The sequence below is a fragment of the Oncorhynchus clarkii genome, chromosome 2, assembly GCF_045791955.1.
Source record: "Oncorhynchus clarkii lewisi isolate Uvic-CL-2024 chromosome 2, UVic_Ocla_1.0, whole genome shotgun sequence".
In the NCBI taxonomy this organism is placed as follows: Eukaryota; Metazoa; Chordata; class Actinopteri; order Salmoniformes; family Salmonidae; genus Oncorhynchus; species Oncorhynchus clarkii.
The window spans coordinates 84,601,978-84,729,206 of NC_092148.1; the positions used below are offsets into that span (position 1 = coordinate 84,601,978).

At 42.6% G+C, this 127,229-nt stretch overlaps 3 protein-coding genes across 3 annotated transcripts; 1 reads left to right on the forward strand and 2 right to left on the reverse strand.

The window, feature by feature from the left end:
• The first annotated feature begins 21,898 nt into the window (after positions 1-21,898).
• Positions 21,899-96,629, forward strand: LOC139382902 (mgat4 family member C). Its single transcript, XM_071127166.1, has 4 exons — positions 21,899-21,962; positions 94,154-94,303; positions 95,184-95,331; positions 95,450-96,629. The coding sequence occupies exons 2-4, from the start codon at positions 94,175-94,177 to the stop codon at positions 96,604-96,606; spliced, it is 1,434 nt and encodes a 477-aa protein (XP_070983267.1). The 5' UTR covers positions 21,899-21,962; positions 94,154-94,174; the 3' UTR covers positions 96,607-96,629.
• A 6,731-nt stretch (positions 96,630-103,360) lies between these two features.
• LOC139378445 (ATP synthase subunit a-like) lies at positions 103,361-104,164 on the reverse strand. The gene has a single exon (XM_071120624.1). It carries the CDS (start codon positions 104,162-104,164, stop codon positions 103,361-103,363), a length of 804 nt encoding a protein of 267 aa, XP_070976725.1.
• Positions 104,165-104,926: 762 nt separating this feature from the next.
• On the reverse strand, positions 104,927-105,652 carry LOC139378452 (ATP synthase subunit a-like). The gene has a single exon (XM_071120636.1). The coding sequence runs from the start codon at positions 105,650-105,652 to the stop codon at positions 104,927-104,929; it is 726 nt and encodes a 241-aa protein (XP_070976737.1).
• Positions 105,653-127,229: the final 21,577 nt, after the last annotated feature.

Consider the following 127,229-nt stretch of genomic DNA (forward strand, 5'->3'; position numbering starts at 1 on the left):
GCTGCAGAGATGATTGTCCTTCTGGATGGTTCTCCCATCTCCACAGAGGAACTCTGGAGCTCTGTCAGGTCACCTCCCTGACCAAGGACCTTCTCCCCCGATTGCTTAGACAGCCAGCTCTAGGAAGAGTCTTGGTGCCACAACTTTGGAAGTATGCTTGGGGTCATTATCCATTTGGAAGACCCATTTGCGACCAAGTCTTAACTTCCTGACTGATCTTGAGCTGTTGCTTCAATATATCCACGTAACTTTCCTGCCTCATCATGCCATCTATTTTGTGAAGTGCACCAGTCCCTCCTTCAGCAAAGCACCCCACAACATGATGCTGCCACCCTGTCAAAGGAATTTAATCATTCCTATATGTGTTCATTGACCAATTCAATTAAAATCACTCTGTCTGTTTCTAAGAATTTGTAAGATCCTTATTTGCATAAAATAGACAGAGACCAGTCTCAAAATTAGCCAATAGCATTTATTCTCGAGAGCGCGCTGCTCATAGAACCCTGTACAACAGCTTATATATCAAATATGACGTCATAGGTTATAAAAGGTATCTCCTCCTCTCGACCAGGAAAAAGCAAGTTCAAAAGTTCATGCCAACTCACTAGCGCACATACATGACCCACAATATATCTGGATTAACTCCTGAAGTCTCACCATCATTTATTACCACTTTAGCAGACAGTTCCAGATACCGAAAACCTGGAGTGGCTCTCACTGTCTGATTTGATCAGCCAACAGAGTTCTAGTTGAGTCGGTTCAAACATAGGTTAATGATCCTCTTTGCTTACTTAAGACACACACACACATTCCTTCCTACACAATGGTTATAATTTCCAATTACCCCTTATCCATGCTACATAACCTCTTTCTTAGGAACTAACATTATTAATCAGATATTGTAAAACAGGGTAGAGTTCAATTAGTTACAGTTCTATTTAAATGTAGATATTGTTTAGTCATTATTTATACAATTCCTAATGCTTCACGGTTGGGATGGTGTTCTTCGGCTTGCAAGCCTCCCCCTTTTTCCTCTAAACACAATTATGGCCAAACAGTTCTATTTTTGTTTCTTCAGTCCAGAGGACATTTCTCCAAAAAGTATGATTTTTGTCCCCATGTGCAGTTGCAAACCGTAGTCTGGCTTTTTTATGGCGGTTTTGAAGCGAACCAAACTTGTGGAGGTCGACAATCTGAGGTCTTGGCTGATTTATTTTTATTTTCCCATGATGTCAAGCAAAGAAGCACTGAGTTTGAAGGTAGGCCTTGAAATACATCCACAAGTACACCTCCAATTGACTCAAATTATGTTAATTAGCCTATCAGAAGCTCCTAAAGCCATGACATCATTTTCTGGAATTTTCTAAGCTGTTTGAAGGCTTAGTGTATGTCAGCTTAGTGTATGTAAACTTCTGACCCAATGGAATTATAATACAGTGCATTATAAGTTAAATAATATGTCTGTAAACAATTGTTGGAAAAATGACTTGTGTCATACACAAAGTAGATGTCCTAACCGACTTGCAAAACTATAGTTTGTTAACAAGAAATTTGTGGAGTAGTTGAAAAACTAATTTTAATGATTCCAACCTAAGTATATGTAAACTTCCGACTTCAACTGTATTCTGAACTAAAATATAAACGCAACATGTAAAGTGTTGGTCCCATGTTTCATGTTTCATGAGCAGAAATAAAAGATTGTAGAACGTTTCCATACACACAAAATGCTTATTTCTCTCAAATGTTTTGCTCAAATTTGTTTATGTCCCTTATAGTCAACATTTCTTCTTTTCCAAGATAATCCATCCACCTGACAGGTGTTGCATAACAATAAGCTGATTAAACAGCATTATCATTACAGAGGCGCACCTTGTGCTGGGTCCACTCTAAAATGTGCAGTTTGTCACACAACACAATGCCACAGATGTCTCAAGATTTTAGGGAGCGTACTATTGGCAAGTTGACTGCATGAATTTCCACTAGAGCTGTTGACAGATAATTTAATGTTCATTTCTCTACCATAAGCCGCCTCCAATGTCGTTTTAGAGAATTTGTTAGTACGTCCAACTGACCTCACAACCGCAGACCATGTGTACGGCTTTGTGTGGGCGAGCGGTTAGATGATGCCAATGTTGTGAACAGAGTGCCCCGTGGTGGCGGTGGGGTTATGGTATGGGTAGGCATAAGCTACGGACAAGAAACACATTGCATTTTATCGATGGCAAATTGAATGCGCAGAGATACCGTGACGAGATCCTGAGGCCCATTGTCGTGCCATTCATCCGTTGCCATCACCTCTTGTTTCATCATGATGCACAGCCCGTGTCGCAAGGATCTGTACCCAATTCCTGGAAGCTGAAAACGTCCCAGTACTTCCATGTCCTGCATACACAACAGCGCCCTGTGCTCTTCACAGATGAAAGCAGGTTCACACTGAGCACACGTGACAGTCTGGAGACGCCGTGGAGAACGTTCTGCTGCCTGCAACATCCTCCAGCATGACCGGTTTGGCGGTGGGTCAGTCATGGTGTGGGGTGGCATTTCTTTGGGGGGCCGCACAGCCCTCCATGTGTTCGCCAGAGGTAGCCTGGCTGCCATTAGGTACCGAGATGAGATCCTCAGACCCCTTGTGAGACCATATGCTGGTGCAGTTGGCCCTGGGTTCCTCCTAATGCAAGACCTCATGTGGCTGGAGTGTGTCAGCAGTTCCTGCAAGAGGAAGGCATTGATGCTATGGACTGGCCCGCCCGTTCCCCAGACCTGAATCCAATTGAGCACATCTGGGACATCATGTCTCGCTCCATCCAAAGTTGCACCACAGACTGTCCAGGAGTTGGCGGATGCTTTAGTCCAGGTCTGGGAGGAGATCCCTCAGGAGACCATCCGCCACCTCATCAGGAGCATGCCCAGACGTTGTAGGGAGGTCATACAGGCACGTGGAGGCCACACACACTACTGAGCCTCATTTTGACTTGTTTTAAGGACATTACATCAAAGTTGGATCAGCCTGTAGTGTGGTTTTCCACTTTAATTTTGAGTGTGACTCCAAATCCAGACCTCCATGTGTTGATAAATTTGATTTCCATTGATCATTTTTGTGTGATTTTGTTGTCAGCACATTCAACTATGTAAAGAAAAAAGTATTTAATAAGAATATTTCATTCGTTCAGATCTAGGATGTGTTATTTTAGTGTTCCCTTTATTTTTTTGAGCAGTGTATTTTTGGGATGGTAAAATGTTTTCAGTGTAAACTTAAATGCCTTAAAGCAAATATAAGGTATGTAGGAAAGATAATGGACCTATAGATTTTATAATAATATAATATTTGAAAACTAACAATCACTATAATAAAGCTAGACAGTCAGGGAGAATAAAAAATGCAAAATTCCGAACCAATGGATTTAGCAGAATAGATTTATTATGTTTGAACAAAAGAACACAGCATTAACCATGTCAAAATGCATAGAATTCCAAGAAATGTGCTTAAAAACTGCAACATTTGATTTCAGCTGCAAGGCAAATAAAAAAATGTAGCTACACTGCCAAGATGGGGGCCTCTAAAATTTGATAAAAAATTCAGCCACGGTCCGACTGCTTCCACGCCCCATGCCACAGCCACCTCCTAGACCCTTTTTGGTCCAGAGAACCCATGGTAACTTTGGTCTGTATCTGACCACATGAAAGAGAAAGAGAGCTAATGTCTTCTACTATCCCACTCGTTCTCTTTCTCCCATTGTCCCACTATAACTCTCTCTCTCAGCACTCTGTCCTACTCTTTTTCTTCTTCTCTCTCCATACACTGGAGGTTTACTAAGGTAAAGTGCACCATTCACACTGCACCTCCGCCTGCCTACTACTATGTGGTCTTCAAGTGGCCTCCCTCGGCAGCATTGAGTCGACATGATGGATGTTGTTTCAAACCAGGTTTCTCGCTACACTGAAAAAACAGACGTGTCAAAACAAGCTGGCTGGCATTGTATGCAGATAACGATAGTCACAGATTATGATACGATTTGTGCTTTTTGTTCATTTGTGGTGCCAACTGCCAGGGAATGTGACGAATGACTTAAAGTGACAATGCCGGCATGAAGCCTAAACTGCAAATGTGCTCGGTAATGACCAGAGTGTGTTTTGGAGATGCCACTAATGAGTGTGGCCATTAGGCACAAATTACGTTATAAAACCTGAGGAGTTAGGGCTGTTAGGGCTGAGTTAGGGATGTTAGGGCTGAGTTAGGGCTGTTAGGGCTGTTAGGGCTGAGTTAGGGCTGTTAGGGCTGAGTTAGGGCTGAGTTAGGGCTGTTAGGGCTGAGTTAGGGCTGAGTTAGTGCTGAGTTAGGGCTGAGTTAGGGCTGTTAGGGCTGTTAGGGCTGAGTTGGGGCTGTTAGGGCTGAGTTAGGGCTGAGTTAGGGCTGAGTTAGGGCTGAATTAGGGCTGTGCTGGCTAGGAGAAATGGCTGCCTGGGAGTTACACCTCTCCATTGATTTATTGGATGACCTCCATGATCAGAAACTGGTTGTCTCTCATATTCATCAGAAACAAACCGTTTCAATACAGGCCTTTAAAGAGAGAGATAAGAGATACTGAAGCTAGCAGCAGCCAATGTTTGTATTTGTTGGGTTCTCCTGTGCAGGGAGCTTACTTCCTTTTGTGATCTCTGTACTGTAATCTAAGCTTTGTCATACATCACATGATAACCTCAGGGTATCTTTTAGCATCTGGAGAGGTGGTGCTAGGTCACTATGTGATGCTCTCTGGCTCCAGGAAGGGAAGGCAGGTCCACGGTGTGTGTGGGTGGGGGTTGGGAGGTAGGAAGGTGGGGCAGTTGGAGGTTGTGTGTGGGTGGTTGAAAACCCAACGTCTCTGCGACTGCTCACTGAATGGAAATCAGGATAGACTCGAAGATGGGGGAGGGATGAGAGTAAAATTTATGAACACGGGCTAAACCGAAATGGATAGTTAAAGGTATGTTCTATTTTTCAGTGGTCCTGAATATTGAAAGGGGGAAAGATATATCTTAACCATCAGACATAGCAGAATAATTGAATCCACTCAAAAGGAAAATGTGAAGTAATTTGGTATTGTTACCATGAATGATCTTGGTCTAGGGATGCACTTACAGTTGTATTTTACAAAGATGATTCCAATTTTCTTAAGTAATCCCAGCAAACCAATGTTCTGTGAATGTTTCTAGTTCATTAAGGTTGCCCAAAAAGTCCTAATAACACAAACACTGTCAAGTTGTACTAATGATTGTACAATGATTGTATAAAACCTTCACTATGTTGCAAGAACATTCCCAGAACACATTTTGTTATTACATTACCTGGAAACCTATGAATATCCTCAGAGGAATGTTCTTTGGTGGTTGTTATAGATGTAGTGCACAACATTTTTGTGAATGAAAAAATACATAAAATATATATATATATATATATATATATATATATGTGTCTTTAGGATGTTATCATCTTAATGTTAGATAAAACCCTAACTAGAACTTCATGTGAATGTTAGCTAATGTCCTGCGAATGTTTCTGGTATTCTGGGGTTATACTCAACTCGTTTTTCCTGTGTTATTACTCTATGGTTGCATACCAGCTAAAACACAATTTTAAAAGGTTGGACAGAGCTTATAAATGTGTTCTTAACTGATTTGCCTGGTTAAATAAAGGTTTAATAACAAAATAAAAAAGTTTTAAAACAAGGCTGAAAGACCAACCGAAGGGAAGATCAAACAACTCTGAAAATGAGGTCATTTCCACACATCCTTTGATCTGTCCATTTGTCATGTAGGAGACGAATGGCGTACAGAGGGATCTATCATAGCGACCAGCTTTAAGCCCCCAAAATTACAAACAAACTAAAGGCGAAGGATCGATAGAGAGTGTCTCACGGAATGATGAACTGGCACTTCGGGGTAGGGGAAAATCAATGTCTCTCACTCTCTTTCTTCTCTCTCTCTTTCTCCCTCTCTCTCTTTCGCACCACCACACACTAGTGTTTTACTGTGTGTTTACTGAGTCTGTGTGGGTTTTCTTACCACAGTGATTTAACATCCAAATGTTTATTTTTCCCTCTTCCAGCATCGACACTTTGACCTGTGAGAGAGAGGAGAGTCCTATAATGGCCCATAGGATAAGCAGTAAAAGTAAGTACATCAGGATGGATTTACTATCTTAGTGACCCACTCCCTGGTCTCCATACTGTGGTTCATTAATAGTGGGTTTTAAAATATATACTGTATGTTGATCAATACTGCATTACAATTAGGGTTGTGATGGTCATGGAATTCTGGATGACGGTTGTTGGTCAGCCAAATGACCGTGGTCAACGTTATAATAATTTGTATAGCTCCTGACTACATGTGCTGCTGCAGAAAGGAGGCATTACCTAGGCAACCAAAGACTCATTTGCTACAACACCTTGCTTGTTTCAGCAAGGAGAAACAAAGTTTCATCATGTTGTAAAGAGTCCATGTAACCGTGGAAATGGACTCAACCGCAATAATGCCCGGCCGTCCCTTCTTCACTCAGCTATTCGTCCAGTTTGCGGTTTCTTTTATTTTCATTACGGTCTTCATCCATAATGGTCAGTTACACGATTATACGGTAATTCTTCCAGCCTTAATTACAATCTTTAAATCTCCGCATTTAACATACAAAATTCAACTAAAAGGGAAACAGGGAATGCTGTGTAATGTACGAAATTGGCTGACTGTGAGACGGGGACGTATACAGTATTATCTTGTAGGATTTCCCTGGCTACTATAACTACATTATGATCTGTCATGTGGTAGAGGAAAGACCTAGTAGCTCTGTGAATATCTATGTTTCCTGTGAGAGATGTGGCTGTATGTAAAGGGGGCGGTACTTTACCATCTTGATAACTGTCAGGAGACACATTATACAAAAAAAGATCTGCTCAAGTGTGTGTGTGTTTTTTTTTTTGTGTGTGTGTGTGCTATTCTATATGTTTGGAATATTGCTGCATACTTGGTGTGTGTTTGCCTGTGCGTGTGTGTGTGTGTGCTCCCTACTCAATGTACTCGTGTGATATTTGTGTGCCGTGTGTGTGTGCACCTATAGTATGTGTGTGCGTGCATGCATGCTTATGTGTGTTTGTTTGCTGAATGTTTGTTTGCCTATGCGTCTATGTGCGTTTGTGAGTGATTGAGTGAGTGTGTATTACTCGTTTGTGTGGTACAGTATTTGTTTCTGTGTGTGTCGGTCATGGGTGTAGCCTGGTTTCTGGCAGCAGTGTGATGTGGGCGAAAGCTCCAGTTCCTTCGCAAGGCAGCGTTGTCAGCACTGGAGAGCTCCTCCTATGAGACCGCTCAAGTTCCCCCATAAGGCAGCGCTGTCAGCACTGGAGAGCTCCTCCTGTCATTCATGCCATCTGAAATTTGGGCTGTGAGATGAAGCAGGAGACAGGTATCCGTCGGAGGGCCTCTTTCTTCTCTGAGCCGGGGGAATCGAGGCGAGGAGGGCTGGTTTGTGGTGTGTGTGTGTCTGCGTGCGGGCGCGTGTGTGTGTGATGCTAGTGAAATATTCATACATGAGTAGGGTTTGACAAGCTCCACTTGACACTTTCATACTCATTTTCATCTCTCACTGTTCATCACAGCACTCCAGTGGAACACTGTACTCTTGACATGTATAGTAGTTGTTGGTTGCCTACAGTTTAACATACAGTATGTTGTCGTGACTGAAGTAAGAGTACCACATACAATTCAGTGTCTAGATACAGTATACAGTATGCAGGATAGTATCTATTCTGATGCCTAGTCACTTTACCCTGCCTTCATGTACATATCTACCTCCAATACCTCGTATTCCTGCACATTGATCTGGTACTTGTACTGCCTGTATATAGCTCCACATTGATCTGGTACTTCCTGTATATAGCTCCGTTCTCATGTATTTTATTCCTCTTGTTTTACTACTTTAATTTGTATTTTATTTATTTTTGTACTCTCTATCATTGGGAAGGGCTCGTACGCAGGCATTTCATGATAAAGTCTAAACCCGCTGTATTCGGCTCTTGTGACCAATACGATTTGATTTAGGTTTTGTATTCAGTATTTATTTTCATTTGTTTTATTTAACCTTTATTTTAATATGGAAGACATATTGAGACCTCGGCCTCTTTTACAAATGCACCCTGCATATAAAACATAAATATACACATTATACCCAAACTATATATATGTATTCAATTCCAAGATGGTGTAGCAATCGGACTTGTGTTTTTGTCTTGTCCCTTCCTGTCCCTTGTAAACATTGTTTTTCCTTTTTTTTTCTCCCGACAACTGGACCACCGACGTGATTCGCCCGATGGGGTTTTTCTCAACTGGCTCCGCCGTTGCTTCGTCCCCTGAAATCCCATCCGCTAGCATGCTAGCTGTCCAGAGCACATCGGACTGTTAGCTTAACTTCTTTGGGATAGGTGGGACAGTAGCATCAAATTGCAGAGCGCAAAATTCAAATTTAAATACTATAAATATTAAACTTTCATGTAATACATCAAAATAAAGCTTAACTAGTTGTTAATCCAGCCACGTGTCAGATTTTTAAAAGGCTTTATGGCGAAAGCAAACCATGCAATTATCTGAGGACAGTACCCAGCACTAACAAATCATTTTCAACCAGGGAGTTGCGACACGAAAGTCAGAAATACTGATATGATTTATGCCTTACCTTTGAAGATCTTCTTGGTTCACTTCAGACCTGACTGCCCTTGACCAGCACGAAAACATCCTGTGGCGCTCTGCATTAGCATCGAATAGCCCCCATGATATGCAACTTTTCAGGGAAGTTAGGAACAAATATACACAGGCAGTTAGGAAAGCTAAGGCTACCTTTTAAAAAAAATATGTATTTTTTTTTTACCCATTTTTCTCCCCAATTTCGTGGTATCCAATTGTTTGTTTTAATAGCTACTTTGTTGTCTCAAAGGTCTCAAAGTCAAAGGTTGAAAGTCATGGGTCCTCCGATGGGACACTGGGACACTGTAAAGTCCATGGAGAATAAGAGCACCTCCTCCCAGCTGCCCACTGCACTGAGGCTAGGAAACACTGTCACCACCGATAAATCCACTATAATTGAGAATTTCAATAAGCATTTTTCTACGGCTGGCCATGCTTTCCACCTGGCTACCCCAACCCCGGTCAACTGCCCGGCACTCCCCACAGCAACTCGCCCAATCGCCCCCCATTTCTCCTTCACCCAAATCCAGATAGCTGATGTTCTTATAGAACTGAAAAACCTGGACCCCTACAAATCAGCCGGGCTAGACATTCTGGACCTTCTCTTTTCAAAATGATCTGCTGAATTTGTTGTAACCCCTATTACTATCCTGTTCAACCTCTCTTTGTATTGTCTGAGATTCCCAAAGATTGGAAAGCTGCCGCGGTCATCCCCCTCTTCAAAAGGGAGACACTCTAGATTCAACTTGCTACAGACCTATATCCATCCTACACTGCCTTTCTAAGGTCTTCGAAACTACTAAGGTCTTTGCATACTACTCGCCAATGTCCAGTCTCTTGACAACAAGGTTGATGAAATCCGAGCAAGGGTAGCATTCCAGAGAGACATCAGAGACTGTAATGTTCTTTGCTTCACGGAAACATGGCTCACTCGGTGCAGCCAGCTGGTTTCTTCACGCATCGCGCCGACAGAAACAACCATCTTTCTGGTAAGAAGAGGGGCGGTGGGGTATGCCTTATGATTAACGAGACGTGGTGTGATCATAACAACATACAGGAACTCAAGTCCTTCTGTTCACCTGACTTAGAATTCATCACAATCAAATATCGACCGCATTATCTACCAAGAGAATTCTCTTTGATTATAATCACAACCGGATATATTCCCCCCCCAAGCAGACACATCGATGGCCCTGAACAAACTTTATTTTATTCTTTGCAAACTGGAAACCACATATCCTGAGGCTGCATTCATTGTAGCTGGGGATTTTAATAAGGCTAATCTGAAAACAAGTCTCCCTAAATTGTATCAGCATATCGATTGCGCAACCAGGGTCATTGCTATTCTAACTTCCGTGATGCATATAAGGCCCTACCCCGCCCTCCTTTCGGAAAAGCTGACCACGACTCCATTTTGTTGCTCCCTGCCTATAAACAGAGACTAAAACAGGAAGCTCCTGCGCTCAAGTGTGTTCAATGCTGGTCCGTCCAATCTGATTCCACGCTTCAAGACTGCTTTGATCACGTGGATTGGAATATGTTCCGCATTGCTTCCAACAACAACATTGACGAATACGCTGATTCGGTAAGCGAGTTCATTAGAAAGTGCATTGACGATGTCGTTCCCATAGCAACGATTAAAACATTCCCAAACCAGAAACCGTGGATTTATGGCAGCATTCGGGTGAAACTGAAAGCGCGAACCACTGCTTTTAACCAGGGCAAGGTGACCGGAAACATGACCGAATACAAACAGTGTAGCTATTCCCTCCGCAAGGCAATCAAACAAGCTAAGCGTCAGTATAGAGACAAAGTAGAGTTACAATTAAACGGCTCAGACACAACAGGTATGTGGCAGGGTCTACAGTCAATCACGGATTACAAAAAGAAAACCAGCCCCGTTACGGACCAGGATGTCTTGCTCCCAGACAGACCAAATAACTTTTTTGCCCGCTTTTAGGACAATACAGTGCCACTGACACAGCGGACTCTCCTTCACTGCAGCCGATGTGAGTAAAACATTTAAACGTGTTAACCCTCGCAAGGCTGCAGGCCCAAACGGCATCCCCAGCCGCGTCTTCAGAGCATGCGCAGACCAACTGGCTGGTGTGTTCACGGACATATTCAATCAATCCTTATCCCAGTCTGCTGTTCTCACATGCTTCAAGAGGGCCACCATTGTCCCTGTTCCCAAGAAAGCTAAGGTAACTGAGCTAAACGACTACCGCCCGTAGCACTCACTTCCGTCATCATGAAGTGTTTTGAGAGACTAGTCAAGGACCATGTCACCTCCACCCTACCTGACACCCTAGACCCACTCCAATTTGCTTACCGCCCAAATAGGTCCACAGACGATGCAATCTCAACCACACTGCACACTGCCCTAACCCATCTGGACAAGAGGAATACCTATGTGAGAATGCTGTTCATCGACTACAGCTCGGCATTCAACACCATAGTACCCTCCAAGCTCGTCATCAAGCTCGAGACCCTGGGTCTCGACCCCGCCCTGTGCAACTGGGTACTAGACTTCCTGACGGGCCGCCCCCAGGTGGTGAGGGTAGGCAACAACATCTCCTCCCCGCTGATCCTCAACACTGGGGCCCCACAAGGGTGCGTTCTGAGCCCTCTCCTGTACTCCCTGTTCACCCACGACTGCGTGGCCACGCACGCCTCCAACTCAATCATCAAGTTTGCGGACGACACAACAGTGGTAGGCTTGATTACCAACAACTACGAGACTGCCTACAGGGAGGAGGTGAGGGCCCTCGGAGTGTGGTGTCAGGAAAATAACCTCACACTCAAAATCAACAAAACAAAGGAGATGATTGTGGACTTCAGGAAACAGCAGAGGGAGCACCCCCCTATCCACATCGATGGGACAGTAGTGGAGAGGGTACTAAGTTTTAAGTTCCTTGGCGTACACATCACGGACAAACTGAATTGTTCCACCCACACAGAAAGCATCGTGAAGAAGGCGCAGCAGCGCCTCTTCAACCTCAGGAGGCTGAAGAAATTTGGCTTGTCACCAAAAGCACTCACAAACTTCTACAGATGCACAATCGAGAGCATCCTGTCGGGCTGTATCACCGCCTGGTACGGCAACTGCTCCGCCCACAACCGTAAGGCTCTCTAGAGGGTAGTGAGGTCTGCACAACGCATCACCGGGGGCATACTACCTGCCCTCCAGGACACCTACACCACCCGATGTCACAGGAAGGCCATAAAGATCATCAAGGACAACAACCACCCAAGCCACTGCCTGTTCACCCCGCTATCATCCAGAAAGTGAGGTCAGTACAGGTGCATCAAAGCAGGGACCGAGAGACTGAAAAACATCTTCTATCTCAAGGCCATCAGACTGTTAAACAGCCACCACTAACATTGAGTGGCTGCTGCCAACACACTGACTCAACTCCAGCCACTTGATGGAAATTGATGTAAAAAATATCACTAGCCACTTTAAACAATGCTACTTAATATAATGTTTACATACCCTACATTGCTCATCTCATATGTATATGTATATACTGTACTCTATATCATATACTGCATCTTTATGTAATACATGTATCACTAGCCACTTTAAACTATGCCACTTTGTTTACATACCCTACATTACTCATCTCATATGTATATACTGTACTCGATACCATCTATTGCATCTTGCCTATGCCGTTCTGTACCATCACTCATTCATATATCTTTATGTACATATTCTTTATCCCTTTACACTTGTGTGTATAAGGTAGTAGTTTTGGAATTGTTAGGTTAGATTACTCGTTGGTTATTACTGCATTGTCGGAACTAGAAGCACAAGCATTTCGCTACACCTGCATTAACATCTGCTAACTATGTGTATGTGTACGATTTTTTTATTTGATTTGAAAGCTTACCTACCATTTCGATTCCCACCGTACCTTCTCCGCTATGCAATCTGGTTTCAGAGCTGGTCATGGGTGCACCTCAGCCATGCTCAAGGTCCTAAACGATATCATAACCGCCATCGATAAGAGACATTACCGTGCAGCCGTATTCATCCACCTGTCCAAGACTTTCGACTCTGTCAATCACCACATTATTTTTGGCAGACTCAACAGCCTTGGTTTCTCAAATGATTGCCTCGCCTGGTTCACCAACTACTTTTCTGATAGAGTTCAGTGTGTCAAATCGGAGGGCCTGTTGTCCGGACCTCTTGCAGTCTCTATGGGGGTGCCACAGGGTTCAATTCTCGGGCCGACTCTCTTCTCTGTATACATCGATGATGTCTCCCTCGCTGCTGGTGATTCTCTGATTCTATGTCTATGCAGACGACACCATTCTGTATTCTTCTGGCCCTTCTTTGGACACTGTGTTAACTAACCTCCAGACGAGCTTCAGTGCCATACAACTCTCCTTCTGTGGCCTCCAACTGCTCTTAAATGCAAGTAAAACTAAATGCATGCTCTTCAACCGGTCGCTGCCCGCACCTGCCAGCATCACTACTCTGGACTGTTCGGACTTAGAATATGTGGACAACTACAAATACCTAGGTGTCTGGCTAGATTTTAAACTCTCCTTCCAGACTCACATTAAGCATCTCCAATCCAAAATCTAGAATCGGCTTCCTATTTCGCAACAAAGCATCCTTCACTCATGCTGCCAAACATACCCTCGTAAAACTGATCATCCTACAGATCCTCGACTTCGGCGATGTCATCTATAAAATATCCTCCAACACTCTACTCAACAAATTGGATGCAGTCTATCACAGTGCCATCCGTTTTGTCACCAAAGCCCCATATATTACCCACCACTGCGACATGTACACTCTCGTTGGCTGACCATCGCTTCATACTCGTCGCATACCCACTGGCTCCAGGTCATCTACAAGTTTCTGCTAGGTAAAGCCCCGCCTTATCTCAACTCACTGGTCACCATAGCAGCACCCACCCATAGCACATGCTCCAGCAGTTATATCTCATTGGCCGCCTTTCCTTCCAGTTCTCTGCTGCCAATGACTGGAACGAACTGCAAAAATCACTGAAGCTGGAGACCCATATCTCCCTCACTAGCATTAAGCACCAGCTGTCAGAGCACTGCACCTGTACATAGCCCATCTGTAAACAGCCCATCCAACTACCTCATCCCCATGCTGTATTTATTTATTCATCTTGGTCCTTTGCACCCCAGTGTCTCTACTTGCACATTCATCTTCTACACATCTTCCATTCCGGTGTCTAATTGGTATATTGTAATTACTTTGCCACCATGGCCTATTTATTGCCTTACCTCCCTTATCTTACCTCATTTGCACTCACTGTCTATATGTTTTTATTTTTTCTACTGTATTATTGACTGTATGTTTGTTAATTCCATGTGTAACTCTGTGTTGTTGTATGTGTCGAACTGCTGTGCTTTATGTTGGCCAGGTCGCAGTTGTAAATGAGAGCTTGTTCTCAACTAGCCTACCTGACTAAATAAATGTGAAATAAAAAAATAAAAAACAAATGTAGAAACACAGTCATGGGAAGCACAACTACAACGTCACAAATCACCCAGAAAAACAGTTACCTTCATCCTCAAACAAGTTCCCAATCAATACTTTAAATCTTCCAGCATTTCGATGCCTTAAAAGTAAAAGCAGATTTACCTAGCTTGGTGGAGACCCTAGAAACCTCTGTGTTATACATAGAGTTCTATACCTTCAGGACCCCAATGCTATAGTTAATGTTATTCCAGATGGTTAATCTGATCCATCAAACAAAGTGACCAGGTTAGGCAGGCAAATTGCACCATTAAATCCAAATTAGATTCCACTCTCCAAATGGGGCGGAAGGTCTCAGAACACTTAATTCATTTCTACCAGATTAGTGGTGGAATATTCTCTAATGTCAATAACAGAAATGCTGCTCTCCTGACAGCAGGCCTCTTTTAATCCAAGCTACTCACAGTGAGACAGCATTGATTGCTGCTGCCATGCTCTGCATAATTCAGCCATGCTGCTCATCCTCATAGAGCAATAAAAATATTAGCCTCAGGGGAAAAAGTAAACAGGAGAGTGAAAGTTGCAAATCATCACTTCATCCTCCTTTATTTTTTTCTCCAGTAGCGTCTCCATAGCTCATCATGAGGACGAGGCCCTATCTCCACATTCTGCAGAAATATCAATATAGATTCATGAGTCTCCCTGAAGCAAGGTCCTCAGCTAATTAAATCTGTAATCACTTTGTAGTGTAAAAACAGCAGAGGGGGGGCTGCATGTTGAAATGAGGGCCAGTAGAGTTTTACTTAACAAAGAAAGATAATTGGGTTCAGGGCCATTCGTTCTCCTCATAAAACACAGAGGTTTCTACTCCCCATCAGGCTACTGATATCAGAATTCCCCCTGAAGAGAGAGAGACAGACAGAGAGAGAGAGAGAGAGACACCGAGAGAGCGAGGGAGAGGCACAGAGAGAGAGAGGGACAGAGAGAGGTTACATGGAGGAGCAAGACACCGCCGTCAAGGGCACGACAGACAAGCACTCGTTTTGTCTTGAGGGTTTAAGTCAGTGATGGAATGGAGAAGGTAATGGGATTCAGGGGAGCTCCAGACAGAGCTGGAATTCTAATGGAGGACAGAGGGAGGAGATACTCTCTGTAGGAGTGCATGAATGCCTTTCATCTCTGGGGTATGGTTCAGTCTATCAAGGTGCTGCATGTTTTAGTGCTGCTTTCGTATGACCCAGGTACTAGCATGCTCACACGTCTCACTTTGCTATTCACCTATACACCACCTTGGACCCAGCCAAACCATATAATTAAAATGAATATATTCTCAGGCAGATCACTTGCTCATGTTATGTGGACTGGCAAGCCTATTGGGTGAACCATTTGGACTTTTTGATTTGTGACACAATGAAAATGTGTACAACGACGTACTCTCTCAGACTCAACCTCTTTTATCATGGTCCTTCGAGATGGATAGGAACAGAACAAACTCTCTCCAGACATCATCAAAACGATGAGATGTTATTTTCCTTTGGGGTCACATGACAAGAAAACATAAACTCTCTCTGGAAGTATTCATCATCAGTGAGCTGAGCCTTCAAGTTGGCCCCTCCTCCTCTTCCGTGTTACTGCACACTCTTCTGTGTTACTCACATGTGTGCCCTTTCCCAGTGCACATCATCTAAAGGACTCAGACTGGGTGAGAGGAGAGGCAGGCCAACCACAGTATGTCGGGGTTATCCATACCCTGGAGGAATGTCCATGGTGACCTGATTTCCTCCTGTTATGTCCCACATTTCCTGGGCCATTCGCTCTTCGATTCTCTAATCCACCTGATCCTGACCGCCACTGCCATTTTGTGGAAAATAAAAATGTAAATCAGAGAAATCTTGAGCTATCATGAGAACAATTTTGTATTTTACTCATAATCCATCTAACCTTAGACGTGAAGTGTTCTCGACTCCCTGTAGAGATGTCTGTTCCCTTCTTTGATTCTGACCAATAATTAAAATCATAGAAGTTATAAGAAACAATAACTCTCAGGTCATCTTAGATCTGGTTTTGAAATTACTCTTTGAATTACATTGATAATGACGTTGCTTGTTGTTTCCAACATCAGTGGAATACATCAGCAGAGGGTTTTGAAGAGCCCGCCACGGTCCTCCTCATTCCTCGGTCTCATGCTGTCACATTTATTACCCAGATCTGAGTTATGCTCTGTTGATTCTTCACATCTTCAGTACTGTCTTTCATTTTAGCATCTGGGCTTAATTGGTGCGATGCTGTAAAGCCACAGCTGCTCTGTCTGTTAGGGCAATAAATTACCCCAATTAGGAGGCAAACAAAGGGGCTTGGCTGTCTGATCAATGCTGCAGCCACTCTGGTACACACCCATAGGTAGAGGTTGAGTCCCAAACGGTACACTATTCCCTACATAGTGCACTACTTTTGACCAGAGCCCTATGGAGTCCTACAGAGCCCTGATCAAAAGCAGTGCACTGTAGGGAATAGGGTGCCGTTCGGGACGCAGGCAGGGAAGGACATGCTGTAACGAGGCTTCATTGACACTGAGTTTGTCTCAAACACCTGTGTCCCATTTTGGCCTGGAATCCAACTGCTTCCTGCATCATCTGCATCAGGAAGCATATACCATGGATGAGATTTAAACAGACATTTTAACGGCATCCACCTCTGATGAAAATATCTTTGACTGCAGGGTGTAGTACGCCAAGCAGTTTAGAATGTGTGTTGGCCATAACATGGTAACAGCACCCCCGCTACTGCTTCACATCTACAGTATGTTTGAGCTCCATAGCAGAAGCATCATATTAAAACAAAGAAAATATAGGACTAAGTACCTAATCTGTGTATTGAGTGTAAATTACAGAGCTGGTTGCATATGGGGTTCAACATATACATTCTATAATACAGTCTATAATCCCACCCCAATGCCAGTAATCACTGGATAATCTCCACAGAAAGGAGGGAAGGATACAGAGGAGGAATAACAATAGAAACACCTGTGCCACTTCACAGTTACTATGTTTTAAACCATCACTTTATTCTTCAGTTGGAAAACATTGCCATTTACCCTCTCCATTGCTACATGATATGACATATTCATGTGAAACTGCAAAATACTTTGGCCCCTGGAAGATATTTATCTCAAGAGGGCTTTACCTCCTCTCAGGTGTTCTAGGTCCACTGTATTGCAAAGCACCATTACTCTGTCAAGCAAGTCTGGCAAGCGAGAGGTAGCCTAGCCTAGCCTAGCCTAGTGTTGGGTCAGTAATCGAAAGGTTGCTGGTTCAATTCCCTGAGGCAACTAGGTGAAAAATATGTCAATGTACCCTTGAGCAAGGCACTTAACTCTAATTGCTCCTGTAAATTGCTCTGGATAAGAGTGTTTGCTAAATTACTAAAATGAGATTAAAAGCCATGAAACAAACAAGGAGATTTTTTTTTCAAGTTTTTTGTCCTGATCTAATCATCTCTCTCTCTTTACATCTGGCCCAGCCACACCATCCTTAATCTCTCCACTAACGGAGGCCCTAAGAACTGAACACTCCATTAAGCCGGACAGAGTTTGACAAGAACAATGAAGTGCGCTTTTTCCTGTGGCCTCGAGTGTCTGTCTGAATAATGAGGGGCATTGTGGACCCTCCGCTTTCTCCTTCTCCTTCCATCCGATTCACTCTTCCTCTTCCTGTTCCCTCCATCTCATTCACTCTTCCTGTTCCCTTCATCTCATTTACTCTTCCTCTTCCTGTTCCCTTCATCTCATTTACTCTTCCTCTTCCTGTTCCCTCCATCACATTCACTCTTCCTCTTCCTGTTCCCTCCATCACATTCACTCTTCCTCTTCCTGTTCCCTCCATCTCATGCACTCTTCCTGTTCCCTTCATCTCATTTACTCTTCCTCTTCCTGTTCCCTCCATCTCATGCACTCTTCCTGTTCCCTCCATCACATTCACTCTTCCTCTTCCTGTTCCCTCCATCTCATGCACTCTTCCTGTTCCCTTCATCTCATTTACTCTTCCTCTTCCTGTTCCCTCCATCACATTCACTCTTCCTCTTCCTGTTCCCTCCATCACATTCACTCTTCCTCTTCCTGTTCCCTCCATCTCATTCACTCTTCCTGTTCCCTTCATCTCATTTACTCTTCCTCTTCCTGTTCCCTCCATCACATTCACTCTTCCGCTTCCTGTTCCCTCCATCTCATTCACTCCTCCCATTGAAGATCCAGTCTGGAGAGAGAAAGGGTCTGGAGAGAGAAAGGGTCTGGAGAGAGAGTCTGGAGAGAGAGTGAGAGAGAGAGAGAGCGAGCGAGCAATAGAGTGTGTGTGGGGGGGTCTCGGGATCTGTGATTGTCTCAGAATAGAATGGTCATGTAAGACCTGTCACTCTAATTTTGGGAAAAGTGAATTGGATAAATTATGTGTGGGTTTTTCAAACCGAGACCCTCATTTTTGTCATTTATATCCTGCGATGAACAATGGTAAAAAATGCTTCAGTTTAATGGTTTTAATACACAGATTAATACACAAATATGACAGAACAGTGTTGAGACACCACAGCACAGAGATGGAGCTACACAGTATAGCGTGTCAGAGAGATATTATTATTGTGATTCATCTTTGAGGCAAGCTAATATTATAAACTCAGTCACACCCACCCACAAACTGGGTTTATTGTATTCATTTATGAAAGGGGAACTCTATGCTGTAATCTAAACAAGTGGATTGATCATTTAATTCAAGTATCTTGCTCTTCGGAGGAGCAATTAAATGGTTATTACCGATCAACAAAATTGTTCTAACCAACAGTCCATGAAATTGAGAATATTTTTTATATTAAAGTAAGAAGACGTTTTATATCTAATTACAAACCGAGTCCGAGCCCTGAATGCTTTGGCTGAAAGCCTTATACCACGGCTATGACAAAACATTTATTTTTACTGTTCTAATTATGTTTGTAACAGGTTTATAATAGCAATAAGGCACATCGGGGGTTTGTGGTATATGGCCAATACACCACGGCTAAGGGCTGTATCCAGGCACTCTGCGTTGCGTCGTGGGTAAGAACAGTCCTTAACCGTAGTATATTGGCCATAAACCACATCCCCTCGTGCCTTATTGCTTAAGTAACTCACTCAGAGGCACAACCAGGAATGGTGTAGAAAATGTTCACACTTTAGAGTCCACTTTTGAAAGGAGAACACCTTTTGAAAACACCCATTCTCTGAATGTTTCCTTCTGTGTTATAGCTTTGGGTGCCCTTATTTCCCCCATTCCCTGTGTTTCAGGCTGCTGTCTGAAAGAAAGGCCTTGTCTTAGAGTTTTGTGGATATGACTAACAGGGTCATCCTGCTTATTATGACAATACTGTTATGATAATGGAAGTGAGGTGCTGTGCTATGGTAATGGTGCTGTGGAAATGGATCGCCTTTATTATACATGGCACTATGGTCTTATGGTAATGGTTAGCAAGGTCATCCTATACGGGTTATGGTGATGCGTGGTTCAGATGTTTGTTCACCCGCCCGCAATTGCTTATAACACATCCACAACCGCGTGACTATATGTGATAAAGTGAACATCTGAGGCCCACACTCGACCCTAACCTGCAAATATTTAATTTTTTATATTTTTTATTTCACCTTTATTTAACCAGGTAGGCCAGTTGAGAACAAGTTCTCATTTACAGCTGCGACCTGGCCAAGATAAAGCAAAGCAGTAAGGCAAAAACAACAGCACAGAGTTACACATGGGATAAACAAACGTACAGTCAATAACACAATAGAAAAATCTATGTACAGAGTGTGCAAATGTAGTAAGATTAGGGAGTTAAGGCAATAAATAGGCCATAGTGGCGAAATAATTACAATTTAGCATTAACACTGGAGTGATAGATGTACAGATGATGATGTGCAAGTAGAGATACTGGGGTGCAAAAGAGAAGGGGAAAAAAACAATATGGGGTTGGAGGTAGTTGTGTGGGCTATTTACGTTCCAGAGTCAAAATTTACAGTCAGTGTCCAGATTTCAGATAGGCTACTATTCCATTTAACCCATCTGAACAGTACAGTTACCTCGACTTTTTCATTTTGAAGTCTCCGTCTTATGACTGTAGAATTTGTATAGCGCCTCACAAATTATCACACATAACACTGCTATCATCATCTTTTACCACTTCACCAAACATTAGACTAATGTTCTGGCCCATCTATTCATTTTGAACTCTCTATTTCACAGCTTTTCTCTTATTGAATTAAACTCCTACATTTTCCTTTTTGCCTCAGTGGATCGACGTAAACTTTTTAATTGTTGTGTATTTGACATGCTACAGCCCTAAAGCTGAGGCTACGTACTAACGGCAGATAAAAATAATGAAAGACAAAACCACAGGGACTGTGGGTTATGAGTCATCCAGCGCATCACTAATGTATGGTGTTATGGTAATTGCTTGCGAGGGCATCCCTTATGGGTGATGGTGATGGTGCTTGGGAGATTAAGAGAGAGTGTTGTCCTCTATATATTACTGTATATAACTGTATATTACCGTATGATGATGGTTTTGTTGTAATGAAAAAGGGGGCGGGGTGTTCTACTGTGTGCTATGATAATGGTGTGAAGGGCATGACCCGTGCAGGCAGCGTGAATATCCAGAGTAACAAAGACAATGTGCTGTGTGCATGTGTGCGTGTGTGTGTTTGTGTGTGTGTGTGTGTGTGTGTGTGTCCTTGGGGGTTTGTGTGTGTATATCTGTGTCTTCTTGTGCATGCAGCAGAGACGGAGCAGCAGAGAAAGAGTGAGAGAGGCTTAGTTAGCTGTCTGTTTGGCGCTCCACCACCCCTGTGATGTATGTTTATGGCCCATCATGGAGAGCCAATTACCCTGCCTCTGTGTGGGAGCACCACACCATCTCATCTCTGCCATCAGTGTCTCTGTGCTCTGCGTAGAGGGACAATCAGCCACAGTTAGACTAGAGAGAGAAAGAGATAGAGAGAGCGAGAGAGAGAGAGAGAGTGAATGACAGTTAGACTAGAGAGAGAGAAAGAGAGAGAGAGAACAACAGTTAGACTAGAGAGAGAGAAAGAGAGAGAGAGAACAACAGTTAGACGAGAGAGAGAGAGAGAGCGAACAACAGTTAGACTAGAGAGAGAAAGTGAGAGAGAGAGAGAGTCAGCCACAGTTAGACTGGACAGAGAGAGAGAGAGTCAGTCACAGTTAGACTGGACAGAGAGAGAGAGAGTCAGCCACAGTTAGACCAGAGACTAGGGAGAGGCAGAGTGGACATCGTAGGCAAAGCCAGCGTTTTTCCTTTACCAGGGAAACTCTTGAGAGGAGAGTCATCTTCAAATGTAAGGCAGTGTACTAGTCACAGTGGGAAACTCAGGGGAGTTGTGACCTTATTGTTTGCTGTACTGTTTGTTGTATGTGTGCGCACGCAGAAAATGAGCTACTCTTTCGCATGCAAGCGCAAGCTGCACATATACTTACACACACGCTACGGTACATGTGCTCCACACGCTCATACACACACACACAGAAACACACACGGTATAATACATTGATGTATACATTGGCACATACACACAGGGTACAGAGATGAACAATGGAATGCCAATGTGCACGGTATAATGAATTCACTTCCTGTGCGTTTGACTGACTCTCTTTCTTTTTGACAGAAACAACTGAGGAGCATCAGTTTGTGGATCCAGTCCATGTCAACCTTCAGAGCAACCAGACATCTTCCCACTAACACATCTGACTTGTGCTGAAAGGTACTGTAATATTGAAGGATATTACTATATTATTAATCAAGATTTGGTAGAAGTAGTTTCAGCCGTGGATAGTTAAATAGTTGGGTCGTTCCACCAATTGAGAACCTTTTGGGTAGTGTAACTTGGTAAGAAATATATATACAGTACCCGTCAAAAGTTTGGACACCTATCTCAGTCAAGGGTTTTTCTTCATTTGTACTATTTTCTACATTGGTTCCAACCACCGTGTCTTTGTGGCCTCCACAATCTCCCGACCTCAACCCAATTGAGATGGTTTGGGATGAGTTGGACCGCAGAGTGAAGGAAAAGCAGCCAATAAGTGCTCAGCATATGTGGGAACCTTCAAGACTGTTGTAAAAGCATTCCAGGTGACTTCCTCGTAAAGCTGGTTGAGAGAATGCCAAGAGTGTGCAAAGCTGTCATCAAGGCAAAGGGTGGCTTTGAAGAATCTAAAACATAAAACATATTTTGATTTGTTTAATACGTCTTCACTATTATTCTACAATGTACACTACCGTTCAAAAGTTTGGGGTCACTTCGAAATGTCCTTGTTTTTGAAAGAAAAACACATTTTCTGTCCATTAAAATAACATAAAATTGATCAGAAATACAGTGTAGACATTGGTAATGTTATAAATGACTATTGTAGCTGGAAACGGTTGATTTTTAATGGAATATCTACATAGGTGTACAGAGGCCCATTATCAGCAACCATCACTCCTGTGTTCCAATGGCACGTTTTGTTAGCTAATCCAAGTTTATCAAAGGCTAATTGATTATTAGAAAACCCTTTTGCAATTATGTTAGCACAGCTGAAAGCTGTTGTGCTAATTAAAGAAGCAATACAATTGGCCTTCTTTAGACTAGTTGAGTATCTAGAGCATCAGCATTTGTGGGTTCGATTACAGGTTCAAAATGGCCAGAAACAAATACCTTTCTTCTGAAACTCGTCAGTCTATTCTTGTTCTGAGAAATGAAGGCTATTCCATGCGAGAAATTGCCAAGAAACTGAAGATCTCATACAACGCTGTGTACTACTCCCTTCACAGAACAGCGGCAACTGGCTCTAACCAGAATAGAAATAGGAGTGGGAGGCCCCGGTGCACAACTGAGCAAGAGGACAAGTACATTAGAGTGTCTAGTTTGAGAAACACAAGTCCTCAAGTGGCAGCTTCATTAAATAGTACCCGCAAAACACCAGTCTCAACTTCAGCAATGAAGAGGCGACTCCGGGATACTGGCCTTCTAGGCAGAGTTGCATAGAAAAAGCCATATCTCAGACTGGCCAATAAAAAGAAAAGATTAAGATGGGCAAAATAACACAGACACTGGACAGAGGAAGATTGGAAAAAAGTGTTATGGACAGACAAATCTAAGTTTGAGAAGTTTGAATCACAAAGAAGAACATACATGAGATGCAGAAAAAATTATAAGATGCTGGAAGCGTGCTTGACGCCATCTGTCAAGCAAGGTGGAGGCAATGTGATGTCTCGGGTGCTTTGGTGGTGGTAATGTGGGAGATTTGTACAGGGTAAAATGGATCTTGAAGAAGGAAGGCTATCATTCCATTTTGCAACGCCGTGCCATACCCTGTGGATGGCGCTTAATTGGAGCCAATTTCCTCCTAGAACAGGACAATGACCTAAAGCACAGCTCCAAACTATGCAAGAACTATTTAGGGAAGAAGCAGTCAGCTGGTATTCTGTCTATAATGCAGAGGCCAGCATAGTCACCGGATCTCAACCCTATTGAGCTGTTGTGGGAGCAGCTTGACCGTATGGTACGTAAGAAGTGCCCATCAAGCCATTCCAATTTGTGGGAGGTGCTTCAGTAAGCATGGGGTGAAATCTCTTCAGATTAACTAGAATGCCAAAGTTCTGCAAGGCTGTAATTGCTGCAAATGGGGGATTCTTTGACGAAAGCAAAGTTTGAAGGACACAATTATTATTTCAATTAAAAATCATTATATATATAACCTTGTCAACGACTTTGACTATATTTCCTATTCATTTTGCAACTAATTTCATGTATGTTTTCATGGAAAACATGGACATTTCTAAGTGACCCCAAACTTTTGAACGGTAGTGTAAAAAATTGTCAAATAGAGAAACACTTTTGACTGGTACTGTATATCCACAGTGCATTTGTAAAGTATTCAGACCCTTTGACTTTTCCACATTTTGTTACGTTACAGCTTTATTCTAAAATGTATTAAATCGTTTTTTACCCTTCTTCCCCATCAGTCTACACACAATACCCCATAATAACAAAGGGAAAATAGTTCATTTTTTTTATTTTTGCAAATTTATTACAAATAAAAAAACAGAAATATCACATTTACATAAGCATTCAGATCCTTTACTCAGTACTTTGTTGAAGCACCTTTGGCAGCGATTACAGCCTCGAGTCTTCTTGGGTAAGACACACACCTGTTTTTGGGAAGTTTCTCCCATTCTTCTCTGCAGATCCTCTCAAGCTCTGTCAGGTTGGACAGGGAGCATCGCTGCACAGCTACTGTATTTTCACGTCTCTCCAGTGATGTTCGATCAGGTTCAAGTCCAGGCTCTGGCTGGGCCACTCAAGGACATTCAGATACTTGTCCCGAAACCACTCCTGCATTGTCTTGGTTGTGTGCTTAGGATCGTTGTCCTGTTGGAATGTGAAACTTCACCCCAGTCTGAGATCCTGAGCGCTCTGGAGAAGGTTTTCATCAAGGACCTCTCTGTACTTTGCTCCATTCGTATTTTCCTCAATCCTGACTAGTCTCCCAGTCCCTGCCGCTAAAAAACTTCCCCATAGCATGATGCTAACACCACCGTGCTTCACCGTAGGGATGGTGCCAGGTTTCCTCCAGACGTGACGTTTGGCATTCAGCCCAAAGAATTCAACCTTGGTTTCATCAGACCAGAGAATCTTGTTTCTCATGGTCTGAGTCCTTTAGGTGCCTTTCAAGTGGGCTGTCATGTGCATATTACTGAGGAGTGGCTTCCGTCTGGCCAATCTACCATAAAAGCCTGATTGGTGGAGTGCTGCAGAGATGGTTGTCCTTCTGGAAGGTTCTCCCATATCCACAGAGGAACTTTGGAGCTCTGTCAGAGTGACCATTGGGTTCTTGGTTACCTCCCTGACCAAGGCCCTTCTCCCCCGATTTCACAGTTTGGCCAGAATCTTGGTGGTTCCAAACTTCTTCCATTTAAGAAGGATGGATGCCACTGTGTTTTTGGGGACGTTCAATGCTGCAGCAAAGGGTCTATATACTTATGTAAAGAAGGTATTTCATTTTATTATTTGTGGTAAATTTCCAAACATTTCTAAAAACCTGTTTTTGCTTTGCCATTATGTTGTATTGTGTGTAGATTGATGAGATCCCCCCTAAATTTGATTAATTTAGAATAAGGCTGTAACATAACAAAATGTGGAAAAAGTCAAGGGGTCTGAATACTTTCCGATTGCACTGTATATTTCCCCTAATTTTAACATTCTGTCATAAAGACGACATGTTCAACTTCATAAATAGCATATTTTTTTGTCTGAAGAGGTTAAATAAAAAGACTATAGTAAGTGTTTACTAAGTGCCAAATAAAGTAACAGGATTGACATTTTCATCTTAAATCGGCCATAAATTCCCTTGTGACTGAGGAAATGGAAGTTTGGAAGGGTCCACAGAGGGACATGTCAAAATATTGAATTTGGGCAAGTCTTTATTCATATACATTTTTTGGGATGTATTCAATTTACCATTTGGTTTATATTAAAGGACACTTCATTTAATATAACAGGCTTTTAAAATGCAATATTGATGCACAATTTCTAGTTAAAATGTCGAAGGGATGCAAAAGGCGCTCTTTTTGTGCAGCGACCCATTTGTTTGTTCTTCTCCTTGAATTTCCCTTATACTGTACTTCTCCATACATCAGATAAGCTACTGTAGCCTACAACTCAGTGTAGCAGAGCGAATGATGCCTCTCGCTGTGATCTGACATTATAAAAGGTGAACACAATGAGAAAGTGCTGTCTCACTGTCGCCCGCATACACTTAAAAAAAACATCTCCTAATTAGCGTTTACAAATGGGGTTTTCCTTTCCCTTCTGTGGTACAGACACAGAATATCGCATTATCTCTGTCTCTATCTGTGGAGGCTGGTGGGAGGAGCTATAGGAGGACGGGCTCATTGTGGTGGCTGGAATGGAATAAATGGAACAGTACCAAACATATGGAAACCACTTTTGACTCTGTTCCGTTCATTCCATTCCAACCATTACAATGAGCCCGTCCTCATATTCTCCCCCCCCCCCCCCCCCCCCCCCCCCACACCCCCCACCAGCCTCCACTGGAATCTGGGAGGAGGTGAGGCGGATGACAAAGGAGAATTTCAACCTCCTTTTTGTATTTTATTTTCTATAGAGATAAACAGTGTCAGAGAGTGAGATATATGAGAGGGTGGAGGTTTTAGAAGAGGTGAAATGGGGGATCGAACCCTGGTCTCCGGGGTAGTATATGTGGTCCTGACCACCGATATGTGTTTTGGAGGTGGCAGCAAAGACTGAGGACACTGACTCTCGGGACTTTTGTCTGGCATTAAGCCAAAGCAATTGTCAAAAACACGCTTGTTCGCAATTTTGACCTGTTAAAGCTGGCACTCTTGTATTTTCAAACCCTAGCGCTAGGATTGGTAATTTACCTGTCTTATATGAGCTGGCTTTCCCAGAGGTAGGAAGGGTGGCAATATCTGAGGTGTGTCCTTAAAAACACGCACCAAAGTGCCAATTTCAGTTTGGCTGGTGGGGAAAGCTGGTCTTGTGGTTGTGGTTGATTATGGCATGATTTTCACAACAGGGGTGCAGCCTCTCCAACCGTATTTAAAAACATAAAAAACAAATGTTTTTTCCCCATTTAAAAAACAAGCAGAGCCTCCCCTCCTCTCACTGTACTGCAGGCTATTTTCTTTGTCCTGCTCAATGCATTCACCAAGTAGTCGAGACTATCAATAAAGGGTTTGGCTCATGAGACTGCTTTAAAATAAATCTTAATCACCAAAGCTTTATTAAAATATTAAGTTTGGGAGCAGCAAAAGAGTGAGTGGACAAACCCCCTTTTATCTATGTAGGCTATTGTATATTATTTTTGCTAAGTCCTGTTAATATTGTGGATGTGGTTAAAAAAAACCTTGCATTAGCCAAGTAGCCTGTCCATCAAAGGTTTCTAAATGGTCTAGGCTTTTGCCATCATGCTTTTGCATTATTTAGAATTTACATAGGTCTACCTGCAGTGCATACTCCATTCGGCCTGTTGTCCGATTACAAACATATTCAAATGTTTGATTCCTATAACGCCACATCAATGGTAGGCCTAGGCTATATATTTATTGAGAACGTGCCTCACACATACAATACATACGTAAAGGCCTATACTCATTTGATCCAGTTACAACAATGTTGACTTTCAACACTCCAAACATATTGAGCAAACACTGGATGATTTTTTTACTGCTGCTATTACTGTAGCCTATGCCGTTTAATCAATAAACTGTAGTATCAATCTACAATGGACTAGGACGAGAATATTATGTGCCTCCAGCTTAATTGGAGTTGATGACAATGCAAAGACTGTCAATAACCTACAGAACTTGAGACAAACACATGCAGTATGAAGCCATGAAAGCCTTGATTGGCCAATGAGTGGCCAAGCCCTCATCACACCTACAACCAGCTATTTGCTCTCATAATTCCTTCTGTGAAAATCAGGATAATAAATTCTGACATACCCCCAGACCTATAGCGCTACAGCCAGCGCTTAGATTTACCATAGCATTAGGTTTGTTGAAGTCGAGCCCTCGGAGTGAAAAGGCTTTATTTTCTGCCTATTGTATCTACACACTGTTGACAGGATCAAACAAGGACAAAGCTGTGTTTGTGTTGGCTGGCTGAAGAAGTACACTTGCCCAGAGGGTTTATCAAGAGGGAAAATATTGACAGCAAAGCAAAGCCACTGTTGCACTTTGCTGCTGTTATTGCTTTTTACACTTCTGTGCTACAGACAGTAGAGTCACTATGTAGAACAATTGTCAACCGACAGCCAGAGTATATATGTTGTCACTGACAGTGGCACAGCCTAGACGGTTCTCAGGGCCATGTGGAGCTTCTTACCAGTGTATGTGCGCAAACAGTAATGAAGCTTTAGTGTTGTCATAGATTGTAAGTTGTAAGTTGATTGTATAACTTTCAAGTTAACAGGTGGTTCACACAACAGTTTGAATAGCTTCTGGTTTTTGCTGGTGTCTCAATCTTCCCATTCTCCAGTAAAAAGCCATTGTTAGTTGATTTTCGGACTGGTGGGAGGCGTCATTTACTGACAGAAGCAAATGTGATACATACTTTTCCAATCAACAGATGTAGTGAGTGAGACACTTGAATGAATGAGACATTTGACATTCTTTAAGTAACTTGAAACAGTTTAAAGTGAGAATGAAGGGAACCAGATCCATGTCTGCTCGAATGGAGCAACACTGATGTGGGCGATGTGCATTAAAGATTTATGCAAGCAGCTGTTCTTCCTACAGGACAGATAGCAAGAACCAATGCCTGTGTGCTCACATTCCAGATCAGGGAGAAGGAGGAAGTAGCCTTGAGAAAAACATCACAGCCGATTGGAGTGGAGCTAGAGCACCTATCCCAGCTGCCAAAGCTGTGCATAGCGTCAAAAAGAGCTCACACTAAGCAGCCCTTTCACAATAACTTTTCATTCAGATTTAACTCAGCTCAACACCACCAACAGTTTACGTGACGGAGGTAATGGTTGCTTGAGCAGTTGTTAAATCATCTTGAGCATCTGGAATGTGGTGATCACTGGTCGATAAAGTCATTTGTCTTTGGTGATTGCATGCATTTTTTTATGTTTACACCATTGTTAAAATACATGACAAGTCAAATGTTTAAACAGAGACAAAAGATGATTTTCAGATTCAAAATACAGATTTGCGGAAGACTAGAACACTCTTCCTCCCTCTTTCTCTCTCTTCCTCTCGCTCACTATATCACTCGCGCTCTCTCCATCTCCCATTCCGCCACTCATGCATCCTGATCCCCTTTTTGCGGGTGTTCGGGGAGATTGACGTATCGCTGTAAAAGGGAGCTTGATTAAATGTCCAGAGCAATGCAGCATTGAAATGGATTGGACATGCAGTGCGAACCACTGAACAGCGATAGCTAGCTACTACTCTATTTTCTCTCCAGCCGTATAAAGATGTAGATGATCTTTAAGGAGAGTAACATAATAGCATTCTCTCTCTACCACTGTGAGGGCCATGTCCCTATCTACGTCCCAAATGGCACCCTATTCCCTATGTAGTACACTATACTGTAAAGGTAATAGGGCACCATTTGGAACACAGACAGGGACATGGCCCTCACAGTGGTAGAGAGAGAAACATCACGCTATCAGAAACATCACGCTTGCCATCTGAATGGTAATGTGACAATCTGATTGCCAATTTAACACAGCGCACAACAAAGCACTACCCCCTCGCTAAATCAAAATGGATGCCCACAAAATAACCACAAACACGAACAATATGGTCAATCATAAACCAAATGCCATTTTGCATTTCATTTCATACCAATCCAACTGAGTAATTCCAATCACAATGGTGTGAGATCATGAAATGGATAATAGCTCCTTCCAAAGCAAACCTGAGGGGTCTGGAAAGATAAGAAAAGACACACTGTCGATGTCCAAAATAGCACCCTATTCCTTATGTAGTGCACTACTTTTGACTAGAGTCCGAATGGCCCTGGTCAAAAGTAGTGCTCTGTAAAGGGAATAGGGTGCCATTTGGAACAGAGACAGTGTTTTTCTATCATCAACATAACAAAGTCACACCTTGCTCCATACAGCCCCCCTCCTGCCTGCCATGCTGAATAACGCCCGCCTCTGCCAAAACCACCACCGCTGAGGCACTGAGCTGAGTTATTCCTGCTGGAAATCACAGTAATAAGCAGGTGATCACCTTTAGAAATAACAGTTGGTTGTTTTTTTGTAATGTAGGAGCCACATCACACGCCATCACTCCTCGTTCATCAGCAGCTGTTAGCCAAGATACCATGGAATAGGGATCTCTTTCTGCTTCAATGGTGGACTAGATTTCATCAGTTCTCAACTGTACAGTATGTGGTTAGCCAACCTACAGTGGTTATGGCTCTCAATGCTCTATGGTGGACTAGATTTCATCAGTATGATACAGTTCATTCAAGTGTATTAGTGTTACAGTCATTACCACCTCTTTTTTTTAAATTAATTAACAGGATATTTTAAGTGGTGATCCGTAATCCAGGGATGATAGTCACTCACGTATTTGATCTTGCAATTACGTCCAGGCTGTATCACAACCTGCCGTGATTGGGAGTCCCATAGGGTAGTGCACAATTGGCACAGCGTCAACCGGGTTTGGCCGGTGTAGACTGTCAATGTAAATATGGCTTGGAATAGTAGCTGTTAAGGAGCCTTTTGGACCTAGACTTGGCGCTCCGGTACCGCTTGCCGTATGTAGCAGAGAGAACAGTCTATGACTTTGGTGACTGGATTCTTTGACCATTTCTTGGGCCTTCCCACGCACTACCCTCTGTAGCGCCTTGCGGTCGGATGCCGAGCAGTTGCCATACCAGGCAGTGATGCATCCTGTCAGGATGCTCTCGATGGTGCAGCTGTATAACTTTTTGAGGATCTGGGGACCCATGCCAAATCTTTTCAGTCTCCTTTTCAGTCTCCACAAACCTCTTCACGACTGTCTTGGTGTGTTTGGACCATGATAGTTTGTTGGTGATGTGAACACCAAAGAACTTGAAACTCTCGACCCGCTCAGCATGTTCGGCCCTCCTTGTCCTGTAGTCCATGATCATCTCATTTGTCTTGCTCACGTTGCTCACGTCTGACCTCCCTATAGGCTGTCTCATTGTTATCAGTGATCAGGGCTACCACCGTTGTGTCGTCAGCAAACTAAATGATGGTGTTGGAGTCGTGCTTGGCCATGCAGTCGTGAGTGAACAGGGAGTAAAGGAGGGGACTAAGCACGCATGCCAGCCGATTCATGATTTCGGCTGGCTGAGAAACGCTGCTTGTCTGTCTCGTCCCGACTTCCGACACGTTAATTACTATGGGACAGCTGGAGATCGAATTTGAATATTGAAACAATGTTTCAAATGTCGGAGAGACAGAAAGCAAGGTTTATACAAGTCTCCGCTGTTGAAGAAAAATAAATGTGAGATAATGTCTAGATGCTTTTTATAGTGGAGATCAAGTTTATTAATTGCTTGGCTGGGCTGATGAGACAGTGGATTTGGCAGTCAGATAGAACAGAGTAAATAGGCATTTTAAAGTCATAGATTTAGCCGGTGGTAATTTGTGGAATAACCACCGACTGGAATGCGCTTTTAACCAATCAGCATTCAGGATTAGTCCCACCCATTGTATAATTTGATACTGACACAACTTACTTTCGAAGTGTCACTGTTAATCTGTACTGGAGAGTGTTTCTGTGGTTAGTAGTGATTAGCTACTGGAGAGGATTTGCTCTACTTCTTCTATAAAAGTGGCTTTTTATTTTTCCAAATCTCAATTACATTGTTTGTGAAGCCTTTCACCTTCCAATTAATTCTAACAGTGCCAGTGGGATCTGTCTGACTTCAATTACCAGAGCAGCACAATACAATAAGTTATCCTGTTTGGCACTCTTAACTCTTCAGCTCTAATCATGGAAAACACAAACCTCTTCTAGCTCTACAATAGTGCCAGCTTCTCCCACAGTATCTTCCATAGTGACCTCTTAGCTGTTTCAGGTTCAGAGTGCAGGACAAAGGTCAAAGTGAGAGAGTAAACTTACTGTGTCTTTCACGGGTGCTTAAGCTGGATGCTTGCAGTCCAACCACTTGGTATGATATAAGTTTCAGATTGTGTATTTAACTCCCACTCCATGGATCCAGTATTCCAGAATGAAATACTAGCACAAGGATCGACCTGGTTTCTCACCATCTTGGTTTTCTGTACGTTTGAAATGTCTCAGCAGGCATCAGTCAAAGTTTATCCAATGCTGTTGAGAGGAGAAAAACTAAAATGCCCTCCCATGAGATATAATTTCTCTCCTAGCCTTGGGGCTTAGCACACTGACCCTCTGTTAGGGAAGAGGGAGGAAGAGAAGAGAATGACACAGAGAGAAGGAGAGAGAGGTGGGAGGCAGGAGGGTTGAGATTAATGTAGATCACCTGTCATCACCTGGCGGCTGATCAAAAGAGTCCATTGGCAGGCGGAGCACAGAATCCACTGGAGCCTCTTCTTTATGCCAAGCACCAGCTTCTCTGAGGTAGACAACACAAGAGTCTGGCTCCAGGCATGGAGTAGAGAGGTGTGAGAAGGGAGGGAGGGAGTGTGTGATTGGAGGTGGAGAAGTGCAGGCACATAAGCACACACATGTACATGCACACATACACACACGCATACACAAATGCATGCACGCACCCACGCACGAACACACACACAAACCTTCTCGCTCTGTCTCAAGGCATGAATCAGACACTTCAAAATGTCACCAGCATCCCTGAGAAAATGGAATGAGAAAGTGTGATGATGATAAGACGCTTATGCTGTGGGAGGTGTGGGAATATGAGACCATTGAAGGGAGAGACCAATCTGAGAAACCATTTTCACAGAGTAGGAGATGGACAGAAATGAGAAAGAGGTAGAGCTGCCGACCTTGAGTATCTTGTCTCTACCTCTCTGTAGTATCTGTCTATAAAGTGGAGACCGGTTCAAAGAAAAATATTTTTGTTAAAAGCTTTAGGAAAATACATTTTACCAGGAAAAAAGTTGTCAGTCGATATGTTATGGTTTAACATAATTATGTGTCTAACCTTGCATGTAAGTGTCATAATGTAGTGGCGTGATAATACAACATGACAACAAAAACAACAACATTGTAATATAATGAAAATGCTGTATAGCACATCTCTTTTCAAGGAGTTACTTGGGTGTGCACTTCTTCTAAATCAATGTCAAGCCTATTTCAGAAATACTGATTCAGCAAGTTGCGGAGATATACAGTGGATCTGGCAGTGGTAACCTTTCCAGATTATGGTGACATTAAAAGCTGCATGCGCCGAGCATGGGGACCCGACTACCCAGGCCCTCATCTAATGCAAACGTCCTCTCTCACCTCTATCTGCAAAAGTAATTATTGCAAACTGCTGTGACTTCTTGGGCTGTGTGAGTGAGGGGACAGCGCCTTGCATAGGTCCTAGAAAAACACTCATCTCTCCACGTACGGAGGAGACAATTATCTTTTCCAGTGTAGAGGTGCTGGGCTGGTGAGGGAGGAGACCAAGAGCGCCCCTCAACATTACCCCCCTCCTCAAAGTGCACTTCTAGCTGAAGTATGGGTTTATACTGACAGCCTTGAGGGCCTCAAAAGTGACACCGCTGAAAGTGAAAGTTGGGAAAGTGACACCACTGAAAGTATGCCTAAGGCTACCATTGCATTTGTCTGGTTGGGTTATCACACTTGACAGTGGGAGCTTCATCAATGTCATGTCAAACACTATTTCCCAGTATTTTCTATGAGATTATATCATATGTTTGTTGGAATATCAGTGAGACTCAAGATAATCAGACATTTGATGATAATTGAAAATGTGCATATTATTTTGTGGCGTCGCTGCTTAAGCTGCTGTTCCAGTCACACAAAACTGGATGCCACATTAATCCTCATGAATACGATGGCGGCATGTGCATTTTTTTTTATTTCTCCTGCAGTCAAAGTGGTATTACATTATAAAGGGAGGTATCTATCATCATAGTAGGGGATGTTTGTGCTCATGTCAGGAGGAATGAGCCTGGCTGGAGCATCAGGGAGCTATACTGACCCTTCTGTTCAGAGTCAGTGGGCAGCAGTGGGCCAGAGCGGTGTATCCTAACCTATAGCCTCTGGCAGTTGGCTGCTGTCTTTACCTCCATGGAGCAGGCCAATTGGGCCGAGAGCCCGATAGGAGTGGACATTTCTGGGGCTCGGAGTGTCCTCTGCCCCCATGCTGAGACACAGAGGGCCCAGAGGGGCCAGATAGACAGATTATCCACCCCACTCCAGAGACATGGGGTCAATGTGTGTGTGTGAGAGAGAGAGAGAGAGAGAGAGAGAGAGAGAGAGAGAGAGAGAGACACTGCTGTGCTTAGCATGGTTGGGGTCAGTGCCATTTCCGTTCAGTAAATTCAGGAAGTAACCTGGAATTCCAATTGACCTCAATGCAGTTAAATGAGAAGATATTCAAAGGGCTCCAACTCCCTTCTTAGGTACAGTAAGTTTACCTCCCAAGGAATAAATAAAACTCTTGTAACATAACAGCATTGTGAGTAATCACAAGGGAGGGTGTTTTCTAATCAAGATGTTTGTAGCAAACAAAAAAACTTGAATCATTCACATAGAGAGAAAACATTTGCAATTAGCTACTGCAGAGAGAAGAGAGAGAAAAAAATCACATTCATTATGGTGAAATATGGCCACCATGAGGAGATGAAGCCTCTTGAGCTGTAATGAAGTAGGCCCCCTGATCATGAATTCCCCAATTATGGGTCTCGTATAACATCGAAATTATGTGCATTTTAACCACTGGTTTATAATACAAACATTCTCACATCTTCCCGGTGGTTTCAAGGAGCCGTCTCTACTTGTACATGCAAGGGTTAATTACAATAATTAAGGCTTTGGTGTTCCTCATACAATCGTATGCTTGGCAGTGGAATATGTATGCTGAAACAAAACGTTTCAATAGATTGCAAGGCCTTTTCCTTGTCTCATATTGCATACAACATTTCAGAGTTATGTGAGCTCCATTTTCTTCTTTATTAATATCTTTTTTTAAAGATGCCCACTTTTTTTGGGGGGGGGGATAAAACAGGAGTGCTGCACTCTCCAGGTCTTGTGAGCTTGTAGGCTCTTGAACTCAAACCGAGCCAAGCCAAGCCGTACTGTACCATGCTTGCCCAGTAAGCATACTTTCACACTATTTATTCCAGCATGGTTCGGTTCACTGAAAGTGGGAAAAGCTGGCCCAATATCGAATTTGCTATTGCCCATTTATAAGTGGGCCAGGAGGGCAGAGACTCCTGATGAATCCCCAAAAACAAGTACCATCCTTTTGTGTCACCGCACTCATCAACAAAATGTCATTCAATCTTGAATTTAAAAGATCAATCACATTTTCCTGCATTGGAATTACAATCCCACATTCACCCACTGGTAACAAACAATTTTCTGTCAGCACTGCAGTTTTCTATAAAAACAGGTTAGTTCATTTTTAAACTATGTATTCCCTGTGTTTTGTTGATCTCTGGAATTTGTTCCTGAAATGTTCATATTTCCATTTATACTCTCTATGAAACACTTATAAACATGACAGCTATTTTAAAGTAAGAAATATTGTTGTCTTGAGATCAACAGAATATGTGTGTCTGCATTATGTATGATGTATGTGAGCGAGAGAAAGAGACAGTGAGGTTGTCTGGCTGAGCTTTTATCCTCCTTAAATGTACCAAAATGAGTCTTGGGGAAAAGGAAGATGTGTGGCTTTTGAAGAATTAATAAGCCTGTCTCATTTAGATGTGTCTAGTGTCGCTGGCAGCCTCTGGAAGCCCCAGTTTAAAATTTTCTTGACAGTGCCTTTGATGATCACTGATAACGTAGCGAGACTCCCAGGGAGCGAAGCATCCGACAATGCAGAGAGTCAGTGGAGACCAGCTCTACTGATCCTGACTGCTCTTTATTGTCTGGCCTCTCTCCAGCATCGCAAAGCCCATCAATGCCTTGGCTTAGCACTCTCATAAACAGTCGTTATCACATAAATTACACATTCCCTTGTCACAACATCACTGGGATCGAGTACATATATGGCACCTTTCTCTTTTCTGCTTACATGGACAATCAGTTAGGCCATTTGATGAAGGTCAGTGGCTTTTCTGAGCATGCAGGCATTGTACCAGAAACTCAACAGAGTCATTTCATTCAGATTTTGGCTCAGTTACCCAAAATGCCCAGTAAAACATTTTTCACAGTGCTCAAAGTACAAAGGCTCTGAGCTGAACATAGATCTTTATTGAAGATATAGGTGAAAAATAGCACTCTCAATCCCATTATTGTTTTAAACATTTTATTTTCTTCAAGTTAGTTTCAAATGTCCCCACATTGTACTGCATCCATTTAAATACACTGCCACACATATTTGGGTTAAAACCTGCCCTTGTCTGTCGAAAATTAGAGTAATAGATTTACTGAAGCAATGAGGTTCCCTCCCAGTAATATAATACTACAATTCAGGTCGTATCTATTCTGGCTCCTAATTCAATGAACGGGACCCTACCTGGAACCCACTTGTCATACCAATATGAAGCGTCGACAGGGAGCACTGTAGAGAGCTAGCCTGTGACCCTGTTTTAATATGTTGCCTCAGGGCCTTCACTGGCTGCAATAACATCACTACACTCACTCACTGACATTGGAACCTTGACGGTACAGTAGATACTGAGGCTGAAAGATACCGAGGGAGAAAAGTTTGCAGAACAACGAGGGAATGCAATGAGGCTTCCACATAACCAAGTTATTCCACACTGTTTGTACTTGCTCCTATTGCTCAGAATTTGCCAACCCTCAAAGCTACTGTCATTAAAACCATGTTTTACATTCAGAGGAGTAAAAGTAAATGTCCTATCAATCATAACAGATGATGATGATGCTCTATTGTTGCAATGTCTTCATGATCTAAATCTGGACCACCTATTGTCGTCTCGTTCACCATGCAGAGCAAAGAAGCTGTGTGTAGGCTACTCAAACAAATCTTATTTGTCACATGCGCCAAATACCTTACTGTGAAATGCTTACTTACAAGCCTTTAACCAACAATGCAGTTTTAAGAAAATAGAGTTAAGAAAATATTTACTTAATAAACTAAAATACTTGTCCGGTACTGCAAAAGCTTTTTTACCGGTTTGTTGTTTGTGGAACTGAGTCAGACTTCATTAAGGACACAGCTAGGCTTTTAGAGTTGCTTTTAATTATGTTGTGGGCGCAGTTTTTGAGGCTTAGGGATTTGAACCGGCATGAGTGAGAAGACCAGGGTACTGTCAATGGTGTCGTAGCAGATAGACAGGATACTACTGACACCAGATGAGTTTAGTTTTCTGGGGAAGTATAGGTGTTGTTGGCTTTTTATTGTTGAATACTGTGTTTTCAAGAAGCCTTCAGCGTGTCCTTTTTCTATGGATTATGGACTTCAGATGGGTTGATAGGGTTGAGTTGTTTGGATTCACTCCTCTGGGTTCTTAAGTTTTCACTATGTTTAGTTCCAGGAACAAGCCTGTTCACTCACAAGTCCCCTGTCTGGATTCTTGCTGAAGGTAGCCTACCTATTAGCAAGTTTAAACAACATGGCTGAAGGACTGGATGAAAGGGGCTTGCAAATAAGCTTGAATGAAACACAGCCATGCGCAGCAGGTTATCGACTGAAAGAACAAAATTAGAATTGATTTGCTGAGAAAAAGAGGTTGGCTGCCTTCCTTGGTACTGTAGCCAGTGACTGCTGCAGTGAATTTGTAATCCAGCGGTCTTGGATGAAGTCTCTCATTACTCTGTCAGACAGACAGGCCTGCAGAGGAGCAAATTGGGAACGAGACAGACATCAGGCTGTGTTAAGATTCAGCCACTCCTCAATGCTTCCAAGAGACGGTTGGGTTGACGGGAGAAGGATTCTAGTACAAAGCATAGTCTTGGCGTCAACCAGGGAATTGAAGGGATATGACTAGGGTTGCAACTTTCAATAAATTCGGAGGTTCCCGGAATCAGGAGGGAATAAACAGGAAATCTCCAACCAGGATTTCAGGACAACAAGGGAATTTATTTAAAGTTCCTGTAATTTTGCAGTCCTAGATATGACCATTACCGGTAAAGAAATCAGAGTCCAACCAAACTAACCGTGGCATCAAAATTTATTTCAAGAACTTTTTGGTATCACGACGGGCCCAATAATGCCTAGCGTTACCACTGAAACACCTCTTCACCACACCATAATGTCACAGCATGGAGTTTGTCCTCATACTCTTTCAGTCAAAGCTGAAAATTAGGTTAATTAAAATAAAATTCATTTATTAGAGCTATTCAATTAAATAATGGGTTGGATTGAAATAAATAATAGTTCCCTACAGTGCTAACAGGACAGCCTGAGTCCTCCAGGGCATTTATTCCTCAAACATAGAAGTATTTCACACCATTTTAAAGATACACTTCTTGTTAATCCCACCACAGTGTCCGACTTCAAATAGGCTTTACATGTACAATACATGTATGTTTTGTTCTAAAAAGTTCATATTTATATAAAAAAAAATCTCAGTATACATTGGAGCATTATGTTCAGTAGTTCCAACAACATCTGGTGATTTTACAGAGAGCCACATCAATTTACAGAAATACTCATCATAAATGTTGATGAAAATACAAATGCTATACATGGAACTTTAGATAAACTTCTCCTTAATGAAACCGCTATCAGATTTCAAAAAAGCTTTACCGAAAAAGCTAACCATGCAATAATCGGAGTACAGCGCTCAGAGACCAAAACAAGCCAAACAGATATCCGCCATGTTGTGTAGTCAACAGAAGTCAGAAATAGCGTTATAAATATTCACTTACATTTGATGATCTTCATCAGAATGCACTCCCAGGAATCCCAGTTCCACAATAAATGCTTGATTTGTTCGATAAAGTTAATAATTTATGCCCAAATACCTCCTTTTGTTAGCGCATTTGGTAAACAAATCCAAACTCACGACGCGCGTGCAAGTCCAGCGGAAAGTACGGACGAAAAGTCCAAAAAGTTATATTACAGGTCATAGAAACATGTCAAATTAAGTTTGGAAGTATGAATCTTTAGGATGTTTTTAACATAAATCTTCAATAATGTTCCAACCGGAGAATTCCTTTGTCTGTAGAAATGCAATGTAACAGAGCTCGCTCTCACGTGAACGAGCGTCACCAGCTTGTGGCTCTCTGCCAGACCTCTGACTCATTCCCCTCTCATTCACCCTCACTTCACAGTGGAAGCATCAAACAAGGTTCTAAAGACTGTTGACATCTAGTGGAAGCCTTAGGAAGTGCAATATGACCAATATCCCATTGTGTATTCGATAGGGCACGAGTTGAAAAACTACAAACCTCAGATTTCCCACTTCCTGGTTGGATTTTTTCTCAGGTTTTTGCCTGCCATATGAGTTCTGTTATACTCACAGACATCATTCAAACAGTTTTAGACACTTCAGAGTGTGTTCTATCCAATATTACTAATAATATGCATATCTTATCTTCTGGGACTGAGTAGCAGGCAGTTTACTCTGGGCACCTCTGGGCACCTTATTCATTCAAGCTACTCAATACTGCCCCCAGCCATAAGAAGTTAAGAACAAATTCTTATTTACAATGATGGCAAAAGGCCTCCTGCGGGGACGGGGGATTAAAAATATAGGAAAAAACACATCACGACAAGAGAGACACCACAACACTACATAAAGAGAGACCTAAGACAACAACATATCATGGCAGCAACACATGACAACACAGCATGGTAGTGACACCACAAGACAACAACATGGTAGCAATACAACATGGCAGCAGCACAACATGTTAGCAGCACAAAACATGGTACAAACATTATTGGGCACAGGCAACAGCACACAGGCTAAAAGGTAGAGACAACAATACATCACGTGAAGCAGCCACAACTGTCAGTAAGAATGTCCACGATTGAGACTTTGAATGAAGAGATGGAGATAAAACTGTCCAGTTTGAGTGTTTTTTGCAGCTCGTTCCAGTCGCTAGCTGCAGTGAACTGAAAAGAAGATGACCCAGGTATGCATCTGCATTGGGGACGTAAAAACCTCTTAGGGATCGCGGACCGCTAGCGGTCCACCTGCGACAACATCTGGTGAAATTGCAGAGCGCCAAATTCAAAATAAGAAAATCTAAATATTAAATATTCATGAACATACAAGTGTCTTACATAACTTAATCCAACCTCTTTGTCAGATTTCAAAAAGGCTTTCCGGCGAAAGCATACCATGTGATTATCTGAGGATAGCGCCCCACATCAAAATACTTTTTCAACCAGCAACGGCTTCACAAAAATCACAAATAGCGATATAATATATCACTTACATTTGAAGATCTTCCTCTGTGTGCAATCCCAAGGGTCCCAGCTACACAATGAATGTTTGTTTTGTTCGATAAAGTCCTTTTTTATATCCAAAAAAGTCGGTTTAGTTGGCGCCATTGATTTCAGTAATCCACTCCTTCAACATGCATACAAAGGAATCCAAAAAGCTACCGGTAAACTTCGTCTAAACAAGTCAAACAATGTTTCTAATCAATCCTCAGGTACACTAATATGTAAATAAACAAGAATATTACAGACGGAAAGAACGGTGTTCAATAGAAAACGAAAATAACGAAGAGCGCGCCATCATTCACACGCGCCAAAAGTCTACCTGTCCTGATGAAACCACCTTGGATAAACTACAACTGCTTGTTCGTTTTTCAAGAAACAAGCCTGAAACCCTTTCTAAAGACTGTTGACATCTAGTGGAAGCCATAGGAACTGCAATCTGGTTCCTATTTTTTGTATATCCCATAGGCTAGCAATGAAAAGCCTGTGATATAAAACAAAACAAAAATTCCCAGATGGATTTTCCTCAGGTTTTCGCATGCCATATCAGTTCTGTTATACTCACAGGCATTATTTTAAACCTTTTAAAAACTTCAGAGTGATTTCTATCCAATTCTACCAATTCTATGCATATCCTAGCTTCTGGGCCTGAGTAACAGGCAGTTGACATTGGGCACATCAGTCATCTGGAAATTCAGGATACTGCCCCTAGCCGAATATGTCTGGCAGAATGGGTGTTGTATTTGGAGGATGAGGGCTGCAGTAGGTATCTCAGATCTCAGATGTCTTGCTACGGGTATACAGAGATGACCAGTTGATAGAGGCACATTTGATGGCAGAATGGTAAAGAACATCTAGCGCACGAGAGCACCTTTACCTGCCGATCTAGAAATGACATCTCCGTAATCTGGCATGGGTAGGATGGTCATCTGAATCAGTGTTAGTTTGGCAGCTGGGGTGAAAGAGGAGTGATTTACAATAGAGGAAACCAAGTCTAGATTGAACTTTAGCCTGCAGCTTTGATATGTGCTGAGAGAAACACAGTGTACCGTCTAGCCATACTCCCAAGTACTTGTATGAGGTGAATACCTCAAGCTCTAAACCCTCAGAGGTAGTAATCACACCTGTAGCCATACTCCAAAGTACTTGTATAAGGTGAACACCTCAAGCTCTAAACCCTCAGGTAGTAATCACAACGGTAGGGACATTCTTCTTACCAAACCACATGACCTTTGTTTTGGAGGTGTTCAGAAGAAGGTAAAGGGCAGAGAAAGCTTGTTGGACACTAAGAAAGCTTTGTTGTAGAGCTTTTAACACAAAATCTGGGTAGGGTCCAGCTGAATATAAAACTGTATAATCTGCATATAAATGGATGAGAGAGCTTCCTACTGCCTGAGATATGTTGTTGATGTAAATTTAGAAGAGCGTGTGGCCTACGATTGAGCCTTGGGTTACTCCCTTGGTGACAGGCAGTGGCTGAGACCGCAGATGGTCTGACTTTATACACTACACTCCTTGAGAGAGGCTGTTCGCAAACCAGGCCAAAGACCCCTCAGAGACACCAATACTCCTTAGGCGGCCCACAAAAATGGAATGGTCAACGATATCAAAAGCTTCTGCTAAGTCAATAAAAATAGCAGAACAACATTGTTTAGAATCAAGGGCGACATAATTTAGGACCTTTAAGGTTGCAGTGACACATCCATAACCTGAGAGGAAACCAGATTGTATACCAGAGAGAAATACTATAGACATCAAGAAAGCCAGTCAGTTGATTATTATTTTTCCAAAACTTTTGATAAACAGTGCAAAATAGAAATTGTCCTATAACCCTTTAAATTAGGTTACAGCCTTATTTTTGAATGGATTAAATTGTTTCCTCCCCCCTCATCAATCTACACCATGAACATATTTTTTTCATTTTGCTAATTTATAAAAAATGTATAACTGAAATATTAAATTTACATAAGTATTCCAACCCTTTACTCAGTACTTTGTTGAAGCACCTTTGGCCGCCATTACATCCTCGAGTCTTCTTCAGTATGACGCTACAAGCTTGGCACACCTGTATTTGGGGAGTTTCTCCCATTGTTCTCTACAGATCTTCTCAAGCTCTGTCAGGTTGAATGGGGAGCGTTGCTGCATAGCTAATTTCAGGTCTCTCGAGAGCTGTTCGATCAGGTTTAAGTTTGGGCTCTGGCTAGACCACTCGAGGACCCACTCAAGGACATTCAGAGAATTGTCCCAAAGCTACTCTTGCGTTTTCTTGGCTGTGTGCTTAGGGTCATTGTCCTGTTGGAAGGTGAACCTTTGCCCCAGTCTGAGGTCCTAAGCACTTTGGAGCAGGTTTTCATCAAGGATCTCTCTGTACTCTGCTCTGTTCATCTTCGCCTCGATCCTGACAAGTCTCCCTGTCCCTGTCCCTGAAAAACATCCCCACAGCATGATTCTGCCACCACCATGCTTCACCGTAGCGACGCTTGGCATTCATGCAAAATCAGACCAGAGAATCTTGTTTCCCATGGTCTGAGAGTCTTTGGGTGCCTTTTGGCAAACTTCAAGCAGGCTGTCATGTGCCTTTTACTGAGGAGTGGATACCATCTGGCCACTCTACCATAAAGGCCTGATTGGTGGATAGCTGCAGAGATGGTTGTTCTTCTGGAAGGTTCTCCCATCTCCACAGAGGAACTAGAGCTCTAACAAAGTGACTATCGGGTACTTGGTCACCTCCCTGACCAAGGCCCTTATCCCCCGATTGCTCAGTTCAGCCGGGCGGCCAGCTCTAGGAAGAGTCTTGGTGGTTCCAAACCTCTTCCATTTAAGAATGATGGAGGCCACTGTGGTCTTAGGGACTTTCAATGCTGCAGAAATGTTTTGGTACCCTTCCCCAGATCTGTGCTTCAACACAATCCTGTCTCGGAGCTCTAAAGACAATTCCAAGATTGCTTCGATCACGTGGACTGGGATATTTTCCGGGTAGCCTCAGACAACAACATTGACGTATATGCTGACTCGGTGAGCGAGTTTATTAGCAAGTGCATCGGTGATGTTGGTACCCACGGCGACTATTAAAACCTTCCCTAACCAGAAACCGTGGATTGATGGCAGCATTTGCGCAAAACTTAATGCGCGAACCACCATTTTTAATCATGGTAAGGCGACTGGAAACATGACCAAATACAAACAGTGTAGCTATTCCCTCCACAAGGCAATCAAACAAGCAAAGCGTCATTATAGAGACAAAGTGGAGTCGCAATTCAACGGCTCAAACACGAGACGTATGTGGCATGGTCAATCACAGATTACAAAAAGAAAACCAGCCCCGTCGCGGACATTTTGCTCCCAGACAAATTAAACAACTAACACGGCCCGCTACCAAAGCCTGTGGGCCCTCCTTCACCGTGGCCAACGTGAGTAAAACATTTAAACGTGTTAACCCTCGCAAGGCTGCCGGCCCAGATTGCATCCCTAGCTTCCTTAGAGCATGCGTAGATCAGCTGGCTGGTGTGTTTACGGACATATTCAATCAATCCCTATCCCAGTCTGCTGTGCCCACATGCTTCAAGATGGCCACCATTGTTCCTATTCCCAAGAAAGCTAAGGTAACTGAAATAAATGACCCGTAGCACTCAATTCTGTCATCATGAAGTACTTTGAGAGACTAATCAAGGATCACATCACGTTCACCCTACCTAATACCCTAGACCGACCCCAATTTGTTTACCGCCCCAATAGGTCCACAGACGACGCAATCTCCATCACACTGCACACTGCCCTATCCCTTCTGGACAAGAGGAATACCTACGTAAGAATGCTGTTCATTGTGTACAGCTCAGAATTGAACACCATAGTACTCTCCAAACTTGTCATTTAGCTTGAGACCCTGCGTCTCAACCCCGCCCTTTGCAACTGGGTCGTCGACTTTCTGACGGGCCTCCCCTAGGTGCTGAGGGTAGGAAACAACATCTCCACCCTGCTGATCCTCAACACTGGGGCGCCAGAAGGGTGCGTTCTCAGCCCTCTCCTGTAGTCCCTGTTCACTCATGACTGCATGGCCATGCACACCTCCAACTCAATCATCAAGTTTGCAGATGACACTACAGTGGTAGGCTTGATTACCAACAACGACAAGACGGCCTACAGGGGGAGTTGAGGGCCTTCGGAGTGTGGTGTCAGGAAAATCACCTCTCAACTCAAGTTGAGAGGTGATTTTTGACAAAAGTTGACAAAACAAATGAGATGATTGTGGACTCAGGAAACAGCAGAGGGAGCATCCCCCCATCCACATCGACGGGACAGTAGTGGAGAAGGTGGAAAGTTTTGAGTTCCTCTGCATATACATCACGGACAAACTGAAATGGTCCACCCACACAGACAGCAACTGCTCCGCCCACAACCGCAAGGCTCTCTAGAGGGTAGTGCGGTCAACACAACACATTACTGGGGGCATACTACCTGCCCTCCAGGACACCTACAGCACCCGATGTCACAGGAAGGCCAAAACGATTGGAAAGGGAAAAGATTTGGCATTGATCCCCAGATCCTCAAAAAGTTCTACAGCTGCATCACCGAGATTGGTGACTGGTTGTATGACCGCCTGGTATGGTAACTGCTCGGCATCTGACCGTAAGGTGCTACAGAGGGTAGTGCTTACGGCCCAGTACATCACTGGGGCCAAGCTTCCTGACATCCAGGACCTATATACTAGGCAGTGTCAGAGGAAGGCCTAAAAGATTGTCAAAGACTCCAGTCACCCAAGTCATAGACTGTTTTCTCTGCTACCGCACGGCAAGCAGTACCGGAGCGCCAATTCTAGGACCAAAAGGCTCCTTAACAGCTTCTACCCCCAAGCCATAAGACTGCTGAACAATTAATCAAATGGCTACCCTGACTATTTACATTGTTTTTATACTGCTGTTTCTCGCTGTTTATTATTTATGTATACTCTGTCACGCCCTCATCAGTTTCACCAGTCCCTCCACCCCCTCCAGGTGTCGCTTATTTTCCCCAGTGTATTTATCTCCGTGCTTCCTGTCTCTCTGTGCCAGTTCGTCTTGTATGTTTCCAAGTCAACCAGCATTTTTCCCGTTCTCCTGCTTTTTGCTCTTCTCCTTTGTCTAGTTCTCCCTGTTTTGACCCTTGGCTGTTTCTGCACTCTGTACCTCCTGGACTCTGTACCCGCCTGCCTGACTGTTCTGCTGCCTTGACCACGAGCCTGTCTGCCACTCTGTACCTCCTGGACTCTGTACCCGCCTGCCTGACCATTCTGCTGCCTTGACCACGAGCCTGTCTGCCACTCTGTACCTCCTGGACTCTGATCTGGTTTTGACTTTTTGCCTGTCCACGACCATTCTCTTGCCTACTCCTTTTGGATTAATAAACATTGTAAGACAGAGGGTCCAACCCTCTGCCTCCTGTGTCTGCATCTGGGTCTCGCCTTGTGTCATGATACAGTCACTTTACAAATGACCTCGACTAACCTGTACCCCCGCACATTTACACGGTACTCCCTATATATAGCCTCGTTATTGTTATGTAATTACTTCTTTTTTTTGGTGTAATTTTAGAAAATATTTTCTTAACTCTAGATCTTGAACTGCATTGTTGGTTAAGGGCTTGTAAATCCACATTTCACAGTAAGGTCTACACTTGTTGTATTCAGCCCATTTGACAAATTTCATTTAATTTCATTTAATTTCATTTGACCTGTACACAATTCCTGGAATCTGATAATGTCCCAGTTCTTCCATGGCCTGCATACTCACCAGTGTCATGTTGCGCATGTTTGGGAATTGCGCATGTTTGGGAATACTCTGGATTGACTTGTACGACAGCGTGCTATTGCTCCCGCCAATTTCCTGCAACTTTGCACAGCCATTGAAGAGCAGTCTGACAACATTCCCACAGCCCACAATCAACAGCCTGAACAACTGTATGCGAAGGCGCTGCATGAGGCAAATGAGACACCAGACACAGAATGGTTTTCTGATCCACGCCCCTACCTTATTTTTAAGGTATCTCAAATCAAATAAAAGTTTATTGGTCACATACACGTGTTTAGCAGCAGTCTCTCTGTCCCAACTTTGATGCACCTGTACTGACCTCGCCTTCTGGATGATAGTGGGGTGAACAGGCAGTGGCTCAGGTGGTTGTTGTCCCTGATGATCTTTATGGCCTTCCTGAGACATTGGGTGCTGTAGGTGTCCTGGGGGGCAGGTAGTTTGCCCCCAGTGATGCGTTGGGTAGACCGCACCACCCTCTGGGGAGTCCTGTGGTTGCGGGCAGTGCAGTAGCCGTATCAGGCGGTGATATCTGTGACCAACAGATGCATATCTGTATTCCCAGTCATGTGAAATCCAAGGATTAGGGCTGAATGAATTCATTTCAATTGACTGATTTCCTTATATTCACTGTATCTCTGTAAAATCTTTAAAATTGTTGCATGTTGCATTTATATTTTTGTTCAGTATATATATATTTCCAACGGGTCCGCACCATTGCCAGACTAAACCCCTCGATGGTAGCTCCGTAGTGTGAGAGAGGCTGCAGTGTGACAGTGAAACCTAAACTGAAGTGACACTTAGTAGCTTGGCTGACGGTGAGGGAAAATGAGCTTTCCTTCCCGGGGAAAGGGGAACCTTTGAATAGGCAGATTGACAGGTTGACAAGTCTGAGGAGATGGAAAGCACTTGTAGTTCGTTATGGGGTCAGGAGCGGAGGGTGGCAGCTCTGCAGGGCGAGTCGCGCTGGCGGTTTGTCATTGGGTTGTTGTGGCTCCCTGTCAAGTGTTTTGTGGTGGCACCTTCCTGTGATCACAGCCAAAGCAGCGGGGTCCTGACGTTTGGGCTAATTAAAAAAATAATAATCATGTTCTCCTCTGGGGGTTATTGTGTCTCGACAACATGTTTAGCCTCAAATGGTGACGTCGAAACAAGCTTGGTGTTAATCACTTGACAGACTGGTTGTACCACTTCTTGGTATTTCCGCAAGTACCACTGTTACTTTCAAAGAAGTTTGTTTTTAGCCCCCTTTACCTAAGGCATTCATTCCAATTAAAATAATTGGAAGTGTGAATTGGAGGTGTTACAGATGGAGGATCTTAATTTGAGCCAGTTTGCTACAGCAGGAAAATAATCCTGCAGCAACAGGAAATGTGAATTATTATGTGGATTATAATTCATGGATATTTTTGTAAGGGTTGATATATTATTTGTGAGGGAAAATCAATGCACTGCATGTTTAAAATGTTTTGCAACAGGGTGATCAAATCAAGATCCTATATCTGTAGGAATGGAGGTAGTTAGTTAGGCGTACAGGTTGACAGAAGTGATTTGAAACTTCTGTGTGATTTGAGTCTCTTCACTACTTTCTTTCAAAACGGTCCAAAAGTAAACAACTTCCTAATAATGGTTCTGTCTCCTCTATTTTTGTCTCCTTTGAAATGAACCTGTCATTGTTATCTAAAACATTAGAATAGATTAGGCCTGCCTGTGCTTGAGCTGGATATATTATCGCCTTCCTGCAACAATATAAGGTCAATCAGCTGATGTAATTGGAGCACATTTGCCCTCGGAGCCTGGACACTGTCACCACATAAACAAGATAATTGTGCTTTAGTTGACCTGAAAGGCAGCAGCGGCTATTTCAATGGCCCAGCATGGCGTTGAAATCCGATAAACCTTTAAACAAGATGTGTGTGCTTTGTGTTTAATCTGATCTCTTGCTGGCTCACCTGCCTTCTCTTAGAAACGACACGATAACAGGCAGGATGTTGTCGTCATTATTTATAAAGTCCCCCATTAGGCTCTGCTCTTGACAGGTGGATGTGCCTTTAAAATATTCCTCTGGCTGGCAGTGGTGCAGTGGAATCAAAAACATATTTCATATCGCTCAGTAAACGCTCACAATTCACACTCCAAAAGAAATGTGTCTGTCTTCTTTTTCCCATATTTGGCTTGCAAGGTGGTTGGTTTATATTCTCGTTATCTGCCGAGGGAGCATCAACTCCCCCATGCTGTAGATATTGCCGACTTGTGTACATCTACAAACTCAAAGAGCAAACACATGAGCAGGAGGCAATCAAAGAGAGATGTGTATAATTAGAAGTTTGAGTTCTCCCATGCTTTACGTAACATATGTTAGCTTATCATGTTCTCGTGAGAAGCCATCAGTGAATTACAGAGTGACTTACAGTACAGTCAGTGCAAACATTTTTGTGCTGGTCCCCCGTGGGAATCAAACATATATCTTGTAATGAATAATGTGGAAATTGAGCAAGTTGAGGTGACTAAACAGCGTGGAGTAACCCTGGATTGTAAACTTTTATGGTCAAAACATATCAATACAACAGTAGCTAAGTTGGGGAGAAGTCTGTCCAAAGTAAAACGCTGCTCTGTCTTGCGACGTAACGCTGCTCTTGTCTTCCGGGATCGTAATCATAGCCTCAAATGAATTAGCATAACGCAGCGGACATAAATACCCCTAGAAACTTTTCCTATTCATGAAAATCGCAAATGAAATGAAATAAATATATTCAAACACAAGCTTAGCCTTTTGTTAACAACATTGTCATCTCAGATTTTCAAAATATGCATTACAGCCAACGCTAGACAAGCATTTGTGTAAGTTTATCATGGCATAATGCTATGCTAGGTTCTGCTGGCAGCAGGCAACATTTTCACCAAAATAAGAAAAGCAACCAAATTAAATAATTTACCTTTGAAGAACTTTGGATGCTTTCACTCAGGAGACTCCCAGTTAGATAGCAAATGTTCCTTTTTTCCCAAAATATTATTTTTGTAGGCGAAATAGCTCCCGTTTGTTCATCATGCTTGGCTGAGAAATCGACCGGAAAATGCTACCTATACAACGCCGAACCTTTTTCAAAATTAACTCCATAATATCGACAGAAACACGGCAAACGTTGTTTAGGATCCATCCTCAAGGTGTTTTTAACATATATATTCGATAATATATCCGTCGAGGCAATTGGTTTCTCATAAGAAGCGATTGGAAAAATGGCTACCTCAGTATTTTACGCATCATTTTCTGCGGGAGACACCATGTGACCACTTGCTATATATGGTCCCTTACGGCTATTCTTCAATGGAAATGCGTAAAAAGACGTCACAATGCTGTAGACACCTTGGGGAATACGTGCAAAACAGTCCTGTAGCTTAGCATCTGACCACTTTTTTATTGATCTAGTCACTGGTGCTTCCTGCTTTAATTTTAGCTTGTAAGCAGGAATCAGGAGGATGGAATTATGGTCAGATTTGCCAAATGGAGGGTGAGGGAGAGCTTTGTATGCATCTCTGTGTGTGGAGTATAGGTGGTCCAGAGTTATTTTCCCTCTGGTTGCACATTTAACATGCTTATAGAAATTTGGTAAAGCTGATTTAAGTTTCCCTGCATTAAAGTCCCCGGCTACTAGGAACGTCGCCTCTGGGTGAGCGTTTTCTTGTTTGCTTATGGCGGAATACAGCTCATTCAATGCTATCTTAGTGCTAGCCTCTGACTGTGGTGGTATGTAAACAGCTACAAAGAATATGGATGATAACTCTCTCGGTAGGTAGTGTGGTCTACAGCTTATCATGAGAAACTCTACCTCAGGCGAGCAATAGCTCAAGGTTTCCTTAGATATCGTGCACCAGCTGTTGTTTACAAAAATACATAGACCGCCTCCCCTTGTCTTACTAGATGCCGCTGTTCTATCCTGCCGGTACAGCGTATAACCAGCCAGCTGTATGTCGATATTGTCGTGGTTCAGCCACGACTCCGTAAAGCATGAGATGTTACAGTTTTTAATGTCCCGTTGGTAGTTTAATCTTCCCAGTAACTCATCTATTTTATTGTCCAAAGATTGCATGTTTGCTAGAAGAATTTAGGGAAGTGGGGGTTTATTTGATCGTCTCCAACTTCTCAGATGGCTGCCCGCTCTGCGGCCTCTCTTTCTCCGCCTCCTCTTCACGCAGATCACTGGGGTTGGGGCCTGTTCCCAAGGGAACCGTATATCCCCCACCTCGGGCTCGTCAGAGTCCTGAAAGAAGAAAAAGGATTCTGCTAGTCCGTGGTGAGTAATCGCAGTGCTGATGTCTAGAAGTTATTTTCGGTCATAAGAGACGATAGCGGCCACATTATGTACAAAAAGAGAAAAAAAGAATCTACAAACAACACAGATAAACAAACAAAACAACACAATCGGTTGGGTGCACGTAAAACATCTGCCTTCTGCTCCGGCGCTCTGTCTTCTGCACCGAGCTGTTTGTTTAAGCTACTAGCATTCAACTCAGACACCCATGCATACCCTTCAAGACACCACGAGAGGTCTCTTCACAATCCCAAAGTCCAGAACAGATTATGGTAGGCGCACAGTACTACATCGAGCCATGACTAGATGGAACTCTATTCCACATCAGGTAACTGATGCAAGCAATAGAATCAGATTTTTTAAAAACTGATAAAAATACACTTTATGGAACAACGGGGACTGTGAAGAGACACACACAAAGGTATAGACACACGGATATGCACACAAGCGCTAGCACATGCACTCTACATTGTAATATTGTTGTGTGGTGGTATTATACATTTTGTATTGTAGATATGTAGTGGTGTAATAATGTTATATGATGTACTGTTTTACTTTTGTTTTGTATGTAATGTAAGAGCCTTAATGTGTTTTGACCCCAGGAAGAGTAGCTGCAGCTAAGATCCCTAATAAATACAGAAAATACCTTCTCTGCCAATTGAGCCACACGGCAGCTTTATTTCTCTCTGTCTTAATTTAGCATGTATAGAAAGTTAATGAAGGTCTGGCCAGCGTTCTGCCAATACAGGTTAGCTTATCATGGTCTCGTAGAGAACCAATCAGAGAATTGGAACATAAATGTTCCTCTCCTTTGACTTATCCCAATTTAGTACTTGTCTTAAACCAACTGTTTGCACCTTTTTATGGCCGTTTGGAAACTAAATGGCCATTTTCATTTGTTTGAAATTGAAGGAGCCATTACAGAAAGCAGGGTCCACGACTGAGGCGTTTAACAGCACAATTAAATTCCAACAGCTCGCTATCTATTGAGCAATTAACCTTTGGTAAACCAATTATTATTTAACACTTGATGACAAAAGTGAGGTCCTGGAGGAGCCATGACCTGGTTTAATAGATGGTTCTCATGCAGCAGTAAAGGAGGGAAATGTGAAGCAGTTTCAGTCAGCTGGTCTATTAGCTCAGCCTCACTGAAACTGAAACTTTGCAGACTCATCACTGGCTAGTATTGATTAATTGGAGCTGAACCACCGATCACACCGCCTAGGATGAAGAAAGAAGGGGGGTGATAGTAAAGTATACATGGATCTGATGATGGAAGATTAGCAAAGACAAGTGGTGGTGTCCAGGGCATTGCTGAGAGCTGAGAACTAGGTAATAAAGGGGAGAGAGGAAAATGGCCACAGGTCCTCGGTTGGTGCTGGTGCTAGACGATGGATGGTGCTTTCGGGAAAACCTTGAGACCCCAGACGCCTTTGATGTCTGTGAAACAGATGCTTTATTGTCTGGTGTGCCATTCTGTTGCTTATCACTGCTCCTCTAGGTTGCCACGGCAACCAACGTAAAAACTCTGAGAACCCTCTCTTTTCGTGGTCGTACTTCTTGATGCTTGCTCCGTCATCTGGACTATTGAAATTATCTCTGGCCTCACATAGATTTAAGCTGCTGCATGGCATTGTGTCATAAATGTTTAATGCATTTAACATCACCATAACACACTTTATCATATGCAACGGCATTGTAAATGCCAGTGTTGACTTGGAGTGACGCTGGAGTGCTATTTGTCATTGGAGATGTGACTCAAACCAGCTGGGCAACACCTCCATTCTATTTCCCCCACAGTACAAGGAAGACTTCAATCATAAATTTACCTCTGGCTAGTCTCAGGCAATATCATTACCTTTAGCCTGACAGCCCCCAAGCAACGGGAGCAACGAGCGGGAATGCAATAAGAGAATAGATTTGATCCCATAGAGCACGGAGCGTAGACAGTTCCCTGTGTTTTATTTCTTCCTCTAGTCTCTGTGATGAAATAGAGAAGAATGGCCGTGTTGAAGGGCTGGACCTACCTGCCGTAACGAACGGATCAAAACAAATAGATCTCTATACACCTAGAATTGCTCAAGGCAGGTCTGGAAATCAGATTCTGGTTTCATAATCAAGAGCCAACCCAAACCCTTGCTAACTTTGACTTATTCTTACCAACAGAGAACCCCATCAAATGCAGCATTCTGGTTCTCTGTATAGTCTGTATGGTGTAAAAGTATTGTGTTTGGGTCCCAAAAAGGCATGCAGAGAACAAGAATGAGCATGGGAAGAAAAGTGATTGTTTGTGTGAACAGCCAAAGAGAAGTGGTAACCAATCTGCTGTGTTTCTCCTTGTGTTGTTCCAGAGACTCTGATTGTTTGTGAGAACAGCCAAAGTTAAGCAGTGACTGGTTTTGACCCCTTGATTCGTTCCCAGATCGATAATGATAATGCAGGGTGATCAATAGTGTACCCCTACGGACCACCTGCCGTTGTCTGCAGCAGCCTGTTTGAAATGCATTGTGTGTAGGACGTCCCCTGAAATATTGATATGAGTGCTCATTTCCTGTGTAGCACACTAGCGTCGCTAACACTTTGGTGACGAGAAATTAGATGTTAATGAAAAAGTCAGTGGGGCTTGTCAACTGTCGTCACGACCAAATGAGGCAGAAAGAAGGAAAACGAATAAAGCACACATTTCTCATCACAGGAATCTGAAGTCTAATCAGATTGTCTCATAAGATTCTTGTATTTTATATAGAGTTAGCACAGAGAAGTAATAAAACACTTTTGTCTGTCAACATCAACAGAAAATTGAATCAAAATATTAATGTGGAAACTGCCAAAGCTCCACATTTTTCAGTCAACACAAATAATATGAAATCTAATCCTGGTGATTATACATGCTTTTATTACTTCATTTCATTATCTGTCTCCTTTTTCCTCAATACACAATTTTCATCACTCCTTAGTGTTCAGTGTTTCTGAATAATTTACCCTGCTTATGAAAAGGTATTAGATGTGTTCAGGACCCGATACAGACAGTGAGAGGTAACGTTCACAAAAAAAATGTAGGACACAGTGTGTACGATACAGCAAATCCTGGGACTTTGCAGAACAAATGCACCTCTTCCCCATTAAAAAGTGCCCCTCCACTCCTTTCATCTCTGTCGTCTTAATCTATTGTTAATTCCCAGGGTGCTACCACTGCCCCCTGATAACACAATTCAGCTGTTCTCTCTCCCAATTATCTGGTGGAAAAAACCTTGTCTTTCCCCGCTGAGTCCGCAAACCCCAGCATGCTTTTCTCTGCTCCTGACCCCGGCCCTAGCCACCAGGCCTCCAAAACGAACCGCGCCGTACTCTGCCGTCACATTTCTGGCGACTGTATTAGCATAAGCTCATTTGTACCTTATTAATTATGCATTGATGTCAACGTTTGTGTTGCCTGTAATGGTGGCAAGGTCAAGGCGGCGGTTTAAAGATGTCAGAGACAATGGGAAGAATAATTTCATAGGAATACCTAGGAGAAGCTAGGTGATATTCTAATTATCCCCACACATACACTACTTTTTCTCATACTTCTCTCTGTCTCTTTCTTTCTCTTCTCTGACTCTCTCGTTCTCTCTCATGAACACACCACGGACATTCTGTTATTTTTCTCTCTCTGTATTCGCTCCAAGCTCCATGCAGTCTCAGAGCTCCAAGCTCCATGCAATCTCAGAGCTCCAAGCTCCATGCAATCTGAGAGCTCCAAGCTCCATGCAGTCTCAGAGCTCCAAGCTCCATGCAGTCTCAGAGCTCCAAGCTCCATGCAATCTGAGAGCTCCAAGCTCCATGCAGTCTCAGAGCTCCAAGCTCCATGCAGTCTCAGAGCTCCAAGCTCCATGCAGTCTCAGAGCTCCAAGCTCCATGCAGTCTCAGAGCATTGGGAATTCTCTCAGCCCCGGACCTCCAGACCATCATTATTGACCACCATCTGCCCGACCTGAGCTTTTCATTGGCCTTCTCCTCTCCCCCCCACCCCACTCAGTCCCACAGAGGCCCCCTCTCACTCGCCCCGCTTCCAGATCTTGGCTCGCAGGCCTCCAACTACTGCCATCTTGGCACTCCACTGAGTGTCACATTTGGCCACTCCAGGCCACTCTTGACACGCCATCATCCCTCCTTGGGAGTTTTTGCTACATGGACAAGCTGCATGTAAGCTACCCTACCAGAAACACTGGTTACTGGCCCGTTCAAAGGAGCTTTGTGAACTCCGGACATTTTTTTTTTTGCTGGTAATTGACAGACAGTGGATGTTTCCCGTCTGTACCTGAAAAGGGAAGATGTTGGATGTAGCGGACCATTAGCTATTGTGAAGGAATTTACCAGAGGCTGGACTTTGAACACAACCCTTCAATCAAGCTCTCTGCTAAAGAGAAATCACCTGAGGCAAAATATTCCATATTCACTGCATCTTTAGTGTCATTCTATTACAGCGCACTTTCTTCATTTCAGAAGGCTGAATGACTATGTGAATTGTGAAGAGGCAGACATAGAGAATTATCCATTACTTTTATTAATGCTGTCTAAATGTCTTTCCGGGGATGCGGTGAAAGTCTGAAATTGACCTCCAACAATCTTACTTACTCTACAGATGCCAAAGTCAGTCACAGGTGGTGGTGTCTGTCTGGTGGCTCTCCAGACCTCACTATTAGGCTACAGCAGGCCCCAAGCTTCAGTCATCGAGTGTATGTTGATGGCAGCTCTCAGTGGTCGGCTCGCTATCAGGCCTGTCTTCCACTTTTTGTTCTCTAAGACTTTTTCTTCCCAGGGAGCTTTCAGACAGGGCCGGGTGAGAGTGGTTGGGATAGGGAGGCCCCTCTTCTTGACAGATAAACAGGATTTTGTGTCTGGCAAGCCGAAGATTGTCAGCTCCAATCTCTGAGAGAATTACAACTGGCAGTCAATGACGGGCTGTGTGGCTCAGAGGCAGGAAATCAGGCTCTGTTTGGGGATGAGTGTTGGGGCCGAGCCCTGACTCTCCATCACGATAGCACTCGACTGATTCCTCGGGGCGGACAGGCACTGATGAAAGTTCCACGCCTTTGGCTGTTGACTGTCAAACAGCCCATTCTTTGATCTGTAAATAAATGACCAAGCCGTTGAAAGACTAAATGGCTAAATGAAGCCATCTAAAATCCTAGATTCACCCACTTCTGAGGGGGCTTTATAGGAGGGGGGATGAGTGTAATGGATACTATGCATCTGGTTGAGTGGTCTCATTGACATGCCCTACTATTTCACATTTTCAACAATCAACATCAGCCTTATTTTTGACTTGTCTGTGCACCATGAGATTGTCTTAGCCCGCTAACGCCTAGGAATTTTCTAGGGGAGCTAACACAAGTCTTCACTGAACCACCTATATTACACTCAACTATCTTTAGCAGAACATGTAACATCCATGTCATTTCTCACTAGGCTACAGAGAGTGCACTAGCTCAGTTTCATGTCTATAAATAGCCTAAGTGAGGGCACTCCAACCCTGTTCCTGGAGAGCTACCATCCGATAAGTTTTCCTTTCAACCTCAGTTGTAACTAATCTTATTCAGTTTATCATCCAGCTAATTATTAGAATCAGGTGTACTAGTTGAGGGTTGGAGCAAAAACCTAAAAACGGTAGCTCTCCAGGAACAAGATTGAAGAACCCTGGCCTTGGCAGTACATGGAAAAGGTGAGCTTCAGTTACATTGATGGAAAGTAGACATTTATCTGTGTAACACATTCAGATATGCCTGTCCGTGGGAACACAAGTTCAGTTCCTGACCTTTATCTTCATCCAATTTTGAATCGTGGCTCACAGGTCATATTGTTGTCTTTGTTGAAGGTCAACACTAAGTGTCTCAAAGCAAAGCCTGTCATTTTTCCAAAGCATAGGCTGAAGCTGGATAAAAGCTGTCTCTCGCTCATATAATGCTAGCTTTAAACCTGGGTTGGTTTTCTATCTGTCTTACATGCTGACTACACCGGGCACGCACATACGCATGCGTCCACGTGTGCCATCGCGTGCGTTTTGATTTTGTACATCCACACCAGACGCGATCAGGACACACAGGTTGAAATATCAAAAACGAACTCTGAACCAACTACATTCATTTGGGGACAGGTCGAAACACAATTATTCATGGACATTTAGCTAGCTTGCTTGCTGTTGCTAGCTAGCTAATTTGTCCTGGAATATAAACATTGGGCTATTATTTTGCCTGGACTATAGTGTGGACCTCAGTTCGGCTTTCAATCAACGACATGGGTATATGCTTCTAAACACCAATGAGGAGATGGGAGAGGCGGGACTTGCAGCACGTCAACATTCAAAAATAGAAGCAAGCCTGGCTACTCAGACGCTCGTTGTTGCGCTCAAGCAGTTTGGAGGAAATTATTGAATAACGTGTATGTGTAATGACCGACGCCATACAGGAGAAGCAGGTACGGGGAGTCAGACATTTATTCAGGAACAAACATAGAACAAGACATCAACACACAGGTAACACGGCCACATGACAAACAATGCAGCAGTGGAGAACTGAGCAGGGAACTGACAAATATAGACGATCCGGCTGAGGCATGAACGCCTGTCTATCGGCGTAGAAGCCCGATGATCCGGCAAAGCGTGACGTGAAATGGGAACCTGCAGAGACAACCCGAAGCAAGGAAACCTCTCGAGCCAGCTTGGACATGGAAGCCCGACGAGCTGGTTTAGGCACCCCCGGTTCCATCGGCGGCGGAATCCAAGCCTGACGTCACCAACAAAACAAGAAAACTGAGGCCCGACGTGGAATGGGCGCCTACCGGGCCAACCGGGGCAAGGAAACCTCTCGAGCCAACTTGGACATGGAAGCCCGACGAGCTGGTTTAGGCACCCCCGGTTCCATCGGCGGCGGAATCCAAGCCTGACGTCACCAACAAAACAAGAAAACTGAGGCCCGACGTGGAATGGGCGCCTACCGGGCCAACCGGGGCAAGGAAACCTTTCGAGACAGCTTGGGCTTGGAAGCCTGACGAGCTGGCTAGGCACCCCTGGTTCAGGACCAACGTCACCACCAACTGGAACGCCAGTACTCCCCAATGCTTTGTGTGATGGCTGCTGCATTCTGTAAGGACCGACTCTGGTACGGATAGTCAGACATTTATTCGGGAACAGACATGGAGCTAGACATGAACAGCGTCAGCACATGGGTAACACGGACACATGACAAACAATTCAGCAGCGGGGAACAGAGCTGGGGAACTGACAAATATATGGGAGGTAATAAACAGGTGATTGAGTGAGTCCAGGTGAGTCCAATATCGCTGAAACGCGTTACGAGGGAAGTCAGGTGTGCGTAAATGATTGTGGCAGGAGTGTGTAATGCATAGCAGCGGGAGCAGGTGTGACAGTATGTGTACATTTATTTAGCAATGCGTGCGTACGTAACACCAGCGTTGTGGTCAGCATGTTGGAGGGACAGGTTGATTATTGATGCTTTTTAAAACCTCAAAATGTCACGTCCTGACCTTAGTTCCTTTTTTTTGTCTCTGTTTTAGTTTGGTCAGGGCATGAGTTGGGGTGGGCATTCTAGGTTTTGTGTTCTATGTTTTCTATTTCTATGTGTTTGGCCTGGTATGGTTCCCAATCAGAGGCAGCTGGCAATCGTTGTCTCTTTTCTGTTTAGTGTGTTTGTTGCACCTTACAGAACTGTTTCGTTTTTGTTGTGTTTTCTCCATTGTTATTTTTGTGTTCGGTTTAATAAATATAGCATGAACAATTACCACGCTGCGCATTGGTCCGATCCATCCTATTCCTCATCAGAAGAGGAAGACAAACGTTACAGAACTACCCACCGCAAAAGGACCATGCAGCGTGGAGTGGACTCCTGGACTTGGGAGGAGATATTGGACGGCAAGGGACCCTGGGCACAGGCTGGGGAATATCGCCGCCCCAAGGAAGAACTGGAGGCAGCGAAAGCTGAGTGGCGGCGATATGAAGTAAGGCAGCGCAACAGGCACGAGAGGCGATGAGGTACACGGGGAGATTGGCGGAGTCAGTCGATAGACCGGAAGAAGCGCAGTACTGGTCAGGCACTGTGTTATGCGGTTAAGCGCACTGTGTTGCCAGTACGCGCTCATAGCCCGGTGCACTATAGGCCAGCAAGTGCCATGTGAGAGTGGGCATCCAGCCAGGGCATATTGTGCCGGCCCATCGTGTTTGGTCTCCGGTACGCCGTTTCGGCCCAGGGTATCCTGCACCGGCTCTGCATGCTGTGTCTCCGGGCGCTGGGAGGGTGCAGTGCGTCCTATGCCTGCGCTCCGCCCGTGCCGGACGAATGTGGGTATTGAGCCTAAGGGAGAGGTGCGAGTGGTATGCACCAGATCTTCAGTGCTCCCCCACAGCCCGGTTCAACCGGTGCCTCCTGTAGGTCTCCCCAGCCTGGTGGGTCCTGTGGCAGCCCCACGCACCAGGCTGTCTCTCCGTCTCCTCCCTCCAGGTTCTCCCGTCTGTCCGGAGCTGCCAGAGCTGCCCGTCTGTCAGGAGCTGCCGGAGCCGCCCGTCTGTTTCGTTTTTGTCGTGTTTTCTCCATTGTTATTTTTGTGTTCGGTTTAAGAAATATAACATGAACACTTACCACACTGCGCATTGGTCGGATCCATCCTATTCCTCATCAGAAGAGGAAAACAATTGTTACACAAAAAGCCTTTCGGCAGCCACCACCTTACTTGAAAATATAAAGAGTGGTACTCAGTGATGTTTTTAACCCTTATTTTACCAAGTAAGTTAACTGAGAACACAATCTCATTTACCGCAACAACCTGGAGAGATACAGGGGAGAGGATTTGTGTTGGATTTGCCCCAAACATAATGCTTTGTATTCAGGACATCAAGTTCATTTCTTTGCCACATTTTTTGCAGTTTTACTTTAGTGCCTTATTGCAAACAGAATGCATGTTTTGTAATATTTTGTATCTATACAGGCTTTCTTCTTTTCACTCTGTCAATTAAGGTAGTATTGTGGAGTAACTACAATCTTGTTGATCCATCCTCAGTTTGCTCCTATCACAGTCATTGAATTCTCTAACTGTTTTAAAGTCACCATTGGCCTCATGGTAAAATCCCTGAGCGGTTTCCTTCCTCTCCGGCAACTGAGTTAGGAAGTACACCTGTATCTTTGTAGTGACTGGTTGTACTGTTACACCATCAAACGTGTAATTAATAACTTCACCATGCTCAAAGGGATATTCAATGTCTGATTTTTTTTTTTTGACCTGTCTACCAATCGGTGCCCTTCTTTGTGAGGAATTGGAAATCCTCCCTGGTCTTTATGGTTGAGTCTGTGTTTGAAATTCAGTGCTTGTGAATTTGTGTGGGGTAAATAGATGGGGTAGTCATTCAAAACACTATTATTGCACACATAGTCCCTGCAACTAATTATTTAAAACTTGTTAAGCAAAAAAAAATGTTAGGCTTGCTATCACAAAGGGGCTGAATACTTATTGACCCCACACATTTCAGCTTTACGTTTTTAATTAATTAATTAGTAAAAATGTCTAAAAACAAAATTCCACTTTGACATTATGGGTATTGTGTGTGGACCAGTGACACAAAATCTCAATTTAATCGATTTTAAATTCAGACTGTAACACAACAAAATGTTTGGTTTTTTTAAGTCAAGTTTCTGACAGCACTGTATTTAACCCCTTTTTTTGTTGGCACAAAATTACATCCGTACTTCCATTCATTTTTAAACCGGTATTGGTTACCTTTAAACCGGTATTGGTTACCTTGGTTACCTTCAGATGTGGGGGACGTAGAGCAAAACTGAGAACACCACCACGTTTGTGAGAGTCTCCCCTACATAGTGGGGTCATATTAGTGTGTAGCCCAAGCGGTTCTGACGATACAGACAGAAGTTGACACATCTGCGGTACCGACTTCAGACCAATCCCTTTGAGCTCGTGGGGGACGTAGTACAAAATGAAGAACACCATCATGTTCGTGAGAGTCTCATCTTCCCTTCGTTTTTTTAGGCCTATCCATTCGGATGCTACAGACGTTGTTGAGAGAAGACCGATTATCGGGATGCTTTGAATCAAATGGCTCCCTATTCCCTATATAGTGAACTCATTTTTACCAGAGAGGCAAAAGTAGTGCACTCCATAGGGAATAGGGAGCCATTTGGGAAGCAACCCCAAGATAGAGCAGCTCAGACGTGACGAGCTGCATTAACTGCAGTCTGGTCTTTGGGTGGTAGGATTGGGATTGTCTGTGATCGTTCGTTAGCCTGCAGCAGCCAAGAGCCCACAGACACTAATTAAATGCTTTCGTTTGGGGCTGACAGCCTATAATTTCACCACGGAAGGCATCACCACTGGTATTTCTATGTCAAGGATTGGATAAATATAATTCTATTCCCAGACTGTGAGACTATCTTCAATCCATCAAAGAGGCTTTGTGGAAAAGCACATTGGGGAAAAAAGTGAATCAATGTCCATTTCTCTCGGTCTGCCTAAAGCCCAAAGCCCAGATGTAAATCTAATTAAAAGTCTTATATGCAAAAGAAGAGAGAATGAATTACAACAGATGTCAAGGAGAACATAGCTGAATAATTCAATGACCTAACTGTGGACGGGCATTTACCTGATTTGTACAATTAATGGCATAGAGGTCAAGCCAAAAGAAAGGTTAGTGGGGCTAGTTAATAGCAAAGGGCACATACATCTTCAATGTCTGGTAGAAAGAGAAGAAAATAGATAGAGAGTTAGAGAGAGAGAGAGAGTGGAAAATGCTATGTGATTAATTTGAGGAATGAAAGCTGATAACAGAATAATCTTTGGTCTTTGTTGAACTAACCTGTGTTGCCTTTGAGACTTCAGGGAAGGATATTTAAACAAAGTTTTGATGAGGAGAAAAAACAGGTGTATTAAAACATAATGAAGAGTAACAACCCATGTATCTGATATTCTGCCCGTTGCAGTGGAAACACCTACACTATCTACAGTTCCTCTGGCTGCACTATATGAAAAGCCTTTCTAACTCTATATAGAAACTTTGCCACAGTGTATGTCTATTTCACTCTAAGTACAGACATAGTTAACATCACTTTTTGCATGCTGCCATTTTACAGTCCATTTCTATCCAGTCCATGCTGTAAGTCATATTAAGCATTTAATTTAACCAATTTACGAAGCATCAAAACGCCACCTCATGCAATCTTTGGATTCAACACAGTGTAAGTCAAAAGCCACATCAAACAGCAGACAGAGAAAAGTAAAGTTGTGATATGTGAGCGTCGCCTCCTCTCCCATAAGGTGACTTCCATTCTCTTCTTGAAGAACCTCCCATTTGTGTTATTGTCTTCTATTGTAAGAGACGTATGGAGTAAAATGGAGGGAGTTAACTAACGCCAGTCCCCAACAGAGACTGTGACTGATACAAGGGATCCGCTCGTTCTCACAACCAGACCTGGGTTCACATACTATCTGAAATCTTTCAACTACAGTACCTTTTGCTTTGAACTTTGCTCTATTCTACCAGATGGGTGGGGCTTAAGGCTTTTCTCATGGCTCCATTGTGCCAGGTAAGCTCAAACAAACACAGATAAGTATTTGAAACTATTTCAAATAGTATTTGAACCCAGATCTGCTTACTTGTCCTCACAACAAAAACACCCTCTCTTCTCATTTTCTCTTCCAACCCACGATTCCCTTTCTGTCCCTAAGGCGTCCAACTTCTAAATGCCAACTGCAGTATGGAGTTATCGCAATTACTTCCCCAGTGAGAAATGTCAGATGGATCATGATTTTGTGGTTTATGATTTCATGGTTGTGACCCAACAGACGGAGAGAAAATATACTAGTGTCCTAGTTTGATAAGTGGGGCATAGTTGTCGAAAATACATGTCAGTAATAAAAAAAAACATTTATAGGATTTATTTTTTTACTGTAAACTGTAACTGAAATGTAAGCCTGACCCATTGGGCTAAAACTGTTTGAAACAACATGTAATTTCAACCCAAAAGATCAATGTGATGAAATTGAAACAACGTGGAAAACTGATTGGATTTGCAAAAAGTAATTAACCTAAATCCAATGACATAATGAAATGTTTTGTTGATTTCACGTTTATATCACATTAGTTGACATCTCAACCAAATGTATATCAAAACTAGACGTCGAACTGACGTCTGTGTCTAGTGGGGAGTGTGTGAAAGAGTTTCTATACAGTGACGTCCTTGACATCAAGTTATTCAGTCAGAGTACTGCAGAGCCGCCGATAGTGTATACAGTCTACACCTCTGATGTAAATCCCATCATTGGGGGTTGAAGCGTCCCATGAATGATAACAACAACCGTCCGCTGTATTAGTTTCCTGTCTTTCATTCAGGATGAGTTTCACAGTTCAAGTCACACACAAGAGGAGAGAAAGAGCAGGCCAGGCTCAGTGCCCATCATCACTCATTCTAAACACCAGGCAATAATCCTCCATGCATTTCCAATCTGAGACAGAATGAAACAAGGTGACAAAATGGATGCTACCACAGTCCCAGCCCAGCAGCACTGAGCTAGGAGGGAAATGTAAGAGGACACTCAATGACCCGTAACCACTTTCAGCCTCACTGCTGACGTATCAAAAGAAATCCAGATTGAGGGTTGAGGTGTCTTCGGTTGATGGACACCCATGGCTAAGCAAATCAGAGAGAACACACCGTGGAAAACAACAATGTAATCACTTTGGCAGGCCATGGAAACTCAAGTAGTCTCTGTGTCAAGGGATCAAGGCAGTGAGTGGATTGATAGAACAGAGTGGTGACACATGATGGAATTGTGTAGGAAGCTTATAGCCTGTTACACAGAGATTTACCAGTTATGAATTGAAGCACAGAGAAGGGACTTATAATGGATCTTTTTTTTGCCTCCCTTTGAAGGATTATTAACTGGACTGTAATGCCTTGGTTCTCATAAAACCCAAATATAAATATATCACAAAGATGGCAGAAAACCAAGTATAAACCACCATTTTAATGAATAGCAGTGATCACATTGAAATGATGTACATTAATCAAACATACCCTTGTAAAACTGACCATCCTACCAATCCTCGACTTTGGCGATGTCATTTACAAAATAGCCTCCAATACCCTACTCAACAAATTGGATGCAGTCTATCACAGTGCCATCCGTTTTGTCACCAAAGCCCCATATACTACCCACCATTGCGACCTGTACGCTCTCGTTGGCTGGCCCTCGCTTCATACTCGTCGCCAAACCCACTGGCTCCATGTCATCTACAAGACCCTGCTAGGTAAAGTCCCCCCTTATCTCTGCTCGCTGGTCACCATAGCATCACCCACCTGTAGCACGCGCTCCAGCAGGTATATCTCTCTGGTCACCCCCAAAACCAATTCTTTCTTTGGCCGCCTCTCCTTCCAGTTCTCTACTGCCAATGACTGGAACGAACTACAAAAATCTATGAAACTGGAAACACTTATCTCCCTCACTAGCTTTAAGCACCAGCTGTCAGAGCAGCTCACAGATTACTGCACCTGTACATAGCCCACCTATAATTTAGCCCAAACAACTACCTCTTTCCCTACTGTATTTATTTTATTTATTTATTTATTTTGCTCCTTTGCACCCCATTATTTTTATTTCTACTTTGCACATTCTTCCATTGCAAATCTACCATTCCAGTGTTTTACTTGCTATATTGCTATCTTCGCCACCATGGCCTTTTTTTTTTGCCTTTACCTCCCTTATCTCACCTCATTTGCTCACATCATATATAGACTTGTTTATACTGTATTATTGACTGTATGTTTGTTTTACTCCATGTGTAACTCTGTGTCGTTGTATGTGTCGAACTGCTTTGCATTATCTTGGCAATTGTAAATGAGAACTTGTTCTCAACTTGCCTACCTGTTTAAATAAAGGTGAAATTAAAAAATGTAAAAATAAACCCATAGAATATGAAATTCTCTAGCCTCAAATGTTACTGTTCTCAGTATTCTATGCGTCTTGAATTGATTTTATAATGGCTTTTTTTGTATTACTTATCATACTTCTTACCAGGGTGGAGGGTTAGCCTATGCTGAGTCGCCAGAAAACCTCCTTCCATCAGCAAGGGCATTGAAGATGAAACGTGGCAGAAACTTGATGATCTGACTTGTTGGAAAGGTGGCATCCTATGACGGTGCCATGTTGAAAGTGAATTTTTGTCTATGGAGATTGCAAGGCTGCGTGCTCGATTTTATACACCTGTCAGCAACGGGTGTGGCTGAAATAGCCAAATCCACTAATTTGAAGGGGTGTCCACATGCTTTTGTGTATATAGTGTATTTCAGTCAGGTAGCTAGCTAGCTAGCTCAAGTGCTCTGTCTACTGTTAGCTAGCTAGGAAGAGCAGTTGACTGATATTAAGCTAGCTATAATCTTAACAACAGATAGGCTACTATAAATTCTCATAACAAAATACCTAGCAGTCGGGGATCCATGTGTCCCCTGCAATTTAAATGGGGTCCCCTGAGATAATCTGTAATCTGTAACAGATTAATAACTTGTTTTTCTTGATATGCTTATAGAATACAACATTTTAGATTCAACTAAGGGCATTTTACACCTAGTCAAATAAATAATAAATAAATAAAATAAATAAATACAAATATAAAGACAATTTAATTAATATTATTCTCACATACAGTGGGGCAAAAAAAGTATTTAGTCAGCCAGCAATTGTGCAAGTTCTCCCACTTAAAAAGATGAGAGAGGCCTGTCATTTTCATCATAGGTACACTTCAACTATGACAGACAAAATGAGAAAAAAAATCCAGAAAATCACATTGTAGGATTTTTAATGAATTTATTTGCAAATTATGGTGGAAAATAAGTATTTGGTCACCTACAAACAAGCAAGATTACTGGCTCTCACAGACCTGTTACTTCTTCTTTAAGAGGCTCCTCTGTCCTCCACTTGTTACCTATATTAATGGCACCTGTTTGAACTTGTTATCAGTATAAAAGACACCTGTCCACAACCTCAAACAGTCACAGTTGCAATGTGGCTATCGGAAGTTAATAGTTGTATCCCTTTGGAGAAAATCACTTACTGCTTGAGGAATAAGTTAAAGACATTTTACAGAATTTGGCAACCTTTTATTGACTATATGGAGAATCTCTCCCCACATCTCATTGATTGAATCTATATATAATCCTCACATAATGTTTCACACGTAATGTATAATATGTAGCCTACGGTGATCCAATGTCTCATTATTATTTTTTTCTTATTGTATGTTTGTATATATAATTATAATTAAAAAAAAATAATTGTTACGCTCGTCTGTTACAGTCACTTTGTAATATCGTTGTCTAATATCTTTTCACTTTTGTTTTGAATGTTCTTCATTGGAAAATAAAATATAAAAATGTTTTTAAAAAAACAGTCACACTCCAAACTCCACTATGGCCAAGACCAAAGAGCTGTCAAAGGACACCAGAAACAAAATTGTAGACCTGCACCAGTCTGGGAAGACTGAATCTGCAATAGGTAAGCAGCTTGGTTTGAAGAAATCAACTGTGGGAGCAATTATTAGGAAATGGAAGACATACAAGACCACTGATAATCTCCCTCGATCTGGGGCTCCACGCAAGATCTCACCCTGTGGGGTCAAAATGATCACAAGAACGGTGAGCAAAAATCCCAGAACCACACGGGGGGACCTAGTGAATGACCTGCAGAGAGCTGGGACCAAAGTAACAACGCCTATCATCAGTAACACACTATGCCGCCAGGGACTCAAATCCTGCAGTGGCAGAGGTGTCCCCCTGCTTAAGCCAGTACATGTCCAGGCCCGTCTGAAGTTTGCTAGAGAGCATTTGGATGATCCAGAAGAAGATTGGGAGAATGTCATATGGTCAGATGTAACCACAATATAACTTTTTGGTAAAAACTCAACTCGTCGTGTTTGGAGGACAAAGAATGCTGAGTTACATCCAAAGAACACCATACCTACTGTGAAGCATGGGGGTGGAAACATCATGCTTTGGGGCTGTTTTTCTGCAAAGGGACCAGGACGACTGATCCGTGTAAAGGAAAGAATGAATGGGGCCATGTATCGTGAGATTTTGAGTGAAAACCTCCTTCCATCAGCAAGGGCATTGAAGATGAAACGTGGCTGGGTCTTTCAGCATGACAATTATCCCAAACACACCGCCCGGGCAACGAAGGAGTGGCTTCGTAAGAAGCATTTCAAGGTCCTTGAGTGGCCTAGCCAGTCTCCAGATCTCACCCTCTTAGAAAATCTTTGGAGGGAGTTGAACGTCTGTGTTGCCCAGCAACAGCCCCAAAACATCACTGCTCTAGAGGAGATCTGCATGGGTCAAAATACCAGCAACAGTGTTTGAAAACCTTGTGAAGACTTACAGAAAACGTTTGACCTCTGTCATTGCCAACAATGGGTATATAACAAAGTATTGAGATAAACTTTTGTTATTGACCAAATACTTATTTTCCACCATAATTTGCAAATAAATTCATTAAAAATCCCACAATGTGATTTTCTTCTCATTTTGTCTGTCATAGTTGAAGTGTACCTATGATGAAAATAACAGGCCTCTCTCATCTTTTTAAGTGGGAGAACTTGCACAATTGGTGGCTGACTAAATACTTTTTTGTCACATTGTATATAAAATCTATTTTTAAAACTGTTTTATAGAGAGTAGAAAGACAGACAGTCGTGAGGCAGACTGGAGTGAGTCTGAGGCAGGCAGCAATGCAGGAGGAGACAGAGAGAGAGAGAGAGAGAGGAAGCAAGCAGACAGAGGCTATCCAAGCATTTGGACAGTAAGAGCACTGGAATTTACCACCCAAAATCACTCCCTTTTCCTGGGATAAATAACTGCGAGAAACTGGTAAATTAGAATAAATTATTTATATGAACAGCATGGTGTGAAATGGAACTGTTAAATTGTATGTGATGTCTAAATCTGTCTTCTCTACGGCCTCTGCATGATGAATCAACGCTCAGGGTGGGGACAGACAGCCCATCTCAGTACAGAGCATAGTGTTCCTATCATCTCATCATGGTAACGTTTTTTCTTGTGACAGAACGGCCTACACTTGCTTCAGCATAGCCTATCGCATAGGAAAAAATCTGTTGCTCACTCAAGATCTTTTAAAACTACCTAGAGCTTCTCAATTTTGAATCATTCTGTGACCGTTTGTGTCTGGGTTATTGCTCCTAAAGGCCCCTTAGGAGAAATATTGAGATGAAGTTAGAGACTTCTATGAGACATATATAGGACATATGAAGTTTAATTGAGATGATCGTTTTAGCAGTTTTCGAGATGTATGATTTTAGGGCTCCCGAGTGGCGCATTGGTCTAAGACACTGCATCTCAGTACAAGAGGAGTCTCTGCTGTACCTGGTTTGAATCCAGGCTGCATCACATCCCGCTGTGATTGGGAGTCCCATAGGGTGGTGCACAATTGGCCAAGCGTCATCCGGGTTTAGCCGGGGTAGGCCGTCATTGTAAATAAGAATTTGTTCTTAACTGATTTGCCTAGTTAAATAAAGGTTCAATTTAAGTAAGTAAAACATGTAAAAAATAATCAGCAGAAGAGGTCTTTCTCATCATTGTATACCATTGAGCTCATTCTTGTCTCTGTTATTTTAAAGGAGCAATAATGAAAAGTTCCTGAGACAAGTTTGATACATTTATTAGACTAGCAAGCAATCTTGCCTAGATGCCTGTCTGAGGTGATCATTTCAGAAATATCTAAGAACTATGATCCAAAAAGGAGACCTCTACATTGTATGTGCAACGTCTCCTCCATGTCTCATTTATTTATCTTAAAATTACTACAGAAGCTATACATGAGCTTGATTAATGAGATATGAGACACAATTGAGAATTTAATTTCTTCTGCAGTATTAATTATTATGATTACCTGTTAAAAACAAGAATGAAAACTGATACAATTCAACAAATGTATTCAACAGTGCTTATTATATTAACAAAGCATCTCACTTTATATTCCCAGCACAGATTGGGTTCCATTAACTGTAAGAATGTAAATAAAATGAATATACAGCATATGCTCTTGTACCTGATTTGATACATTAGGTAAACTCAAAAGAAAATTGTAGACATGAAAATAGGCAGGTGTCACCCACCAGATGTCGTGGACAAAACGGCGAACCTATATGTGACACCAGTAAGCCCATAACAGTTGTTAAATTAACCTTATTACAAATATGAACATTGAACATTGTACACAAGCAAAAATATGTTAGTACATTCACTTCTCTGTATGTCCTGCTCTGGTCCTACACTTGTTGATGAATGCCTTCTTCAGTTTGGCTTCATCGATTCCGGTCCAACGAAGGCTGGAATAAAGTATATAAAACGTTTTATGAATATTTTGACAAAAAGCACATAAATAACACATGACAATTATACTCAAGGACTCACAGTATGCAAAACACAAGTGTCTTAAAACAAAAAGTTCTTAAAAGGACATTGGGGATTTATTTTTTGGTATTTAAGATACAGTTTTCAGAAACTTGATTTGACTTGATTGCAGTGATGAATTAACAAATAACATACGTAAATAGTTTTAATCAAAATTCAATCAATATTTGCTGCAGGCAGTTTTAAGTAACAAAGTAACCTAGCTTTGAGAAAATACTTACTTAGAATTCCACTGACCTTCTTCCGGTCGAGGACTCACTTCCCTTTGGGGATCTTGCCATGTCGTCCAAAGGCAACTGAATTGACACATTCTTCCACTGAGAAAAAATTGTCAAAAAGCTCATGAAACAGACGCAAGCAATCTTGCCTAGATGCCTGATGGATGGCAGCAAGGCAGAACGATGAGAGGAACATGCCACTGTCAGGAAACAGCTCTTGCTCGCCGGACGGCGCCGATGGCCTCTCCTGTAGCTCACAGTGTTTTTCCAACGATGTCAATGAGACTGTGCAGCTCTCGGGATCTAGACTGGGTCTGAGAGGAGACGATAGCACATACAGTACATTCATTATGTGTTCAAGGCCCAATCACTCTTCCAATGGAAAATAAAAAAAACAACTGAAATGGGATTGGACAAGTTTTCAACATGATTTACAATTCAACTTCACAAAATATATTTTGATAGGTGACATGATATTAAATCCTTACCTATTCTCGGTGCGTGCCTTACCTAGTCTGGTGCGTGCTGTCCCACTGGGAGTGGTGCGTTCCATCCAATGGGAGCTGGTGCTTGCTGTCCCACGGGGGCTAGGGGATGATGTCTCCCTGCTGGAGGATGATGTCTCACTGCTGGTGGATGATGTCCCACTGCTGGTGGATGATGTCTCACTGCTGGTGGATGATGTCTCCCTGCTGGTGGATGATGTCTCACTGCTGGTGGATGATGTCTCACTGCTGGTGGATGATGTCTCCCTGCTGGTGGATGATGTCTCACTGCTGGTGGATGATGTCCCACTGCTGGTGGATGATGTCCCACTGCTGGTGGATGATGTCCCACTGCTGGTGGATGATGTCTCACTGCTGGTGGATGATGTCCCACTGCTGGTGGATGATGTCTCACTGCTGGTGGATGATGTCCCACTGCTGGTGGATGATGTCTCACTGCTGGTGGATGATGTCTCACTGCTGGTGGATGATGTCCCACTGCTGGTGGATGATGTCCCACTGCTGGTGGATGATGTCTCACTGCTGGTGGATGATGTCCCACTGCTGGTGGATGATGTCCCACTGCTGGTGGATGATGTCTCACTGCTGGTGGATGATGTCTCACTACTGGTGGATGATGTCCCACTGCTGGTGGATGATGTCCCACTGCTGGTGGATGATGTCTCACTGCTGGTGGATGATGTCTCACTGCTGGTGGATGATGTCCCACTGCTGGTGGATGATGTCTCACTGCTGGTGGATGATGTCCCACTGCTGGTGGATGATGTCCCACTGCTGGTGGATGATGTCTCACTGCTGGTGGATGATGTCCCACTGCTGGTGAATGATGTCTCACTGCTGGTGGATGATGTCCCACTGCTGGTGGATGATGTCTCACTGCTGGTGGATGATGTCTCACTGCTGGTGGATGATGTCCCACTGCTGGTGGATGATGTCCCACTGCTGGTGGATGATGTCTCACTGCTGGTGGATGATGTCCCACTGCTGGTGGATGATGTCCCACTGCTGGTGGATGATGTCTCACTGCTGGTGGATGATGTCTCACTGCTGGTGGATGATGTCCCACTGCTGGTGGATGATGTCCCACTGCTGGTGGATGATGTCTCACTGCTGGTGGATGATGTCTCACTGCTGGTGGATGATGTCCCACTGCTGGTGGATGATGTCTCACTGCTGGTGGATGATGTCTCACTGCTGGTGGATGATGTCCCACCAGGGTGGATGATGTCTCACTGCTGGTGGATGATGTCTCACTGCTGGTGGATGATGTCCCACTGCTGGTGGATGATGTCTCACTGCTGGTGGATGATGTCCCACCAGGGTGGATGATGTCTCACTGCTGGTGGATGATGTCTCACTGCTGGTGGATGATGTCTCACTGCTGGTGGATGATGTCCCACCAGGGTGGATGATGTCTCACTGCTGGTGGATGATGTCTCACTGCTGGTGGATGATGTCTCACTGCTGGTGGATGATGTCCCACTGCTGGTGGATGATGTCCCACTGCTGGTGGATGATGTCCCACCAGGGTGGGTGTGTGCTGTCTCACCAGGGTGGGTGTGTGCTGTCTCACCAGGGTGGGTGTGTGCTGTCTCATGGGGGCTGGGGCATGCTGTCCAACTGGGGTTGGTGCGTGCTGTTCCATTGGGGCTGGTTGTTGCTGTCTCACCGGGGTGGGTGCGTTGCCACCATAGAGAGATGGACTGGCTGTGTTTTCTCTGCAGAGAGGGGGTATTGATCTGACATCTTTGCCGTGTTCATACAGTGGGCTCCTCTCAATTTTTACAGTGTCACTTGAATACGGTGAGCTTAAATGTTCAGTTGTGGGTGTCTGACATACTGTTGGTTGAGGTGGGCAGCCCTTCTCTAGCTTGTCCATATCTAATGTTTTTCTTTCAAACGTTTTTTTTCAATCTGTTCTGGCTACCCAATGTTTTCAACAGTGGCCCTATAAAATCTGCCGTCTGACCCCTTGACTAGAATGGCTACTCCTGACCTAAGATCTTGCAGATGTCGGATAGGAACGTCCTCTTCACCTAGAATATCAGATGTTTGGAAGGTTTTTGCCGTGTATCCATCCTCAAACCTCACAAAAGCAAAATGTCCTGAGAGGGAAATTGAGAAGAGGGAGAGAAAATGTTAAAGGCGGGCTGCCATATGTTGCTCAAAAAATCACTTGTTGAGACACTTGAAAAGCAACATATATTTGCACATCATCATATTCTCCTGCATGGTGCTTATCCTACAGGTAGCAAACATTGAAAAGATTTCAGATTAGTGCAGTATTTATCAGAATGCTCATTTGGGTCTAATTCTGGAGATATATCCTGCACCTTTTTTTGTGGGAAATAGCCCTGAAAATGATATATTACATATCTTATTATTTCACCTCAGGGTCTGATAATTTAATTGTTCACAGTGTATTCAGTGTATTATGATTCTTACCTTCTTTACTTAGCAAATTCAAACTATCTGCGGCGAGGGTCCGCATGGATCACTCATCATCAGCATCAGCAAAGCAATGACCTCAATCCAAGCTCCAACCGTCATTCCCGCGACTGGCGTCCAATCACATTTCAAGTAAGGTCGTCCAATGAATTATATGTTCTTTGAAATAAATGCGAAACAGTATATGCCCGTGTTGATTAGCTAGTTGCCAGGGAGCAAATAGACTTTATATGGTTTTGCCAGACAGCTCTTCCTACAAACTCAAGGGGGAAAGTTGCGTCAGTTTTTGCAAGAGTAAGTAAAATAGCTTTATCTGTTTGTATTAGTAATGCAAGTTTATAGCTAAACAGTTTTACAACTGAATGCCTTCCGGATTTAACCCAACCCCTCTGAATCAGAGAGGTGCGGGGGACTGCCTTAATCAACATCCATGTCTTCGGCACCCAGGGAACAGTGGGTTAACTGCCTTGCTCAGGGGCAGAACGACATATTTTTATCTTGTCAGCTCGGGGATTCAATCCAGCAAACGTTCGGTTACTGGCCCAACGCTCTAACCACTAGGCCATCTCCATATAATATACTTCAGTTATGACCCCCATGCATATTCCAATCCAGTATAACGTTAGCCTAGCTGCTAGCCTTATTATTTTGTTTTTGACATGCATGTGTTTATGTTCAACAACACCCCTAGTATTTCAGCATATGTGTGTAAGGGAAAGGGGGATACCTAGTCAGTTGTCAAACTGAATGTATTCCACTGAAATGTGTCTTCCGCATTTAACCCCACCCCTACTCTTTATAAGGGACAACATTTCTAACAATTTTATTTGGTAATGCATATTAGTATTGCATCTTGAATCCTTATAAGATGTGTTATTAATATTGGAGACTCAAAATGACAAGACCAGAGCCTGGAAGCCGATGGAGAAGAAAGATGAATAAAGACAACGCTGGGCCACTTAAACGACCAAGAAGGACTGCACATTAGGTGAGTGTGGCGTGGCATTGTTCTGCCATATTTTAACATGGCAGACACAATTTTAATAAAACATTTTATTTTACTCCCTGCAGCCTGCCCACATGAACGGAACTCAACCGCCCCATCAGGACAGAACACACGCGCTCCATCAGGACAGAACACACGCGCTCCATCAGGACAGAACACACGCGCTCCATCAGGACAGAACACACGCGCTCCATCAGGACAGCACGACTAATGAACAAAATGTAAGTAAGTTAGACATTCTTATTCCAATTCCTATGTTTTATAGTAGCACCCTCTTGTACTAGAAACATATTTGCATAAACATCTAATTTGCTTTTATCACATATGTGTGTGTTATCTTGCCACGTTTTTGAGACCCATGTGTACACTCACAGTGATGGTGCAACACAATGTTTGACCATTAATAAATGTTGTCTTAACATACTATTAAACTGTTGTTTTATTATTTTCTGTTACCAGCACAAAGAGAATGTTTCAACGACAGACTTTACCATTCAAAATGAAGAGCCAACTTCCAACTTCAGATCAGCCAGCATATACAACTGTACGTGACAATACTGATCAGTATGATCCATCTGAATCTTTTGAGGAAGTGTTGCCTGATTTCATGGATTGACCCTGTGATGATAGCTTTATCTTCAGTGAGGGATTTGAAAAGGTGTCCAGTGGGGACGGTGCACAGTCAACATCCAACAACACAACAAAACAGACACACCATTATATGACAATGTATCCATAACCGTTGGAGATGGCCTTTCCGTAATTATGGCTTACGCAAACTGTCATAAAGTAACTGGTAAGGCCCTTGGTGATTCGCTTAAACGAACAACATTGCTTTGTCCAGATAGTCTCAACACAGACTGCTTGAGCAGTGTACAGAAGTTCAGAGACTTTTTTCCCCACTCTGCATCTTCCCCTATTGTGATACGTACTGTAAGTATTGCCGGAAATGTTTTGCGTCAGTAGAGTGAACAATGTCTGACCTGTGGGACCAGCATGACAGAACAAGAATCAGCATCATCCTTCATGGAGGTTCAAATAAGATCATTGTTTCTCAAGCCTGGTTTTCAGGAAAAGCTTAACTAGAGATTTTGTAAGAAGAAAAAATATCCTAACAACAGAAGATATATATGATGCAGAAGTTTACAGACAGCATGCAGATGGGGGTGATCCTAGAAACATCTCACTTACATGGAACACCAATGGGGTACCTATTTTTAAATCATCTCCATTTTCAGTGTGGCATTTTTATTGTATCAATAATGAATTGAGCTTTATTGAACGCACAAAAAGTGGAAATTCGATTTTAGCCGGGCTTTGATATGGGGACTCAAAACCATCTATGGTTACCTTGCTTAGACCACTGAGTAATAGACTGAGTAAACATCCAGTGGATGGAATTCATGTGCAACCTGCAGAGGGCTCTGAAACTGTTTTTTTTTTGTGCAAAGTGCTCACTATTGCTGGCACATGTGACTTTCCTGCCAAGGCAATAGTACTAAATACAGTGCAGTTCAATGGAAACTTTGGATGTTTGAAATGTGAGCAGTCTGGAAAGACTGTGAAGACAGGGCAAAGGGGACATGTTCATGCATTTCCATTCCAAGAAATGGATCCAAAAGGGCCACCTCGCACATATCACGCTTGCTGATGATGCTAAAATGGCCTATGAGACAAAAAACACTGTGAAAGGTATGAAGGGTCCCTGTTGGCTTAGCCAATTTAAAAGGTATGACCTAATCTGTAGCACTGGCATAGACTACATGCACTCTGCTCTGTTAGGAGTGATGCTCCTTCTGATGCTTCTGTGATTTTCCACCGAGTTTTCTCATCAGCCCTTCAGCATGTCAAAAGAAACAAAAGAAATAGACAAGCGATTTCACGATATCTTACCACCATCCTTGACACAATATCCTCGATCAGTAGCATCTCACAGGATGTTTTTTAAGCCATCAGAATATCGGGCTCTTTTAATCTTGTTTGGACCTGTTTGTTTCCGTGGTGTTCTTGGAACGCTTCACTACAAACACTTCCTCCTTCTAAGTGAAGCTATTTTCATTCTTCTGATGGATTCCATATCAATGCAACAGATCAATCATGCAGAGAATCTGCTGCGGAACTTTTGCTCTCAAATTAGGAATCTCTATGGTGAGTGTTACCAAACTGCAAATATTCACATTCTTCTGCACCTAGCAGGCAGCGTCAGAGCCCTTGGCCCATTATGGACTCATTCATGTTTCCATTTTGAAGACAAAATGGCTATTTGTTAAGGCTCATACATACATGGTACTCAAAATATACCAATGCAAATAGTCCTTGCGGTCAAACTAGTTCAGTTTATCCCTGCTATTTCGCTGATGCCATAGCTGACTTTTACGCACGGATGACCAATGACCATAGTTCTTCTGATGAAAACAGTGATAAGTCGAGAACAAACATAATTGGAGCATCAAGTGAACTTCAACTAGAGGCCAAGGTACCCCTCTGCAATATAAAAACATGCTGGTCGCCACATTCATTCACTGCATTCAGTGAAAGCATTTCACAGGGCACAAGTTAAGAGAACTCATCTCACATCAAGGCATTATGGGAAAGGAAAAAGAAGTAACCATTTTTTTTTCTTCTAATGTAGCACAAATAAAGTATGGACAGATTGATTTCTTCTTTACCTCTGAGGAATCAGGTGACAAATGCGCACTGATTAGTGAATTTGAAAAGGCAGGTTTTTCTTTGTTGCAAGATACTGTAACACATGGTACCTGCTTTCATGTTGTGACCCTATTGGAAACCCCTGTCAACACAGTTGTAATTTCCCTTGAGCATGTTTTGGGCATAGTTGTTATCCTTGACTTGACATCTATGCCCGGTATTGTGTTTGCAGCTCATTTCCCAAACACACTTGAGAAGGACAAGGTATACTCAACAAATGACTTGTGTTGGAACAGTATGAATGTATATTGAATGATGAATTAATGGAAATAAATCATATCTTTTGATATCATATCTTTTGATACAAAAATATCACTTTTGTGATTATTTTACACTTCAGCACCACTTTGAGATCATGTAGAGATATCTCTGAGATAACATTTGCATGAATTGATCAGACCTGTAATAATTGGTCTCATATATAGTTCATGGTAAGCCAGCAGCATACCGCCCTGCTTACCACTGCTGGCTTGCTTCTGAAGCTAAGCGGGGTTGGTCCTGGTCAGTTCCTGGATGGGAAACCAAATGCTGCTGGAAGTGGTGTTGGAGGGCCAGTAGGAGGCATTCTTTCCTCTGGTCTAAAACAATACCCCAGGGCACTGCCCTGTGTAGGGTGCCATCTTTTGGATGGGACGTTAAACGGTTGTCCTGACTCTCTGAGGTCATTAAAGATCCCATGGCACTTATTCTAAGAGTAGGGGTGTTAACCCTGGTCTCCTGGCTAAATTCCCAATCTGGCCCTCAAACCATCACAGTCACCTAATAATCCCCAGTTTACAATTGGCTCATTCATCCCCCTCCTCTCCCCTGTAACTATTCCCCAGGTCGTTGCTGCAAATGAGAATGTGTTCTCAGTCAACTTACCTGGTAAAATAATGGATCAAATTTTTTTAAATATAAAAAAAATATTACAATGTGTAAATACCACCAAGACATGTTTGAGATAGAGCATCTAATTGATTGTGCTCTTTTTTGTCTGGGAGATGGACAGATGTTATAAAGGAGATATCATCTTGGATTTTGTTTTCCTATGGTATGCTACAATAATATAAAGACCCGAATACGTGTCTAATTTACCCATCTCTGTCTGGCTTTCAGGGGTCACCTTGCTTTTTAATTGTAAAGATTATGATTATTTTAATAGCAGCTGAAGAGTTTTAAAACAGCCTATCACTCGAATATCGTTGCTTTAAATCAGTGCATGTGCAAGCACTCACTCCATCAACTCCATTGATATATCGCATCCAAAATATATAATCCTGTTCTAGATTGATATATAGCCCTATATATAGATGTCCTAGCCTACCTCTTTCAGGTAATAAATTCAATGCAGTATTAGCCTTATATTTAGCTTATTAATGATGGGTTATGCAAAATAAGCTTCTAACTTATAACACGCAAGCACCTGTCCTCCGCTGGACTCTCCATAACATGTCCTCCCATGCAGGGAAAGCTAGACTAGAATAGCTTGCTGGACATCATTTTTATACCAATAGTCTATTCGAAGAGGGATGCAAGCTATTGTTTGCTGAATGTTAAATGCAGCAGCCCAATGGAACTCACGGGTATTTTGAAAAAAGTGCGAACGTGCGATGGCAGTTATAGGCTAAAGCAGTTATTTATTCAGACCCATAACCATTACATCATTGTGAAGAGAAGTGAAAGCCTTCTGCATCTAATTCTAGTCCAACATTATTCAACGATGTCATTAGAATGATGAAGATAAGGACAACAAAACGTATTTCATTTAACTGTTGAAAGCGAGGTAGGAATGAAGCAAGAATAAAGAGAGAAAGGGGAGGTAGGCTAATAACATTAAGGGAATATTATGAAATGTATATATGCGTCAGCCTACCTATTATATTTCAAAATTAATATCCAATTCGCTAGCCTATACTTGTAACTTTGTAGAGTCGCATGTGCTGCACCTGAATCGCATGTTCTATTCTGCTTTTCTATTCTGCATGTTCTATTTCAGTCCATATAGTACAGTATAATTGAACATTTGAACATCTTGGCCATGTTCTGTTATAATCTCCACCCGGCACAGCCAGAAGAGGACTGGCCACCCCACATAGCCTGGTTCCTCTCTAGGTTTCTTCCTAGGTTTTGGCCTTTCTAGGGAGTTTTTCCTAGCCACCGTGCTTCTACACATGCATTGCTTGCTGTTTGGGGTTTTAGGCTGGGTTTCTGTACAGCACTTTGAGATATCAGCTGATGTACGAAGGGCTATATAAATACATTTGATTTGATTTGATTTGTATAATACAATACAGTACAGTAATAGAGTTCACACAAAAAAAATATTAGCCTACTGCAGCTGGTTTCATTTATTTACCCAAGAGAGCATATAGCTAGCTACATCTATAGGCTTTTATGTTTTTCTGTCGTGCGTAATGTGCTGTACCCGATATCATATATGTATTGGATAACGGCACAATCATTTAGGTTTTTTTGGCTCTGGGCTCATTAAATGTGGTTAATGTAGAGCTCATAAAATGTATTAAATATATGACTCATCAGGCTCAGGTAGCACCAGGTTTGAAATGTCATGCTAATCAAAGCTCTAATCAAATGCAGACATATTAATATGCTTTATAATGTTTTTGAAAGACACTTCCGGTTTTGGTGGGAAATACCGGGTTACCCGGGAGAAAAGTGATTTCTTCTCGGGATGGAACATTTATAGAATACCGGAAAATATTAAACCTAAGTAAAGCAACACCTAAACTTAAAAATATATAATCAGTGTAATCAAACAATACAATAATTCAAAATGTTTTATATGTTTTGGTTTATATCCGTGGTTGTTCGTTTTATCTCAATCACCCACTGGAGTTTACAGTATACCCACCTTCTTTTACCACTACATCACTGCTTCTTACAGACAATTTTGATCTTGCAATCTACATTTTAGCATACTCATTCACCTTAATCTCAATCTTAAACCGCCCAGGAGAAAACTTGATCTCCTCTCAATCCACTAGTCTCTTCTGAAATACCAAACTATCTAGAGGTCCAGGAAGATATCGAACAAGTGATCAGTCATACCTCGTCCCTCTCTCATTTCATTAGCATGGTTTCCACTAACGACACTATCTTCGAGCTAGTCAGTGGTTGCTAGTGCCGGAGATGTTTAAAGCCAAGAGACTGAACATGCAATTACTTCCTGCAAATACTGTACCTCATGAGGAGATGGCACAATACTGGAAACCATGCTAGTGAGAGTAACTTGCATCCAAAGATCATGGGGTTGTGTGGCCCTTTCTGTTTGGCTGGAGTTGGATGCACTGCTTCAGCCCCCACTGCAGAGGTATACAGTGACTCCATGTGCTGAAGACTGAACACACAGTGTAGGGCATAAATATTTGAAGAGGCCGGTACAAAGCTTGGAGAACTTTAAACTCAAATCACTGGTCCCCATGCATCTTTAATGGGGTCTGCCCCTTTTGTCCAGCAGCAGGAAGGGGATAACTGCAGGGGCCCAGCGTCCGAGAACTAGCAGCCTTCTTCCTTGATGAATAAGTAAACACATTCAATCGGGCAGAGATGCAGTCGGCAAACAACCAGTCGATAACAAGCAGATTTGTTTTCTTCTGAAAGTAATGCTGTTCACAAGCTACCGATTACTTCTAAAAATGTGATCCATCTCTCAACAATTTCCACTGAAGCCTGACATGTTCAGTAGTTCTGAGTTTAACCACATTCTTTACTTTCTCTGCCTGTAAGGAACTAACCTTTTGGGAAATGTACTGCACCATAAAAGCACGCCCATAGGACACATACCATAATATACACATTCAGTCCATTATGTTTTTGGTAGTACTACAGTCAACCCACATGAAAAAACTATAATTTAGTATTCGACAGTATACTACAAAATGTTATAGTAAGTAAGACACAAGATCGAGGGAAAATACAGTGTGTAGTAGAGTATTCTACTACAGTATACTACAGTTAGTAGAGAATTCTGTAGTAAGTACTGTAGTATTCTATAGTAAACTGTAGTATACTGTAATAGAATACTATACTACACACTATTTTCCCTCGATCATGTGTAGTACTTACTATATAATTTTGTAGTATACTATAGTAAATACTACAATATTATCTGCAAAATAACGATGTAGTAAATATTAATATAATGTCCGCAAAAATACTACAGTCTGCAAAAACACAGATGTTTTTTTATATAGTATATACTATACTACTGTATTTAATTTGCATACACCCTGCCCATTCCCCTCCCCCATATCCCAATTGTTGCCACCCATAAGTGAGAAACATACATTCCAAGTATAGTCGATTTATATTGTGTATCTGTTCAGACCCCAGTCCTACCTACCTACCTACCATTCTACCTACCTACCATTCTACCATTCTACCTACCATTATATTTACCATTCTACCTACTATTCTACCTACCTACCTACCATTCTACCTACTTACCATTCTACCATTCTACCTACCATTATATTTACCATTCTACCTACTATTCTACCTACCTACCTACCATTCTACCTACCTACAGGTTATGTGAAATTTGTGGTTTTAGTATTTCTCCAGTGTTCCTCTGCTTCTATGTCAAAGATAATAAAACAATAACACTATAGAAAATACTACAGTATATTACAGTCTGCAAAAACACAGTAAATACTACATTATAAACTAGGTGTACAAAACATTAGCAACACCTTCCTAATATTGAATTGCACCCCTTTTACCCTCAGAACAGCCTCAATTCGTCGGGGCATGAAATTTACAAGGTGTCGAAAGCATTCCACAGGGATGCTGGCTCATGTTGACTCCAATGCTTCCCACAGTTGAGTTAAATTGGCTGGATGTTCTTTGGATGGTGGACCATTCTTCATACATCAGAAACTGTTGAACATTGGAGTTCTTGACACACTCAAACCGGTGCACCTGGCACCTACAACCGTACCCTGTTCAAAGGCACTTAAATCTTTTGTTTCTAAATGGCACATATGCACAGTCCATGTCTCAATTGTCTCAAGGCTTAAAAATCTTTCTTTAACCGGTCTCCTCTCCTTCATCATCTACACTGATTGAAGTAGATTCAACAGATTCAGAAGTACAGTGTTGCAGATGTGATTGCAGGGTACAGTGAAAATCTTAAGCTTCGAGCTCCAACATCCAGGACCAAGTGAAATAAAATAATGAAAATGGTAATATAAAACAACAATAGAAATAGCACTGTATAATAATAACAACTGCAACAGTGATGAATGAGTAAAAATATGTTGGGGGGGGGGGGGGGGGCCAGCAGGGGAGAGGGGGGAGCAGATAGCTGACTAGTGGTGGCTATTCAGCAGCCTGATGGTCTAAGGGTAGAAACTATTGGCCAGTCTTTCAGTTTTTGCCATGATGTTCCTGTACTGCCCGTGTCTGAGTGATTGTAGCATGGAGAACAGGGTATGGCTTGGGTGGACCCTGATGATCTTCAATCAAATTTTCAATCAAATGTATTTATGAAGCCCTTTTTACATCAGCCGATGTCACAAAGTTCTATACAGAAACCCAGCCTAAAACCCCAAACAGCAAGCAATGCAGATGTAGAAGCACAGTGGCTAGGAAAAACTCCCTAGAAAGGCAGGAACCTAGGAAGAAACCTAGAGAGGAACCAGGCTCTGAGGAGTGTCCAGTCCTCTTCTGGCTGTGCAGGGTGGGGATTATTACAGTACATGGCCAAGATGTTCAAATGTTCATAGATGACCAGCAGGTTCAAATAAAAGTAATCACAGTGGTTGTAGAGGATGCAACAGGTCAGCACCTCAGAGTATGCGACTGCATCTAGGTTATTATGTCCTGTTAAATTGAGTTCCTGAGTTAGGTGGTTAACCGATTTTTGTACTCTGGTGTCCTTGGGTAGGTGGAGGGAGTCTGGAAGGGCATCTAGGAATCTTTGGGTTGTCTGAGAATTTATAGCACGGCTTTTGATGATCCTTTGTTGGGGTCTAAGCAGATTATTTGTTGCCATTGCAAATGTAATAAGATGGTGGTCCGATAGTTATCTTCTTTGCCTTCCAGCGAAACCTGGTGTTATAGGTGTCCTGTAGGGTAGGCAGTGTGCACCCAATGTTGCGTTTGGCTGCACGTATCCCCCTCTAAAGAGTCTTGCGGTCCGTGGTGGTGGATTTGCCTTGAATCACCTGGATTCACTTGGTCAGTCCATGTCATGGAAGGAGCAGGTTTTCAGAATGTTTTGTACAGTTAGTGTATACTACATTTTTTTATTACATTATTTATACCAGGGGCGCAACTTTTTTTTAACGAGTCGAATAAACACTCCAAACAGCCTTCCCGACCTCTCGGAGGCATGTTCCTAAAGCACATTGTTGCCTCGTTTTGTATCACATCCCAATGGTAAAAAGTCCCCCCCGTCCGCAGTGAAAATTGTGGCCCTGATTTATACTGATTCATACTATAGTTTTAGTTCTTTATACTAAAGTTACAGATTTTTTTATTTCACCTGGCTGCCAATTCCTGATCTTCTGAGAACATCATTGGAGGAGTCGCCTGAAGCGTGAGAGGAATGGGAGCTGGAGGAATACAGCAGTGCTGAGGCAGAGGGATTGTAATGAGGACGACTAGCTACTATTCTGAACTTTGTGTGGAGATCTTTCTGGTGCCCAGAGCTGCTGAGGCATCACCCAAGTGGCTGCCTCACAGACTGGAAGAGAAGAAGTCCAATGACCAAAAGAGTCAGGCTGGTTCCCAGACTTGCCCTCTACAAGATCATCAACAGACTCATCACCATCTACCATCCTCTGACCAGCTCTCTCCGCTCAAGCCATGAACTCACCCTCTCCACCTTCGGAGGATGAAGCTTTCAAAGACTTGGCCTCTATCGGTTGACCTATCATGATATATTTTTTGTTTGTTGTTTGCTCTTGAAGTGCTTTGAGATTCTATGAAAAGCGCTATAGAAATGTAATACACTATAGTTAACTGTAAATACTACAGTATAATACAGTAAATACTTTAGTCCTCAAAAACACTACAGTGAATTCTATAGTATTTATACCATACTATACTATGGTATTTTTCATGTGGGAAACCTGGGTTCAAATACTTGTTGTTTTCTTTTAAATACTTTCACTATTTGATTTAGCTTGTCTGGAGTAGCTTCTATAAGTAGAGACATTTCCCTGTAGGTGAGGGTTATTTCTTCTCCCTCAGATAAAACATTGATTGCTATTTTTTAATAAACCCAAATCTGTTATGTTGCCTGCATGTCATCAAACAAATGAACAATAGTGTTTACCAAATGGCTTTGTTGTACAACACACCCGCTTATTAAAATGGCATCTCATTAGCCGCATTGAGCAGCCGTTTTACATAAGATTAATTGGCTTTTTTGAAAGCACTTTTTCTTCATTATCATTCTGTCTTGCAAATGGATTCATTGCGCAACAATGATGCATATTCATATTCATTTTAGAGGAAGCTTGGAAATTGTTAGGAAATGAGCCAAAGGTGGACCTCGGCTGGTGTACTGGCAGTACCAGGCACACGCTGAATTCTAAACACATGAGCTTCTGCCCCTGAGGCAAATGAGACCAGTTAGTTACTGTATCTGAATGGAATACATTTTGAGACGTTTTAAAATGGGGCATATGCCTTTTTTGTGGATTTCATCATTTGTGTTCTCTCCTAGTTCATTTCATTTTATTTTTTGTGTGTTATAATTCAACTTTATTGTATCTAAAAAATGCATGGGCAAGACATTATTGCACCAAGACAAGAGTGCAGCAAGACGAGAGTGCAGCAAGACAAGAGGGCAGCAAGACGAGAGGGCAGCAAGACGAGAGTGCAGCAAGACGAGAGGGCAGCAAGACGAGAGGGCAGAAGGACGAGAGGGCAGAAAGACGAGAGGGCAGCAAGACGAGAGGGCAGCAAGATGAGAGGGCAGCAAGACGAGAGGGCAGCAAGACGCGAAGGCAGCAAGACGAGAGGGCAGCAAGACGAGAGGGCAGCAAGACGAGAGTGCATGTAGGCTACACTCTTTTTGGAGTATGTGATGCATGTGTGTACTGTTGGTATGTTTCTGTATAGGACTCAACAGTAGGACTTTGAAGTCATATAAGAATATTTCCAGTTACCTCATCCTCTTTCTGGACATCAATAATAAAAGCAGGAATGCTTTCACTAGCCTCTGATTTGATATTTCACCAAGTTCAGGGATAGTTTACAGTACGTTCCTGTGAGGGCTACTAGCAACTAGCAAAGTTTTGAAAAAACAAAGTTTTGAAAAAACAAGATAGGATTGGTTATTTTTAAGACCTATACTCCAGTATGTAAGAATGTGTATATTGCTACATCAGAGAGATACCAGGTTTGTGTTCCAAATGGCACCCTATTCCTTACATAGTGTACTACTTCTGACCATGTGCCCTATGGGACCTGGTCAAAAGTGGTGCACTTTATAGGGAATAAGGTGCCATTTCAGACACAGGTTGAACCAGGTTGAGAGCCTGCCTTAAGGTTGAACAAAACAAAACGTTTTCTTTATGCATTAAAATACGAGTTGTATAGTGTTTTACCTGAGCCTTGCAGAAATACTTCAATGTTAAAGGGCTTGCTTTGTTAGAAGCAGAGACTGACAGCAATATACATGTATGTACCGAGATACAAACACAGCATAGTTGAGTATAATGCATATAGCATTTGGAGGTAAAGAAAACGGCCGTCTTAACTAGAGTATGTGGTCGTCTGTTCATGCACAATGATATTACACGTCATTAATTACATACTCACTGTATACAGTACATCACTTGAATGTAAATGTCAGCGATTGGGTGCAGAGTGAAAGCGGACTCAGGCGCAGGACACAGGTATAGAGTAATCCAACTGAGTTTACTCAAAGAATAAAGCAAAATTCCAAATAGGAACATACAACACAACTCAAACACAAACACAACCACTAACGACATGAACAATCACAGACAGAACAGAAATGTATGTCAGATGGTTAAATAGGGAATTCATGAGGGAATGTTAAACAGGTGTGTGTGTAATCAGACAAAACAAAACGAAACAGATAAATGGATCGGTAGTGACTAGCAGGCCGGTGACGTCGTCCGCCGAACACCACCAAACAGGGAGAAGGGCCGACCTCGGCGGAAGTCGTGACAGTAAAACCTCACCCTTGGCTCGTTCGTATATGTCGTTGTATTTTGGAATTTTTTGTCTCTTGTGACTGGGTCATATTTTTATGTGCAACGACATGACATATAATTTACCTATTCTGATTATTGGTGACATTTGGAGTCATCAAACATGACTATAGTCAATTTTCTATGGGGTGACAAGGGGAATCAGACTTGGAAAATTAGCCAAAGTCACCAGAGTAGAAAAGCAGTTAGTCTTTGCTCTGAGCATAAATGTCAGTGAACAGTAAACCAGTCGTTAATTAAAGTGTAATTGCGTTACAGGCCGTTTAGTGCCTCATTTAATTCTGTCTGATTATGAGACTAAACATCCATTACTGATTGGAAAAAAATATTTCATCAAACATCTCATTATATGAACATATTATATACTCAGTTTTGGTGGTATAGGCCTATCACTTACAGTTTAGTAATTCATGTTATCAGATATTAGGCTAAATATTTAGCATACTTTTTAGAAGTAAGTCAAGTGCCGCATAATGGCCACTAATGTTTGGTGGATGACTCAGAAGTGTTAGAACCACACTATAGTTGAGTAAGTAAGACTGGAGACATTAGGTCTGAAAATAACCAATTAATGAACGCAGCACATCCCATAGGACACAGGGAGCCAGACAGACAAAAACATCCTCATTAGCTTGTTGTTATTGTTATAAACTTGTCATTTACAAAATAAAGCAGTACTGAAAACAACGAAAGCAGAGAAACTAAAACCCCAAAAACATAATTTTGGAAACTACAAAACAGGATTTTGGGGAGAAAAAAATCTAACATATTTTATAGTGCCCGCTTAGAGTGGTTTATTAAGTAGAACCTGCCTATTTGAAAGCTAAAAATTAGTAGCTTGCAACATGTAAAAAATGTTTTAAAGAATCTCATGCTAGAAAAAATCCCTGATAAAAACAAGGTCTCGAATAAGGTCTCGACTACAGCACGGTTGGTTGCCTGGTCAGGATTATTGGAGATAAATGACTTTTAGTGATTGGTCCAGCGCACACATTCCTCATCAAATATGAATGCTGAAGGGAAGACTGGGGAGATTGGGTGGATGCTGGATGCAGGGTTATAGGATACTCTTCATCAGTCATGAGAGAAGATGTACAGTAGAATACAGTGTCCTGCTGAGACAGCTGCTGACAGAGGATACTGCTGTTTAGGATGCTTTAGTCAACATGGAATAACGGACATGTATTGTTCACTAAGGTAGGCTACTGCATCTCACTTAGCTGTGTAAAGCAGTTTTATATCATGGTTTTTGAGGTCTCAATAGTTTGATTGTTGGGCATTACTTTCAGTGAGGTGTTTTAGGGGTTTGCTAGTAACGTACAAAAAGGAAAATGTAGAAAATGACGTAGAATTCAAATCAAATCAAATCAAATGTTATTTGTCACATACACATGGTTAGCAGATGTTAATGCGAATGTAGCGAAATGCTTGTGCTTCTAGTTCCGACAATGCAGTAATAACCAACAAGTAATCTAGCTAACAATTCCAAAACTACTACCTTATAGACACAAGTGTAAGGGGATAAAGAATATGTACATAAAGATATATGAATGAGTGATGGTACAGAGCGGCATAGGCAAGATACAGTAGATGGTATTGAGTGCAGTATATACATATGAGATGAGTATGTAAACAAAGTGGCATAGTTAAAGTGGCTAGTGATACATGTATTACATAAGGATGCAGTAGATGATATAGAGTACAGTATATACATATACATATGAGATGAGTAATGTAGGGAACATTATATTAGGTAGCATTGTTTAAAGTGGCTAGTGATATATTTTACATCATTTCCCATCAATTCCCATTATTAAAGTGGCTGGAGTTGAGTCAGTGTGTTGGCAGCAGCCACTCAGTGTTAGTGGTGGCTGTTTAACAGTCTGATGGCCTTGAGATAGAAGCTGTTTTTCAGTCTCTCGGTCCCAGCTTTGATGCACCTGTACTGACCTCGCCTTCTGGATGATAGCGGGGTGAACAGGCAGTGGCTCGGGTGGTTGCTGTCCTTGATGATCTTTATGGCCTTCCTGTGACATCGGGTGGTGTAGGTGTCCTGGAGGGCAGGTAGTTTGCCCCCCGGTGATGCGTTGTGCAGACCTCACTACCCTCTGGAGAGCCTTACGGTTGTGGGCGGAGCAGTTGCCGTACCAGGCGGTGATACAGCCCGACAGGATGCTCTCGATTGTGCATCTGTAGAAGTTTGTGAGTGCTTTTGGTGATAAGCCGAATTTCTTCAGCCTCCTGAGGTTGAAGAGGCGCTGCTGCGCCTTCTTCACGATGCTGTCTGTGTGGGTGGACCAATTCAGTTTGTCTGTGATGTGTACGCCGAGGAACTTAAAACTTACTACCCTCTCCACTACTGTTCCATCGATGTGGATAGGGGAGTGTTCCCTCTGCTGTTTCCTGAAGTCCACAATCATCTCCTTATTGTTTTTATGTACAGTATAATGGAATGGTGAAGTTATTCAGTATCTGCTCCTCACTTGTACAGTACTGGGGATTTGTTACATCACTTTCCTCCTTGTTCTAAACCCCAATGATATGAACACTATTCATCTCTGTGGTTACTTTCCTAATCCCAGAGGCTCATTTCCTAAGAGCACTACTTCTTCTGTTCTGTTTTCTGTTGTCAGATTGGTGGGAAACTGGGCCATCTTATTGTATCTTTCTGTGGTCCTCATTTCAAAACCACAGAGAGACAGAGCCCTTTGAAAAGCCTGCCAATGCCCTGCACTAAATGTGTGGGGAGGAGATAGTGCATTCTCATGTTATCTGCCACGGGCCCCTTGCCCCTTCAGCCATTTTCTCATTTCACAGATTTGACCAGGAGGTGACCTTGGCTTTTTAAGAGCTTTTAAGGCAGAGCCAAGTCCCCCTGTCTACCTTCCGACTCCCTTCTCCAAAACTGACAGACAGAGAGAATTCTCTCCTCTCCTCTTTTTTTTCTCTCCTGTCCTCAATGGCTTTTTTTCTCTCGCCCAGAGCAGCCTCTGTCCAGTCCTTTTATAGATAGAGTGGACGAGCTGCTGACAGTTGTCTGAGGAGAAGAGAGGAGAAGAGAGAAGATATACACGTGAGGCCTCTGGTTCTGGATTAATGCTGCAGCATATGTTGATGACATGTGACGTCATACACAAAGGGCAAGGAGGGATAGTCAGTATGCAGCAGCAGGACTACTCAACACGCAGGTCAGCCATGGGCTGAATGTGGCCTGTCCGTGGTGATAAATTAACAGAATATTTTGACACTTGATAAGAACTTCAGAATATGTTACATAACCATGTGGTACTGTAATGCTGTGGCATCATGTGTCTCACAGTCTGTGTCTAGCAGTAACACATTTTAATGACACCAAAGATAGTGTTCTAACTGAAACCGTGTGTGTGTGTGTGCCTGTGCGTGTGCATGTGTGTGTGCGTGTGTGTGTGTGCCTGTGCATGTGTGTGTGTGTGTGTGTGTGTGTGTGTGTGTGTGTGTGTGTGTGTGTGTGTGTGTGCGTGTGTGCGTGTGTGTGTGTGTGTGTGTGTGTGTGTGTGTGTGTGTGTGTGTGTGTGTGTGTGTGTGTGTGTGTGTGTGTGCATTCATATGTGCGTTTATGTGTCTAGTACAACATGTCCGGTGTGCTTTCGAGTGGAAATGAGCCAGCCGTATCGCGGCCCTCCATCTCCAGCCCTCCCCAGCGGGCCTCTGGCGGAGTGCTAATCTGGGTCAAAGAGCAAACTGCTGAGAAGGGCCTGGGAGAGGTTCGCTTACACATGAATCATTTCTCACGCCTCCCGTCCTCATTACGCTCGCCACTGATGGAACCACAAAGCCTTTCATGTTTCCTTCTGACCTTAAAGGTAAATACAAAGATAACACTGTGGAAGCAGTCCGGCACCCAATTCACTGTAGCATTCATTGCCTTTACCCCCATCACAGAGGCACTTTGAGGGTGTTGCTCCTCGGTCTGATCAGACCCTGTCATTACAGTGGAACTCATATCCTCTTTCAACTGGCCGCTGTGATGTTACAAATGTATGTCAACAGATCACTGTACTCTCTCTTATCATAGTTATTTCTTCAATTGATATCAATACAGTCATAATGACAAAGGCAATCTCCCTTTCAAATCCAACATCACAGTGATATAGCCAGTTAATGATCAGTTGTGCAGTTGTCCAGGTGTGGCATGCCTCCATTTGGTGGCCTTGAAAATATATTCTACAACCTTTAGCTTTGTCACTGGCCATCTGGAAATCCAACGGAAAAATACGGACCATTCCAATCTTAAAGAACCCTTTTACGATTGCATTTCAATCATGGCTAATACCGAGCTATTAGGAGCGCTGGTACTGCAGCCAGGGAACTACCATTTGTTCCAATTGTTTTGAAGCCTGATTGCGCTGAAGCTAGCATCAATGGGCGACATATGTTCAATATTGTTCAATATTTTTTTTTCCAGAAGCTACCCCACCTGTGTCACCTGCTTTGGTCCTTGCATAAAAAGCTTGGATGGTAATAAATGGCAATGAGTTTTAGGACTGTATGTGGATCCAAACTGCGGCTGGACTTAGAACAAAGCTTAGCTTCCTAGAAGTCAGCAAAAATAGGTAATGGTGTTGAGTTGGAAGAATCCATAACACTATGGACTTCTGCCAGACAGAGGGAGGCTTAGAGAGTATTCAAATGTAGGTCTATGCAGTCACTACCAAAAGTCCTTCTGGATAAGAGCGTCTGCTAAACGACTAAAATGTTAATAGATATGCAGGCAGGAAGGCATTGGTATGAGGATGTGTTTCTGATTTCCTGTTTGCGAGGTGCACCACCAAGCCCTTATGGGAGAACAGCTGGAGTTGCAGTTGTCAACGGGCTGGCTCTGGTTCCCATGGGGCAGTGGTGGCAGCGAGGGCCAGCTTGGACAGCATGTCTGGGGGGAAACACACACACACACACAGTGTGTCCTGGGGGGAATCTCACACACAACCTCCCGTTAGAGTCTGTGCGATCAGGCTGCTGACAGCGGTGACAGGCCTGGAGCAGGAGGGGAGTGTGTGTACATCTGTTTGGACCTTGGCATCGATGAGCCTCTGGAGTTCCACACAGCCAGCCAGCTTGTCGGTACCGGTTACTGGTAGAACACAGCGTCTGGACCCGATGAAGATGATCAGATCTGATAAGGTGTTGGCAGCTAAGTGAGCACACAGTCACGATGCCGACAGACTGAGCAGCAAACAAGAGGGGCGCAGAATCAATGCGGGTGTGTCATGTAGTTTCAGTAGAAGTTAGAATAGGAGTTAGTGGAATACAAGATGGAAGAGGAGTTGTATCTTCTCAGGTTGGGGAACATGATTGACAATGTTCCAGCCTTGATAGTTGTAGCCTTGTTCGGGTGTATGGTAATATCTATGGATTGCATGATGAAATTGCTTTCAACTTTTTAATTTATTGCTCCAAAGAGTGATAGTGCACCAATAGTAATCCCTTTCGGTGTGCTGCCTATGTTGATAATTCAGCATCTTTCGAAAAAGAGGTCGATATCTGACAAAGTCTTTGTAGATGATAGATTCTCTTTGTGTGACAAATTCCATAAGAATGTGGTAATTGGTCAACTGTTTGGTCAATTTGAATTCTTTGCTAAAAATAAAAAAAATCATAATGAAGGGATTTATTATTCCGCTCTTTGCTACAATTTTGTTATCAACACCAGCCTCCGGTATTTCCCTCTTTGTGGGAGAAAGAAAATCCATTGAAAGTGGCTGAAGGCCTGACACAAAGCAACTGCTGAACCCCTGCAAATCTGCAGGCTTAATTGATTATTTGTGCAGAGCTGTATATCTGTGAGGTGCAGGATACCCAGGGGAAATAATGTCAAACAGATAACAACATCAAATGTGGGAGAATAGCTTTCTGCTGCCCATTTTATTCATCTTTTCCCCTTTTCTCATTCACAATGTGTTTTCCATCCGAGTTTTCCCATTACACGAGGCTCGCCTAGTTTAAAAAATGTTTAAGTGTCACTAAATTGCGGAGTTTAAAGTGACTTAGACTCGAAAGAAAAGTGTTTGTTAAGGGTTTATTTGGATGTCTGAATATCACATTGCGACTCCAAGGTTGTTCCCACCTCATACTCCCAGAGGAGAACTCTTTACTACAAAATCTTTACTTCATTATTCCGTCTTCCTCAGTGCCCTGCTGCCAGTAGCCTGCTAAAGGAATGAATTCATTATGTAGATAATACTGTACACAAACACATTGAAATGCTTGGTTTTCTTGATGATTTTCTTGCCAGAGCTTGTCAAATGCAGGTTTCAGAGATATTTCACTTTTGCTTTGACAGTGTAACCATTCTCTGGGGTGGTATCTTGAATATATAATATTCAATATAATATCATTTTATTTCAGTGGGGTAAGCTACAGAGGAGTCGAGCCTTGAGAGGCATTAGTGGAAATGGTGGAATTTGACTTGAGTTTCGTACTTACAGTGCTCAACTCAACTCCCTTTAACTACTTGTTACTTTCCTCACTCTTCAGATCAATTTCCCTTACAGACTGTAAGTGACAGGTAGCAAGTCTTTCATAGATAGCTATCAAACCATTTCCAACGGATGTGAGAGACTACTACAGCGTGTTGTGTGTACTGTTATCATATCATAAGTAGTATTCTATCAATGAGTGGCAGTGGTGCGGTTTCTTTGGTTCAGTTCAAAGTACAATGGCTCTTTATCACTATCCTGCTGCAATATTACATCAAGGAGGTCGGATGGCTGAGGGAGTGATTGACTGCCATTATGACAGCCCATTAAAATACACTTACCCCTTTCTCTGCAAACCACAGACTAAGCTCCTCTGGACTCATGATAGTCAACACATGCACGCATGCACTCGCTCGTACACACACATTCATATTTTAGAGACAGTCCTGTACACTTATAGACACACCCTCAAAAACTTGATTTGATTTTGGTACAGGATATGCATATTGCATATCAAAAGCCATTCCTTTTGGGGAAAGCAGTGCAGATTTCGGGCACATCCTTGCCACAGCAGCTCTTTGAGTGTGCAATAAGAGTGTAGAGAGTGAAGTAGGTACCTGCAGCTGTGCCTTTGGCAGGTTTAGGCCACAGCTTCCTCTATCAAGCCCGAGCCCAGATAGACTGAATTATTGAAACAAGATATGCATCCCAAATGTCACCCTATTCCCTTTTAAGAGCACTACTTTTTGACCATGGCCCTACTTTTGACTAGTACTCGAATAGGGTGCCATTCAGGATGCAGGCAAGCAGCCAGTACAAAGTGCTAATCCAACCTGCATTATCAGGACACCAAATCCAGCACTCATGTGTGAGAGACAGAATACCACCCACCCAGCATGAAGCAGAAAATTCTCAAATTGCCCAGTTGTGTAATTGTAGTATTTCGTCTGCAGTGGCCCAACTAACATTTATTTTGTTTATTTCAAGATGCTTTTCTTTCTTCCAACCTCTCCCCTGTTGTAATTTCCTTATTTTCCAGTAATGTAGTTTTAAAAAAGTGACTGAAAAAGGTTGCCAGTGACACATTTTGCTGTGGCTGTTGGCTTTTGACAGGAAGAGGGGACAGAGGTGACTCAGGAACTATTTTGTCAGGTGGTGGTGTTGTGTTCACTGTGCTGCTGCTGTGGAGTGAAGTCACCACTGCAGCTTTTTGTCTGATGTTAGTCAACCACACTACAGAGGTACCTTTGGAAGGACATACAGATTTAGGATCTTAACGTGATCACTCTTTTTGTTGCTGAGAATGTCCCTGCACCACAGAAAATGCAGATGACCTTTGTGATTTACATAGATTCACTGAAAACCAGTTATATTAACTGTATGTCATTTTCCTCAAGACTACTTTTAGCTAGCTAATAGCCTAACATTATGGACTAAACGTTCAAATCCTCTTGCTGCAGGATTATTTAGCTGTGATAATATAGGTCAAATGAAGATCCTACATCTGTAATTATCCGGCCTGTTCTCACTCTAGCCCACATCAGCTAAAACCTGCCACTTTGTGGTCTCTTCAACAACCAGGGTCGGCCAGCCCTGCAGTAAATTGCACTGACTGAGTTTGGAAATGTAATGGCTGTGTGGCAGTGTAGGCTACTATTTGAGAGAGAGAGAGAGAGATTTGGATGTCACAAGCTGTCAGTGTAGATGAAGAGAGCTACTTGTGTGGCTCAAGATTATATTATTACTATTATTAGAACTCTTGGCCACTAATTGATGCATTTACTGTAGGCAGGTGTTTCTTTAGGCTACCATCATAATGATTAGAACCAAGGTTCCATCAATACCTATTCTTTTATCAATGATTTGTTCAATATCTTTTATACCTTTTTATACTGAATACCTTGTCTACTACAGGACGTGGAGATATACAGATGTAGAAATTAAAGGAGAGTTGTCTGTTAAAGTGTTTTCAACTCTATAAGCCATAATTATGCAAAATTGCAAAAGCATCAAGAGTGTCTAATTACACACAACCAATACCAGTCATGATTGAATAAATAGCCTTCAAAGAGACAGGATGTTAGCGTCAGTTTTAGACCCCAAACAGAAATGTATTGACCAGCCCTATTCCCAGGTGATCCAGGCTCCCGGTGCTCGTGATGGATGTGTGTGTGGTCATTGAACCAAGCTTACAGCTAGTTTGTATTCCATTAGGCATCCCTGGGGCTTTGTAGCAGTGTCACAAAAGAGCTTGCTGACGCCTAATTGCGTTCTAGAAAAAAAATATGTATTTATATGTCACTCTTCGTATTCTTTGATTCATTTCTGGTGGTACTAGTTGTATTCCACAAGAATATTTATATGTCAGTTGTTTGCCAGTGCCATGTTATTTTGAAAATAGTTTTTTCCCACTATGCACTATGTCCAGGAAGAGTTGTACTAACGTGATTTCAGTACAACAAGTGATGCTTGAAAGAACAGGAAATTATTTATAACCACTTCATCTGATGGCAGTCTGTAGGCCAACCCAGTCTCATGAACTATACAGTGGGGCAAAAAACGTTTTAGTCAGCCACCAATTGTGCAAGTTCTCCCACTTAAAAAGATGAGAGAGGCCTGTACTTTTCATCATAGGTACACTTCAACTATGACAGACAAAATGAGGGAAAAAAATCCAGAAAATCACATTGTAGGATTTTTAATGAATTTATTTGCAAATTATGGTGGAAAATAAGTATAACTTGCACAATTGGTGGCTGACTAAATACTTTTTTGCCCCACTGTATGTTCCAATTCAATGTTTTTCTACTGGCTTGCTAATGTGCCATTTCCCCTGTGTTTCCCTGCAGATCCCAGTGAGTGTCTCCATCATGAGGCTGGTGTGGAAGTCCCTGGACAAGATGAGGTGTTTCCGTAAACGCTCCACCATTCCCTTTCTGGGGGTCCTGATCACCTGCCTCCTCTTCCTCAACCTGTACATGGAGGATGGATACGTCCTGGTGAGTCTTCTTCTATATTTTTCACTTGAGTCATAAAGGGCAAGTTCACACAATTTTTTTACCGGTCAGATGTTTAAAGTTTAAAGGCAGGCTCAGTCTACCTGCAGGCTCCGAACCCAAATAAAGTTTTTTTTTTAAAGTAATAGCCACAATATAATAACTACTATTTAGAGGGTGCCTCTCTATTCCATTGTTTTGGGATTGAGGCCTGCAGATTCCCGGCTGATGTAGGATCCTCACAGCAGATGGCATAGAATATGGATTCCAAACTAGATCCGTTTTTGGGCTATTAAAACATCTGACAGAACTCTCTCCTCTCCTTAATCAAACAACATCATTTTCACCCACAAGTTCACTTTAGTATTTAACCATGTTGTCCCTTTTATAATTACTTGTTTTCAAAAGGAAACATATTTAAATTTTCATGATGTGGACCCAAAGCCGATGATTTATTTTTTATTCATGATGCCATCAAATCTTGGTAATCATAACACATTATCTGTATTTGTTATTTAAATTATTGAGGAGTTGTGCATATCTTCAATGATATTGTGCTCTCACAAAGTCCATTTCCATGGCAATAAAAAATGCCTCAATGGTTTTAGAAATCTTTGAAATCAGTATGACGCGTCCACATTTCTTATCGGTTGGCTAACCCTTATTTTTCTTTTATACAGGATATTCTTGAGGAGTTTAAAACCAAAATGTGTTATTTCTACCTCTGTATTATTTACAGACGAATGTGAGACATGTCAAGGAAATTAGTTGACTTTGCTGTGTGTGTTTGTCTGCAGCTTAGATGAGATGAGACACTGGTTTGTCTGGCATTCACTATATGAAGTCGTCTCATCTGATCTGTTGTCTTTGTTGTGTGTTGCAGGAGGAGGATAAAAGACCGCTGAGAGAGACATCAATGCATCCTTCAAACACTGAGAGATATGTTCACACCTTCAGAGACCTCACTAATTTCTCTGGAACCATAAACGTCACATATCGTTACCTCGCTGGGAACCCACTGCCCCGAAAGAGTAATTGTATCTTTGACTGTCATTACATGTTGTTTTATCTTGGTCACCCTCATCTTTGTTATTCCACAAATTTTATTTTCAATGTACGCTTTAATAAAATATACTTTTCTGTTTACAGAATATCTTACAATTGGATTGTCATCCGTGAAAAGAAAAAGAGGAAATTACCTCATGGAGACGATCAAATCTATTTTTGACCAGTCCAGTTATGAGGAGCTGAAAGAGATTGTGGTGGTGGTCCACCTGGCAGACTTTGACCTGGCCTGGTGTGAAAACCTGGTGCAGGACATCTCCAGGAAGTTTGCCCACCACATCATCGCTGGGCATCTCCTGGTGATCCATGCCCCTGAGGAGTACTATCCTTCACTGGATGGGCTAAAAAGGAACTACAATGACCCAGAGGACAGGGTACGATTCCGCTCCAAGCAGAACGTGGACTATGCCTTTCTCCTCAACTTCTGCACCAACCTCTCTGATTTCTACATGATGCTGGAGGATGATGTGCGCTGCTCACGGAACTTTCTGACATCCCTGAAGAAGGTGGTCACCTCCAGGGAAGGCTCCTACTGGGTGATGCTGGAGTTCTCCAAGCTTGGCTACATAGGGAAGCTCTACCACTCAAGAGACCTGCCACGCCTGGCCCACTTCTTGCTCATGTTCTACCAGGAGATGCCCTGTGACTGGCTCCTCATTCACTTCCGGGACCTGCTTGCCCAGAAAGACGTGATCCGCTTCAAGCCCTCCTTGTTCCAGCACATGGGCTACTACTCCTCATATAAAGGGGCAGAGAACAAGTTGAAGGATGATGACTTTGAAGAAGACTCCATTGATATCCCTGACAACCCTCCTGCTAGCCTGTACACAAACATTCATGTATTTGAAAACTATGACGCCACCAAGGCTTATAGCAGTGTGGACGAATACTTTTGGGGGAAACCCCCTTCAACCGGAGACTTCTTTGTTATAGTCTTTAACAAATCAACTAAAATAAGCAAGATAAAAATCGTGACAGGAACGGACGATCGTCAGAACGATATCCTGCACCATGGAGCTCTGGAAGTAGGAGAGAAGCTGGTGGGGACAAAGAGAGGAAGGCAGTGTTCTTCCTACATCACGTTAGGGGAGTTTAAATATGGCAACATTGAGGTTCAAGACGTGGACCACAAGATTGCCTTTGACATTGAGTGTGTTCGTATTGTGGTGACTGCCAGTCAGAAAGAATGGCTGATTATTAGGAGTATAAGCTTGTGGACTACACAACCTCCCAGTCAATGAGGACAATACAAAAACAGTTGGTTTAGACAACAGTTGGTTTAGTAATTCATTTGACAGTGTATTTATTTATGTACTTATTTATGTATTTATTTTCACATTATTGCATTTATTTTATCATTTATTTTATCATTTATTTATTCATTTTATAGTATACTGTATGTGTTCATTCATATTTTGATCTAGAATTTTTTATATTTGAAGGTACCTTTATCGAATTATACAGTTATGGAAATCATCACAATCCATGTTTTTAAGGATTGTCTGTGTTTATGGGTGTTACCCGTTTTTATGGGTGTGAGTATATAGGAATGGTCTGTTGGTTATTTCACTCATGATGTTATTTATTTTTCTGTATATTTTTCTCAGTTTCTTTCCACATCGAAAGCAGCCTCTGGGTCCTCTGGCCTTGAACAGTGTTGCTTAATAAATAACACCCCTGCAGACAGTTTTTGCCCCAGGAACATAGCATTGCACCAAATGTTCTTGCTATCAGTAAGTACTGTAGCTCCATTCACCTCTTTCCGAAGTTATCCTGTCCATGTTACCCTATAAGCATTATGATGGTAAATATTTCCACAAATATCCATTGTGTCAGGGCTTTACTTTTGTCAGTGCTGCTTCAATCCCTCCTATCTAGGCTAGTGTGGTGTTGAAGTGTTGGAGCGAGCTGTGCTATTTCCCTGGTGCTGTATGTTCCATCAGAACCCCTGACGGGAGAACAATGTTTGTTTTCACCCATCTTCTCTAACAGCTCAGATCGGATTGTGAAAAATAGGGTGGACCTGATCTTTCCCTTTTTTCCACCACAGCACAATTTTACCTCAGTAAATTGGTCTGTGTATGGCACTCTCTCTCTGCTTTACACCAGCAAACAACAACCCCCCCTGGAGCTAGGCTCTCCAGTACATTTTCTCTCTTTCCCCTATGTTGTGCTCCCCTAGCCGCTAATGTATCTTCTCTTAGAATGTTTCTGTAATATAGAAACAAATACATTTTACTCTGTGTGGTACCCATGGGCGATGGTAACTTAAAGCCACCGTCTGTAAAATGTTCAGTAATATGCAATTAATAAAATATACCCTGTAATTTTGAAAAAATACGTATAAAGTCAATTCTCAAAATGAGATAAGGACTACTGTCATAACAATTCAGAAACGCTTTTGAAGAATCACCTTGTCCTCTCCCTTTTCATACAATGTTGTTCTGTTAGCAAGTGTAGCTTTGTGACAAATATCTTTCCATAATCAAGAGAATCATCAATTTCAACAAATCTTTGCAATGCAATAAAATGATAAATGTTTGCATACATGACACCAATATTCTGTTGAAATACTAAAGGTGGAGGTGGAGGCATGGTTCAAAACCTACAGCAGTTTTAATTTTCACACAAAATGCCTTGTTATGGTATACCTGTTGTTTCAGTCAATCACATCCATTTTTAAAGCCCATTTTACATCAGCAGTTGCTTATACAGAAACCCAGCTTAAAACCCCAAAGAGCAAGCAATGCAGATGTAGAAGCACAGTGGCTGGGGAAAACCCCCTACAAAGGAACCTAGTGAGAAACATAGAGAGGAACAAGGCTCTGAGGGGTGGCCTGTCCTCTTCTGGCTGTGCCAGGAGGGGATTATAAGGGTGCATGGCCTTTTCCATGTTGTTCTCCCATTTGGTCTTGTTCAGACACAGATCAAGAGTTTCTCTTTATCCATGGCTCTGATCTATTCATTATAAGCGTCTGTGTTCCAAATCACCTTGAATAACAACCTTTTCCTTCTTATCAAACATTTGATGACATGAGGCCCCAACTTCTTATGACTTCATTTTGTGCATGTTAAAAAGTCAGTAAATAAGGTAATTATTCACTGTTTATAGCTCCTCCTTTCTATACAATTGCTATGGTCATAATTAAACTGTAGTGCTCTGTACAAACAAACCTTTTAGTAGATGCTCTTATCCAGGGCAATTTATAGGAGCAATTAGGCTTAAGTGCCTTGCTCAAGGGCTCTGGGATTCAAACCAGCAATCTTCCGGTTACTGGCCCAATGCTCTTAACAACTAGGTTACCTGCTGCCCCGTCATCTTTTGTACAGGTCATCAAAATATATATTACTTCTTCTTATGCCCATTCTACAAAATGATATAGTTTCACTTCAAATCCTCTGCCGTTTAGAACATAAGGTCTTACTGCAAACATTATGAAAAGGCCCAGTATGGTCCTTTCATTCAAATTTTGTGGACTTTATTGAAAAGTGTAAGAACATTATTACAGAATGCAATGAAATATATGTGCTGATGTACACAGCAGTGCCAACGAATCAGGTCAGTGTACTACCTGTAATGATACAGCTTAAGCCATGGACACGTCACAGTAGGATCCCTTGTTTTCCTGGAATCCCTGGGAGTATTCCTGGGATAGAGATTGTGATTCCAATATTCCTTTATTTGATCCTGGGAGGTTGTTGTACATGGATATTACTTGAGGGGAAATTGCTGTCATAGCTGAAGAAAAGACTGAAGTCAAAACTAGCATTTACATCTTGGCGGGGAAACATAGAAATATTAATAAATTTTGTTCGGCTCAGAGTCAGCAAACTGATGCGTACAGCTGTTCCGCCTTTGGCGACCTGACTTCAAACAGCAATATCTCCTAATACTTTTTAGTGAGCTCAACGTATACATTATGTGGTAGCAAATGCACCACATTAGATAATTCCAGGGTGTTTTTTTATAATCATTTCCAACAGATCAGTAGCCATGCTACCCAGGAGCCTTCTGTCACTGTTCCCATAACTCACGAATAACAAGAGAAAGCAGTGTATAAATGGAAATTCTGGGTTGTTGGGAAGTTTTGCTGTCTTCCAATTGTGAGTGTACAAAGGTGCATGCATCTGAACAACACCAAGTGTTAAGTGAGTAATTGAATCCTTTTATATTCCAGGATCTATAACTTGTTGTCCAGCATCTGCAGTGGAACTTGACTGAAAGTGTACTTGGTTTGTGACTAGATGCTTACCAATACTACCTTACTTACTTACAACAGGTTAAATCTCACTTGTGCTATATTGTTCAGTGGAGAGAATGTGTAGAGATGTCGTTTTCGTGTTGTATTTTCCGACATTGTTCGTCAAACAGTACTGTATGTATATTGTTGTAAAATGACATATATTTTTTTACATGTATCATTTCAAATGTTTTATTGCATATATTGTATTTAAAATCAATTTAGATTAAACAAAATGAATGCCAATAACCTTGGGGGAAGTACATTGACTTTGCAAAAGTCTACCACTACTTTCATTGATATTAAAAGGGGAAAAAATGCTGTGTGAGAAATTGCACAGCACAAAATTCTGAATGACATCATTGTCTGCATCAGTACATTCAGTGGGGCATGAATATGGTATTCAATGGTTAAAGGAGAGAGAAAGACCTATTGAGAACAAGGTAGCCTTGAGTCAATACAGTATGTGTTATTATAATGTCTTTGCCTGAACATGTTACAGTATGTTTTGATATAGAAATGTTTACCAATAAATGTAGATCCTGCAATTTGGCTACCCTCGTCACAGTGCAAATAAAAATAACTGGTGTTACATTTGCTGTTCCTTGAAACTTCCAGCAAACGCAGGAAGGCAACGTGTTTGACTCAGATCTTGCAGTAGCCAAGAGCAAAATCCATACATTATTCATTTCAACATTCATGTGCTTTCTGCCTTTTTACTGCATACTTAATGTCTGTGTAGTGCTAGGGACATACTGCCTTTTTACTGCATACTTAATGTCTGTGTAGTGCTAGGGACTTACTGCCTTTTTACTGCATACTTAATGTCTGTGTAGTGCTAGGGACTTACTGCCTTTTTACTGCATACTTAATGTCTGTGTAGTGCTAGGGACTTACTGCCTTTTTACTGCATACTTAATGTCTGTGTAGTGCTAGGGTCTTACCGCAGCCTTTTTACTGCATACTTAATGTCTGTGTAGTGCTAGGGTCTTACTGCCTTTTGGGGTGGAACTGTTTATAAAAGTGCTTCATCACGATGCTCTTTGTTTGGCTTACAGTGGACAGGACGTGCATTACTTTACCATATTTAAGACAGCTGTCATAGACAACAGACATCAAGGTTCTGAAAGTGGGCTGAGCACTGTGGACCCAAAGCACTGTCAGTTACGGCCAATATTTGAAATATAGAAATGTGTATATATGTGAATATATACTGAACAAAAACATAAACCCAACATGCAACAATTTCAAAATGTTTACTGAGTTATCGCTCATATAAGGAAATCAATCAATTGAAAAAGAAAAAAACAATTAGGCCCGTATCTATGGATTTCACGACTGGGAATACAGATATGCATCTGGTCACAGATACCTTAAAAAAATTGGTCAGGGCGTGGATCAGAAAACCAGTCAGTATTTGGTGTGACCAACATTTGCCTAATGCATTACGACACATCTACTTCACATTAGTCAGGCTGTTGATTGTGGCCTGTGGAATGTTTTCCCACTCCTCTTCGATGGCTGTGCGAATTTGCTGGATACTGGAACACGCTGTCTTACTCATCGATCCATAGCATCCCAAACATGCTCAATGGGTGACATGTCTGAGTATGCAAGCCTTGAAAGAACTGGGACATTTTCAGCTTCCAGGAATTGTGTACAGATCCTTGCGACATGGGGCGGCACGGCAATGAGCCTCAGGATCTCGTCACGGTATCACTGTGCATTCAAATTAGCATCGATAAAATTAAATTTAGTTTGTTATCCGTAGTTTATACCTGCCCATAACCCCACCACCATCACAGGGCACTCTTTTCACAATGTTGATATCAGCAAACCACTCACCCACACAACGCAAACCACCCAAATTCTCTATAATGATGGTGGAGGTGGCTTATGGTAGAGATATCAACATTCAATTATCTATCTGGCAACAGCTCTGGTGGATATTCCTGCATGCCAAAACTTGAGACATCTGTGGCATTGTGTTGTGTGACAAAACTGCACATTTTAGAGTGGCCTTTTATTGTCCCCAGCACAAGGTGCACCTGTGTAATGATCATGCTGTTTAATCAGCTTATGCCAAACCTGTCAGGTGGATGGATTATCTTGGCAAACATTTTTGAGAAATAAGCTTTTTGTGCATATGGAACATTTCTGGGATCTTTCATTTCAGTTTATGAAACATGGGACCAATACTTTACATGTTGCGTTTATCTCTACTTATACTTAGATTTGAGTTCCTGTATAGTGAGATTTTAGACTCCTCACACTGGGCTGGTTGTTGGTTGGTTGGTAATATACTTTTACAGGTCTTTAACTTTCCCTTCCAGACACAGATACTAGATTCAGACCTTCGTTCCACCCTGCCCATCTCTTCAAAGTGATCTGGAACCATACGGGAGGTGAGTCTACACAGCAGCCAGCATATCTCGGCAACCATTTCTAATGCACACTTTAGAGAGCTGCCAGAGTGGCGTGTCCAAAGCAATAACCCATAATAGGTAGTGCACCAGACGCAGTTGCAGTCGACACCACCCAAATCCATTCCTGGTTGCCATGGTACCGCCAGCAGTGTGTAACTAGAAACGCAACACTGCACCATCAGGTAATATGAATTGTTTGGATTTCCTCGTTTGACTTTTGATCAGTTACGCTCCTGGCTCCCGCAGCCTGACTGAACTCACCTCTGTGATCATCACAGTGGATGCTAATTCGCTTCACATAGGCCTACAGTGCTGTACAGTATGTGGTGGAGATGCCCGTGTATGAATCCAATCCAAAAAGCATTCGATTCACTTCCAAGATGCAGCACGTTTCGACATTAAAACATTTATTGTTTTGAATCCAGGTGGATGTAGTATATTTTGAGAATATTGTGTACTGATGCATCATCACATGTACAGTATTTATCTGTGTGCCAGTAACACAGTTTATTATTATTTTTATTTTACTTAACTAGGCAAGTCTGTTAAGAACAAATTCTTATTTACAAAGACGGCCTAGCAAAAGGCAAAAGGCCTCCTGCGGGGACGGGGGCTGGGATTAAAAATATAGGACAAAACACACATCACGACAAAAGAGACACCACAACACTACAAAGAGAGACCTAAGACAACCACATAGCATGGCAGTAACACATGACAACACAGCATGGTAGCAACACTAAAGGTGAAGGTCAATCAGAAGGGGCTTGTTATGAGCGTGCGTGCAAACATGTGGAGGAGACAAAAAAAAGGAAAGTGGAGAGACTCGAACAGATGAATGGGTAAATAAGGGCCTTTAAAAGCCTCGGGGAGGAGAACAGACGGGTGGGTGATGAATGGCTTGCAATAAGCTGGCGGGAGACTGTGATTGTGTGTTCTGGTGGTGGGAGGATCCCAAGCCGGGTGTTCGGAGCGTTCCGTCGACCACATGCTTTGAGGAGGTGATGACCGGAGCCTGGCGACTAGCCGCGGCTGCAACCAGAAAGACACAGGATTGGACCAGGCATGTAACATAGACCAGAGCAGTCTCTATTATAGTGTATCTGACAAATCACTAATCAGGGATCTAAAAGGGGATGGATGAGATGGAAAGGTATTGTAAAGCAGTGTTCAGGCAACACCCATATCTGGATGGTCATTTTGGTAAGTCAAAACAGTATTCTTCCCTTGCCAGATAGCAATTTAGTAGGTTTTAGTAGGGAAACAGGCCATGGTCTTGATAGTTGAGTTGAAATAAAGTAACAACACCATACATCTGTTGGATAGGTTCATGACATCCCCATCAGAATCTTACTCATCACCATCAGAATTTTACTCATCACCACCATCAGAATCTTACTCATCACAATCAGAATCTTACTCATCACCATCAGAATCTTACTCATCACCATCAGAATTTTACTCATCACCATCAGAATCTTACTCATCACCATCAGAATCTTACTCATCATCACCATCAGAATCTTACTCATCACCATCAGAATCTTACTCATCACCATCAGAATCTTGCTCATTACCATCAGAATCTTACTCATCATCATCACAATCTTACTCATCACCATCAGAATCTTACTCACCACCATCAGAATCTTACTCATCATCACCATCTGAATCTTACTCATCATCACCATCTGAATCTTACTCATCATCACCATCTGAATCTTACTCATCATCACCATCAGAATCTTACTCATCAGAATTTTACTCATCACCATCAGAATCTTACTCATCACCATCAGAATCTTACTCATCACCACCATAAGAATCTTACTCATCATCACCATCAGAATCTTACTCCTCACCATCAGAATCTTACTCATCACCATCAGAATCTTACTCATCACCACCATCAGAATCTTACTCATCACCATCAGAATCTTACTCATCACCATCAGATTCTTACTCATCACCATCAGAATCTTATTCATCACCATCAGAATCTTACTCATCAGCATCAGAATCTTACTCATCATCAACCAAATCTTACTCATCATCACCATAAGAATCTTACTCATCATCACCATAAGAATCTTACTCATCATCACCATCTGAATCTTACTCATCATCACCATCTAAATCTTACTCATCATCACCATCTGAATCTTACTCATCATCACCATCAGAATCTTACTCATCACCATCAGAATCTTACTCATCATACCAGAATCTTACTCATCACCATCAGAATCTTACTCATCATCACCATCAGAATCTTACTCATTACTATCAGAATCATACTCATCACCATCATAATTTTACCCATCACCTTTAGAATCTTACTCTTTACCATCAGAATCTTACTCATTACCATCAGAATCTTACTCATCACTGTCAGAATCTTACTCATCATCACCATAAGAATCTTACTCATCATCACCATCTGAATCTTACTCATCATCACCATCTGAATCTTACTCATCATCACCATCTGAAACTTACTCATCATCACCATCAGAATCTTACTCATCACCATCAGAATCTTACTCATCAGAATCTTACTCATCATATCAGAATCTTACTCATCACCATCATAATCTTACTCATCATCACCATCAGAATCTTACTCATTACCATCAGAATCATACTCATCACCATCAGAATTTTACCCATCACCATTAGAATCTTACTCATTACCATCCGAATCTTACTCATCACCACCATCAGAATCTTATTCATCACCATTAGAATCTTACTCATCAGCATCAGAATCTTACTCATCATCAACCAAATCTTATTCATCATCACCATAAGAATCTTACTCATCATCACCATAAGAATCTTACTCATCATCACTATCTGAATCTTACTCATCATCACCATCTGAATCTTACTCATCATATCGGAATCTTACTCATCACCATCAGAATCTTACTCATCATCACCATCAGAATCTTACTCATTACCATCAGAATCATACTCATCACCATCAGAATTTTACCCATCACCATTAGAATCTTACTCATTACCATCAGAATCTTACTCATCACCATCAGAATCTTAGTCATCACCATCAGAATTTTACTCATCACCATCAAAATCTTACTCATCATCACCTTCAGAATCTTAGTCATCACCATCAGAATCTTACTCATCTTCATCCAAATCTTACTCATCATCCCCCTAAGAATCTTACTCATCATCGCCATCAGAATCTTACTCATCATCACCATAAGAATCTTACTCATCATCACCATCAGAATCTTACTCCTCACCATCAGAATCTTACTCATCACCATCAGAATCTTACTCATTACCATCAGAATCTTACTCATCACCATCAGAATCTTACTCATCACCATCAGATTCTTACTCATCACCATCAGAATCTTACTCATCACCATCATAAGCTTACTCATCATCAACCAAATCTTACTCATCATCACCATAAGAATCTTACTCATCATCACCATAAGAATCTTACTCATCATCACCATTTGAATCTTACTCATCATCACCATAAGAATCTTACTCATCACCATCAGAATCTTACTCATCACCATCAGAATCTTACTCATCACCACCATCAGAATCTTACTCATCACCATCAGAATCTTACTCATCACCATCAGATTCTTACTCTTTCCATCAGAATCTTACTCATTACCATCAGAATCTTACTCATCACCATCAGAATCTTACTCATCACCATCAGAATCTTACTCATCACCATCAGATTCTTACTCATCACCATAAGAATCTTACTCATCATCACCATAAGAATCTTACTCATCATCACCATTTGAATCTTACTCATCATCACCATAAGAATCTTACTCATCACCATCAGAATCTTACTCATCACCATCAGAATCTTACTCATCACCACCATCAGAATCTTACTCATCACCATCAGAATCTTACTCATCACCATCAGATTCTTACTCTTTCCATCAGAATCTTATTCATCACCATTAGAATCTTACTCATCAGCATCAGAATTTTACTCATCATCAACCAAATCTTACTCATCATCACCATAAGAATCTTACTCATCATAACCATAAGAATCTTACTCATCATCACCATCTGAATCTTACTCATCATCACCATCTGAATCTTACTCATCATATCAGAATCTTACTCATCACCATCAGAATCTTACTCATCATCACCATCAGAATCTTACTCATTACCATCAGAATCATACTCATCACCATCAGAATTTTACCCATCACCATTAGAATCTTACTCATTACCATCAGAATCTTACTCATCACCATCAGAATCTTAGTCATCACCATCAGAATTTTACTCATCACCATCAGAATCTTACTCATCATCACCTTCAGAATCTTAGTCATCACCATCAGAATCTTCCTCATCTTCATCCAAATCTTACTCATCATCCCCCTAAGAATCTTACTCATCATCGCCATCAGAATCTTACTCATCGTCACCATCAGAATCTTACTCATCACCATCAGAATCTTACTCATCATCACCATAAGAATCTTACTCATCGTCACCATCAGAATCTTACTCCTCACCATCAGAATCTTACTCATCACCATCAGAATCTTACTCATTACCATCAGAATCTTACTCATCACCATCAGAATCTTACTCATCATATCAGAATCTTACTCATCGCCATCAGAATCTTACTCATCATCACCATCAGAATCTTACTCATTACCATCAGAATCATACTCATCACCATCAGAATTTTACCCATCACCATTAGAATCTTACTCATTACCATCAGAATCTTACTCATCACCATCAGAATCTTAGTCATCACCATCAGAATTTTACTCATCACCATCAGAATCTTACTCATCTTCACCTTCAGAATCTTAGTCATCACCATCAGAATCTTACTCATCTTCATCCAAATCTTACTCATCATCCCCCTAAGAATCTTACTCATCATCGCCATCAGAATCTTTCTCATCTTCACCATCAGAATCTTACTCATCACCATCAGAATCTTACTCATCATCACCATAAGAATCTTACTCATCATCACCATAAGAATCTTACTCATCATCACCATCTGAATCTTACTCATCATCACCATAAGAATCTTACTCATCAACATCAGAATCTTACTCATCACCATCAGAATCTTACTCATTACCATCAGAATCATACTCATCACCATCAGAATTTTACCCATCACCATCAGAATTTTACTGATCACCATCAGAATCTTACTCATCACCATCAGAATTTTACTCATCACCATTAGAATCTTACTCATTACCATCAGAATCTTACTCATCACCATCAGAATCTTACTCATCTTCATCCAAATCTTACTCATCATCACCATAAGAATCTTACTCATCATCGCCATCAGAATCTTAGTCATCACCATCAGAATCTTACTCATCACCATCAGAATCTTACTCATTACCATCAGAATCTTACTCATCACCATCAGAATCTTACTCATCACCATCAGAATCTTACTCATCATCACGATCAGAATCTTACTCATCATCACCATCAGAATCTTACTCATCATCACCATCAGAATCTTACTCATCACCATCAGAATCTTTCATTTACATCCAAAACTATCAAATGAAGATTCATAACAGCTTTAGCTTCTCTCTCACTCTCTCTCTCTTCTCTGTCTCTTCTCTCTCATGGCAATTCCTGGGTCTTCAGGAAGAGTGCAGTTAAAAGAGCAGGGCTTGGGGCTTTCTTGGAGCCGGTTGGTACCTCAGAGGGTGTCCCTACAGCAAGAGCGCTTAATCGCTCCCAATTGCTATGCCTCACAAAGGTGCAAAACTCCCCATCTGTTTCTCACTGTTACCGACACACAAATCTTGCCGCAAGGAGAAGGCTTGGTTTGTGTTCCAATTCCAGACGGTGGGCTATTCCTTATTGTGCACTACTTTTGACCAGAGACCAATAGGTGCACTATATAGGGAATAGGGTGCCATGTTCCCACACGGAGGAAACCACCAATCTATTGCCTATGGACCAAATTGAAACAAATATCATACTGTAGGCAACAAAGGATATTTTCTTGGAACACTCTAAATCTTGCTTATTTATCTTGGAAATAAATACTCTGATCCATCTTTTATACATAGAGTATCTCTCTCTCCCTATTTCTCTCTCCCTCTCTCCCTCTTTTTCTCTCCCTCTCCCTCTTTCTCTCTCCCTCTTTCTTTCTCTCTCCCTCTTTCTCTCTCTCTCTCTCCCTCTCTCCCTCTTTCTCTCTCCCTCTCTCCCTCTTTCTCTTTCTCTCACCCTCTTTCCCTCTTTCTCTCTACCTCTCTCCCTCTTTCTCTCTCCCTCTCTCTCTCCCTCTCTCCCTTTTTCTCATGCCCTCTCTCCCTCTTTCTCTCTCCCTGTCTCTCCCTCCCTCTTCCTCTCTCCCTCTCTCTCCCTCTCTCTCTCAATTCAAGGTATCCCTTCCTGGCGGTAGTAGATCAGAGTCTCCTGATTAGCTAAAGAGAAAGAAAAAAAACAGTGAATTCCCTGACAGAACAATGGTTCCTGGACTTTGATGAGACAGAATGAGCTCAACCAGTAGACGTAATGGCTCTGCCCAGCCTCCGCTATCCCTCCCTCCACTCATTATACACACACACACACACACACACACACACACACACACACACACACACACACACACACACACACACACACACACACACACACACACACACACACACACACACACACACACACACACACACACACACACACACACACACAGGATTCCACACACATTAGCACACACACTAAACCCTCACCCACTGCTCATATCTAGCTCTTCACTCTCTTCACAGATTGACTGCAGTGCCATCCCTTATAAATGAATAGGCCTTAATTAAAGATTAATGTTGGGGTTCCCCGCACGCTGCGTGGAGATAGCTCCTCTCCCAGGGTGCATCTCTGAACCCGCAAAGCTGATCGCCGGTTCACTGCAGCGTGCAATCAGAACAAAGACCAAATTATCAGGTCAGGACGCTCCCCGCTGAAGGACACGCAGTAACGCCACAGCGGCCACCGCTGTGGAGAGGGGAGGGGGAAGGGGGGTAGAGTTGTTTTAATTATCATCTGCAAAGAGACACAAATAGCAAATTGAAGTTCTGCTGCACCGGCTGCCTCAAACACACACACACACACACATACTCCCTCCCTTCTCGACAATTACCACCTCCTGTCTTCATGAGGCACAAGGGAAGGTGTAGTGGATGTGTGTGTGTGTGTATATGTGTGTGAGAGAGAGAGATATTATTGTGTAAATGGTGTCTCACTGACTCAGTCTTGCCGATGCACATGACACTACAAAACAATGTTTGATGTGCCGCATCAACTGATCTGCTCTAGCTTTTTAAAGACCTGACTGTGTGCCAGATCTCTTTCACGAAACATCCCATTTGTTTCTCACTCAAAATTGTAGGTGATTTTTGGGGGTTCCGTTAAGGTTGTGGTTAGGATGGGGCGGCAGGGTAGCCTAGTGGTTAGAGCTGTTGGACTAATAACTGAAAGGTTGCAAGTTCAAATCCCTGAGCTGACAAGGTACAACTCGTTCTGTCGTTCTGCCCCTGAACAGGCAGTTAACCCACTGTTCCTAGGCCGTCATTGAAAATAAGAATTTGTTCTTAACTGACTTGCCTAGTTAAATAAAGGTAAAAAAATAAAAAAGTATGTGGATATTAAGCTAGGGTTAGGGTTGAACTGGGGTGTGGACATGAAACTAGGGTTTAACTATTATGCAGACATGAATCTAGGGTTAGGTTTGAACCAGGAAGTGGACATGAAGCTAGGGTTAGGGTTGAATCGGTGTGTGGACATGAAGCTAGGGTTAGGTTTCTGTTTATGCTGGTATCAAACCTTGGCTTGCATGGGCCTGTAGCAAATTTTTACCCTGTTTCTATATTGTACATCAGACTGGTCTGGAGAGGGTGAGAGAACATGAAAGGCTGAGAGCTCCGAGTGGTTACACATCACAGTTCAACAACAGGACGAAGGCCATTTTTGATGAAGTGCTTGGGGAAAGTTCAATTTGAAAAAAATGTTATATAATAAAAAATGCAAACTGGATCAATAAATTAATAGATAAATAACTAAATAAGTCAGGACATAATTGGAAATCACACCAAGGGATGAAGGGATTAAGTTCTACAAAGATACGTGTTATGTTAAAGTGCTTGATATAATACAATTAAATATAAAAAAGACAAAACCAGATTGAGCAAATAAATACATAGCTTTTTCTTGAACTTCCTCCTCGTGTCGGTGGCCCCTCCTGCTCTCTAAATTAGGCCCTCACTAACTAAATTAGGCCCTCACCACTGTCAATGCTTTATCCTACTCTTTACCATTCATACGAAGTGGAGCCAAGGTCTCAAGTTTTGCTATCCACCTGGATTCAGCTGCTCTCCTCTGGAATATGATCCAGGAGGCTTTCATCTCCAGACCGGTGATGCGGAGGGATGTTGTAGGGTGGTTTTGAAAGTGTTTTACCAGGTTACGGTTGTGGTTAGGGTTAGGATAAGAAAAAGCAGTATTATTTTTATTTTACCTTTATTTAACCAGGCAAGTCAGTTAAGAACAAATTCTTATTTTCAATGACGGCCTGGGAACAGTGGGTTAACTGCCTGTTCAGGGGCAGAACGACAGATTTGTACCTTGTCAGCTCAGGGGTTTGAACTCGCAACCTTCCGGTTACTAGTCCAACGCTCTAACCACTAGGCTACCCTGCCGCCCCATCTCATTATGACATAGAGATATGCTTTATCCAAAGAACAAAATGTAAATCAAGGTTTCATTTCTGCTGGGTAGTGGTGGTTCTCCTTATTCTGCAAACGGGCCATTATTTTTTAAATTATATTATAATTAGAAAAACTTTCTTAATTGACAGGCAGCACTAGTCTTACTGGATGACAATAAACATCTCTGACAATGCCCGTTCCCTTGTCCCTTCTGTGGTGAGTTCTGTAATGGCTTCCATACGAAGGTCTAATTACTGCCTCGGCAGGCCCCGCAACAAGGTCGCGCTTGTTATGCCATCATCCAATTCACACAATCAGATTTTGCACAAAGGGAACTAATCTCATTCCTTCACAAGCCATTCTCTTGATCTGACTGCCTTGTGCCTGTTCTACAGACAGACAGGATGTGCTGTGTCTCCCGTCCAGATGAGATGAGAGAATTACTTTCATTTAGCGAGAGAGACAGAGAGAGACTCACTGACTGAAAAGGCTCCAGCAGGCGGCTCGCATCGACAAGTCTTTAACTGTCAATCTGCATCCAGACTCTAAATTGGAGTGGAATTGAATAGGCGTACTTCGGGGCTGGATTTAGTCCAAAACAAACAACTAGAATTGAACATCACTGCTGTATGCATCAGATGTTTATGAAGGCTTAAGGGCTGGATTAAATCCATATCGACGAAGTATCGCTCAAGAGCCGCATTATAGCTTGATTGAAATTTAAAGGCAACGTTACCGCGTTCGCGGTTACTGCATTCACGGTAAGAGCTGCATATGTCGGCTCAATCGGAAATTACCTTGACATTTTTACGAGGATCTTCCGCTATATGGAATTAAACCAGTCCTTAATACTGCTCTATTAATTTACATAGTGTAGCATATCATCTGGTGTGTGGTAGAGTGGTAGGGGTGTTGATGGTAGGGATTAACTCTACAGGGTCAGTAAACCCGCGGAGACTGAGACAACACAAGTGTTGATAGTGTAAATCAGTGTTTCTTTAACCTGGTGGGGGCCCGAAGGTGTTTTGCTCTAGCGCTACACAGCTGAAACACTGCTGTAAATCCTTCAAAACCAGTGTAGTGGAAGGGAACACTACCTCTGAAATAGTAGTAATAATACCTTGAGAATTAAAAACAAGTCTATAGATAATGACGATGGCTGCCTAGGAGCTCCCCGGTGTTGCAGCGGTCTAAGGCACTGCATCTCAGTGCTAAAGCCACCACTTTTATATTGTTATTTATTTCACCTTTTTTTAACCAGGTAGGCTGGTTGAGAACAAGTTCTCATTTACAACTGCGACCTGGCCAAGATAAAGTACAGCAGTTCGACACATACAACAACACAGAGGTACACATGGAATAAACAAACATACAGTCAATAATACAGTAGAAAAAGTATATATACAGTGTGTGCAAATGAGGTAAGATAAAGGAGGTAAGGCAATAAATAGGCCATGGTGGCGAAGTAATTACAATATACCAATTAAACACTGGAGTGATTGATGTGCAGAAGATGAATGTGCAAGTAGAGATACTGGGGTGCAAAGGAGCAAGATAAATAACTAAATACAGTAAGGAGATGAGGCAGTTGGATAGGCTATTTACAGATGGGCTATGTACAGGTGCAGTGTTCTGTGAGCGGCTCTGACAGCTGGTGCTTAAAGCTAGTGAGGGACATATGAGTCTCCAGCTTCAGTGATTTTTGCAGTTCGTTCCAGTCATTGGCAGAAGAGAACTGTAAGGAAAGGCGACCAAATGAGGAATTGGCTTTGGGGGTGACCAGTGAGATATACCTGCTGGAGCGTGAGCTACGGGTGGGTGCTGCTGTGGTGACCAGTGAGCTGAGATAAGGCGGGACTTTACCTAGCATAGACTTGTAGATGACCTGGAGCCAGTGGGTTTGCGACGTGTATGAAGCGAGGGCCAGCCAACGAGATAGTACAGGTCACAGTGGTGGGTAGTATATGGGGCTTTGGTGACAAAATGGATGGCACTGTGATAGACTGCATGCAATTTGTTGAGTAGGGTGTTGGAGGCTATTTTGTAAATGACATCGCTGAAGTCGAGGATCGGTAGGATGGTCAGTTTTACGAGGGTATGTTTGGCAGTATGAGTGAAGGATGCTTTGTTGCGAAATAGGAAGCCGATTCTAGATTTAATTTTGGATTGGAGATGCTTAATGTGAGTCTGGAAGGAGAGTTTACAGTCTAACCAGACACCTAGGTATTTGTAGTTGTCCACATATTCTAAGTCAGAACCGTCCAGAGTAGTGATGCTGACGGGTGCAAGCAGGTGCGGGCAGCGATCGGTTGAAGAGCATGCATTTAGTTTTACTTGCATTTAAGAGCAGTTGGAGGCCACAGAAGGAGAGTTGTATGGCATTGAAGCTCATCTGGAGGTCAGTTAACACAGTGTCCAAAGAAGGGCCATAAGTATACAGAATGGTGTCGTCTGCTTAGAGGTGGATCAGAGAATCACCAGCAGCAGAGAGTCGGCCCGAGAATTGAACTCTGTGGCACCCCCATAGAGACTGGCACACTACAGACCCTTGTTCAATTCCAGGCTGTATCACAACCGGCTGTAAATGGGAGTCCCATAGGGCGGTGCATAATTGGCCCAGCGTCGTCTGGGTTTGGCTGGGGTAGGCCGTCATTATAAATAAGAATTTGTTCTTAACTGACTTGCCTAGTTAAATTAAAAAATAAACCTAGGATTCATTTCTTTTCTAAAATCCATTCTATTGTTATGTTACTAACTTTTTACAATAAACTCTCAGCCTAAGTTTTTCTCCCTCTCGTTCTCTGTCTCAACAACCAACCCACTAGGCACAGACGTCAATTCAACGTCTATTCCATGTAATCTTATTGAAATAATGTGGAAACAACGTTGATTCAACCAGTGTGTGCCCTGTGGGAAGGTTCAAAGTTACATTGTATAATACTGCCATCTGTTGGCATGTATGCATCCATACATACTGGACACATTTTGATTAAGGGACATTTACGTGTATGTAATGTACGTATTTAATGCCCTAAAATATGGACATCAATGTACATACATTAACATTAAAGATACTTGTTGATCTGGATATTTCAAACTTTGTTCCTGTGATTTGATAGTCACTACTTTCTGTTGATCTGGATATTTCAAACTTTGTTCCTGTGATTTGATAGTCACTACGGCTGTGCTTTTCTAATAAGAGAAGGAAAATGAGAGATCCAGTCACAGTGCGTTATGTTTGGACGGGTAATATGGAGCCGAACAGGATGGGAGAAACTGACAGTATTTCTCTTTTGAATTGTTTTAATTGAACATGAATGCAAAATGTTTTTGTTTAGTTTGCTACATCTGATTGAAGTTCTATAGATAGTGCTCCATCAAATGGCTTTGTTTGAGAGGTGATATAATTTTTCTTACTTTCTTCCCTAAAAACTTTTTTTATGACTACAAAACTGTATATTTTGCCTGAGATGACACTTGCTATTTCCAACATACATTATTGTCAAAATAAATAATTACACTGTGTGTGTTTCTTTAAATCCTCAGTGCCCTCTGTTGTCTGGCTGGTGTACATACCTGTATGCAGCTCCACAGCAGTCTCACTCGCTGGCAACTGAATACACAAACACACACATTCTACACACACACATTGTGGTAGTGTGGATATTATATCGTACTTCTGTAATAAGAGAGGAATAATGTAATAATGTCTTGTAGGTTTTATTGTGTTATTTATGATGTAGACTGTTGTTGTGTTTTTGTTGTGATGTTCTTGTTTTAATCCTATTTTGAACCCAGGATCATAATAAATACAAAATACTACAGTTACAAGTTCTGGAATGCTTCTCTCCAGCCTGGCATAGCAGAGAACACAATCACCAGATACTCACTCAAACAAAAGGAGAATCTAATAAATGAGACAAAGTTATTTCAAGATTATACTGAGATGAAAAAAATACAAAACAGTTGTTCCTATTCCGGTGTGTCACTGCTATGAAAATGTGGAGATGGATTACAAGATCTCAAGAGCCAATTAAACTGGCCTTAGTGTTGATGCATGGCTTGTAGGTAGGTGAGAGTGGGGTATGTTGGGCCATTTTTTACATTCAGCATCATTATGTCAAGCGAAATATTTCAAACAGATATCTACTGTGCCTTCAGAAACTACTCACACCCCTTGACTTTTACCACATTTTGTTGTGTTACAGCCTGAATTTAAAAAGGATTCAACTGAGGTTTTGTGTCACTGGCAATATCCAATACCCCATAATGTCAAAGGGGAATTACGTTTTTTGAAATTATTACAAATGAATTACAAATGAAATGTCTTGAGGTTATGAGTATTCAACCCCTTTGTTATGGCAAGCCTAAATAAGTTCAGGAGCAAAAATGTGCTTAACAAGTCACATAATAAGTTGCATGGACTCAGTCTGTCATGTACTGTCATGTTGTGTCTTGTCTCTGTCCTTTCCCTTCACCCTGTCTCCCTCTGCTGGTCGTTGTTAGGTTACCTTTTCTCCCCCGCTTTCCCCCAGCTGTTCCTTGTCTCCTCTAACTACCCATTCACCCCGTTTCCCACCTGTTCCCTTTTTCCCTCTGATTAGGTCCCTATATCTCTCTCTGTTTCTGTTCCTGTCCTTGTCGGATTCTTGTTTGTTGTGTTTCATGCCTGAGCCAGACTATCGTCATGTTTGCTGTAACCTTGTCCTGTCCTGTCGGAATCTGCCGGTCTATCTGAGCCTACCTATGTTTGGTTATTAAAGAAGCTCTGTTTAAGTTAGTTCGCTTTTGGGTCCTCATTCACTCACCATAACAGAAGAATCCGACCAAGAATGGACCCAGCGACTTCGGATCCTCTCCACTCAGCCGTCGGGATCCAGGGAGCGATGCTAGGCAGACACGAGCAGGAAGTGTCTGCTGCTCGACATGCCGTTGAGACCCTGGCCACCCAAGTCTCCAACCTCACAGAACAGGTTCACCATCTCCGCCTCGATCCACCGGCCACTTCCAGGGCTTTCGAATCTCCGGAGCCCAGAATCAATAACCCGCCGTGTTACTCTGGGGAGCCCACTGAATGCCGCTCGTTCCTCACCCAGTGTGATATTGTGTTTTCTCTCCAGCCCAACACTTACTCCAGGAGCACTGCTCGTGTCGCCTACGTCATATCTCTCCTTATTGGACGGGCTCGTGAGTGGGGCACGGCAATCTGGGAGGCAAGGGCTGAGTGTACTAACCAGTATCAAGACTTTAAGGAGGAGATGATACGGGTTTTTGATCGATCTGTTTTTGGGGAGGAGGCTTCCAGGGCCCTGTCTTCCCTATGTCAAGGCAATCGATCCATAACAGACTACTCTATTGAGTTTCGCACTCTTGCTGTCTCCAGTGGCTGGAACGAGCCGGCCTTGCTCGCTCGTCTTCTGGAGGGTTTCCGCGCAGAGGTAAAGGATGAGATTCTCTCCCGGGAGGTTCCTTCCAGCGTGGATTCCTTGATTGAACTCGCTATTCGCATTGAGCGACGGGTTGATCTTCGTCACCGAGCTCGTGGAAAGGAGCTCGCGCTCTCCGTCGCCTCCCTCTCCGCATCACTACCATCTTCCTCTGCCGGCTCGGGTGCTGAGCCCATGCAGCTGGGAGGTATCCGCATCTCGACTAAGGAGAGGGAACGGAGAATCACCAACCGCCTCTGTCTCTATTGCGGTTCCGCTGGTCATTTTGTCACTTCATGTCCAGTAAAAGGCCAGAGCTCGTCAGTAAGCGGAGGGCTACTGGTGAGCGCTACTACTCCTGTCTCTCCTTCAAGATCCTGCACTACCTTGTCGGTCCATCTACGCTGGACCGGTTCGTCAGCTTCCTGCAGTGCCTTAATAGACTCTGGGGCGGAGGGCTGTTTTATGGACGAGACCTGGGCTCGGGAACATGACATTCCTCTCAGACAGTTAAAGGAGCCCACGGCCTTGTTCGCCCTGGATGGTAGTCCTCTCCCCAGGATTCAGCGTGAGACGCTACCTTTAACCCTCACTGTTTCTGGTAATCATAGTGAAACCATTTCTTTTTTAATTTTTCGTTCACCTTTTACACCTGTTGTTTTGGGCCATCCCTGGCTAGTTTGTCATAATCCTTCCATTAATTGGTCTAGTAATTCTATCCTCTCCTGGAACGTCTCTTGTCATGTGAAATGTTTAATGTCTGCTATCCCTCCTGTTTCCTCTGTCTCTTCTTCACAGGAGGAGCCTGGTGATTTGACAGGGGTGCCGGAGGAATATCACGATCTGCGCACGGTGTTCAGTCGGTCCAGGGCCACCTCTCTTCCTCCACACCGGTCGTATGATTGTAGTATTGATCTCCTTCCGGGAACCACCCCCCCCCGGGGTAGACTATACTCTCTGTCGGCTCCCGAACGTAAGGCTCTCGAAGATTATTTGTCTGTAGCTCTTGACGCCGGTACCATAGTCCCCTCCTCCTCTCCCGCCGGAGCGGGGTCTTTTTTTGTCAAGAAGAAGGACGGGTCTCTGCGCCCCTGCATAGATTATCGAGGGCTGAATGACATAACAGTGAAGAATCGTTATCCGCTTCCTCTTATGTCTTCAGCCTTCGAGATCCTGCAGGGAGCCAGGTTTTTCACTAAGTTGGACCTTCGTAACGCTTACCATCTCGTGCGCATCAGGGAGGGGGACGAGTGGAAGACGGCGTTTAACACTCCGTTAGGGCACTTTGAATACCGGGTTCTTCCTTTCGGCCTCGCTAACGCTCCAGCTGTCTTTCAGGCATTAGTCAATGATGTCCTGAGAGACATGCTGAACATCTTTGTTTTCGTTTACCTTGACGATATCCTGATTTTTTCACCGTCACTCCAGATTCATGTTCAGCACGTTCGACGTGTCCTCCAGCGCCTTTTAGAGAATTGTCTTTTTGTGAAGGCTGAGAAGTGCACTTTTCATGCCTCCTCCGTCACATTTCTCGGTTCTGTTATTTCCGCTGAAGGCATTAAGATGGATCCCGCTAAGGTCCAAGCTGTCATTGATTGGCCCGCCCCTAAGTCACGCGTCGAGCTGCAGCGCTTTCTCGGCTTCGCGAACTTCTATCGTCGTTTCATCCGTAATTTCGGTCAGGTGGCAGCTCCTCTCACAGCCCTTACTTCTGTCAAGACGTGCTTTAAGTGGTCCGTTTCCGCCCAGGGAGCTTTTGATCTCCTCAAGAATCGTTTTACATCCGCTCCTATCCTTGTTACACCTGACGTCTCTAGACAGTTCGTTGTCGAGGTTGACGCGTCAGAGGTGGGCGTGGGAGCCATCCTTTCTCAGCGCTCCCTCTCTGACGACAAGGTCCACCCATGCGCGTATTTTTCTCATCGCCTGTCGCCGTCGGAACGTAACTATGATGTGGGTAACCGCGAACTGCTCGCCATCCGGTTAGCCCTAGGCGAATGGCGACAGTGGTTGGAGGGGGCGACCGTTCCTTTTGTCGTTTGGACTGACCATAGGAACCTTGAGTACATCCGTTCTGCCAAACGACTTAATGCGCGTCAGGCGCGTTGGGCGCTGTTTTTCGCTCGTTTCGAGTTCGTGATTTCTTATCGTCCGGGCTCTAAGAACACCAAGCCTGATGCTTTGTCTCGTCTCTTCAGTTCTTCAGTAGCCTCCACTGACCCCGAGGGGATTCTCCCTGAGGGGCGTGTTGTCGGGTTGACTGTCTGGGGAATTGAGAGGCAGGTAAAACAAGCGCTCACTCACACTCCGTCGCCGCGCGCTTGTCCTAGGAACCTTCTTTTCGTTCCCGTTCCTACTCGTCTGGCCGTTCTTCAGTGGGCTCACTCTGCCAAGTTAGCCGGCCACCCTGGCGTTCGGGGTACGCTTGCTTCCATTCGCCAGCGTTTTTGGTGGCCCACCCGGGAGCATGACACGCGTCGTTTCGTGGCTGCTTGTTCGGTCTGCGCGCAGACTAAGTCCAGTAACTCTCCTCCTGCCGGCCGTCTCAGGCCGCTTCCTATTCCCTCTCGACCGTGGTCTCACATCGCCTTAGATTTTGTCACCGGACTGCCTTCGTCAGCGGGGAAGACTGTTATTCTTACGGTTGTCGATAGGTTCTCTAAGGCGGCTCATTTCATTCCCCTTGCTAAGCTTCCTTCTGCTAAAGAGACGGCACAAATCATCATCGAGAATGTTTTCAGAATTCATGGCCTTCCGTCAGACGTCGTTTCGGACAGAGGTCCGCAATTCACGTCTCAATTTTGGAGGGAGTTTTGCCGTTTGATTGGGGCTTCCGTCAGTCTCTCTTCCGGCTTTCACCCCCAGTCTAACGGTCAAGCAGAACGGGCCAATCAGACTATTGGTCGCATCTTACGCAGTCTTTCTTTTCGTAACCCTGCGTCTTGGTCAGAACAGCTCCCCTGGGCAGAATACGCCCACAACTCGCTTCCTTCGTCTGCGACCGGGCTATCTCCTTTTCAGAGTAGCCTCGGGTACCAGCCTCCGCTGTTCTCATCTCAGTTCGCCGAGTCCAGCGTCCCCTCCGCTCAGGCTTTTGTCCAACGTTGCGAGCGCACCTGGAAGAGGGTCAGGTCTGCACTTTGCCGTTATAGGACGCAGACTGTGAGGGCTGCTAATAAGCGTAGAACTAAGAGTCCTAGATATTGTCGCGGTCAGAGAGTTTGGCTCTCCACTCAGAACCTTCCCCTTAAGACGGCTTCTCGCAAGTTGACCCCGCGGTTCATTGGTCCGTTCCGTATTTCTCGGGTCATTAATCCTGTCGCAGTTCGACTTCTTCTTCCGCGATACCTTCGTCGCGTCCACCCGGTCTTCCATGTCTCCTGCATCAAGCCCGTCCTTCGCGCCCCCGCTCGTCTTCCCCCCCCCCCCCCATCCTTGTCGAGGGCGCACCCATCTACAGGGTCCGTAGAATTTTGGACATGCGTCCTCGGGGCCGTGGTCACCAGTACCTCGTAGATTGGGAGGGGTACGGTCCTGAGGAGAGGAGTTGGGTTCCCTCTCGGGACGTGCTGGACCGTGCGCTGATCGAGGATTTCCTCCGTTGCCGCCAGGTTTCCTCCTCGAGTGCGCCAGGAGGCGCTCGGTGAGTGGGGGGGTACTGTCATGTACTGTCATGTTGTGTCTTGTCTCTGTCCTTTCCCTTCACCCTGTCTCCCTCTGCTGGTCGTTGTTAGGTTACCTTTTCTCCCCCGCTTTCCCCCAGCTGTTCCTTGTCTCCTCTAACTACCCATTCACCCCGTTTCCCACCTGTTCCCTTTTTCCCTCTGATTAGGTCCCTATATCTCTCTCTGTTTCTGTTCCTGTCCTTGTCGGATTCTTGTTTGTTGTGTTTCATGCCTGAGCCAGACTATCGTCATGTTTGCTGTAACCTTGTCCTGTCCTGTCGGAATCTGCCGGTCTATCTGAGCCTACCTATGTTTGGTTATTAAAGAAGCTCTGTTTAAGTTAGTTCGCTTTTGGGTCCTCATTCACTCACCATAACACAGTCTTCTGTGCCATAATAGTAGATGACTCAGGTCCCTCAGTCGACCTGTGACTTTCAAACAAACATTAAATTCCAAAGACCAGGGAGGTTTTCCAATGCCACATAAAGAAGGACATCTATAAATACAAACAGAAAATGACAATGAATATTCCGTTGAACACGGTGACGTTATTAATGACCCTTTGGAGGGTGTTTCAATACACCCAGTCACTACAAAGATAGAGGCATCCTACCTAACTCAGTTGCTGGTGAGGAAGGAAACTGCTCAGGGATTTCACAATGAGACCAACGGTGCCTTTAAAACAGTTACAGAGTTTAATGGCTGTGATGGGAGAAAACTGAGGATAGATCAACAACATTGTAGTTACTCCAAAATACTAACCTAAATGACAAGAGAAAAGAAGGATGCCTGTGGAGAGAAAAAATATTTCCAAAACATGCATCCTGTTTTTGATTAGGCACTAAAGTAGTTCTGCAAAAAATGTGGCAAAGCAATTCATTTGATGTCCTGAATACAAAAGTGTTATGTTTGGGGCAAATCCAACTCAACAAATCCCTGAGTACCAATCTTCATATTTTCAACCATGGTGGTGGCTGCATCATGTTATGACTATTCTCGGCAAGGACTAGGGAGTTTTTTGGGGATAAAAATAAACGGAATAGACCTAAGCACAGGCAAAATTCTAGAAGAAACCTTGGTTCAGTCTGCTTTCCACTGGGAGGCAAATTCACCTTTCAGCAGGACAATAATCTAAAACACAGTATACACTGGAGATGCTTATCAAGACGACATTGAATGTTCTAGTGTCCTAGTTACAGTTTTGATGTAATCTGTCTTCAAAATCTCTGGCAAGACTTAAATGTCTGTCTAGCAATGACCAACAACCAACTTGACAGAGCTTGAAGAATTTTTGAAAGAATAATGTGTAATATTGTACAATCCAGGTGTGCAAAATCCATTTTAATCTCACTTGGTAAAACAAAATGTGTAAAAAGTCAAGGGTTATGAATACTTTATGAAGGCACTGTACATTTATTTCAGGATGTTGTGTTTCCCTGGAAACAATCAGAATTCATGTGAACATAAGGTTTCCAAACATAGTTGTCCAAAAAAAGGGACAGGTTAAAAATGAGCCGCCTTGGGGTGATGTTCAACGTCTATAAAATTCTGTCCCAAATTAAATATTATCACCACCAATGTCCTCTCTAAATTGCGCGCGGGCATGCAGCTCCCCCAGGAGCATAAGAAATATTAGCCCACGCAGAGAAGCACGAGATTGAACTTCGCTCAACTAACAGTTTTCCCTGTTAGTTAACACTATCAATGTTTCCCTTTACAGTGGCAATTGTGATCAAATCAAGACAATATTAGCCACTTTCAATGCAACATACTGAAACAAAACAAACTATGCAAGACTTAGTATGCAAAACTATGCAAGATTTTGCTGTAGGTAGAACGCATCGGAAATAGGGTTCTATTGCATTGACAGCCATGACTCAGGCACTTACTCTACACAGACCAGTGCACCATAACCAATCAGAGCTGCAGTAGGCCTACATGCAAATAGATCATTGCCATAAATGGATCTGTGCCATTCACTTTGAACTGGACGGTGTTAACGGCATGAGTGGTCGTGAGTAAATGTGCTTATCTTGAGATCAAAGCCAGAGCTACATGTAGCGATGTGTGTACATTTGTTTATATCCTTTGCTAGTTAGTGAGTTATTAGCCCAGTTATAGATCATTTGTAGTCAGCAATGGGGGAGTGATTGCTTCCTACAAGAGCACAAAACAGATATTTGTTTTGTCTTAAAGTGGCAGTGTTGTATTTTGAGACAGGCTTGAATGAGCTAAGTAGCCAATAGACAGAGGATAGCCTAATTTGTCTGAGTCTCTGTAATAATGGCATGGGAATAATGCTGCATTTTATTTTGTAAAGTGGTTTCTTTCATCAAACAACACAACATTTTCAGTCACCTCCTTGTCCGGATAAATCGCTTATGTCAAACCCTGTGTCACGGCCGTTAAAAGAACTGGACCAAGGTGCAGCGTGGTGAGAGTACATTTTCTCTTTTATTCAAAATGCCGCCGACAAAACGTGAAGCTTAAGGCTATGTGCCATCAAACAAAGTTAACTTCCCACAAACACAGGTGGGGAAAAGGGTACCTAAGTATGGTTCCCAATCAGAGACAACGATAGACAGCTGTCCCTGATTGAGAACCATACCCGGCCAAACATAGAAATAGAAAATCATAGAAACACAAAACATAGAATGCCCACCCCAACTCACGCCTGACCAAACAAAATTAGAGACATAAAAAGGATATCTAAGGTCAGGGCGTGACACCCTGCATGTTTTTTTCAAAGGTGTCATGGAATGTAGGCCTACATTGAATACCACACATTGGTTGCTGCTGTAGGGTGAAAGATAGAACAGCTATTTCCATGTTAAAATGTTATGGGATGCATTTTCTCCATTGTCACTCTGTTAGGCATGCATTATGATCAAATTGCCACAGTAGCCCACTTCACCACTCTTAAAACTAACTTTAAAGCAGGTACAGCCTCAGTGTTCACAGTAAACAGAACGTTCAAGTTGGCACTCAGCAAACCTGACATTTGCTCAGTGACAACATTTGTTTGAGGAAACATTGACCTTTTTAAAACCGATTTTTTTTTTTGTAGATTTTTTTTTCACAAACACTATTCAACACTATCACTTTTTTGTATTTTAAGAATTTTAACACAGGTTTAACACCTACAGTGTAACACACCTTTCTAACACTGTACCTTTAAAAAAAAAAAGTTTAAACATAGGCTCAGGCTCTGCTGTAACCTCATAACCACGTGTGCCAATTAGTAGGCAAGTTGTCTCCGTTTCAGGCTACCAAGCCCATGAAACTGGTCCGCGCTCAGATTCCATGTCATCAGATAATACCTTGTGTTCCTCTGCTGCTCTATATCATAGCCTCTCTTTATCAAGCTCAGACTCCATATCATTAGATAAAACCTTGTGTTCCTCTGCTACTCTATCATAGCCTCTCTTTATCAAGCTCAGACTCCATATCATTAGATAAAACCTTGTGTTCCTCTGCTACTCTATCATAGCCTCTCTTTATCAAGCTCAGACTCCATATCATTAGATAAAACCTTGTGTTCCTCTGCTACTCTATCATAGCCTCTCTTTATCAAGCTCAGACTCCATATCATTAGATAAAACCTTGTGTTCCTCTGCTACTCTATCATAGCCTATCTTTATCAAGCTCAGACTCCATGTCATTAGATAAAACATTGTGTTCCTCTGCTACTCTATCATAGCCTCTCTTTATCAAGCTCAGACTCCATATCATTAGATAAAACCTTGTGTTCCTCTGCTACTCTATCATAGCCTCTCTTTATCAAGCTCAGACTCCATATCATTAGATAAAACTTTGTGTTCCTCTGCTACTCTATCATAGCCTATCTTTATCAAGCTCAGACTCCATATCATTAGATAAAACCTTGTGTTCCTCTGCTACTCTATCATAGCCTCTCTTTATCAAGCTCAGACTCCATATCTCAATCTCTTCATTCAAAGACTCAATCATGGACACTCTTACTGACAGTTGTGGCTGCTTTGTGTGATGTATTGTTGTCTCTACCTTCTTGCCCTTTGTGCTGTTGTCTGTACCCAATAATGTTTGTACCATGATGTGTTGCTACCATGTTGTTGTCATGTTGTGTTGCTACCATGCTGTGTTGTCATGTGTTGCTGCCTTGCTGTGTTGTTGTCTTAGGTCTCTTTGTGTAGTGTTGTGTTGTCTCTCTTGTCGTGATGTGTGTTTTAATCCCAGTCCCCTGTCCCCGCAGGAGGTATTTTGCCTTTTGGTAGGCCGTCATTGTAAATAAGAATTTGTTCTTAACTGACTTGCCTAGTTAAATGAAGGTTAAATAAAAATCAATAATAAAATAACTCCATATCATTAAATAAGACCTTGTGTTTTTCTGCTATTCAATCACAGTCTCTCTTTCACACAGGTACATATTTGTTTTCTTTTTGGTCATTGTTTTCTTTACTGCCGGAAAGCTGATATGTTGATATGCTTCAGTTAGCCTCATGACTGGTTTCACATTTTTCTCCAGTGATTTAAAAGTTCAAATAGATCTTAAACAAGTGTCATTTATATTTACTATTCCCTTATCCAGATGGATTAGTCATTTAACTAGCTCTTATCAACATCTCTTATCAAGTTGTACATTTCAGTGCATGGAGAATGGTGTTATTTCTATCAGACCCTATTCATGGTTTAGCTGTTCGGGAGTCTTATGGGGGTAGAAGCTGTTAAGAAGACTTTTAGACCTAGACTTGGCGCTCCGGTACAGCTTGCCATGCGGGGGCAGAGAGAACAGTCTATGACTAGGGTGGCTGGAGTCTTTGACAAGTTTTAGAGCCTTCCTCGCACACCACTTGGTACAGTGGCTTGTGAAAGTATTCACCCCCCTTGGCATTTTTCCTATTTGTTGCCTTACAACCTGGAATTAAAATGTATTTTGGGGGTGTTTGTGTAATTTGATTTACACAACATGCCTCCCACTTTGAAGATGCAAAATATTTTTTACTGTGAAACAAACAAGAAATAAGACAAAAATACAGAAAACTTGAGCGTACTTAATAACTATTCACACCCCCAATACATTGTAGAGCCACCTTTTGCAGCAATTACAGCTGCAAGTCTCTTGGGGTATGTCTCTATAAGCTTGGCACATCTAGCCATTGGGATTTTTGCCCATTCTTCAAGGCAAAACTGCTCAAGCTCCTTCAAGTTGGATGGGTTCCACTGGTGTACAGCAATCTTTAAGTCATACCACAGATTCTCAATTTGATTGAGGTCTGAGATTTGACTAGGCCATTCCAAGACATTTACATGTTTCCCCTTAAACCACTCGAGTGTTGCTTTAGCAGTATGCTTAGGGTCATTGTCCTGCTGGAAGGTGCACCTCCGTACCAGTCTCAAATCTCTGGAAGACTGAAACAGGTTTCCCTCAAGTATTTCCCTGTATTTAGCACCATCTATCATTCCTTCAATTCTGACCAGTTTCAAAGTCCCTGCAGATGAAAAACATCCGACAGCATGACGCTGCCACCACCACGCTTCACTGTGGGGATGTTGTTCTCAGGGTGATAAGAGGTGTTGGGTTTGTGCCAGACATAGAATTTCCTTGATGGCCAAAAAGCTCAATTTGAGTCTCATCTGACCACAGTACCTTCTTCCATATGTTTGGGGAGTCTCCCACATGCCTTTTGGCGAACACCATTTGTGTTTGCTTCTTTTTTTCTTTAAGCAATGGCTTTTTTTCTGGCCACTCTTCTGTAAAGCCCAGCTCTGTGGAGTGTACAGCTAAAAGTGGTCCTATGGACATATACTGCAATCTCCGCTGTGAAGCTTTGCAGCTCCTTCAGGGTTATCTTTGGTCTCTTTGTTGCCTCTCTGATTAATGCCCTCCTTGCCTGGTCCATGAGTTTTGGTGGGCAGCCCTCTCTTGGCAGGTTTGTTGTGGTGCCATATTCTTTCAATTTTTTAATAGTGGATTTAATGGTGCTCTGTGGGATTGTTACGGATACAGGTATCCTGTGTCTGTGTGTATCCTGTGTCTGTGTGTATCCTGTGTCTGTGTGTATCCTGTGTGTGTTTTCTCTCCTTCTCCCCTCACAGGTGAAAATCATCACTCCCCAATCAGTCAACAATCAACCCATCAATCAGAAGACACACCTCCTCCTGTTTCCTACCCTATCACAGTTCCTTCCCCATGGTTTAAAAACCCCATCATTTGTTTGTTCAAGAGCTCAATCTTTGTAATGCCATGTTGGTAGATAGCTGTTCTATATAGATTTCAGGAGCTCAATCTTTGTAATGCCATGTTGGTAGATAGCTGTTCTATATAGATTTCAGGAGCTCAATCTTTGTAATGACATGTTGGTAGATCTCTGCTCTTGATAGATTTCAGTAGCACAATCTCTTTGTAAATACCATGTATGTAGATCTCGCTCTTTGTGTAATAATTAACCTCTTCTTTTGTTTGAGCACCTCCAAATCACTTTGTCATCTCCTGTGAGTATTGTTTTTGTTTATGGTGTTTGCTGGTGGGAAAAAGGGGAAACCAAGACAAGTCGCCCATGGGCATACACTACCCGTAGGTAAACTTTGTTAAAACACACTAGTTAGAACTGGGCGGACCACCCACTGTATTTTTGGTTAGTTAGGTAGCTGTTGTTGAAATAGGCTAGTCTAGCTTAGGGGTGTTTTGAATACTTATTGTTTCTTTCCTTGGGTCCAGCTCAGCCCCTTTTCCTGCTCCCCCCCCCCCCCATTACCGTGTGTTTATAATAAACCCTGAGTTTGACGGTATTATTTCGGTTGTCGTGGTTATTTCGTTCACTTTTACTTTGTCACTATTATAAATTACATGAGTTATGTTACGGGTCTCACTACCATCCCCCCTAGACTGTCGGGCCAAAAGGGATTCGTAACAGGGATGTTCAAAGTTTTGGATATATTTTTATAACCCAACCCTGATCTGTATTTCTCCACAACTTAGTCCCTGACCTGTTTGGAGAGCTCCTTGGTCTTCATGGTTCCACTTGCTTGGTGGTGCCCCTTGCTTAGTGGTGTTGCAGACTCTGGGGCCTTTCAGAACAGGTGTGTATATACTGGGATTATGTGACAGATCATGTGACACTAAGATTGCACACAGGTGGACTTTATTTAACTAATTATGTGACTTCTGAAGGTAATTGGTTGCACCAGATCTTATTTAGGGGCTTCATAGCAAAGGGGGGTAATACATATGCACGCACCACTTTTCCATTATTTATTTATTTGTTGAATTTTTTTAAACAAGTGATTTTTTTTCATTTCACTTCACCAATTTGGACTATTTTGTGTATGTCCATTACATGAAATCCATGTAAAAATACATTTAAATTGTTGTAATTCAACAAA

Coding starts and splice junctions, on each gene's coding strand:
- LOC139382902 (XM_071127166.1), top strand. CDS start 94,175: ATGAGGCTGGTGTGGAAGTCCCTGGACAAGATGAGGTGTTTCCGTAAA. Junction 94,304..95,183: donor TGGAGGATGGATACGTCCTG/GTGAGTCTTCTT, acceptor TGTGTGTTGCAG/GAGGAGGATAAAAGACCGCT. Junction 95,332..95,449: donor GAACCCACTGCCCCGAAAGA/GTAATTGTATCT, acceptor TTCTGTTTACAG/AATATCTTACAATTGGATTG.
- LOC139378445 (XM_071120624.1), bottom strand. CDS start 104,164: ATGGTGATGATGAGTAAGATTCAGATGGTGATGATGAGTAAGATTCTT.
- LOC139378452 (XM_071120636.1), bottom strand. CDS start 105,652: ATGAGTAAGATTCTGATGGTGATGAGTAAGATTCTGATGGTGGTGATG.